General features: G+C 56.8%; 8 protein-coding genes and 1 long non-coding RNA gene across 27 annotated transcripts in view; 6 read left to right on the forward strand and 3 right to left on the reverse strand.

Moving 5' to 3' along the window:
- The first annotated feature begins 10,597 nt into the window (after positions 1-10,597).
- Homer3 (homer scaffold protein 3) lies at positions 10,598-19,273 on the forward strand. 5 transcript variants are annotated; one of them, XM_005086184.4, is made up of 10 exons: positions 10,598-10,706; positions 12,076-12,157; positions 12,234-12,390; positions 12,772-12,903; positions 14,901-15,002; positions 15,688-15,809; positions 16,461-16,617; positions 16,760-16,864; positions 16,948-17,034; positions 17,985-19,273. In XM_005086184.4, the coding sequence occupies exons 2-10, from the start codon at positions 12,144-12,146 to the stop codon at positions 18,174-18,176; spliced, it is 1,068 nt and encodes a 355-aa protein (XP_005086241.1). In that variant the 5' UTR covers positions 10,598-10,706; positions 12,076-12,143; the 3' UTR covers positions 18,177-19,273. The 5 variants fall into 5 exon arrangements, 3 of the variants coding, with proteins under 3 accessions (XP_005086241.1, XP_021078739.1, XP_012980770.1); XR_001197490.3 differs by lacking the exon at positions 10,598-10,706 and having other exon boundaries at positions 11,113-12,157; positions 16,390-16,617; positions 17,985-18,120; XR_005875967.1 differs by lacking the exon at positions 10,598-10,706 and having other exon boundaries at positions 11,113-12,157; positions 16,390-16,617; positions 16,948-17,053; positions 17,985-18,117.
- On the reverse strand, positions 18,433-26,369 carry Ddx49 (DEAD-box helicase 49). The gene is made up of 13 exons (XM_005086183.4): positions 26,217-26,369; positions 25,093-25,216; positions 22,643-22,728; positions 22,440-22,561; positions 21,793-21,980; positions 21,562-21,702; positions 21,086-21,161; positions 20,329-20,405; positions 20,105-20,202; positions 19,580-19,654; positions 18,951-19,039; positions 18,789-18,860; positions 18,433-18,660 (listed from the first exon to the last, which is right to left on the reverse strand). Exons 1-13 carry the CDS (start codon positions 26,329-26,331, stop codon positions 18,502-18,504), a joined length of 1,422 nt encoding a protein of 473 aa, XP_005086240.1. The 5' UTR covers positions 26,332-26,369; the 3' UTR covers positions 18,433-18,501.
- A 189-nt stretch (positions 26,370-26,558) lies between these two features.
- Positions 26,559-37,068, forward strand: Cope (COPI coat complex subunit epsilon). Of its 2 annotated transcripts, XM_040742061.1 has the most exons (10): positions 26,561-26,730; positions 28,730-28,792; positions 29,562-29,662; positions 30,342-30,494; positions 31,700-31,753; positions 32,166-32,247; positions 33,986-34,141; positions 35,864-35,932; positions 36,783-36,857; positions 36,937-37,068. In XM_040742061.1, the coding sequence occupies exons 1-10, from the start codon at positions 26,605-26,607 to the stop codon at positions 36,982-36,984; spliced, it is 927 nt and encodes a 308-aa protein (XP_040597995.1). In that variant the 5' UTR covers positions 26,561-26,604; the 3' UTR covers positions 36,985-37,068. The 2 variants fall into 2 exon arrangements, with proteins under 2 accessions (XP_040597996.1, XP_040597995.1); XM_040742062.1 differs by lacking the exon at positions 35,864-35,932 and having other exon boundaries at positions 26,559-26,730.
- Positions 37,069-39,783: 2,715 nt separating this feature from the next.
- On the forward strand, positions 39,784-49,716 carry Cers1 (ceramide synthase 1). 2 transcript variants are annotated; one of them, XM_040742060.1, is made up of 7 exons: positions 39,784-40,109; positions 42,005-42,164; positions 44,186-44,366; positions 45,418-45,579; positions 45,921-46,068; positions 46,169-46,324; positions 49,582-49,715. In XM_040742060.1, exons 1-6 carry the CDS (start codon positions 39,861-39,863, stop codon positions 46,280-46,282), a joined length of 1,014 nt encoding a protein of 337 aa, XP_040597994.1. In that variant the 5' UTR covers positions 39,784-39,860; the 3' UTR covers positions 46,283-46,324; positions 49,582-49,715. The 2 variants fall into 2 exon arrangements, with proteins under 2 accessions (XP_040597994.1, XP_005086194.1); XM_005086137.4 differs by having other exon boundaries at positions 39,787-40,109; positions 46,169-46,278; positions 49,582-49,716.
- Positions 49,717-50,023: 307 nt separating this feature from the next.
- On the forward strand, positions 50,024-51,575 carry Gdf1 (growth differentiation factor 1). The gene is made up of 2 exons (XM_013125314.3): positions 50,024-50,321; positions 50,715-51,575. The coding sequence occupies exons 1-2, from the start codon at positions 50,024-50,026 to the stop codon at positions 51,470-51,472; spliced, it is 1,056 nt and encodes a 351-aa protein (XP_012980768.1). The 3' UTR covers positions 51,473-51,575.
- On the reverse strand, positions 51,517-70,788 carry Upf1 (UPF1 RNA helicase and ATPase). Of its 9 annotated transcripts, none has more exons than XM_040742052.1 (24): positions 70,362-70,788; positions 63,644-63,783; positions 62,700-62,789; positions 61,306-61,473; positions 60,890-61,070; positions 60,292-60,453; positions 59,738-59,855; positions 59,500-59,598; positions 59,042-59,171; positions 58,790-58,949; positions 58,597-58,715; positions 58,154-58,318; positions 57,966-58,080; positions 57,345-57,488; positions 56,905-57,118; positions 55,648-55,765; positions 55,292-55,448; positions 54,399-54,541; positions 53,811-53,985; positions 53,629-53,710; positions 53,061-53,222; positions 52,763-52,980; positions 52,493-52,615; positions 51,517-52,389 (listed from the first exon to the last, which is right to left on the reverse strand). In XM_040742052.1, exons 1-23 carry the CDS (start codon positions 70,575-70,577, stop codon positions 52,496-52,498), a joined length of 3,396 nt encoding a protein of 1,131 aa, XP_040597986.1. In that variant the 5' UTR covers positions 70,578-70,788; the 3' UTR covers positions 51,517-52,389; positions 52,493-52,495. The 9 variants fall into 9 exon arrangements, with proteins under 9 accessions (XP_040597986.1, XP_040597985.1, XP_040597991.1 ...); XM_040742051.1 differs by having other exon boundaries at positions 59,042-59,195; XM_040742057.1 differs by having other exon boundaries at positions 59,042-59,168; positions 59,771-59,855; positions 70,362-70,787.
- A 5,837-nt stretch (positions 70,789-76,625) lies between these two features.
- LOC110339313 lies at positions 76,626-82,064 on the forward strand. 3 transcript variants are annotated; one of them, XR_005875968.1, is made up of 5 exons: positions 76,626-76,672; positions 77,024-77,103; positions 80,816-80,964; positions 81,128-81,221; positions 81,545-82,064. It is a non-coding gene; the product is annotated as an uncharacterized LOC110339313 (long non-coding RNA). The 3 variants fall into 3 exon arrangements; XR_005875969.1 differs by lacking the exons at positions 76,626-76,672; positions 77,024-77,103 and having other exon boundaries at positions 79,310-80,964; positions 81,545-81,764; positions 81,984-82,064; XR_002381432.2 differs by lacking the exons at positions 76,626-76,672; positions 77,024-77,103 and having other exon boundaries at positions 79,310-80,964.
- Positions 82,065-88,482: 6,418 nt separating this feature from the next.
- Positions 88,483-95,938, forward strand: LOC101833975 (cartilage oligomeric matrix protein). The gene is made up of 19 exons (XM_005086136.4): positions 88,483-88,622; positions 88,834-88,919; positions 89,190-89,241; positions 89,590-89,759; positions 90,526-90,663; positions 90,846-90,920; positions 91,001-91,159; positions 91,239-91,343; positions 91,426-91,533; positions 92,049-92,208; positions 92,748-92,866; positions 93,011-93,063; positions 93,148-93,329; positions 93,471-93,649; positions 93,740-93,788; positions 94,115-94,311; positions 95,167-95,339; positions 95,565-95,704; positions 95,779-95,938. The coding sequence occupies exons 1-19, from the start codon at positions 88,547-88,549 to the stop codon at positions 95,823-95,825; spliced, it is 2,268 nt and encodes a 755-aa protein (XP_005086193.1). The 5' UTR covers positions 88,483-88,546; the 3' UTR covers positions 95,826-95,938.
- Positions 95,939-96,162: 224 nt separating this feature from the next.
- Positions 96,163-135,529, reverse strand: part of Crtc1 (CREB regulated transcription coactivator 1) — a 51,947-nt gene continuing 12,580 nt past the window's right edge. The window contains exons 2-15 of one of the 3 annotated variants that reach the window (XM_040742064.1): positions 121,069-121,185; positions 118,738-118,875; positions 117,836-117,897; positions 114,835-114,929; positions 114,140-114,225; positions 112,381-112,421; positions 111,890-112,098; positions 107,254-107,387; positions 106,154-106,297; positions 105,995-106,045; positions 104,188-104,289; positions 101,651-101,737; positions 101,090-101,270; positions 96,163-100,248 (exon numbers count right to left, since the gene is read on the reverse strand). In XM_040742064.1, coding sequence (XP_040597998.1) covers positions 100,037-100,248; positions 101,090-101,270; positions 101,651-101,737; positions 104,188-104,289; positions 105,995-106,045; positions 106,154-106,297; positions 107,254-107,387; positions 111,890-112,098; positions 112,381-112,421; positions 114,140-114,225; positions 114,835-114,929; positions 117,836-117,897; positions 118,738-118,875; positions 121,069-121,185 — 1,659 coding nt within the window. In that variant the 3' untranslated portion in view covers positions 96,163-100,036. Of the gene's footprint in view, positions 100,249-101,089; positions 101,271-101,650; positions 101,738-104,187; positions 104,290-105,994; positions 106,298-107,253; positions 107,388-111,889; positions 112,099-112,380; positions 112,422-114,139; positions 114,226-114,834; positions 114,930-117,835; positions 117,898-118,737; positions 118,876-121,068; positions 121,186-135,529 lie in introns of all 3 variants that reach the window. The other 2 variants (XM_005086135.4, XM_040742063.1) reach the window with 2 other exon arrangements.

Consider the following 135,529-nt stretch of genomic DNA (forward strand, 5'->3'; position numbering starts at 1 on the left):
TTTTTTTTTGTTTTTCGAGACAGGGTTTCTCTGTGGCTTTGGAGGCTGTTCTGGAACTCGCTCTGTAGACCAGGCTGGCCTCGAACTCACAGAGATCTGCCTGCCTCTGCCTCCCGAGTGCTGGGATTAAAGGTATGCGCCACCAACGCCCGGCTGAGGCGGGCTTTAAGATGATATATATGCGCCGGCCGTTGGTGGCCACGCCTTTAATCCCAGCACTCGGGAGGCAGAGGCAGGCGGATCTCTGTGAGTTCGAGGCCAGCCTGGTCTACAGAGCGAGTTCCAGGAAAGCCTCCAAAACAATACAGAGAAACCCTGCCTCGAAAAACTAACAAACAAACAAACAAAAAAAGATGATATATATGCTCAAGCTACTCCCGGTGAAACAGACCAATTCCTGTTGCCTGTGGGATCAAGATGTGACGCCTGAATGCTCAGCTCCTGCTTCAGCACTAAGTCTGCCTACACGTCACCGTGTCCCTCCATGAGGATGATGGGCTGAACCTCTGAAACACCAGGAGTTCAAGATCATCCTTGGTGTCTTAGTGAGCTATTTCTGTGTTTAATTGGTGGCTGGCTCACAGTTTCAGAGGTTTTCAGTCTGTTGGTATCATGGTGGCTTAAGTGACACTGGAGCCATAGCTAAAAAGTGACATCTTGATCCATAGGCAGAGAGAGAGAACGGCTCTGGACCTGGGACCCCCAGTGACACACTTCTTCCAACAAGGCCACACCTACTAATCCTTTTAATCTTTTCAAATACTGCCTGAGCCTGTAGGGCTGTTCTTATTCAAACCACCATGCCTGGCTCCCACAATGGAGGCCAGCCTGGGCTACATGAAATCCTGACCAAAAAAGAAAAGGATGGGGCTGGAGAGATGGCTCAGAGGTTAAGAGCACTGACTACTCTTCCAGGGGTCCTGAGTTCAGTTCCCAGCAACCACATGGTGGCTCACAACCATCTACAATTCAATCTGGTGCTCTCTTCTGGCATGTAGGCAGAACCGTGTATATGCAATAAATAAATAAATAACCCTTAAAAAAAAAAGAAAAGAAAAGGATAGCTGGGCGTTGGTGGAGCACACCTTTAATCCCAGCACTTGGGAGGCAGAGGCAGGAGGATCTCTGTGAGTTCGAGGACAGCTTGGACTACAGAGAAAGTTCCAGGACAGCCTCCAAAACAATACAGAAATCCTGTCTCCAAAAATCAAAAAAAAAAAAAAAAAAAAGAAAGAAAGAAAGAAAGGAAAGGATAGTATTCTGATACCCAGCTGTGCCTGGGATGCACCCTGGATGGTTGCATCCTTTCTGTGCCTTGGCCATGCCTCCTCACACAAAAGTAGAAGCAGAGCGGCTGGGGTCCAGTTGTCAGAAGACTGTGCTGGCACACTAGCCCCTGGGTTCCATCTCAGCGAAACAAACCTCCCCCATCCTCTGCCTCCACTGTGACTTAGCATTTCCCAGGGAAGTCTCAGTGGGTCTGAATGTGTACAGGGGGAGATAGAGGTCCCATCCAGGGTCACTGGGTCCCAGGTGGTGTCCTTGCCTCTTCCCATAGAGTGAGCCAGAAACAGCCTGGATTTGTTAATACAAAAAGTCAAGTCTCATCTCAAGGGATAAGAGGGAGTTAGTTCTGGAGCCAAATGTGTGACCGTGACCCAAGAACGCAGGTCACCCTAAATTCCACGTCCAATGTGGTGACAGTAGAAAAGTATTTATAGTAGCAGAACAAAGAAAATCATTAATCAAGACACTTTTCACACACATTTATGGAGACACTCAGCAGGTGGGTCACAGTAGTGGGAACTCTGGGCTGCAGGCCTGATGCCTGCACCTTAGCAGCAGAGGGTGGGTGGGAAGCAGCGGTCTCATCTCCAAAGGGTTCCCTGATAACTAATGCTCATATGAGGCTGAAGATAAGGTAAATTGAGATTGGGCACTGAAGGTTCCAATGAGTTTGCCAGTCTTGCAGAAGGTGACAGGTGCAGCCTCCTTCCAGAGCCTTCCTTCGCAGATCCCAGCTCATGTCCTCCCAGCTCAGCCCATGTGGTCATGACTCTGCAGGCCCCTACTGGTCCCTTAAGGCTGGCCGGTGGGATTTGCTTAGTCAGCAAAACTGAGCACAGCTGCCCTTACCCAAGTTGGCACAGTGGCACGGGACATAGCACCTTGTCCAGCTGGAATGTTCCAAAGAGAGGAGTCAGATGGGCTGTGGAGTGCAGCCAAGTTCCCAGGTCCCATCCCCCAAATCTCCCAGATCAGCACTCAGAAGACCCAGTTCTCCCTAAACTCCTCCCTCAGCCTCTAGTACATTCTTCCACTTGACCAGTTTCCCATGCCTGCCCTCCAGCGAGTCATCTCTCTCCCCAAATACTGTTCCAGCTCACTCTTGGCATGCCCAACAGCCCAGGCTACCAGTACCCTTCTTCCTGTAGTAGCTGCAAGGAACATTCCAGAACTTTCAAGCCCATCTGTCTTAGTTACTGTTCTATTGCTGTGAAGAGACCAAAGCAACTTACAAAAGAAAGCATCTAATGTGGGCTTACAGTCATGGTGAGCGTGGCAGCAGGCAGTCTGAGAGCTCACGTCCAAGTCCAGTCCTGGCAAGGCGGAGGCAGTGCTTGGGGGTATTGGATTTTGAAACCTCAAAGCCCACCCCAGTGACACACCTGCTAATCCTTCCCAAACAGGTCCACCAACTGAGAGAAAGCATTCAAATATATGTGCCTATGGGGCCACTCTCATTAAAAGCCACCGCACCCTCCAAATTCACCTGTAGCTCCCAGAACAGCGCCAGCAGCCTGGCTTCAGGCAGCAACCCCAGGACCCTCACTCATCTGGGCTTCAACTCCATTCCCTCGTTTTTCTCGAACACACAAAACAATTCCGTGCATCAGGGCGTTTGCACGTGCCTCCTGGGGAGAGCATGGTCCCTGTGTACCTGGCTTTCCTCTGCCATCTCTCAGCTCGAGTGTCACTGCAGTGTCCAAGCCCGCATCAGGCACAGTCATTCCTCACTTGAGCTCTTCCTACCAGACACTACTTCCCGTTTGAATTCCTTCTCTAACAGACCATGCAACCTCTCCTAATTTTAAATTTACATGTATGTGCATGTGTGTAGTTGTGTGCTGAGGTCGGAGGTTGACATCAGGTGTCTTCATCAATCAATCTCTTTCCACCTTGTTTTTCCCTTCATCTTTATTTTGCATGTGTGGATGTTTTACTGGCCGGTGTATCTGTACAGCACATGAATGCAGTGCCCACAGCAGCCAGGAGGGGGCAGTGGATCTCCCTGGGACTGGAGCTAGGATGGTTGGAAGCTGCCCTGTGGGTGCTGGGCCCTGAGCTCAGCTTCTCTGCAGGAGCAGCCAGCGCTCCTCACCCTGAACGGTCTCTTCAGCCCTAGAACCCTAATTTCTGGAGTCTTCAGGGTATGACAGGAAGCCTGAGTCCTAACACCTTCCAGCCTGAGACCTGGAGATTCCCATCGGTGCCTTTGCTAGCCAGGCCCACACCTCACACCCAGCCTCAGTTTCCCCAGCTCTGTAGTCCAGGCTGGCCACAAACTCAGAGATCTGCCTCTTCTGCCTCCAGAGTGCTGGGACTAAAGGCGTGCGCCATCACTGCCTGGCTGGCAATTTAATATAAATAATCTTTTCTGTTTGGTGTTGGGGGGGACCTATGCCACACATGCTCAGCAAGTACAACTCTGAGTCACATCTCGGTCACCATTCATTCATTCATTCATTCATTCATTGAGACAGGGTCTCACTATGAAGCTTGAGGGCCTGGAGCTCACTGTACCTCACACTGGCACAGGTCTGCCCTCCACTGCATCCCAAATGCTGGGATTAAAGGGCCTTGTTCATTTTACTTTAAGACAAAGCTTCATGTACTCCAGGCTGACCTCAAACTTGCTAAGTATCCAAGGCTGGCCCTTGAACTCCTGACCCTCCTGAGCAGTCTCCCGGGTGCAGCACCTGCTCCTAAAACACCACTTTAGTATCTACCTGTCTTCAAACCCAAGGCCCAGTGACGGCCCCTCCTGGGAAGCTATGGGGTTGGGAGAACACAGCCTCCCCACCTATCGTGTCCCCGTTCCCCACCCCACCCCACCCCCGCCCCGCTCTGACCACAGGGCAAGTCATACCAGGCCCCTGGCAATGGTGGGCATCTCCTCGTGCAAACAGTAGGCACCTAATGTGGGAACCATTTTCTCCTCCCTTTAGTGCCCTCCTGCTGCCACGCAGGAGCTGGCACCCTCAGGCTGGGGTGTCCCTTCTGCTCCCGGAAACAGGTGCTTTTCCTGCTACTGTGGCTGGGACTGAGTGATAAGACCCAAGGGCCCAGTGGATAGAGGCAGGGGACGGAAGAGGCTCCAGGGAGGGGCTTCCTTCCCCTGCTGGGAGGGAGGGAGGGAGGGAGCGCCGGGCTCATCCCTAGAGAAGCAAGCACGGAGGGAGGGCCAGCCCCGGTGTCCTATGCCATCCCCAGCCACGGAAACAAAAACGGAGGGAAGTGGGGTGTGGTGGGCCCTGGTGCTCTACTCAGGGATGCTGGACTCAGGGCCAGCCTGGGCTACATGAGCCATCTCCAAACAACCCCCCCAGAAAGGCACATGACACATCTTCCTGGGGCACGTGCTGTGCGGCTGCTACACAGGGTTCTGCTCTGACCATGGAAGGTCGTCTTCGTCTCCAGTGTGGTCCAGGCTCGCCCAGGCCTCCCGGTCACATGGGCCTGTCACTCCCTCTGCTTTGACTGAGCAACGCCCTCAGCTCCTGTGCTGCAGCCTGCACACACACCTGCACACACACCACACACACTCACACTCACACCATACACACACTCACACACACCATACACTCACACACTCATACTCACACACCACACACACACACCATACTCACACTCACACACATTCACACACCATACACACTCACACCATACACACTCACACACACCATACACACATCACACACACCACACACACACACCATACTCACACTCACACACCATACACACACTCACACATCACACACACACACACTCACACACACACCATACACACACTCACACACTCCTTTTCTCCCTCCACTTCCTCCTTTCCCTTTACTCCATTTTCCTCCTCCTCCTTCTGCCTTAGAAACCAGCTTTAATTCCAGCACTCGGGAGGCAGAGGCAGGCGGATCTCTGTGAGTTCGAGACCAACCTGGTCTACAAGAGTGAGTTCCAGGACAGCCTCCAAAGCCACAGAGAAACCCTGTCTCAAAAAACAAACAAAAACAACTCAGCCATGCCTGGTGACATTCACTGTAGCCCTGAGTGCCTGAGACGGGAGGATCACGATGCAGGCAGCCTGGGCTGCAAACTGAGATTTTCACAATACCAACCACGGGCGCTAAGGAGGGTCCGGCGGGAAAGGCGCATGCGGCCAAGCCTGACACCCTGAGACCCCTGGGTTCTCGAATCCACGCGGTGGAAAGAGAGACCCCGTGCCCATTGTCCTCTGCCATTCACAGACCCTGTGCCTGTCAGCAGTGCACACCCACAATGAAAACCAACCACAACAAGTGGTCAGGAGAGGCGGCTGAGGGTGGGGCTCTGGGGCGTGGAGACACGCAGGGGGACTTCTAGTCTTGCTTGGGCCACAGGCAAATGGCTTGGCCACCTCTTTGAGACCCCGGGAAGCCTTGGACAGTTCTGGAGCAGGAGACCTGGAAGAGGGGCCCTCTTGGAGGGGGTGCTCTGGGGAAGCCCCTGAAGGCTGCGGGTCACCAGTCCTGCTTGGAGCGGCGAGGAGCTGGCGGCCTCCCTCTGCAGGCTGCGACTGAGTCACCAGGCTGCCGGAGGAACATTCGGCGCCCAGAGGCCCCGCGTGGGCTGTCACGCAAAGGAACGCGGCCCCCGGAGCCCCTCCAAGCCGCCTTCCCCACTCTCTGTTCCCACAGCTGCTCTGCAGAAGGATCGTGGGAGGTGGGGGGCAGCGAGAGCCGAGGCAAGGCCAGCAGCCCCGGGTTCCCAGCAGGTGCAGCCTCTGTGAATCCGGGGGTCTCTGCCCAGGATGGGGAAACTGCGCTCTGGGAAAGGCAGGTCTGTTCCCATTCTCTGCATGCAGGGTTGGAATCCTGCCTCGCTGCAGTGTGCTAGTCACAGCTCCCTTTCTCTGGCTCCAAAGGCTCCCATGGCTCCCTGGGATCCGCAGAACAAAGCCGCTCGTCTCCACCTCCTCATGGCCCCAGAGGCCTTGCTCAGCTCCAGCAACTTTGCATCAGGGTTCACCCCCACCTCGCGGTTCTCTGGCCACCCCAGCGTCCACGTTGTTCCTCTAGAAAAACCAGTTCACCCGGACCTCAGGGACTTGGCACGTGCTGTGTCCCCTTCTGCTCTTATTCTGTCTCTCAAAGTGACAAATTTAGAACTCATGGGTGGCCATGCAGTGAGCCACCTAGGAGTCAGGATTCGAACCCAGGTCCATCTGAGACTTTCCCCTTTCCAAAGTGCCCTGCGAGGCGATGTCACAGTTTAAGTTTGCTTTAATTATTTTCTTTTCATTTATTTGTTTTCTCGAGACAGGGTCTCCCTGTGTAGCGCAGACTGGCCCTGAATTCACAGCAATCCCCCTGCCTCAGCTTCAGGAGTGCTAGGATGAGGGGCATGAACAAAGTCACATTTGAAGTTCCCGTTCAGGTTCACCGCTCAATGAAGCTGATTGTCCCCTAAACTCTGAGGTTGCATTGCCTAGGTGCCAAAGACCCACCCCTCCCCAACCCCTCCCCTTCCTACTCTGGTACATCCCCAGAGTCTCTCCCAGTGTGGCCGAAATTTCTCTGGCCCACTTTCTGCCCTTCACGGGCGTGGATGTCAGAGCCTGCAAGGATGTATTAGCCAAAAATAATCCTGCGACCTACCTCCTGAAAATGGGCCGGCCCCACCCGTCCACCTGGCACCCGGGAGGCAATTAGCTCACGTGGTAAATGAGGGTAATTAGATCTGTGGGAACCACTGCCGTCAGGATCCCAGAACCATCTCCTCCAGCCCTGCTGCACAGCAGGGCCGCCTGCTGCTCGGCCTGAGCTCTCCCGCTCCACCTTCCCCTGCTACTGGGCCACACAGGCTGTGGGAGTCAAGCTCTGGCTATCCTGGAACTCTGTAGACCAGGCTGGCCTCAAACTCACAGAGATCCACCTGCCTCTGCCTCCCAAGTGCTGGGATTAAAGGTGTGCACCATTGCCTCTCAGATAAGAAAAAATTTTTAATTTAAAACTTTAATTATGGGGGGCTGGAGAGATGGCTCAGAGGTTAAGAGCACTGGCTGCTCTTCCAGAGGTCCTGAGTTCAATTCCCAGCAACCACATGGTGGCTCACAGCCATCTACACTTCAATCTGGTGCCCTCTTCTGGCATGTAGGCAGGACACTGTATATGTGATAAATAAATAAATCTTTTTTAAAAATTTAATTATGGCCGGGTGTTGGTAGCTCACGCCTTTAATCTCAGCACTCAGGAGGCAGAAGCAGGCGGATCTCCATTCATGGCCAGCCTGATCTACAGAGCGAGTCTGGGGGCAGGGGACCTGGAAAGGGGTCTGTGTGCCTTGTTGGGCTTGTTCTAGGTGCTGGGACAAAGCCTTGTAAGAGGGAATAGTGACCAACCACACATTAAATGGCTTTAAGGTCTCCAAAGCCTGTGTTGCAGGCTGGACAGGAGCTCGGGAGACAGGGACTGAACCTCCAGAGACACTTTGGTTCTAGTCCAGCAGCTGGGTTAGACATAGCTAAGCTGAGGACCTGCCTGGAAGCCACTGCTCACAGGCAGCCTCTCCGGTGCTCAGTGATCTGACCTGGCGTCTGCCTGTCTCTCCTGTGGACAGGAGGCTCATCCCTCACTGTTGCAGCCACAGGGACAGGAGCCACACTCGGTCAAGGAAGGACACCCCAGGTCCTTGGAAAAATGTGCTTAGGGGTCCCTGCAGCCCCTTGTCACTCAGGGGACAGAGAGGCCTTCCAGCCCCTCGATGCAGTCCATTGTCCAGTGAAAAAGAAAGCTTGCAGCCACACCCACGGCTTGCTCCAGGCTAGCCCCATTCTAGCCCCAGCTGAGAGGCCAATAGTGGGCTCAGATGAGGAACTCTTGTCTGTTCTTGTTTGCTTTTTGAGACAGGGTCTCTTTGCAGGTCGGGAATTTGCTGTGTAGACCAGGCCTTGAATGTCTTCAATGCCTTGAATACTTCTGTCTCCTGAGTACCCATCTCTGTTTTTGAGTAGTATCTCATGTAGCCCAGGCTGGATTTGAACTCACACTGTAGCTGAGGATGACCTTGAACTCCTCCTATCTCCACCTTCCTTTTCGGAAGACAGGCACCTACCATGCCTGGTTTCAGGAGAACTCTCAACTCTTGAACGCTTCCATGTGCCCACATAGCACAAAGCCTGCCTGGGCCCTTAGCCACTGTGCCCCGCCCCCTGCTGAATAACCACGACTGGGTTCTGCAGCCAGCCAGTGCCTGACAGACCACGAGGAACTCCAGCCTGCTGCCCCAGCTCAGATACTTAAAAAAGAAATGTCATCGTTAATAAGGAAAAAGTCATCTGAACACAGCAGACGGTATTTTCTTTGTTCCCAGTGCTTGCGTTCTGTGGCTCCAGGACTGAGAACGAAGCCAAACACTTTGCCTGTACATGTGCTTCTCAAAGTCAGAGCAGCTAGAAGACCCTGTTCTCCCCAGCTGGGACTCATCCCATGTCAGGGGGCTGGGGGCTCAGATAGGGGCCCCACACCTGCCTGTGACTCACAAATGAATGGAAACATGTCCATATTTACTAAATATATCCGAGCACCAGCGGCGGGGGGGGCAGGGAGAGACTAGGAGCGTCATGCCCCCCTCGCTTGGTCTATCAGAGAATTTGGAAAGAAGGTACACCACAGCCTGTGAGGGCAGCGAGCAACAGACGCCCTGCAGAGGACGTTCCTGGGAGGCCACACAGAGAATGTGACCACTGGCCACCTCCTGATGGCCGCTGGAGGGAGCAGGGACACCTGCTTGGACTTGAGACAGGAGGAAGGTCTGACATGGCGAGCTCCAGGGAGTCCCAGGCATCTGGGTTCTGAGCTGACCACTTGTCCCCAGAGCACTGGAGCCCTTGTAGAACTTTCTAGAAAAGGGTAGAAGGGAATTTGCAAGGGGGACCTTCATGGGGCTGGGGACCCACAGGCAGATAGGGGTCCTTGGCTGGCTGCCGTGGGCAGACAGGCTCCCAGGGCTGCGTGGCAGGGGCCTGCTGCAGGGGCCTGCAATCCCCTGGGAAGGAGACACTAATGTCCCCAGCACTTGGATCCCGAGACTCTGGGTCTCACTATGCAGCCCTGGATGGCCTAGACGCATTATACCGACCAGGTGAGCCCAGAACTCAGAGCTCTGCCTGACTGTTCCTCTCAAGTGCTGGGTTAAAGGTGTGTGCCACCATGACCAGCCCATGGTGCTGGGGTGGCCCCAGCGCCCCATGGAAGCCCAGCAAGGGCTGTCCTCACTGAGTTGCAGCCACCCCCCCCCCCGTGTTGGGGAAGCAGGGCTCAAGCTGTTTCCCTGCCTCAGTCGCTGAGGGAAATTTTTATTTCTTTCCGTTTTGGGGGACAAGGTCTCACTGTGTGACCTAGCCTGGTCTCAGCCCCGGGGTGCTGGAATGTCACAGGGAGACAACCCCTCCAGCTAGATCTAGAATCTGCTTCCAGACTCTGGCAATACCCACGGAGCACCGACTCTCTGCAGCCCACACGCTCTCCTCCTTAGCCTCACCTCAGCGCTACAGCGTCAGTGGCCTGACCCCAAGAAGCCACCCGAAGGCTCCAGGGCCACCCCTGGCAAGAGGCAGGAAGGCAAGGGGTCATTGCCCACTCATTTCCTGTCTCTCGCCGTCTCCGGGTCTCTGGCTCATCCAGGAAGTGCGCTTCTGTCCACACACCCTGGCAACAGCCACCCTGTCTCTCAGCCTTCAGCCCGTCACCCGGGACAGTGCCCCACGGCCTTCCGGACGGGCTCTCCTGTGCCCGCCCCTCCGCCCTTACCCCCTACCACCTTCTGCCTCTCCCCTGCCCTTGCGGGCCTTTCCCCTCTACCCACGAAGCTCCGCCTTACTTTCCGGCCCCTGCCTCTAATCCCTTTGCTCCAACCCCCTGATGCCATGGGCCCCTCCGGCTCCTCCAGGGCCGTCCCTCCCTACGCCTTCTGCTCCCTCCCGCGGGGCTTCCTCACTGCCGTCCACTCTGCGGGCCTTGACTTTCTGGCCCCTCCTTCCCCACCCCGCCCACCTCAGCCCTGCTTGTCCGTCCCCTCCTTCTCTGCCCAGCAGTCCGGCTCACCTAGTCCTCCACTCCCCCACTCCTTCCCGGCCCCACCGCCCTCCCCTGCCCATCTCACCCCGCTTCTTCCTTCCCGCTCCTGACCTCCTGGTGCCCGCCCCGTCTTCTGCCCCTTCACCCCACCCCCTCTGCTCCGGCCCCCCGCGGTTCTCGTTCCCCTCCCACCGGTCCGCCCTCCCCTTCCTCCCTCTCCCCGCCCTCGGGCGCCGGCCGGCAGGGGGCGCTGCGCGGAGGCGGGGCGGCGCGGGGACTGGCCGCGATGGGACCGGAGGCGGCGCAGACAAAGGCGCGGGTGGCGAGGGGCGCGCGGAGGGAGCGGGCCGAAGACGGCGGCGGCGGCGACGCGGGGTGAGCCGGGCTGACAGGGGGACCCCAGCTCCCGAGGCGCGGTCGGGGCGCGGGGGGCGTCGGGGGCTGGGGAGCGCAGGCGGTTCCCAAAGTTGCGGACTGTGCGGCGGGGCCGGGGTGCCGAGGGCTGCCCGCTGAAGGGCTGGGGTCCTGGGGCGCGGGGCGCGGCTGCTCTGGGTCCCCCAACCCCGGGGGCGGGCGTGGGAGGCGCCGAGTCGCGAGGCTCTGCTGCTCGGAAAGTTGCGGGTCGGCGGCTCCGGGAGCTGGGGCGCGCGGGCTGTCCCGGCGCGGGTGCGCACCCGTCCCGAGGGGCTTCCGGCGCGGGGCTTCTGGCGGGAGCCCCGCCTCGCGCTCGTGAACCCCGGCTCCGCGCCGCCGCTCCGGGGCGCGTGACTACTTGGTGAGTAACTTTTCCCGAGCTCAGCAAGTCCGGGCAGGAGAGGCCCGACCGGAAGGGCCTGGGTTGGGGGACCCCTTTTCCCCGTCTCCGCCAGTCCTAGTCGCGTCTCCGACTCGAGCCGAGCCGCCCCTCCCCCGCATGGGGGGCTCCGGTTTCAGACCCGTGACCACACCACAACAGCCGCTGCCCGGGACAGCATGGGGGAGCGCTAACCTCCGGAGCCTGGCCCTGCGTCCGCAGGACCCTCCTCCAGCCCCCTTGGGTGCAGATTCGGGGGCTCAGCAGGGTATCCAAAACTCCGGGTGATGGGTACAGGCGCCCACGGAGGCCGGGAAGCCCCTTCTCTCAGTCTTGTTCTCTGCTCACGGAGTGGGAACTGGGATGAGTCGCTTGCTACTGTCTCAACAATCCTGCCTCATCCTCCGCAGTGCTGGGATGACAGACATTTGCCACCATGACAGACTTTCATTTCGTCCTTTTAAATAGGCTAGGAATCCCTGGAGACTCGACTTGGACTCCGAGGTGTAGCCTTGCCTTGGGGGTGTGTGCTAAGCTGTCCTTTGGTGGGAGCAGAGGGCCCTGGAAGCACTCCACTCTTCTCAGAGATGGTGATCTGGTGGTGATGTCCAGGGGTGGCCTTGAACTCCGAGGATGTGTGCTCGGACTGCCTTGGCCTCCTGAGTAGATGAGACCACTGGTTATCACCTCTGATTGAGCTTTGTTCCACTTTTTGACGCAAGACCCTCTGGGGGCTGTTGGATGGGAGGGGTGAATAAACTGTCCCACTCATGCCCAGTCCCCGTGGGAGGAGACTTTCCCGGTGGCTGGTAACCTGGACGGTGAGTTACACAGTGATTTCAGCTTGGGCCGAGACAGGAGGTGGCTGTAGGAGATGTGAAGGGAGTCACCGGGAGGGCACACTCGGCCTGAACGCCCCTGGATCCTTGCTCAAGCCCCTTTTCTCCCCAGAGACCGAACAAGTGGCTCCTGTCACCTCTCTGAGTACCCCTTAGAGGCCACCCATCCCAGCCTGACCAATGTCCACCGCCAGGTGAGCACCCACCCGCTCTGCCCAGGCCCAGCCCTCTGGGTGGCCAGCTCCCTGCAGAGCTTCTGTCCCTCAGCAGGGAGCAGCCCATCTTCAGCACCCGGGCGCACGTGTTCCAGATTGACCCCGCTACCAAGCGCAACTGGGTCCCCGCTGGCAAGCACGCACTTACTGTGTCCTATTTCTACGATGCCACCCGAAATGTGTACCGAATCATCAGCATCGGGGGTGCCAAGGTCTGAGCAGAGGCCTGGGGGCAGGTTTGGCACCGGGGTGTGAAGCCACCGGGCCAGGCTGGGTGACTTGTGAGCCTTTAGGGAGGCTAGTCCATTCAGACTCTCAGCGTTGTTGTCAGGGTTGGGATGCTAGGCCTCAGTGGGCTGAGGATTCTGCTCTAGCCTCTCACTGGGCGAATCCTAGGCGGGGATCAGCCCATGAGCTATGCCTCTGGGGATTCTGGGTAGGGATCTTCTACTGAGACAGGTGCCTAGAATTATCTTTTTTAATACTTTGTGTAGTCCAAACTTTGATACTCCCCCCTCAGCCCGTTAGGCTGGCTGCTCATGGTGGTCGCTGTCCCTCCTGCTAATCTTGAATCTTGCTTTCCCCACGCTCAGGCCATCATCAACAGCACAGTCACCCCCAACATGACCTTCACCAAAACCTCACAGAAGTTCGGGCAGTGGGCAGATAGTCGAGCCAACACTGTCTATGGCCTAGGCTTTGCCTCTGAACAGCAGCTGACCCAGGTGGGCGGGGACATGGGCAGTGATTGGCATCTGTGTTTCTTGGGACAAGACCTCTTGGGTGCCCTGGGCAGTGTGGTCACGAAAGACTAAGTCTTTCGTCTTTTGTGGAGAGGGGGGCGTGATTTTTTTGATAGACCAGGCTGACCTCGAACTCACAGAGATCCACCTTCCTCGGTCTCATGGGATTAAAGGTGTGTGCCACCACTGTCTGGCTTTTGAATAATTTTCTTCCTTTATTTTTCTGTTTTGTCGGTAGTGGGGTCTCACTATATGTGTGTAGCCCTGGCTGATCTGGAACTTGCTATGTAGACAAAGCTGGTCTCCAACTTACATTATAGCTAAGGCTGCCTACACCTGTCCAGTGCTTAGACGGCAGAGGCTCTCAGGGTGGGAGAGGCCTCAGGCTAAGACTGGCTGCTCTTGCACAGGACTGACTGGGCTCTCGGCACCCACACAGGCTCTCAGCCTTCTGGAACTCCAAGAGGGGAGTTTCAGGCCTCTAGTTTCTGAGGGCATTTACACATATGTACATGCAATTAAAAGCAATAAAAATAAGTTAAAAAGCGAGTTTTCTTTTAAAAATTTTTTATTACATTTATTTATTATTTCTGTGTTGTGTGGGTGCAGGTGTGCTGTCGAAATCAAAGGGGTCTGTGGGGGGTCAGCTGCCCCCTGACATGCAGGCCCCACAGCTGGACTTAGGTCACCCAACTTGACACCAAGCTCACTGAGCCAGGTTACTAGCCTCACATATTATTTTTAAAAATTAATTTTCTTTTTTTTGAGACAAGGTTTCTCTGTGTGGCTTTGGAGCCTGTCCTGGAACTCACTCTGTAGACCAGGCTGGCCTAGAACTCAGAGATCCGCCTGTCTCTGCCTCCTGAGTGCTGGGATTAAAGGCCAACACCCAGCTCTGGCTTTTTATTTATTTATTTACTTTTATTTTTCTTTTTTGGCTTTTTATTTCTTAAGAGATTTATGTATGTGTATTTGTGTTGGTGCCTGTGTGTGTGAATGCCCCAAGAAGCCAGCAGAGGGCACTGGGTCCCCTGGAATCACGGCAGTTGTGAGTTAGTTGCCTCAGGTGGTGTTTGACCTGGTGTGGTTTCTCTGCGACAGAAGCCTGTGCTCCTAATCGCTGAGGTCCCTGACCTCACAGAGATCCGCCTGCCTCTCTGCCTCCCAAGTGCTGGGATTAAAGGTGTGTGCCACCACCACCAGGCCACAAATTATTTCTAATAGATGACAATTAATTTAATTTTATGTGTTTGTCTGCATTCATGTCTGTGAGGAGTCACAGACAGCTGTGAGCCACCATGTGGGTGCTGGAATTGAACCCAGGTCCTCTGGAAGAGCAGCCAGTGCTCTTACCTGCTGAGCCATGGCTCCAGCCACTATGAAACCTGTGTTAAAGTGAAAAGAAAATGCATTATCACATTGGGTGTTGGTGGCTCACGCCTTTAATCCCAGCACTCAGGAGGCAGAGGCAGGTGGATCTCTGAGAGTTCGAGGCCAGCCTGGTCTACAGAGTGAGTGCCAGGACAGGCTCCAAACAATACAGAGAAACCTTGTCTTGAAAAAAAAAAAAAAGAAAGAAGGAAAGGAAAAAGCATTATCACAACCACAGAACCAGCACTGTCAGGTGACCCCTATAGGAGAAGGTATGAGGAGACCACACTCTCGCTGGCTGGGCATGCCCCTTCCTGTGTCTTGAGATACTAGCAATTGTGAAGGATGGATGGGCATCAGCCTCAGAGTGTCCACTCCAAGCCAGTCTGACAGGAACAGGGAGTCCGGTTCTGTGTGGCTCAGAACCTTAATGTCACCTCTGGTACACACCACACCCCCCCCCCTGTGTCACCCTTGACACCCAAGATGGTCACAGGGTTAACCTTTCCCATTCTCCCCTTGAAGGCTGCAGGATGACAGGGCAGGCGGGGGACGGGGTGGTGTGACGGGTGGGGGTGCTTTCTGACTGCCCCATGTCTCACCCCCAGTTTGCTGAGAAGTTTCAGGAGGTGAAGGAAGCAGCCAGGCTGGCTCGGGAGAAATCTCAGGATGGTGGAGAATTCACTGGCCCGGCCCTGGCCCCCCACCAGGTAGGTGCCCTGTGCCCGTGTCTGCTGGCCCACGCCAGCTGCCACACCCCGAGGCAGCTGTATCGGTTGCTTCTGCCATCGGTCACAGCCTTGTGCTGGCATCTAAGGCTGGCTGGTGGCCTTATCGAGTATGCATGTGCACACATGTGAGGACAATTTGTGGGAGTCGGCTCTCTCCTTCCAGCATGGCGCCAGGCTTGGTGACCTACTGAGCCATCTCTCCAGCCCATGCCTCAAATTTTACCGGAGATGTTTGAAGTCTCAGTGCCCAGGGGAAACCTTCCAAGGGTTCACATCCCTGTTTCTGTAGGTTGTTCGGGTCTTGAGGGTTTAGTGAAGACCAGTCGGGGGAGGAGGATTTTCCTCCATCCAGGGGCCTGGGGAGCTGTGGAGGGTGAGGAGGGGACATCCACTAGGCTTCACAGGTCAGTTAAGACCCCCGACCTCGCCGGGCGGTGGTGGCGCACGCCTTTAATCCCAGCACTCGGGAGGCAGAGGCAGGCTGATCTCTGTGAGTTCGAGGCCAGGCTGGACCGACAGCCTCCAAAACAGAGAAACCCTGTCTCGTAAAACCAAAAAAAAAACAGATCCCCGACCTCAGTCAGTACCCCAGTGACCCCAGTCCTTAACCCAATCAACCTTAGCTCCTGCTGCGTCCTTGACCTGACCTGTGTCCCATACACAGGTTCCGCCGAGCCCGATGGTCAGCACCAACGGTCCGGGAGAGGAGAAGCTGTTCCGCAGCCAGAGTGCTGATGCTCCTGGACCCACCGAGCGGGAGCGCTTGAAGAAGATGCTGTCAGAAGGGTGAGGGGTGGGGCTTGCAGGGTAGGTGTGCCGGGCGGAACCTGCTTGATGGTCATGGCAGAAGCCTGAGCGGTGTATTGTGACTAGGACTGAACTTGAGGGTGACAGGAATAGTGTTTCTGGGTGCAGGGCCTTGACTGGTACACCTTATAAGGGGTTACGCCCAGGAATCCCAAGAACAGGCCTTTATGGTGTGATTAAGGGGGGTAGGCAGTGGGTGGGGCCTTGGATGGCCTGTGTGGGTGTGGCCTGCAGCAGATGTAGCTGGCGGCCAGGGTGTGGGGTAGGAGCTTGGGCTGCAGACTTGGGAAAGGAGGAGGCCATTGGTCCCTGCCTCATCTGGAGAGGAGGCTGCCCCTCCAGCATCACTGGCTCCATCCCATGGCTATGGCGTGGCAATCTGGGAGGGGCAGGGATAGGTTCCCAAAATTTTTGGAGGGTTTCGCCGTGTAGCCCACTCTGGCCTGGGACTCGTTATGTAGCCTAGAGTGACATCAAACTTAAGGGGACCCTCCTGTCTCGGCTCCACACGCCATGGTCCCCACTCCCTAGCTTAGTGTTGTTTTGACCCTGCTCCTAGCCCAGGAGGCCCTCCGCCAGACGCCACCCGCTTTGACCACGCACGCCCCCAGCCCGGTGTCTTCCCCGCAGCTCCGTGGGCGAGGTCCAGTGGGAGGCCGAGTTCTTCGCACTACAGGACAGCAACCAGAGGCTGGCAGGGGCCCTTCGCGAGGCCAATGTGGCTGCCGCACAGTGGAGGCAGCAGCTGGAGGCCCAGCGGGCAGAGGCCGAGCGCCTGCGGCAGCGGGTGAGGACCCCCACTGCCCATCAGTCTCCAGCGTGTCATTTCTCGCTGTAAGATGACTTGAGACCTTGAGAGGCTGACATGAGGCATCGGGCCGCATGTCACAGAGGGCGGTGGGACAGCTGAGTTGGCCGTGTGCGTGCAGGTGGCAGAGCTGGAGGCCCAGGCTGCTGCAGAGCCGGTGGGCGAGAAGGAGGCGACCGGCCAGTCCGCGGAGCAGCTGGAAGCCAGGGTGCAGACCAAGGACCAGGTGAGCCAGGGCAAGCTCCAGGGTTGTGCCTCACCCACGTCTCCTTGGGAATCCAGGGCCTTCTGAGCAACCTTCCTCTCTAGGAGATCCAGACTTTGAAGAACCAGAACTCGGGGACACGTGAAACACCTGATACCACTGAGCGTGAGGAGGCACAGCAGAAGGTTCAGGTTGGCTGTGGCCCCTGAGGTAGAATGGGCGTGTCTGCCTGAAGCCCTGGAGACAGCCTCAATCCTGGTCTCTCCACGCTTGGGCAGTCACCTAGGGGAGCTTTCAGACCTCAGCCAAGAAAGGACCCCAAGTGTCCCCTAGAGACTCCTGGGGAGAAATGACCCTGTTGTCCTTGGGGTGGGTGCAGCTTGTGCAACGGTTGAGGCCAGAACCCCAGAACTGGCAGCCGGCCCGGGGACAGCATTCCATTCCCAGCGAGAGGATCTGCAGGGAGGCTGTCTGTAGTGCGTGCACATACAGGTGCTCCGTGTGCCTGCGCGTGAGCAGGCCAGAGCCTAGTGGCTTCTGTTTTGCCTCATCCTTTGAGACAATCCTCTCCTGAGTGTGAGCTCAGGTGGCCCGGGCTGGGTGCTGAGGGTCTGCTCTCCCACCTGTGGTTACAGCCGCTGGTCGCACCTGGGATTTGGTTAGGCAGGATGGGTTGTCACCGTGTGGGTGCTTTTGATACTGTTTCTCTCAGACACCGCATGGGATCAAAGGTGCATCTGGTTTTAGGATTTAATTCTGTGTATGGGTTTGTACTGGTGCAGATTCCCTCAGAGGTCAGGAGTTGGATTCCCTAGGGAGTTATGTATGGTGGTTTCACATGGGAGGAGAACCGAGGTCGGCTGCGAAAGCTGATGCTGTGGAACCCTGACCAAACCCTGCATCGCGCTTTTAGAAACGGGGTCTTAAGCGCTGGGGAGGCTTAGACCAGCCAGTCTCCCGAGTGCTGGGATTGCAAGTGCCTGCCGACCACCGCGCTCGGCTTTCTGTCGCTGTCAGGGTCTGAACTCACGTGGGGCACCTCACTACTGCTGTCGCCTCCCAGCCTGCGGGAACCATGGGCAGGGTGGGCAACCGGAAGTTTCTCAGCTTGTGTCACCCCACGCCCCTTCCTCCCCTGCAGGACCTGGAGACACGGAATGCAGAGCTGGAGCAGCAGCTCCGAGCTATGGAGTGCAGCCTGGAGGAGGCGCGGGCCGAGCGGGAGCGTGCTCGTGTGGAGGTGGGCCGGGCCGCGCAGCTGCTGGATGTGCGGCTGTTCGAGCTGAGCGAGTTGCGTGAGGGCCTGGCCCGCCTGGCAGAGGCGGCACCGTAGTTGGCCCGCGCGGGCCTGCGGCCCCCAGGTCCCCTGGCAGGGGCCCATCTCTGCCTCTGAGCTTTGCGCTGTGTAGAGTTTTCTAGAATCCATGGGTGGCGCTGATACCCAGATTACATTTCTGCGAGGCTGTACAAGCACGTGGCTTTGCTGGCTGCGGCCGCCCTGCATCGCAGGGATGAGGGCGGGCCACAGCGGTCATCCCCATAGGGCAACAGAGAACCCGCAGCCATCCCGCCCCATTCTCCAGTCAGACTGACAGCTTCAGAGTGTTTACTGAGGTTCCCTGAGCCCGCCCAGGGCAGTAGCAGCCACAGGTTCACACTCAGGTCTGCGCCGGAGGCCTGGGAGGCTGAGGCCCTCGGCCCGCGCCTTTCTGTCCTTTCTGTCGCCGAAGCGTCTGCCCCACCTTCTCCTTGAAGCGCTTGTTCTGTTGCTTGATCTTGGCCAGCTCCGCCTTGCGCTTGGCCTCCAGGTCGGGATCCTGAGGAAGGAAACCTGGCTGAGATGGGAGCCATGGCTTCGCAGGGAACGGCTTGGTCCCCAAGCCCATCCTACCCTTACTGGCCACGCCCCCACGCCCGGCCCTCCCCTCCACTCCCCTCGGCCCACCTTCCCCTCCAGGATCAGCTGCTTCCGCTTGTTGATCTCCTTCTTTTCGTCAAAATGCGAAGCCTCCAGTTTCTAACCAGAGAGGGCACAGGTCAGGGCAGCTCCGCAGGGAGCCCGCTCTGCACCCCCTCTCCCCGTGTGCACCCCGGCGGCCACACTCACGATCTCGCACTCTCTGCGCACCACGTTGACCTGCGTGAGGATGCTCAGGACCTCGGCCTCTCCCACCACCAGTTCCTCCAGCTGCTTCTCTGCGGGGCAGGGCGCGAGAGCGGAGTTGGGCTGGGCCTGCCACCGGCCCTCTGCACCCTAGTTCTGGATGTCTGCACCCAGCCATATTTGGACCGATGACATTTAAAAGAAGCAAAATTGTGCCAAACTTGGTGGCACATGCCTGTCACAGCATTGGAGAGGCAGGGGAATCACTGAATTCCAGGCCAGCTCCTAAGAGCAAGGATCTGTCTCGAATAAATGAGTGAATAGAAGGAACGGGGAGTGGATGAGTTGAGGGGCACGCGTCTCCCAGCGCTGGGCGGCTGAGGCGAGGGGGTCATGAGCCCAGGGCTCCTAGGCCACTGCAGCCTAAACCGTGGGAGCTCAGCCACGGTTTAGCAGGTCCGGATGTGGGGAGGGCTCAAGTGCTGGCCCACCTCCCTCCCACGGACACCTGCAGGGCTGCCGGCCCTGTGTAGTGTTGGCTGGGCACAGTAACAGAGCACTCGGCACTGTTTAAAGTTCCAAGTGGCCCAGGCAGGGAATTGGTCTCCCAGCCACAGACCCTACCCACTTACTGATCTGCTCCTCGATGGCATGCAACAGGTGGATGTCATACTGTGTCACCAGTGTGATGGCCTGTCCCTGCCGCCCTGCGGGGACATACATGTTACCGGACCTGGGCTCACCAAGGGGGCTCACCCCAGATGGTCAGCTCCAGGATCCTCCTCGGAGGCTCAGAACAAGAGCTTGGTGGGGAGGGACAGCTCTGCTAAGCTGGCCTCCCATGAGGCTTCCCTTTAGCTAGGCTGCCAGGAAGTCAGGCCTTAGCCCTGCCCTGTTGTCCCTTTACAGTGGTGACCAAGCTGGCGCACAGAATTTCCTAAGGCCACAGGGCTGGGAGGCCCCATCCCGCCCAGCAATCCCCTCTCCGGATTATAGCATGAAGAGCTAGCAAGGCAGCTGTCTCCCTGGCCCCTGGGTGGCCCAGGAGGACTCGGGGAAGGTCTCCACGGAGCCTGCTTCTCACTCAGGGACAGACCTGAGCTCCCCAGTGTCTCTGGCTGCAGCTAGAACCTCCCAGCCTTTCCAGCTCTGCTCACCTGCACGGGCTGTTCGACCAACTCGGTGGATGTAGATCTTGGGGAGCCCAGGGGTGTTGTGGTTGATGACAACCTGCACAGTGGGGATGTCCAGGCCCCTGGAGGGATGAAGCACTCAGCTGGGGAGTCCATGTGGGGAGCCCTCCCCATGCCCAGCCCAGCTTCCTGTCCTCACTGTGGTCCAGGCCACCAGAGGACAGGCATGCTGCACCAGGCCTGCTCACCTCGAGGCCACATCAGTGGCGATAAGAATCCGGTACACGCTGGACTTGAACTTGGCCAGGGCTGCAAAGCGCTCTTTCTGTGCCATAGGTGAGGGGAAGTTTGTGAGCAGATGGGGGGCTAGGACAGGGCAGACCAGGGAGGAGGTAGTCCCAAAGCCAAATGGGACAACAGGGTGACATGGAGACAGGGTGGGGTACCACTTAGCTGTGATATCTAAGACAGGGTCGAGTTGGGCAGTGGTGGCGCACACCTTTAATCCCAGGACTCGAGAAGCAGAGGCAGGCGGATCTCTGAGAGTTTGAAACCAGCCTGGTTTACAAAGCTACACAGAGAAATCCTGTCTCGAAAATCAAAATAAAGACAGGGTCACACTGGGGGTGGTGGCTCACACCTTTAATCCCAGCTCTCGGGAGGCAGAGACAGGAGAATCTCTGAGAGTTTCAGACTAGCCCGGTCTAAATAGAGTAGATAGACAGTACTACATAGAGACCCTGTCCCCTGTCTCAAAAAAAAAAAGAGGACAGGGTCTCCATTAGCCCAAGATGGCTTTGAATTTCTGATCTTCCTGCCCTGCCATACCTCCAGAGTGCGGGGAGTCCAGGTACGTGTGTAACAGGCATAGAAACTGTGTGGTTTATGTAGTTTGGGATGGGACCCAGGGTCTCATACATGCTAGGCAAGCGCTCTACCAACTGAGCCCCACGCCAGCCTGAGTGGTGGCATGGAGACTGGAGAGGCTGTGCCACGGCCCGTCACCTGCTTCATCATGGAGTGGAGCGCCACTGTGGGGAAGTTGAACTTCCGAAGCATCATACAGAGGATCTGACAGGTCCTGGTGGGAAAAGGATGGCTGTGTGTCTTGTCCCAACTACTGAGACATCACACGGGTGGCCTAGGGGTCAGAGAAATGTTAGGTTTGCTGCCTGCCTGCTGTGCTTCTAAAGCTAGAACCAGCAAGGACCAGAATAGTGCTCTTAGGCCGGTTCCTGCTGAGCCTGACGGCCACGCAGCTCCATTCCACAGACAAGACTTCCTCTTCTGCACACACGCGGACCCTCCGTCTCTGCCCTCCTAACTGACCCAGGCTGACGCAGCCAACAGCTATTTTGAGATTTTCGTTTGGTTTGAGTCAAGGTTGTGTAGCTCGGCTGGCCCCTGGGAGTGAACTCCATAGCAGCAGCAGCAGGCCAGGCCCGGTCCGGCTCCAGCCTCTCTTGCGGGCTCCCACTCACTTGCAGGTGTTGGTGAAGATGATGATGGAGCAGTCCTCCAGCTGCTCTTGGAAGGTCTGGACCAAGTGCACCAGGTAGGCGTCCTTCACCTTCTCCGGCACCAGCAGGTAGCGCTGGTCAAGCTGCTCCACCGTACGCACCCTGGAGGTGGAAGGGCAGAGCAGCACAGCCTCAGTTTCCCCTTCTGTCTGAACTCTCTGGTCTTATCCTCACCACAGCTTTAGGACTCACTGAGCCTGCGCCTCCCAGAAGAAGGGCTGGTTGGTGGCCAGGCCCTGCAGCTCCTTGAGAGTGTCGGTCAGCGTGGCGCTGAACAGCAGGGTCTGCCTACGCACTGGAACGGCTGCCAGGATGGTCTCCAGGTCTGCAGTGAAGTCGGTGCAACCCTGCTCCAGCAAGCGGTCAGCCTCATCCATCACCTGTGTCAGACGGGTGCACCAGAGACAGGCTGCGTCAGAGGGGTGCACCAGAGACAGGCTGCGTCAGAGGGGTGCACCAGAGACAGGCTGGACCAGAGGGGTGCACCAGAGACAGGCTGGACCAGAGCAAGAGCAGCAGACACAAGCCCAGCACGCCTCTTCTCAGGACTGTGCAATGTGCTCCAGAACACTGTCCCCAGACCACGTCACCTACTCTGCAGGCCCTCTAGGGGCCCCCTTTCTACATGGCCTGTCTCTACCGGGCTTTTGGTTTGTATGAGAACTCACGCTGTAGAGCTGTAGACCAGGCTGCCTCAAACTCACAGAGATCCCCCTGCCTCTGCCTCTGAGTGCTGGGATACAAGGTGAGTGCCAACACGCCCAGGTGGCCCTTGTCTTTATTTCTAGCCTTTTGCAGTGGTTCTCAGCCCCAGGCCTGAGGGGGCACAACTGACTCACCAGGAACTGGATCTTTTTCATGTTCAAAGTGTTGGAGCTGCGCAGGTGGTCAGCCAGGCGCCCAGGGGTGGCAATCACGACGTGTGGCTTCCGAGAGAGCTCCAGTGCCTGCGCCACCATGTCTGGAGTGGAGGGAGAGGTGAGGCTGGGTAGGTGGGGTCAGCAGGGCCCCCATGGCCCACCCTAGCCTCTCACCCCTATACCCATGCCGCCAACGATAATGCAGTCCTTCAGGCCCAGGGGCTTTCCCAGCACCCTGAACTGCTCAGCAATCTGGTAGGCCAGCTCCCTGTGGATGAGAAGGACCAGCTGGGTCAGTGTGTTGTGGGATTTTAATCAGCTTAGCCAATGACTTTTAGGACAGGGGAGCAAGTCATGCTTTGGGGCCTGCCTGCCTATGATTGGGCAGTAGCTGCAGATCAGATCACAGCCTCCAATGCCTTTGGGCAGAAGCCAAGGGCAATCTACCTTTACATTGTAAGTGTTCCCCCAAATAAAATTTTCTTTTTGGTTTTTCGAGACAGGTTTTCTCTGTATTGTTTTGGAGGCTGTCCTGGAACTCGCTCTGTAGACCAGGCTGGCTTTGAACTCAGAGATCCGCCTGTCTCTGCCTCCTGAGTGCTGGGATTAAAGGTGTGCGCCACCACCGCCCGGCACCAAATAAATATTTGGTATTCTTTTCTTTCAGGCTCTGTGGACTCCTTTATTCCGCCACAGCAGTGAACCTGGGTGCCTGTCTCCTGTCCTTTCTCCTTCCCCCGGCTCCTGTGCTCTCCACCTCCAAAACGCTGATGGCCGCCTCCAAATCAATTCTAGGGGGATTGGCAACATGGCTCAGCAGGTAAGGTACAGCTAACATCCGAGTCCTGCAGGAGGTCCCCACCTCCACGCCTGCACGTGGCGTAGGTGACACAAGCGTAAGTCAACATGTAAGGGCAGACTCAAGCGTGAGGACCCGAGCTCAGGTCAGCAATACCCTTGTAAAAGCTCAGCACGCAGCCGTATCTCTCACCTCAGTGTGGACGAGCATGAGACGGGGGATGGTTGGGGCTTACTAGGAGGCCAGCCAGCCAATTAATGAGCCCTAGTTTCAGTGAGACCCGGTCTCAAAATAAGATGGGGGTGGGGACGAGGCTCAGGAGTTAAGGGCAATGGCTGCTCTTCCCTGACTTCAATTCCCTGCACTCAATGGTGGCTCCCAACTGTCTATGCTAGGGTGACACCCTCTTCTGGTGCAGAGAACCAGGAAATCTTTGGCTGGATATAGTGGCGCACGCCTTTAATCCCAGCACTTGGGAGGCAGAGCTGGGAGGGTCTCTTGTGAGTTCTGTGTTAGCCTGGTCTACACAGTGAGTCCTAGAACAGCCAGGGTTACAAAGTAAGACCCTGTGGGAGTGGGGATGGAAAGGAGTTCAAAAGAGTACACAATGATTCAGAGTAAGTTACTGCTCTTGAGAGGACTTGAGTTCAGTTCCCAGTACCCTCATTAGGCCGCTTACAACATGTAGTTCCAGAGGATGACACCCTCTCCTGGCCACTGTGAATACTATACTCACATGCACATACCCACGTAGAGACACAGCTATCATTAAAAATAAATCTTTTTTTCTTAAAAAGTGATTAAGAAAACAAAAAACAACAGAAGGCTGGGCGTTGGTGGCGCACGCCTTTAATCCCAGCACCCAGGAGGCAGAGGCAGGCTGATCTCTGTGAGTTCGAGGCCAACCTGGGCTACAGCGTAAGTTCCAGGACAGCCAAGGCTACACAGAGAAACCCTGTCTCAAAAACCAAAGCAACAAAAAACAAAAGGAAAAAAAGCAAATAAGGTGGAGGGCAATTAAGGAACATTCCTGATGTTACCCTCTGGCCTCTACACAGCCTACACACATGTGTCCACACACACAATCTAACCTTTGGTGTGATACTTAAGAACCACACACAAGGTGCTCTAATAGTGTCCAGCATTTCCTGTGCCCTCTCAACCTCTGTACACGGGAACCGATACGTCTACAATGCCTCTTAGTGGGTGTGTATGCAGTGGCGCTTCTGTGGTGGTCAGAGGCCAATTTACTCCAGTCAGTTCTCTCCTACGGTGCATCCCCAGGGATTGAACTCAGGACACCAGGATTGTACACAAACACCTTTCCCTGCTAAGCAATCTTGCTGGCCCAGGAATATCTTTTTGTTTCCCTCGCTGTGAGGTATTTTAATGATACATATGTCTCTGTGGGTCTACACATGCATTGCTCCCTCGACAGCCCCTTTCCCAAGCAGGAGGAACCTTTCACACCATGAGTCCTGTTTGATTCTGCTGCATCCCTACAAAAAGGAGTGATTCTTGTGGGATATTTGTATACCATGTGAAGACATATTTTCTGGGATTGGTGTAATAGCGAGGCAGGAGACACGGGCGGGAATTCTGGGGAGAGGAAGAGGATCGAGAAGCCAGGAGACGGGAGAGAGGCAAGGCCACGTGATAGAGCATGGACAACATGAAAAGTTATAAGAGCTAGGTGGGAACAAGCCTAAGCTCTAGGCTGAGCTTTCATAAGCAGTCTGTGCGCCATTATATGGGAGCTACCTGGAAGGACAGAGACTTGCTACAAAGAAAGCAGTCAGGTTAGTCACATTCGAGGGTGTGCTGGAGGCTCACCTGGTGGGTGTCAGGACCAGGCAGAAGATGCCGTAAGGGTCCTCAGACAGCTTCTGCAAGATGGGAAGTACAAAGGCAGCCGTCTTGCCACTCCCTGTCTTTGCACAGCCCAAGCAATCTCGACCTGGCAGATGCAAAGCAGTCATCAACATGAGGCAGAGGCCACCGCTGGGCCGGCGGGCATTCTCTCAGTATTTTCAGAAACAGACAGTCATGGCCTCTTTTCAGTATGAGGTGCACTTAGAGTTCACCAAAGGTACAGATGAGCAGGAGGTGCTGGGCACCTTTCCCCTAGTTGGTGGCGGACTGTCTTAGAATTCTAAGGGATGGAGAGTACAGGTGTCTGCTGTGCCTGAACCTTGCAGTCACTAGATAAGGCTTGGGGTCCTAAACCAATGGGATGGGGAATCTGGGAATGGGACAAGTCCTGCTGGTCTGTGGAAGAAAAGGTCATGACTTTCTCCAGATGTGGAGAAAGGCTTCAAAATCTTGCTGAAAATCAGCTCACCCGACATTTTTGCCTTTTCTCTATGCTGGCACCCTTTCTGCAGAATGGAATATTAAAAACTGCTACATTTTCATTAGTTTCTTGAATTTGTTACTAATTTCCAACAATTATTATGATTGCTACTTTGAAACAAGGCTGGTCTGGAACTTACTACATTGCTGAGGACTATCTTGAACTCTCGATCTTCCTGCTCCCACCGCTCAGTATCGGGATGGCTGGGAGTCACCACGCCTGGCTCCAAGGATGTATCTTTGACGGCAAAAGTTAACGGGGTCGAAGAGCACGGCCTCAAACCCGGAGCCCTGATTTTTACCTTTTTACTAAGTCAAAAAGACCGCCAGGTCTACCCTATGTTTTGCAATGGCTGCTCTTCCGGAGGCCCTGAGTTCAATTCCCTGCACTCCTACTGTGGCTCCCAACTGTCTTCTGGAGTACAGACAAAGCGCCAAACTCTCCCAATGCTTGGGCAGTAAGAAACTTCCGGGGGTGCCACTGCCTACATGACAATGCACACGAGTCAGTCGCAACCCGAACGTCGAAGCGGACCCTGGCTGTGGGACCAAGAGGGCTAGCGATGAGGACGAAGAAAGGCACGAGAACAGAGGCGAGCACTCACCCTCCAGAATGGCTGGGATGCAACCGAGCTGCACCGGCGTGGGCTGCTTCAACCCCAGCTGCCGACATTGTTCCACCAGCCACGACGATAGCCCGAGCTCGGCGAACCCCGCCATGCTCAAGACCGGCGCGGAGAATGAAGACTACTTCCGGCGCGCTGATAATGAACGTCACGTCCAGGTCCCTCAGCCAATCCGCTTTGCTGGCGTTTTCGGCTTGAAACCTTCTCGCTCGCTGACTGGATCTGAACTACAGTTCCCAGGAGGCTTTGCATCACGCCACATCGCGATTGGTTCGGTGGAACTACGTTCCCCACAATTCCTGGCGGCGGGGCCCTGCTTCCGGCCTACGTGTCTCCCCGGAAGAGAACTGTTTACGGGGGAGGCGACATGGCTCCTCCGGCTCCCGGCGCGGCCTCTGGAGGCTCCGGAGAGGTAGACGAGCTGTTCGATGTGAAGAACGCTTTCTACATCGGCAGCTACCAGCAGTGCATCAACGAGGCGCAGCGAGTGAAGGTGGGCGGTGGGCGAGGCAGCTTCCGGTTTGTTTTGAACTTACCGTGTAGCGGAGGCGAGGCCGACCGCCGGGTTCTGCTCCCTCAGTCTCCACCTCAGTGCTCGGCTGACAGGCGCGCACCTCTGCTCGCAGTTCCCAGTTCTGCGGGAGGATTGTAGCCTAGGCTGCCCCGCGTCAGGGTCCCGGTGGGGTGTGGCCCTGCCTCCCTCTCAAAGCCTCTTGCTGTTTTGGTTTGCTCCCACACACACGCTTTTCGTTTTTTTCCTGAGACAGGGTTTCTTTTTGTTTAGGTCTGGCTGGCCTGGCACTCGCTCTGTAGCCCAGGCTGGCCTCGAACTCACAGAGATCCGCCTGCCTCTGCCTCCCGAGTGCTGGGACTAAAGGGTGGCCACCACGCCCGGCAGCAGCATCATTCCTGCCTAGCTGATGGTCTCATGGTTGGAGGGCTCTGCCTTGCTCAGATTCTCCTCTTCCCCAGTGATGATGCATTGGCTGATGACTTCCTAAGCTTCTAGAAGGTTCTCTAGATGGAAGGCTTTCCTTCCATCTCAGAACAGCAGATGTGGGGTCCGCTCATCCTTAGAAACCCTGTGTTTCCTGTCACTTTCCTCTGTGTCTCTGCTCTTTAGGATTTGTGTAGTTAAGTTCCTGATTCTGGACTCTGAACTCTAGGAATGAGGGACAGTAAATGTTTAGTAAGTGAAGCCACCTCAGCGAATCTCTGAATTTGGCGTCTTCCTTCCTTGTTTCTTTCCGATGTTTTGTTTTAGATGACACCCAGCCGCCACGTGCCTGTCCAGTGCCAGCACTGACTCTAGCTGCTGTTATCTCTTCCCTTTTACACCTCCCACCGGCTTCTCCACAGCCCTGTCTAACACACCAGCCCTCCCAGTTCTTACCGGGGACCTCAGCCAAGTTCCCAGAACGCCTCATAACCCTTCTAGAACTTCAGACCTCAGGTGGTCCCGTCACACACCTGTTCCTTCCTAGCAAGGCGGCACTAGCATTGTAGATGGCTCGGGGCAGGGCCTCTCCCTGCTTCAGCTTCGGGCCCTGTGAAACTTGCTAGTTGCTAGACTGCTGGGCACTGTGGTGACCAGGGCCCCTCAGGGTGTGTGGTCTCAGCTACTCCAGAGGCTGAAGCAGGAAGACCAATAGAAGCCACCCTGGGCTCTCTGCCTAGAATAAATGTATGTATCCACTTACCACAGAATGGCCTGTCCTGTGCGCCAAACACTTCAGGGGTCTAGTCTCTAGCCTCTGCCTCTGTTTCTGTCCATCTGTCTCTCTTCCTCTGTTTTTTGAAATGCTGGGGATAGAATCCAAGACCTGCATATGCTTGACATCTCTCTGCTGTCTTGTGTCTCCTCAGCCCATGCCTTTGGGGTTCATTCAGCCACTCCCTTGCTGCAAAACATACAGATTCAGCTTCTGGAAAGCCAGAGACTCTCAGTTCCCTCCCTCCTTCCTTCCAAAGCCCTTGCTCCCGCACAACAGGCTCTACAGGCTGTGGGAGATGATGGGAAGGCCTCGACTCTCTATTCCCAGTCCAGGCTGACCTCAAGCTAATTGAAATCCTCCTGCCTCAGCCTCCTGGGTGCTGGGACCCTGGGCATGGTGAGCCACACCTTTCATCCCAGCTGCAGAAGGCAGAAGCAGGAAGACGCAACGTTCAAGGTTGTTTTCAGCTACATAGCAAGTTTGAGGCCAGCCTGGTTTGCACGAAACCAAAATGCTCCCCAAGTGATAAGACCAAAGCCCAGCTGAACTGTAAGCAGGGCTGTCTGCACCCAGAGGGGTTGGGACCCTCAGTGTGGCTGTAGTAGTACCGCGCGGGGATGCTTGGGATGGCGGTTTAGCCTCCAGCTCACACTGGTGGAGATAGCAAGTTTCTCACCGTGTGCCCTCTGTAGAGGCTTCCGAGTCTCCTGGGCTCCAGCTGAGACCCAGAGCCAGTTAGCCTGGGTCCCCCACCTTACTCTGGTCATCTCTCCCCAGCTGTGCAGTCCCGAGAGGGAAGTGGAGAGGGATGTCTTCCTGTACAGAGCGTACATCGCACAGGTTAGTGTGGGTTCGCCTGGGGAGGGCCCAGAGCACTCTGCAGGAAAGCTGTGGGCAGCCAAGTGGGGGCCTGGGTCAGGATTCTCCATCATGAGGAAGGGCGGGTATGTGTGCTCAGAAGACAGCCTGCTGCACTCCATTCTCCTCCCATTGTGTGGCTTCTGAGAATCGAACTCGAGTCATTAGACTTGGCAGTCAGTGTAGTCCAGGCTTCCCTTGGGCCTCTACATCCCCTGTGTTTGGCTTCATCATCACCCACGTAAAACAGTGAGGGTTATTTTCACATTCAAAAAGCAATCCCCAGCTGTGTATGATGGCACAGGCCTGTCACCCCAGTCCTTTGGAGACAGGCAGGAGGAGCTCAGGTTTGAGGGTAGCCTGGGCTACATAGCAAGACCCTGACCTCTGAAAAGCTCTTCTTCACTCTGGCCCAGGGCAGGACTCAGGTGCCCAGGAGTGGTATTTCACAGACAGAAATCCCCCTGCCTCAGCACATAACACATGATCTGGCTGCCAGTCCCATTGTATCCCACACTCCTCTGAGTGTGTCAGAGAAAACCCAGATGTGACTCCAGCAGGGTGTGGTGACACACCTCTAGCGCTTGGAAGGTTGGCGGGGGAATCCCTACAACTTTGAGAGCAGCCTGGGTAAGAAAGTGACAGCGTGTCTCCAGAAGTAGCCATGAGTGTCAGAGACGCTGCTGGCGTGGGCAATGTGCTGGTGGCGGTGGGAAGGACTGACGTGCGCCTGTGACGGTTGTGACCGCAGAGGAAGTATGGTGTGGTCCTGGACGAGATCAAGCCCTCCTCGGCCCCGGAGCTCCAGGCAGTGCGCATGTTTGCTGACTACCTTGCCACTGAGAACCGGAGGTAAGGCCTGGCCAGGCCCGGGACCAGGGTCTGCTCCACCAGCAGGGGAGGGTGAGGTGTCTCTCTTCTACCCTTCCCTTCCTGGGGTCTCCATTCCCCCAGCTGTCAGAGGAGGCAGTGACAGATCTGCCGCGCAGGGCTGAGGGCGTGGCTGTGTGTTGAGTATGTGCAGCCTGCACGTGGCCTTGGCTTCCATTCCTAGCACAGAGGAGGGTATGGGGGCCTTGGAAACAGGTCACCAAGCCCTGTCCCAGAGCTTCAGACCTCACTCCCTTCCTAGCAACCTGGCTGACCACACCCAGGGTCAATCTGTCCTGCCTGCTTCACCAGCACCCAGGCCTGCCCATGCTCTACACCAGGCCCTGGCACACAGCCGTTGGGATTTCCACACCACAGGCTGACATGCTCTGATCAGTTTCTCAGCCTCCCCAGCAGGGCTGGGGCGGGTCGGTGCCCCAGCCTGTTTTGTCATTGAGTTAGAACGCATGACTCTAGGCACCAAAGATGTCGCATGTTAAGGTCACATGCACTCTGTGGAGGTGGCCGGGCCACTGCTGCGAGTTGGCAGCACCCCTGGGCTGACATACCTCCTCTGCACTCCTGAAGAGTAGGGTCCCTCAGGGTCACAGGGCGGAGGCTGACTTCCGCCTTAGCCTCACTGAGCAGCTGCATCTCACAGGGACGCCATCGTGGTGGAGCTGGACCGTGAGATGAGCAGGAGTGTGGATGTGACCAATACCACGTTCCTGCTCATGGCTGCCTCCGTCTACTTCCATGACCAGAATCCAGATGCAGCCCTGCGCACTCTGCACCAGGGTGACAGCCTCGAGTGGTGAGTGGTCTGCAGTCTGCTCCCTTCTAGATTTCTGAGACAGGGTCTCACCGGGGCCCACCCAGTGCAGCCCTGACTCCCACAGGTTGTTTTGTGATGTACATGTACATACACACACACACACACACACCAGGAACTGCTGAGCTGAAGGATGGGGGGATATAATCTATACATGTATAAATTGTCCAAGTACAAATTTAGAATTTAGAATTATTAAAAAATGAAAATTAAAAAAAAATTGGGAGGCTGGAGAGATGGCTCAGAGGGTAAGAGCATTGCCTGCTCTTTCAAAGGTCCTGAGTTCAATTCCCAGCAATCCCATGGTGGCTCACAACCGTCTGTAATGAGATCTGGTGCCTTCTTCTGGCCTGCATACATAATAAATAAATAAATCTAGAGAGAGAGGGAGGGAGAGAGAGACACAAGCAGGGCAGGCACATACCCAACACCCCAACTTCTAAGGGAAGTGGATCAAGGCTTTTATCTGTGTATATATATTTTATTTGGGAACAGGTTACATGTACCAATGCTTGTGCGTGTTGTAGACCAGTGGGTAATATGTGGGAACAGGTTTTTTTCTACCATATGGGTCCTGGGGATCAAAGTCATCAGGCTCAGTAGCAAGTGCTAACCCTCTGAACTGTCTCCCAGATGCATTAGGGTTTGGAGGCTAGCCTGGGCCACGTGGTGAGAGAGCTTGTTCAGGCAAGGGCATTTGGCTCTTATCCCAGCACTTAGAGGCAGAGGAAGGAGGCTCTGAAAGTCAAGGTCATCCCTGCTAATCTCAAACTCAAGTCTAGTTGAGGCTACATGGGGTCTGATGAAAACAAGGGCAGATGGTCACAGGCCCCGACTTGGAACGGGAAGAAAAGTAAGTAGGAGAATGCAGATGGAGTTGGCCACGGCTGGACCTGGGGCTGACTTTTCTCTAGCGGGAAACAAGGGACAAGTGGCCACATGAGTCACCTGTCTCCAGGAGCTGAGGGAGACGGATGAGGGCCAGGTGAAGGTGCTCTAGGGCCTGCCTCAGTAGTGCTGTGTGCATTTGCCCCACACAGAAGCGGGGAAGGTCTGGGCCCAAAAGTGCAGTCAGCGGGGTTTCTGCTTGCAAGTCTGGGCTCCTGTGAGCTCACTGGCAAAGTGGGAATGTTTCCCTTGGCAAGCCCAGGCACCTGCTGACCACTCTGTCTCTGCCCTGCCCACAGCATGGCCATGACGATCCAGATCCTCCTCAAGCTCGACAGGCTGGACCTAGCCCGGTGAGCCACAGCGAGGACCAGCTTCCCTGAGGCCTCTCCTTGTTTCTGCTCCATACAAGTGACACACTGTCCACATAGCCTCTCCCTGCAGTCCTTTGCTGGGGACAAGGGCTCTGCCCGTTTCCCTCTGTAAAGCTGGGGGTAAAGGTTGTCATGCGTAGTGATGGGAGGCTCTGCGTAGGACGTGTGGGAGGCTCCATCCTGTCACACTGTTGATGGTGTTAGGGAGGGTTTGTTGCTGGGAGTGGAGTGCAGTGCACAGCTCTTCCCCAGGAAGCATCTCTCTAGATTCCTCACCATGTGAGGCAGCAGGTGGGCCAGCCATGTCTGCCACATGTCAGCTCTACACAGACTGGCAGGGGAGGGTGCCAGGATCTGTCCCCACCACTCAGCACCTGTGTCCTGTCCCTAGGAAGGAGCTGAAGAAGATGCAGGACCAAGATGAGGACGCCACTCTCACCCAGCTAGCCACCGCCTGGGTCAACCTGGCTGTGGTAAGCCCCACAGGCATTGGCCTCGTCCCTCCCTTCACCCCTCTCCCCTGCAGGCCGAATGGCAGAGCTTTGCAGACACTGGAGGAAGTGGTCCCACTGGCAGCTGGCCTGGCCTCCGTGTCCCCTGGGCTTGGGGCAGCTTTGCTCTGTTCTCAGGCTTCCTTTAACTGGGCTGGTGACAGGTGGGGCATCCTCAGCCCACACTGCCCTGCCGCCTGGCAGCTGCCTTGTTCTGGTTCCTGGGCTTGGCCTCCTTTCCTGAGCTTCTGTCCATAGCCCTTGACAAGGGAGCCCAGGCCCCTGGCCTCACACAGCCCTCCTCCAGGGTGGAGGCTCACCTCCTTACTTTTAGTTCAGTTGTTTTGTTTTTCTGGGACTGGCGTGAAACCCAGGGCCTTACTCATACTTGGCAAGCACTGCACCCCAGCCATGTTTATTATTATTTAAATTCAGCCTTGAGGGACTTTGTGTTTTGCTGTGGGTTGGTTTGGTTTGGTTTTTGGTTTTTGGCTTTTTTTTTTCAAGACAGGGTTTCTCTGTGTAGCCCTGGCTGTCCCAGAACTCGCTCTGTAGACCAGGCTGACCTTGAACTCACAGAGATCAGCCTGCCTCTGCTTCCTGGGTGCTGGGATTAAAGGCGTGCGCCACCACCACCTGGCTGTTTTGTTGTGTTTTAAACAGAGGTCTCATAAAACCCAGGCTGGCATCAAATAGGTCGTATTGAGGATGGTTTTGAACTCCTGATCTCCCTGCCTCCATCACCTTAATGCTGAATGAGATGCAGGCACACTCCCCAGGCCTGGTCCCTGCCCCTTTGTTCTTAGCTGTCTATGTGTGTGCATATGCATCAGTGCCCAAAGAGGCCAGAAGAGGGCGTCAGACCCCCTCACAGCTGTTACAAGTGGTTGCGAGGTGCCCAGTGGGTGCTGGAGGTGGGTCCGTTTAAAGAGAGGCAGGGGCCTCTGTGAGTTCCAGGACAGCCAGGGCTGCACAGAGAAACCCCATCTCAACAAACAAAAGAGTAGCAGGCCCTGGTAGACTCACCTATCTTCAGCCCCCTGGCCTTTTTTGAAATTAATTTTCAAGGCTAGTCTGGTCTACAGAGAAGCCCTGTCTTGAGGCTCATAGCCTGCCATGGTGGCCCTGGGTAGTCAGGCAGAACTTGGGCTGTGTTCGCACGCATGCATTTGCTGTGGTCACTAGAATGTACTGGGGTGGGGTGTGCTTGGGAGGTCAAACTCTGGTCTTTAGGTCTGGCAGCACCTTTCCCTGCTGAGTCGTCTCTCCGGCTGAAGGCTTGAAGTCTGCCCTCCTATAGCAGGGTTAGGAAGCTGGAGTGACGGCCCAGCGCTGCCAGGCCTCACTGTTTTGAGACCTAGTGTCCCTGTGTCCCTGGTTGCCCTTGGGTTCAGGTGAGCTCACCTCAGCTCCCTGAGGATCTGTGCACACCTGGGTCTTTCCTCTAGTGATGTACTGTGTGATGAGCAGTAGTCACAGGGCAGACACCACTCTGTCCCTCTGTGTCCCTGTGGTCCCAGCACATACACCGCGTCCCTGGAAACCTTTCCCACAGTGTCCAGCAGGCTGACTCTTACGGTGCTTGTCCACACGCTCTGCAGAGGGCGCTCTGTGGGATGGAGGAGGGGCCTGAGCTGGTCTCAGAGGGACTAACCCTGAGCTGACTTGAGGAGCATTCAGGACGAGCAGATGACCAGCAGTGACATAGGTGTCCCCACAGGGTGGTGAGAAGCTGCAGGAAGCCTACTACATCTTCCAGGAGCTGGCTGACAAGTGTTCCCCCACGCTGCTGCTGCTCAATGGCCAGGCAGCCTGCCACTCGGCACAGGGCCGCTGGGAGACTGCTGAGGGCGTGCTGCAGGAGGCACTGGACAAGGTGGGTGGGACGTGCCAGGACCGGCCTGGGCCCCCCAGTATCCTGTCCTCTGCTGTACCCCAAACAAGTGAAAACCAAGGTTACAAGACTGAAACTTTGGGTGGCCTGATTAGTGGCCACACTCTCTAGATCCACTGCCACTCTACTCCCTGCCGTGGGGTCTCTAGGGTGGTCTTTCACCCAGCTCGCTTGGAGCGTTTCAAGCCCCGGCAATCCTTGTTCCATGGTGCCCAGGTACTGGGGTGATGGGCCTTACTTGAAATGAAAGCGCGTAGCTGGGGGGTGCACACTTTTAGTCCCCGCACTCGGAGGCTGGCCTCCGACTCAGACATCCCTGCCTCTGCCGAGTACAGGCATTAAAGGTGCGCCACCACCGCCCGGCTGCCTTTGGGATTTTTCAGCACAGGTGCCCTGTTGTGGGACTTGGCAGCTAGTTGGCTCCCATCTGTGTCCCCCCCCAGTCCCTCCCCTGGAACTGGCCTCCCATCCCTGCCTGGATGGAAAAGGCTGGTGATGGAGCTGTGCGGGAGGGGCGTCACATTTAACCAGCGGCTTCATGGGGCGCAAATGAGCTTGGTGCCCCTCCCCCAGCTGGGAGGTAGACTTAGGCTAGGCTGAGCAGGAATATATGGGGTAGACTTAGGCTGAGCAGGAATATATGGGGTAGACTTAGGCTGAGCGGGGATACATGGGGTAGACTTAGGCTGAGCAGGAATATATGGGGTAGACTTAGGCTGAGCGGGAATATATGGGGTAGACTTAGGCTAGGCTGAGCAGGAATATATGGGGTAGACTTAGGCTGAGCGGGGATATATGGGGTAGACTTAGGCTAGGCTGAGTGGGAATATATGGGGTAGACTTAGGCTGAGCAGGAATATATGGGGTAGACTTAGGCTGAGCGGGGATACATGGGTAGACTTAGGCTGAGCAGGAATATATGGGGTAGACTTAGGCTGAGCGGGGATACATGGGATAGACTTAGGCTGAGCAGGAATATATGGGGTAGACTTAGGCTGAGCGGGAATATATGGGGTAGACTTAGGCTGAGCGGGGATACATGGGGTAGACTTAGGCTGAGCAGGAATATATGGGGTAGACTTAGGCTGAGCGGGAATATATGGGGTAGACTTAGGCTAGGCTGAGCGGGAATATATGGGGTAGACTTAGGCTGAGCAGGAATATATGGGGTAGACTTAGGCTAGGCTGAGCAGGAATATATGGGGTAGACTTAGGCTGAGCGGGGATACATGGGTAGACTTAGGCTGAGCAGGAATATATGGGGTAGACTTAGGCTGAGCGGGGATACGTGGGGTAGACTTAGGCTGAGCGGGAATATATGGGGTAGACTTAGGCTGAGCGGGGATACATGGGGTAGACTTAGGCTGAGCGGGAATATATGGGGTAGACTTAGGCTGAGCGGGGATACGTGGGGTAGACCTAGGCTGAGCGGGAATATATGGGATAGACTTAGGCTGAGCGGGGATACGTGGGGTAGACCTAGGCTGAGCGGGAATATATGGGGTAGACTTAGGCTGAGCGGGGATACATGGGGTAGACCTAGGCTGAGCGGGAATATATGGGGGCCTCTGGGACAGCTTGGCCCCACCCCACCTTCCCTACACTGGCTTGGGCTGGGCTGGCTGCTTTCTGGCCCCAGATAGATGTTGGTCTATGGGTTCAGGGCCTGGTTTTGCTGACCACCTGTCCCCCATCTGTTTCTAGGACAGCAGCCATCCCGAGACCCTCATTAACCTCATCGTACTGTCACAGCACCTAGGCAAGCCCCCTGAGGTATGTTGTAACGTGACACAGGCCTTAGCCCCTTCAGGGTGGAGGTGGGGACAGCGACAGGACAAGCAGGGACCAGGGAGACAGCGTGCAGTGGCTTCATTGAGGGGAAGAGGAAGTTGGGCAGTACTCTGCATGGGTCCTACTGAGCCCTGAGCCATGTGAGGACAGCCGGCTATCCTTAGTGTTGAGTGGTCAGGACTGGGCTGGAGCCATCTTGAGTCTAGGTCCTAGAACAGTAGTTCTCAATCTGCGTGGGTCACGACCCCTTGGTGGCTAAACAACGCTTTCATAGGGGTCACATCAGATACATTTCATTATGATTCATAGTAGCAGAATTACAGTGAAGTACCAATTAAATGGGGTCACACAACATATATATATATATATATATTTTTTTTTTTTTTTTTTTTTTGGTTATATGAGACAGGGTTTCTCTGTATTGTTTTGGAGGGTGCCCTGGAACTTGCTCTGGTCTCGAACTCACAGAGATCCTCCTGCCTCTGCCTCCCGAGTGCTGAGATTAAAGGTGTGCGCCACCACCGCCCGGCGGGGAACTATAGTAAAGGGTCACAGCATTAGGGTTGAGAGCCACTGCTCTAGAACGTAGGACATGTTAGCTCACAAAGCTGCATCACCCTGTTTCTGCAGTGTGACCCACCCCATCCTGGTCACTCCATCCCTGGGGCCTCTGCTCCACACCTGAGACTAGCTCAGCAGTGTGCTGCTGCCTGCCTCTCGGTTGGGAGGGGTGGAGGTTAGGGGCCCTCCCTCGCCCCCACCCTGTTCTGCAGAGCAGAGTGGCTTTCGGATCCCCATGTCTGGCTAGCCCATCCCACCTCACACTCCTCAGGTGACAAACCGGTACCTGTCACAGCTGAAGGACGCACACAGGACCCATCCCTTCATCAAGGAGTACCAGGCCAAGGTGAGCAGTCATCCCTGGCGTGGGGGTCTTGAGGGGAGGCTGAGCTGTCTCGTGCATGGCATCTGACCCCCCCCCGCAGGAGAACGATTTTGATCGCCTCGCCCTGCAGTATGCGCCCAGCGCCTGAGGTGGAGAGCCCTGTGACCCCAGCTCTGTGCCAGATGTCACCCTCACTTCCTTGTCTGTCAATAAAGTCTGTCCATCTTCTCTGCCTGATGACTACATGGCACTCACTCCAGCCACTCTGACGGGTGTGGGACCAGGGTTTGGAGGCAGGAGTTACAGGGTCCCACCTTACTCTGGGCTACAGGATACCCTAGCCTCCCTGTCCTGGTAGTCCTCACCAGCCCTACAGGCATCTAGAGGTAGCCTCAGTCAGCATGCAGGGAACCAGGTGCAGGCCCACAGAGCAACTCTCATGTGGGTGTCGAGCCTCGAACTGAGGATCCTAGGCTTGTCAGGGCACTACACGCTGGGCAGTCACTGGCAGGACTGTCAGGCAAGATGGAGACCGTGCTGGGACCTGCTTAGCAGAGACCTACAGTGAGAGCTCTGCACGGGGAGGAGGAAGGCTGCCTGCGGCCGTAGCCAGGGCAGAGGTTGGCAGTGTGCCCCATGTTAGGCTGTAGAGGATGTGCTTCCAGTAGCTGGCTGTGCGCCTCTACCTGTGCCCCGGCCTCATCTCACCTGCTGCGGAGGAGGTACGGTATTTGGATGTCAGGCTGGTGTCTCACCTGTCTCAGGGGCAGCCACCTGACACACAACCTCAGATGCCACTGCAAAGCATCCGCTGGCACCCGACCCTGTGGTAGGAGGGTCAGGCATCATTATCAGCCCAGCATGGGCTCCATTAGGGGTCCAGCAGCCTCAGCACTGAGTCTTGGTGGCTGTTAAGTGTCTGCCCAGCAGCCCTGGTCCCAGGCCAAGAAGAAACTCAGACTGAGCAGGCTTCTTACCTTACAGATAGGTGTTACGTTTGCCAGATGGCACAGGTTGCCAGGAGGGACTGGGAAGGGCCCTAGCCCCTAGCCTGACGACCCAGGAGCAAGTGCAGGAAGCCCTTACCCACGAGGGTCTACAGTCAAGAGCACTGAGGAGAGGTGGGAGACCGGGGGTTGATGGGCAGCCTCAACTACACCATGAGACCCCATCTCAGGGGAAGGGGCTGTGAGGCGGCTTAGTAAACTGCTGTCCCTGAAGCACAGGCCTGAGCTTGGATCCCCAGGTGGCTTGTGTCTGTAACCCCAGGATTGGAGGCTGGGTGTGCGGGACCAGGCTCCGAGGGCTCCTGGTCTAGCTAGATCAACGAGCCCTACGTCAGAGGCCCTGCCTCCAGAAGTGGAGAGTGGGCACTGGAGAGGTGGGTCAGTGTTAAGAGCACACTCTGTTCTTGAAGAGGACCTAGGTTTGGTTCCCAACGCATTCCAGGAGGTTTGATGCTCTCTTTTGGCCTCTGGGCGCCATGCCGGCAAAACACACAAAATGACTAACTCTTTTAAAATAAAATAATAGCGGGCTGGAGAGGTGGGTCGGTGGTTAAAAGCACACTGCTCTTGCGGAGGACTGGGGTTCTGATCCTAGCAGCACTGTTCATCCAGCTCGCAACATCTGGAACCTCATCTCCAGGGAATCCCACATCTTCAGACCCATGGGCACCGAGACTCCTGTGGCAGATGTGTGCACAGGCACATGCACGTCAAGGTTTTTAAGTAGAAGTGAAGGAAGGTAGTGTATGTCTATCCCTGGCCTCCACACTCACATACCACGTGTGGGGGCGTGGCTTCAGTGTGGACTGCTTACTTTGCCTGCCCAGAGCCTGAGCTCCATCACCAGTAGTGGGTAAAACATGCATGGTAAGCCAGGAGTTGGTGGCGCACGCCTTTAATCCCAGCACTCGGGAGGCAGAGGCAGGCGGATCTCTGTGAGTTCGAGGCCAGCCTGGTCTACAAGAGCTAGTTTCAGAACAGCCTCCAAAGCCACAGAGAAACCCTGTCTCGAAAAACCAAAAAAAAAAAAAAATGCATGGCGGTGCATAACTACATTCGATGAGTTCAATGCCATCAGCAGCTACACACTGAGATTTTGTCTCAAAACCCACGAGGAGCCTGAGGCCGTGCTCAGCTGGAAGATGAGCCCACGAGGCCTTGAAGGACTCAGCAGGAGAGGAAACCAACCAGGCTAGTCTCAGTGGCTTTGACTCTGGAAGGCGGAACCACTGGAGGCTGGCCTTTTGACTGTCCCTAGCCCTCCTCCAGGTAGCCCCCTTCCTAATAACTGCACCCTCCCAGTAGTGAGCCTCTAGGTGGCTGGAACACTAGAACCAGGCTGTGCATCCCAGGGGCCCAGCGGGCACAGGTGGCTCACACCTTTAATCCCAGCACTCAGGAGACAGAGGCAGATGGATCTCTTGTGAGTTCAAGGCCACCAAGGGCTACATGAGAGTGAATCAGTCTAAAAGAGAAACAAAGCTCACATTTTAATCCCAGCACTAGCGAGGTATATAAGACAGGAGCAGGGTCTCAGGCCTGGCAATTAGACTCCAGCCACGTTGAAGATAGGAGGAAATTAGTCTCCCGCCATGTTCAGGCAGGATAACCACAGTCTTGGTAGCAGTAAGAGCTCTGCTGGCTTGGTGGCTTTGCTTTTCTGGTCTTCAGCTTGAGCCCCACTGTCTGCTGTCTCTGGGTCTATAGTATTCGTGCTACAAGAGTCAGTCAGCCCTCGCTTTCAGGACGTCATCCTGACTGCTGAAGAGCCCCAGGGTACTAGCTGAATGAGCAGAGGACCACCCAGAGCCTGGGGACCACTTGGTCTCACAGCAGCACCGCAGGACAGCAGGAGAGGTGGCGCCTGGCATCTTGAGGGGTGGGGCATGGGCTGACCACGCCCCTTTTGCTCTGGCGGGGGGCCTGCGCGGCCCCGGCCTGGCTGCAGCGCGTGACGCGGGGGCGCGCAGCGGCTCTGGCGTGCAGACATTAGCCGGACTGCAGGCGAGCGGGTGGCATGGCGGCCGCAGCAACGACCACCGGGCTCAAGGCGCCAGAGCCCATGCCGAGCTACGCGCAGATGTTGCAGCGAAGCTGGGCCTCTGCGCTGGCGGCGGCGCGGGGCTGCGGGGACTGCGGCTGGGGACTGGCGCGCCGCGGCCTGGCGGAGCACGCGCACCTGGCTGCGCCCGAGCTGCTGCTGACCGCGCTGTGCGCTCTGGGCTGGACCGCGCTGCGCTCGGCGGCCACCGCGCGCCTCTTTCGGGTCAGTGCGACCTGGGGGCCCCTGTGAACTGCATGCGGGAGAGCGAGTGGGGTCACTGCTCACGTATCCCTATGTCCGTGGTAGCCGCTGGAAAGTAGGGGGCTCGGGGCTGGAGATGCCCAGGATGTTGGGACCTCAGACTCTATCCCAAGACCCTTTGCAACAGGGCGGGGTGGGTGCAGGGGTGTGGCTGAACTGGGGTGACAGATTGGGGGTCCCATGTGGCGTGGGGTGTTCTGGGTGCAAGGAAACTAGATCCACACTATCCTGGACAGTTTCAATAGAATCTAGAGCGATCCTCTTGGTACAGCCTCTAGGCTGTTGCGGACCCTAGGGCCGACTTGAGGACCAGGGAACCCAGGCTTGCACCTGGAGGTCACCTGCGCCCTGCGTCACTGGGAGCTACTGTGTCTGCGCCCGGTCTGTCAATCGAGGCCCCGCCCCTCTCTGGGTCTTCACCACCCCCGGACCAGGGATGGCACAGACCTGCGTGTAAGGGGCCACGCCGAAGGGCTCAACCTTGGGAATAACCCTGTGCCTGTCTTCCGGGTTGGATTCTGCCGCCCCCATAGGGCGATGGTCAAAATACTGTTTTTGGAGACTAAGGCCACCGCCCAGGTCTGAAGAGTGACCCTGGGAGTGATACTGGCGTCTGACACTATTCTTCACCTTCCCTGGGGGGTGGTCTCCGTGGCATTTGGGCCGGTACCATGGTGGGTACTCTCCAGGGGACTAGCTGGGGACACCCCGCCCCCATCTGACTGGAAGTGGCAGAGGGTGTGGGGACAGAGCGTTGTGCCAACAAAGGGGCCTTTCTTTGCTGGAGGAAGAGGCTGTCCCTTGTTAGGCCAAGAGGGGGTGTTGTCCAGCTCCAGAGCCCACCCTGTCTGGATGGAGCGACCTCAGCCCCCAGCTGTTGGAGAGAGGGGAAGCAAAAGTGAGGAGAGCAGGTCTGGCTCCCGTCTGCCTGGGCCAGCATGCCCCCCCAACCCGCGCCCAGCTGGGATGCTGCGGGCCCACGAAGCAGCCTGACACCACCCTGCTTCCACCCTCCCCCTCCCCTAGAAACGAGCCGACGGGCTGCCCCATTCTCCAAGCTCAACTTGGCAGCAGCCTGGTTGCTAGGGGTTACGGAGCTGGGTTCTGGCTGTCTCCATGACAACTGCTGGGTGCTCTGGGTTCCTCTGGCCCCCTCAGCCTTGGGAGGAAGGGGGCTGGGTTTGGCCTACAGCTCTGGAGCTCCGCCCCAGGGTGCTGCCCATTCCAGCCCGGTTTTTTGTAGTTTTTGAGACAGTGTCTCACTCTGAAGCTCAGGCTGGTTAAATTCACAGCAGTCCTGACTCAGCTTCCCGCAAGCTGGGATGAGAGGCGCACACCACTGGTCTTCTAGCTCAGGGTCCTGTGTGTCTGCATGTCCCCAAAGTCAGCTTGCTTCCCCATCACGTGATTGCCTTGTCTCTCCCTTTCTCCTCAAACACCACCTCTCCCCTTCTCTTGGCCTGCAACATCGCAGCCTGTGGACCCCAGGTTCCCCTCCCATCCTCAGTCTCCTCCTCCTTCCCAAGGGGTGGGGTGGGGAGTGTCACTGTGTTTCCAAGTTCCCCTGTCCGCCAAGGCATTTTCCAACAGTCATCCCCCCTTTCTCCTTCCGAGACCCCTTGTTTCCTGCTAGAACCCAAGCGCCCCCACTTCCTTCTCGAAGGCCACACAGGACAGCTGGGTGCTAAGTTTAGCCCGTCATGGCCACACACATGGCTCTGGTTACCCAGATGACATGGGTGCAGAGACCCAGCCTTCTCACTGCCACCAAGCCTGGCGAGTCCCTGGGCCTTGGACTCCCCCCTGGAGGGGCATCAGCTCCCCAACAGTAACCATTACCCACCGTGTCCCCACAGCCCCTGGCCAAGCGGTGTCGTCTGCAGCCCAGAGATGCTGCCAGGTTACCTGAGAGCGCCTGGAAGCTCCTTTTCTACCTGGGCTGTTGGAGCTATTGTGCCTACCTGCTCCTGGGAACCCGGTACCCTTTCTTCCACGACCCGCCCTCCGTCTTCTATGGTAGGAACCCTGTGGGACCAGCTAAAGGACTCAGCTAAAAACAATAAAAAGGGGGCTTGCAAGATGGCTCGCGGGTAAAGGTGCTTGCAGTCAAACCTGACAATACACGTTCTAGCCTGGGGACCCCACATGGTGGAAATCGAGAACTGACTCTTTTTTTTTTTTTTTTTTCCGAGACAGGGTTGAGAACTGACTCTTAAAAGTTGTCCTCTAGCCGGGCGTTGGTGGTACACGCCTTTAATCCCAGCACTCGGGAGGCAGAGGCAGGTGGATCTCTGTGAGTTCAAGGCCAGCCTGGTCTACAGAGTGAGTTCCAGGACAGCCAGGGCTACACAGAGAACCCCTGTCTCGAGAAAAACAAAAAGCAAAAAAAAAAGTTGTCCTTTGACCTGCACATGCACACACACATGTTCTGGAACGGGCCCAATGAGACACCACTATCAAGCCCCAAGATAAGGGCGGTCATGGAACCCTGCAGCGCCTGGTCAGAGGTGGTCTCCTCCCAGAGGCGAAGTCACAGGCTGGAGTTTGAGTTCCATAAGCAGTGGATAGGATGGGGATTTGTAGGTGTAAAAATGTGCAGAGTGGGGGGCCTCCTTGCTGGTGACCATGGTCAGAAACCCTGGAAGGCACAGAGACAGAGAAAGGCTGGGGGGACTCTGGGTGGGATACAGCTAGGCGCTGTGGGGACTTTCCCACATGCAAAGCACCGCACACAATTTTTCCCCTATGTATTCCAGGTTAGCCTGAAACTGGGGATGCCCTCACTTAGCCTCCCGAGTGCTGGGACCCAGGTGTGCACCCCATCGCCACTCCCATGAGCCACAGGGTGTGAATTTCAAAAGGGTGCTAGCTGCCATTCATTGTGTCTTTATGTAGGTAACTCAGGGTTTCCTCTCCTTTGCTTTTTTTTTGTTTTAAGTAGGTCTCTCTGTGTAGCTTGACTGTCCTGGAACTCACTCTGTAGATCAGGCTGTCCTTGAACTCACAGAGATCCTCCTGCCTCTGCCTCCCAAACACTGGGATCAAAGGCGTGCATTGCCACGCCCAGCTGACCACCCACAATTGAATTAGGTTCATGTCTGGGCCAGAGTGTGTTGTGCATTTCCTGAGCACTCACAGGTGTGTGTGTGTGTGTGTGTGTGTGTGTGTGTGTGTTCCTGGAGACAGAAGCAAAGCAACTCCTAAGTACTGAATAGTGTTCAGTGACGGACCATGGCCTCACCCCCTCACTGGGGGATTCTATGCTGTCTCTATGCTTTTTACTCCTGAGCCACGCCACCGTCACTCATTGGGCAATTTTAGGCACGGGCTCTACCCCTGAGCCCCAGGCCCAGGCTTAAGTAAGTGCCAGGTTGGCTTGAGCTAGGAACATCCAGGAGGAGGCCCCCAAGCCCTCAAGGGGAGACCTGGCCTGCACAGATATCCTGGGCCAGGTACTGCAACAAGAACCATCTCCATCGTAGGGCGGGGCCCAGCGTGATGTACATACTCGTTATCTCAGTACTGAGGAGAAGGCTGAGGCAGGAGCATTACTGTGAGTTCTAAGGCCAGCCTTGGTTCCATAAGAGACTCTCGAAAGCAAGCACAATGGGCTGGGAGTTGGTAGACAGCTTTCCTAGAAGCAGGGGTCCCCAGCCCCGCCCACACGGGGCACCCCAGCACGCGGGAGTGGGGTGTGGGGGAGACTATGAGCTCTGGTCATCGTTTGCTGCATAGAGATTTTGAGGTGAGCCTGGCCTGTGACACCATGAGTCAAGAACAAAACAAGGCTGGTGAGTGAGGCGGCTCAGCCTGGAAAAGTGCGGCTGCCAAGCCTGGGCCCCGGCTGACCCCGGGACCCCCAGAGTGGAAGGAAATTGTCCTCTGGCCTCCGCAGGGACCTGAGATGGCAGGTGCCCACACACAGTTACACAGTAAATAATCGTAAAAAACAAGACTTCTGCGCCCACACTCGGGGGACACATCCTGTTGTGAGGCTATGCCGGCCTGAACGTGACCATGAACGTGGCTCTTTCCAGACTGGAGGCCCGGCATGGCGGTGCCCTGGGACATAGCCACTGCCTACCTGCTGCAGGGGAGCTTCTATTGTCACTCCATCTATGCCACCGTGTACATGGACACCTGGCGCAAGGACTCTGTGGTCATGCTGGCGCATCACGTGGTCACCCTGCTCCTCATCGCCTCTTCCTATGCCTTCCGGTGAGGTCACCAAGAGAGTGGGCGGGCGGTCTGTGCAGGGCCTGGGGCCTGATGGGGCTGGAGTAAAGGGGGTCATGGAGCAGGGGTGTGTTACACCTCGTTCAACTCCTTTTACGTTTATTTCCTTCTGAAGGTGGCGTGGGTGTTGCAGCTTGTTTGGAGTTCGGAGGACAACTTTGGGGAGTGGGTTCTGCTCATACGTGGTTCTGGGAGGTGAATTCAGGTCATCAGGCTTGACAGCAAGTGGCTTTACCCACTGAGCCATCCTGCTGACCACTGTAGGACACCCTTGGCCCACACAGCAAGGGTTTACTCAAAGGGGACCCAGAAACAGGAGATCTGCTGTGGAGCCCGCGTGTTCCCCCCTTCCCAGGGGGCTGAGACAGGAGGATTGCTTGAACCAGAGTTCCAGGCCTGAGCTACAGTAGGGCCCTGTCTCTAACAGAACAGAAAGTCAGCTAGGCTTCGGAGGCTGAGATGGGGGCAGATTTCTGTGGGTTACGGGCCAGCAAAAGCTCTAAAAGTGAAATCTGACTCAGGGCAATAAAGGGGGCAGAGAAATAGCTCACAGCGCTAAGAGCACTAGCTGCTCTCCCCAAGACACAAGTTGAGGGGCCACATCCTCACCTCAGGACACCAGAGTCCCTGTCCCCACGGGCACTGGCATGTGCCTGACACCCAGAGACAGATTACACAGCAGCAAGGTCAGGGTTAACAGCTTTGTGAGCTGCTCTTGTTGGCTTTGGATCTTTTTTTTTTTTTTTTATGTGTATGGGCGTTTTGTCTGCACTGAATAGGATGTCCTGGAACTGGAGTGACAGTGGCTGTGAGCCACTCTGTGGGTGTTGGGACCTGAACCGAGTCTCCTGGGAGGGCAGCAGTGCTCTTGCCTGCTGAGCCGTCTCAGTGCGTGCTGCTCTGGTGGCTAACCCGGGCTCAGTGCCCGGCACCAGCTTGCTTCTGCTTCCAGGAGACCCTCCTCCTGCCTTAGTTGCACACACATGCACACTGTGTGCTGGGGCAGTCCTGGCCTCATGTCTGTACTCCACAGGTACCACAATGTGGGCATCCTGGTGTTCTTCCTGCACGATGTTAACGACGTCCAGCTGGAATTCACCAAGCTCAACATCTACTTCAAGGCCAGGGGTGGCGCCTACAGCCGCTTGCATGGGCTGGTGGCCAACCTGGGCTGCCTTAGCTTCTGCTTCTGCTGGTGAGGGGTGGGGCCAGACGGAGGGGTGGGGCCAGGTAGGAGGGGCATGGAAGAGAGGGGTGTGGCTTCCTAGGATGGAGCCATGCCTTGGTATGCCGTTTGGGGAGGGGCTGATGCTTGGTGAGGTGGGCGAGGCCAGGAGGATGTGGCCTAGTCCAGAAAGGGCGGGGCCTGGGAAGAAATGGAAGGGCGCTAAACTTGGAAGTGGCAGCACAGAGAATGTGGGGATGGGAAGGGATGGGGCTGCCAGGCCGAGCGGATCCTGGTGCATGCGTGACGAGTGGATACGTCAGGGAAAGGCAGGGAGGGAGGGAGTCTCCCTGACCGGCCCCTCTCTCCAGGTTCTGGTTCCGCCTCTACTGGTTCCCGCTTAAGGTTCTGTATGCCACCTGCCACTCCAGCCTGCGGTCGGTGCCCGACATCCCGTACTACTTCTTTTTCAACACTCTGCTGCTGATCCTCACGGCCATGAACATCTATTGGTTCCTGGTGAGTCAGCCCTGGGGTCCCTCGGGCCAGGAGGGGCCTATGTGCAGGGGTAAAGGGCCTGGCACCCACGGAGTCTCACCCGCGCCTTCTCCTCCCACAGTACATCGTGGCTTTTGCAGCCAAGGTGCTAACTGGCCAGATGCGTGAACTGGAGGACGTGAGAGAATACGACACTCTGGAAGCTCAGCCCGCCAAGCCCTGCAAAGCTGAGTGAGTGAGGCTGGGGCTCGGCCCCAGCTCCTCCCTTCAGGAACAGGTGTGGGACCCAGAAAATGCAGGGACCCCATAGCGAAACTCCCTGAGGCAGAGCTGTGGGTGTGCAGCCAGTAATGCAAAACCTCTTCTGAGAGCGGAAGAGGCCAGTCAGGGCTGGCAACTGCCAGCTGACTGGAAGGGGCGAGCAAGAGATTGCACGAGGCCGGACTGTGACCTCCCGCCCAAAGGGGAGGGGCAGGTGCTGTCCACCTGCCCCGTTGGCCTGGGAGTCCAGGGTTGGCTCAGCAGCCAGGCAAAGGCTGGAATGGTGGTGGGGTCTCTGGACCTCTGGGGTCCCCCCAGCCCCAGGCTGTGTAGACAGGCGGGATTCAGGGCGTGCAGCACCCCCTGAGACAATGGGAAGAACCCACAGCAAGAACAAGGGAGAAGGCTACAGAAGGTTCCATGAGGGCAAACCAGTCAGCCCCTGGGGAATGGTGGAGGCATCAGCTTGGACGCCGTGAGGTGATGAAGAGGTGTGATTTAATTGTGTTTTTTTTTTTTCTGGGCGTTGGTGTATCACGCCTTTAATCCCAGCACTCGAGAGGCAGAGGCAGGAGGATCTTTGTGAGTTCATGGCCAGCCTGGTCTACAGAGCGAGTTCCAGGACAGGCTCCAAAATTATACAGAGAAACCCTGTCTCAAAAAACAAAAACAAAAACAAAAAAAAAACAAATGATAATTTGTGTTTTTAAGAAATGGAGGACACTTTTAAAAATTATTAATTCTCATGGTAGGGATGGGTAGGGATGGCACATTTGCCGGATGTGAAGAGGTCACAGGACAACCTTGTGATGTCATCTCTTTCCACACGTGGGTCCCAGGGATCAATGTCAGGTCACCACGCTTGGCTACAAACAACTTTCCCCACTGGGCCATCTTGCTGACCCTAGAGTCTTTTGTTTTTAACGTTTCAATTATTATTTTTATTTCATGTGTGTGGGTGTTTTCCCTGCACGTCTGTATGTGCACCATGTGTGTGAAGTGTCCAGGAAGTCCACAAGAGGGCGCTGGGCCCTGGAAGGAGTTACAGATAGGAGGTTGCTGGACACTGAACCCAGGCCCTTTGAAAGGGCTATCACTGCTCATGACTGACCCTGAACCATTCCTCCTCAGTGCTTCTCCCCCTTCCTAATGCTGCAGTGCTCTAATACAGTTCCTCATGTTGTGGGGACCCCAAACCATAAAATTATTTTTGCTGCTACTTCATAACTGTAATTTTGCTACGGTTATGAGTCATAAAGCAGGGTTGAAGAGATGGTTCAGAGGTTAAGAGCACTAGCTGTTCTTCCAGAGGTCCTAGGTTCAATTACCTGCACCCACATGGTGACTCACAACCATCTGTAATGAGATCTGTGCCCTCTTCTGACCTGCAGGCAGAACACTGTATATAATAAATAAATAGATCCTTAAGAAGTAAATCATAGGGGCCTGGAGAGATGGCTCAGAGGTTAAGAGCACTGACTGCTCTACCAGAGGTCCTGAGTTCAATTCCCAGCAACCACATGGTGGCTCACAACCATCTATAATTCAATCTGGTGCCCTCTTCTGGCATGTATATGTAATAAATAAATAAATCTTAAAAAAAAGAAGTAAATCATAAAGTAAATGTCTGCTATGCGACCCCTGTGAAAGGATCGTTTTGGCCATAGATTGGGAACTGTTGTCCTGGCCCTAAGTTATTCTTTTGTTTTGTTTGTTCTTTCTGTTTGTTTGTTTTTTTTGAGACAGAGTTTCTCTGTGGCTTTGGAGGCTGTCCTGGAACTCGCTCTGTAGACCAGATTGGTCTCGAACTCACAGAGATCCGCCTGCCTCTGCCTCCCGAGTGCTGGGATTAAAGGCGTGTACCACCAATGCCTGGCAATAAGCGTCACGTTTTAATCCTCTCCACACAGCGACACCAACTGAGAACCAAGTGTTTAATCCACCAGCCTGTGGGCACATCATGGAGGGCTGGGCCTGGCATGTGAACCCTCTCCTAGGGCTGTGGGTTCAGTCAGAGGATGATGTCTGACTGAGCCCACAGCAAAACCTCAAAAATAAAAGTGGAACAGCCACCAAAGCAGCTTGCCTGTGAGAGTGTTAGACCGAGAATTAACCAACTTCAGGCTTATGGCTCAAACTGCTGTTTGTGCAGATGGGGTTCAGGGTAGGATTGCATTTGCTGAGACTTAAGAGGTCTACTGGGAGTGTCATTTAGGGTGTGTTGGATTGAAGTACCTTTAATGTGGGCCATGAGGTGTGTGAAGACATGGGAGACCATATTGAAGAAGCTTCTAGAACATTTCAGAGGCTTCTACAAGGCTTAAGAGAACAGGGTAGGGAGATCAAACAGATCAATCCAGGAAGGGTCCTCTTGCTACAAAACGTGTAGAGAGAGAAATGTTTGGAAATGCAGCACCCAGGGCTCCAAAAGCAGGACCTCCACCCACCCCCAGGGTAGCTGCTCTGCTTCAGCTGAGGAAGTCTGTAGTATGTCCCAAGATCAGAAACTGTGCAGAGGGAGCACTAGGGACCCCATGCCACCCATAACTTGACTACTGGGGGGCGGGGCAGAAACCTCGGATCTCATCCCTTCTTGAGGAAACCTCAGTCTGGCCAGAACTCCTGCAAGAATTGCTTAGCAATCAGGTTGTCACTCCCTGAGAATCAGAGAGAATGAAACTATCAATTAAAAGCCCTAGCGCCAGCCACGGGGGAGGCAGAGGCAAGCATGTCTCTGAGTTCGAGACCAGCCTGGTCTACAAGAGTGAGTTCCAGGACAGCCTCCAAAGCCACAGAGAAACCCTGTCTCGAACTCCCCCCCCAAAAAAAAAGCTCTAGCTCTAGCGCTTGACACGGTGGGCCACGACTTTGATCATCTCAGCCCGGGGGAAGAAGAGGCAGAGGCAGGTGGATCTCTGTGAGCCAGGGGCCAACCTGCCCCCAAAGGGAGCTCTAGGCTAGCTGGGGTCACAGGGAGGGACCCCATCTCAATAAACAACGTCTAAAGCTCCCCACAACTGGTACTTGGGTGCAGTTTGGCTGTAGAGTACGTACCTAGAGTGGCCTTTCATCTTTCCCAGAGATTCTGAATATTCTGCAGGGAGTCAGGGGTTGGGAGGCACACAGGATCACAGCAGGAAGGGTCTGGGTCCCAGTCAGGGAGCAAGCCTCGAGCGATGCCTGGGAGGTGGGAGCAGGGGAAGGGAAGATACTCAACAGGGAGGGGGAACACTGTGGTCCCCAGACTAATCTGTCCTGACTTCTGGTCTCCAGGAAGCCGCTGAGGAACGGCCTGGTGAAGGACAAGCTCTTCTGAGTCCCCGTCCTCAATGCCGCCATCCAAGACTCCCTCCTATGCTACCTGGGGGACCGGCCCCGCCCCTGGAGACTTGGCTCAGTCCCCGGAGGTCTGCTCCCACCCCTGGGTACCTGGCCCCGCCTTTGGGGGCATGGCCTCGCCCACAGGACGCCGGCCCCGCTCTGAGATGCGAGATGCGACTCTTCTTCAGGGTCCCCGGCTGCCAGCAGCTCCGCCCTCCAGGTCAACTCTAGACCACCCACCTTGGGACCGACGTCCAGCCGTCCTGCCCTCCAGATCAGTGGGGCTCGGACACGCCCCCTCTGAGAACTCAAAGTCCCCGGACCTGGGGCCACCAGCCCACTGGTCCCCGACGCAGTGGACCCCGCTGACTCTTGGACACCATCGAGGAGGAAAATGTTCCCCGTCGGCCGCTGTTCCGGCGGCCGCCTCTTTCTGCTCCTGCTCCTGCTGCCCTCAACGCCCCTGGCCCTCGAAGCAGCACCCTCGGGCCCCACCGCCGCCCTGCTCCAGGCTCTCAGGCTGCACGAAGCGCCCCGGGGCGTCCCCGCCCTCCGGCCTGTGCCTCCTGTCATGTGGCGCCTGTTCCGCCGCCGCGACCCCCAGGCAGCCAGAACGGGGCACCCTCTGCGGCCGTGCCACGTGGAGGAACTGGGGGTCGCCGGAAACATCGTGCGCCACATCCCGGACAGCGGTGAGTGGTGTTTGTGGGGAGACAGGGCCCTGAGGCCTGGTAGCAGGCGGGAACCCTGCTCTTAGTCCTCTGAACGCAAGGACACAGGCCCGGGGCTCTCCGCGACCAGGCCCCGACCTCAGCCCTGCCTCCACCCCGCACCTCGCACCCTTTGATGCCTGCCTGCCTCCCTCCTTCCCTCCCCCCCTTCAGGTCATTTTCCGGGCCCCAGGTGCTGGCCCCCTCCATCTGCCTGTCTCTAAGTGTAGGCGGCCCCCAGTGTCTTCCCTGCCCCCACCATGGTCGCCGACGCCACACAGATGCCCTCCTGCCTCTCTGCGCTTCCCCTCCTCCCGTCCCTACCCAGCCGTTTGCTGGGTCGTCACGCCGTGTCCACTCTTCTCGCCCTTCCAGGTCTGTCCTCCAGGTCCCCAGAGCCCAGCAGGACCTCGGGGCTGGGCCCCAAGTGGACCGTCAGCTTCGACCTGTCGGCCGTGGGCCCCGCGGAGCGCCCCACGCGTGCGCGCCTGGAGGTGCGGCTGGAGGCCGAGGACGCGCGCGGCTGGGAGCTGAGCGTGGCGCTGTCGGCCGCGGCCGGGCGTCCCGGGCCTGAGCTGCGCGTCCCCGTCCGGCCCGGGCTGCCGCTGCGCGCCGACCTCCTGGGGGCCGCGGTGTCTGCCAACGCGTCTCTGCCGCGCACCCTGCGCCTGGCGCTGTCGCTGCACTGTGGAGCCACCGATGCCCGCGCGCGCCTGGCAGAGGCCTCGCTGCTGCTGGTGACGCTAGACCCGCGCCTGTGTCCCCCGCTGCGGTCGAGGCGCCACACAGAGCCCGGGGTGGGCGGTGGCCCCGGGGGCGCGTGTCGCCCGCGACGGCTGCACGTGAGCTTCCGTGAGGTGGGCTGGCACCGCTGGGTGATCGCCCCGCGCGGCTTCCTGGCCAACTTCTGCCAGGGCGCGTGTACGCTGCCCGAGCCCGGCGGGCCGCCTGTGCTCAACCACGCCGTGCTGCGCGCGCTCATGCACGCGGCCGCCCCCACTCCCGGCGCAGGCCCGCCCTGCTGCGTGCCCGCACGCCTGTCGCCCATCTCCGTGCTCTTCTTCGACAACAGCGACAATGTGGTGCTGCGACACTACGAGGACATGGTGGCGGATGAGTGCGGCTGCCGCTGACCACCCGGGACCCTTGCAGGGACAGCCCCACGCGAAAGCAAGGACCGTTTGTTCATGTTTTATTGGTGACAAAAAGCTTAAAACAAATTTGACCAAAAATTAAGTTCCATTGCGTTGGCGCAGGTGTGCCTGGGTAGGGGTCGGGTGGTCACTGCGGGAGGTTGGTGCAGAGTGCCCCGCAATGAGGCCTCCACCCACGATGGGGAAGACCCCGCGGGCCACCACGCATTGGTCACGCTCACGAGTTCGCCTGCAGCTTCTGAAGCTCAAACTCAAACAAATCCTCTGGCCATGGTGCAGGCGGTGATCCCAGGCTGCGGGGCTCAGGCTTCTCAGCGCTGCCTCTCTGGAAGTTTCTCCAATCTCCTAGGTCCACCACTAAGGTCTTAGAGACAAACTGATCAAAGTACTTCCCATACTCCTTTGAAAGAATCTTTGAAAACAAAACAAACCCCCCCAAACCCCAAACACCGTGTTTTCTTTAAATGAAACCCCTTAGCGCTGGGACCGCGCGATGACGCTCCTGGCCGCCCGCTCGGGCACAGAAATGCGAAGTTCGTCCTGCTAAAACGTAGCCCCTCAATCACGAGAAACAAAGAAAAAGAACAGCGGGCCGGTCCTGGCGAGGCCTCTCCCTCTGGCGGGCGCGGCGCCGGGCCGGCCTCGCAGCGGTGCGGGCCTCTCTCCTCTCCGCCCGCAGGGGGCGCCCGCTCCTCGGCGCTCCGCTCCTCTCGTCGTCCTCCCTGGCCGCTCTCCGCTCGCTCTCGCTCCTCCTCTCCTCTCCTCTCCTCGGCTGCTCACACAGTGGTGCTTCAGTTTTAGCAGTGGAAAACAGGTATCCATTTATTTTTATTTTTTATTACCCAGAATAAGATGCTGATAGACTAAGCCACATAGCTTAGCTCTTCTGCCGCCACCTGTGATCAGGGACAGAGTGAGGCGTCAGGGCCAAGCAGAGGCAGAACCTGCCCGCACCCCACATCCGCCTGCACGTGTGCAGGGAGATAGCTGGGCACTTGCCTTCTAGTACTGGGACAGCCCGGTGACCCCGCCGTGCTGGTATGCCCGCTCTCCCTGGTACGTGGAGTCTTGGGAGAGTGCCACGTCAATCTGTGATTTAAACTCATCACCGAGGTAGCTGTCCTGAAAGGCAAAGCCAGAGTGGACTCTACAGTCTTGGTGGCGGGTTACATGCTCAGGTCCCACAGGGTCATCCCCCTCAGAAAGGTGCCACAACGGTCTCGTGTGCCCCACCCCCCAGCCCCTGCCAGTATGCAGGTGAGGACCCACCTGGGACAGCTCTGGCTGGGAGAGGCCGGGCTGGCTCATCTGGGAGGGCTGGCTCATGGACACATAACCCTGTGTGAGGGCCCCCTGTGAAAAGGGCTGTGAGGCCACATCCTGGCTGGCCTGGCTGTTGGGAAGGGTAGTCTGGCTGGGCCCAGGAAGCCCGAAGCGGTTCTTCTGGCGGCCTCCACGGCCAGTCTTGCTTTTCGGGGTGCCCCGGCCTGAAAGACAGCAAGAACACAGTCAGCTCCACCTAAGCCTGTCAGATGAGCACCAGCATGGTGACGAGAAAGCCACTTACCAGCAGCTGGCCCGTTGGCCTGTCCAAAGTACCCAGGTGGGGGCATGGGAGGCATGACCAAGTTGAAGGGGATGGGGATGTTCATGGCAGCCACATGGCTGGGCCCTGCGCTGATCATGCCAATCTGGTCGTGGGTCTGGAAGTACATGTTTGACGGCCGGCCTGCAAGAAACCTGCAGTCAGAAGCAGGCCTGCTGACGGCTGCAGTGAACACGCCGCTGGGCCGACCGGCCAAGTAGACAGCTTGCAGGGTGCCGGTAGAGGGTACGGAGCCGACGGAGGGGGTGGTGGGTAAGGTTCTGGCCACACTGGTGCTTTCTAGGCAACTCAGAAGCCTCCAAAAGCGGAGGCCAGCTTGGCTGAGGTGGGCACAGGCTGGCCTCAGAGGCACCAGCACAAACCCAGAGCAGAGGACAGCAGCCCTGGGAGCCTGGCTGGAGAAGCCACAAAGACCCACTGGGCAAGCTCCAGAGGGAGGCCAAGGCCAGCCTGAGAGGCCACCCACAGGGTGACAGATCCAGACGGGGACATGGGAAAGTCAACACACTGTGGTTGCCAGAAGACTCACCCTGGCTGCTGCGGTCATAGACAGACCCCGGGATGATGGCCTCTCGGGCATCGTACATGGCTGTAGTCATGAAGCGGGCCCCCTGCAGGGTGGCACAGGAGCGCGGAATGTGTCAGTCAACAGCAGAGGGAGAGGCTAAGCCTGCTTCCCTCGCAGCCCTCCCGCTGCCGCTGCACACCCACCGGGTTGACGGTGTTGACGAGCTTGCGGGGCTTGCTGAACTGCATGAGGCTCTCCCGCAGGTTGTTGAGCGGCCCCTCCACCAGGGCCTTCTGCTCCTTGTAGTAGCTCAGCAGGTGGTTCCACAGGGGCTGCTTCGACAGGGCCTTTGGGTTGCCCACAATGATCACGCCATACCTGCAGGGCAACCGCCACACTGAGAGCTCACGGTCACACCCACCTGACTTGTGTCTAGGGTTACCTTAGTACCCTGAATGTCGAGAGCCAAACACTGGTCAACACTTGAGGTGTCGCCTTAAAAAAAGGAGCAACCGAAAGCAACCCTGACCCAAGCGGAGAAGGAAGGCCGAGTCCACGTCTGCAGTGGGCAGGCAGCGGTGCCCTCGTGTCTGTTGGCGCCACGGAGTTGCTGTGGCTGTGCTCCTGAACCAGTGAGGCCACGACAAGCAGCCCTTGGACAGGGTGCCAAAGACACAGGGTCACGGCGAGCCTGAGAGCATGTCCAGGACAGACACGGAGAGAATGGGGCCAAGTGAGGGGCTTCCTGTTGCTGTTGGGGTGAGAAGGAGGGGGCAATGGGCGTCTGCTACCTCGCTCTGGTGAGGGCCACGTTGAGACGGCGGGGGTCGTTCAGGAACCCAATGCCCTGGTGCTCATTGGCGCGCACGCAGGACAGGATGATGAAGTCCTTCTCCCGGCCCTGGAAGGCGTCCACACTGGCAATCTCCACTTCCTGAAGGACACCATGTCCCATCAGCCACAGCCTCCCTGCCTCTTCCTTCAGCTGCACTCAGGCAGCTGCATCCCTGAGCACGGTGCAGCTGGACACCAGTCCGCAGGGATGGACACCGCAGGCCCGTCATGGAGAACCAGAGACTGAGTGGGCTGCATGGTGCCAACTGCTGGCCATGGCACAGCCCAACACAAAACCACCAGAGCTCGATGTCTGTCACAGGCCCAAGACACTGTGCTTTGCTTCCATTAGGGTACAAGTACCATGTCCCCCAGGTGGCACCAGCTGTCCTGCCCGTTTAACCCTGGACTGCTCTCTTTTTGAGACAGTCTTACTGCGTAGCCCTGGCTGTCCTAACGCTCATAGGCCAGGCTAACTTCAAATTCACAAAGATTCACCTGCTTGAGCCACCAGAGTGCTGACATTAAGGTACGACTCGTCACCACAGCCTTTCTACTTTGTAAGCCCTGCAGCCGTCTGGAAGCTACTCTGATGCATTCACTGTGGCTGAAGACGCTGACCCACAGCACATCCGGCAGCTTTACATGATGCTGGTAACACGCAGTCACGTGCTCTCCTCACTGTCCCACGTCAAGGCACATTTTAACATGCATTATTTGCTGTGTGCCCTTGCATGTAGCCCGCAGCACGCACGTGCCAATAAGGACTTGCAGCAGTCCTATGTGGGTCCTGTGGAGCACCCTCTGGTCATCGGGGGCGGCGCTGCACTAAGCCTTGGCCCGGGTGTACCTGGTAGAGCTTGGTGTGCAGGGAGCCACTGAACTGCATGTACTGCACCAGGTAGGAGCGCTGGCCCTCGTAGGGCGTGATGATACCAATCTGGTCGGGCTTGGCGCCTGCCTTCAGCAGCTTCGTAGTTATCTTCTCCACGTTGGCCGCCTCCGTCCTGAGAACATCTGGCTGTCAGTGACAGGCTTGCCACAGTGGTCCCCAGCCTGGCAGATCACCAGCAACCAAGGGGGCATTGGAGGCCACACAATAGTCCCCACCTGTCCTTTACCGAGGCCCCCATATGCTGGAACAGGCAGAGCAAACCAGAGGGGGAGACGCTGAGGCAGCTCCACCCACAGGCCGCAGCTGCATACCTGTTGAGGTAGGACGTGCCGGAGCTGGCAATCTCCTCCTGGCCCTGTGTCACGTAGAAGAACATGGGCTTGTCAGGCTGTGGCCACTGGAAATCAAAGCCCTTCTTGACACGATCCGCTGTGTCAGGGAAGACAGAAGCGTTACTGACTGACAAGTCCCAGGGGCTCCAAGTGCATACAGACGAGAGCAGTAACGTCACAGCGCCAGCGGCGCGGCCTCCAAGGCCCCTGAGCCAGACAGGCCTGGGAGAGGACAGGGCGGCCAAGGGGTCAGGCCAACACTGCTCAAGGCATCACTAGGGACACGAGACATTCTCAGTCCCCTAGAAGCTGCACCACTGCACCTTAGTGGGCCCATAGCCCCCATGACAGTGGGACCAGGGAGCCACCCTGTCCTCAGACCCAGGCCTGCCAGGGCCCTGCTGATGTAGGTGCCACACTGCACCCCTCCTGCTCTGCTACCGCCATCCTAGGCTTCTTCAGACTGCTCACCGACTAGACGCTAATCTCCTCACACTCACGGGGCACGTGCAGCCTGGGGGCAGGCCATGGCACCGCTGGAGCTCTGTGCCCACCAGGCAGGCCTGTCCTGGCGCAGCATAGCCAGGGCTGGGCACGCCTGTCCCAGGATTTCCACTGCGACTCTTGAGTGGCACAAACAGCCGAGAACAGGGACCACCCAGGGGACAGCTGCACAGACCAGAGCAGGTCCAGCCTGGCCAGCAGAGCAGTGCCATCCACCTATGGATGCCGGGATCCACGTGCCAGGCCACACGGCCCAGCTCTGAGCAGGCATTGAAACCCACACTGACCCACTGAGAAGCTGCGTGTGCGCCTCAGAGGGCTCTCACTACAGAGCCCTGGCGGGTCTTGACCTCACAGATCCTGCCTGTCTGCTTCCGAGTGTTGGGACTAAAGATGCAAGCCACCATGTCATACATTTTTATGAAAAATAACTTTATGCTGCACACTGACTTCACCAAAATAAACCATGACCTCTTCTGGCACCTTAGTATCTAACATGGTGTCACCTCAGCCAGTCACCACCACACAGGAAAGGGCTGTGAAGCCTGGGATTGCCCAGGACTTCTGTGAAGCAATGAGCTCACCACACAGCACCAAGCCACAGCCACGGGGTCAGAGGCAGTGCATGTCCCGGCCACCGTGGAAGAGACGACTCCCAGCAGGAGCCCATTGGCAGACCACACGCACTCCAGAGCACAGCAGCACCATCAAGGCATTGGGCCAACTTGTTACCTGCAGTGACGCCGTTCTGCAGCGAGCCCTCGTAGAAGATGTTGGACGGGAAGGCGCTGAGCGCAGGGTGCATGCGGTACTGCACCTGCAGGCGGATGGGCCGGATGCCCAGCACCACCAGGCGCTCGAACAGCGACTGCGACAGCCCGGCCTTGGCCGCCTTCTTGCACATCACCACCGGGCCCAGCTGGCAGTGGTCGCCCACGAGGATCAGCTGTGGCGAGAACCCCCAGTCAACACCTCAGCGCCCTTCCCACAGGGGACAGGCTCACCCAAAGGAAGACCATGCGGTCACTGGGCAGGGAGAAAAGTGCTCAGCACACTGTGCTCACACAGCAGTGCAGCACACGAGGCTCAGCACCTTCAAGGACCTCTTGCAGTGTCACCCGGCCCCACCACAGGACAGGACACCAGGGGTCACTCGAGGGGCAGGCACCCACCTGCTTGGCCCCAAGGACCACAGGCACCATGCACTCCGGCTCAGTGGCCTGGGTGCTCTCATCAATGAGGATGGAACGGAACTGCATCTTGGCCAGCCTCGGGTCACCGGCACCCACACAGGTGCAGCAGATGACGTCTGCGTTCTGGGGAAGGCACAGGCATCAGACACACACGTTCTACTTCACCATGGCAGCCGGCTTAGGATGGGACCTGCAGTGCCCTGCTCTACACCCGCGCAGCAACTGCGTGTGTGTAGCACACCTGTGTGCACATGTACACGCCCTTTCTGACAGGGTCTTGCCGTGTTGCCTGTTCAGCTAAACAAGCGACTCCTTCCGTCACCCAAGCGTCAGCACCACAGGCTACCATGAGCATCAACATTCAGAGAGGAACATCCTCTTGGGCACACTTGACAGCGCACGTGCCAACAGTTCCCAGGACAGCACCAAGCTGGTGGAGCCCAGAGGCTGAGAGACTCCAGTTCTGGTAGCCTAGTTTGCGAGAACTGAGAGGTTGTCTGGGAGACCAGGGACCTCCAAATGCGCCCAGGACCCTGACTGGGACAAGTCACTCAAGCCCCTCTGCCTACAGGAAGCAGCCCCCAAGGCTCCTGGGCTTACCATGAGCAGCTCTCTCTCAGCTGTGCGCTTGAGCGCCCGGTAGCGCTTCTCGTCCGCAGACGACAGCTCGCCCGTCTCGTCCTTCAGCTGCTGCAGCTTCTGCAGCTCGGGCATGCTAGAGGACACATGGTGGTCAGCGCCAGTGGCAGGGTGCAGCCTGTACCAAGCCCCCGGCTGCAGACACTCACCTGTCCATGTTCCTGATCTGGTTGTGCAGAGCCAAGAAGGACACGGGGGAGTCAATGGCCTCGCGGCTCTTGGCACAGAGGCGCACAACCTTCAGTCCCGTCTGGTGGATCTTCTCGGTGAGCTGGTCCACAGCGATGTTACTGGGGGCGCACACCAGCACAGGCCTGCAGAGGGGAGTGGGCTGTCAGCACCGCCCACAGCCGAGTCCAGCAGGCACAGCCGTGCGAGGCAGAACAAGTAAACTCTCCCTGCCCTACCCAGTCACCACCAGCGGAGTGCTGCCTGTATCCGCTCATTCATACAAGGTTGCGGGACATACAAGGCACCTGTACTGTGACACTGCATGTGTTTTTCTGTGGCCCTGGAGGGCCGAAACAACCCACCAGGCCACACAAGACACTGCCACCTCCCACCCACAAGGCTGCTACCGTTGAGCACCTACCCATTGCCCTGCCGAGCAAGGTGGTAGACAATAGTGGCAGACGTCACGGTCTTGCCTGTGCCTGGAGGGCCCTGGATGAGGCTGAGCGGTCTCTGCAGCACGGTCTTCACAGCATACACCTGCAAGGGTGTTGCATCAGCAGAGCCGCCATGACTGCAGCCCCATAGGCCTGCCCTTAGGGTCCCAGCGGCACCTGAGAGTGGTTGAGGTCGGGCAGCCCCTGAGCCGTGAAGCGCTTTGGCAGCTGGCACTTGATGACCACGTCTTCCACCTCGTGGCCCAGCAGCTTGTGGTAGATGTACCCTGACACAGAGGTCTCGTCCACAGCGAAAGTCTTCAGTGCACTCTGCATCCTGTAAAGAGAGCCAGCGTAGGACCCGTGGCCACAGCTACGGAGGGGGAGGGGCCCCCACGGCCCTGGCACCCTGGGCGTAGGCAGACGAACCTGTCGAAAGAGGTGGACTTCCACACAAAATCCACCTGGAAGTTGTGGGTCACCTCCACGGGCGCACCCACGCTGCTCCGGAGCTCTATCGCAATCTCATCACCGTAATCTGGCCGCTGAGTTAAGTCTGCTTCCTGCTCAAAGCCACTACCCTCTATAGGGTCACTGGCTTCTGGTCCTCCCGAGTGGCACTCCAGCCATCACTGGCCCAGTTCCCCTTGGCAGACACCAAGGGGGACTGCTTAGTCTGACCCCAGGCTGCTATGCAGGCGCGAATGCAAGCAGCAAGCGCGCTCGCGTGCAGAGCACGGCTGGGGCAGCTTCTAGCCAAGGTATGTAAGGTGGGTGCCACAGTGCCCCCAGAGGGAGACAGGGAGAATCATACAAGTTAAAGCACCGGGGACATCCAGGGGTCTTGCTATGGCACCCACCCTCCCAGATGATGTGGCAAAGGATACTGTCAGGGACCTTGATGACATGGCCAATCCCCTTCCATAGGGGCGCTAGGTCTCCTTTGTACCGCAGACAGATCTCATCACCCTGCATGAGCCGCATATCTTACAGGAAGGAGCAGCAGAGTTAGCACTTTCCAGAGGGCCGTGGCCTCCACCATGCAGAGTTCACATAAGGTTATGACACAGGGGACTAGGAATTTTATGCTACTATGGTCACAAATATTTTAAAACTTAAAATCACCTCTTAACCAAATTATGACTAAATCCTCATTACCAGAGTCAGTCTTGGGCAAAGTGAAGAAGGCGATTCTCTTCTTGTTAAGGCCCAGGTCCCACCTGACAGTGATGTTATCTTGAGTCTGAACACATGAGAAACAGGGGCCCGGTTAGCTTACCACCCACTCACAGGCTGGGCTCCCCTCAGGCCAGGCCACAGCACCCATGGCCAGGAACTCCAACATCTGGGAAAGAAGCAATAGAACCCAACACCCTCCCACTGCCTAAGCCATCCCAGCAGCAGGCTTTGCAGAGCCCCAGGAGACCCCGCATGCCAGGCTGAGGGAGTAGGTGCTGGGGGGACCGGTGGCATGGGCCCACTTCCCACAAACGTTCTTGGAGCTGTAGACACAAGGGGTTCTCTCTAGTTTAAAAGCAAGAGTAGGCCTTCTTTCAAAATGCCCACAGCCCTGGCCCGAGGCCATTGCGTGCCTGTTCCATCCAAGTTTAAGCCCTAGAAGAGTCCGACCCTAGGAGACGCTTTGTTGGAGACCCGGCCTACATTTGGCCCCACATCACCTGTGACTCCTTCAGCTTCTTGTCGTAGTCGGCCTCTAGCTTGACCAGGGGCCCGAAGATGTTCTGGTACTGGTAAGCATCCTCGTACCTCAGGAGCACGTGCTGGGGCTCCTCATCCACGCCTGGCTTCTCCAGGTCCTCCAGGGTAGCTGAAGGGTTTTCCTAAGGCCAAGAATAGTACTGTGCTCGCCCTGCTTAACCCACAGCCAGTGAGCTCAAGGAGCCCAAGGCTGGCATGGCCTCTTGGCACAAACCCTTGTGTCGTGGGTGGAGAGTGGCTACTGTCCCACAGTTCTGGGCATGTCCAGCAGCACTCTGACCCAGGAAACCCGGAAAGAGCATCTCCAGGGCCAGCACAACACTCAGGCCCACAACCAAAGGCTCTTGAGAGCCCTGGACTCCCACAGTGAGCCAGGCCCACCTCCTCTACCCTGCGCCCGAGCCTCCCCTGGGACCCACTGCCCTCAATGAGCCCCACTGTGGGAGGGAGGACACACTCTGGGCACACCAAAGTGTGTGGAACAGAGACCCAGCTGGACAAAGACCCATGCCAGGAGGCCGTGTGCCCTTGTCCCTGCAGCCTAGGCTAGTATCTCACCTTCCAAAGCTCCTCCAGCTTGTTGATCTGCTGTGCAGTGATCTGCCGTGCCCGCAGCTGCTCCTGCTCTGAGGGAATCTTGACCAGCCATGACAGGAAGCACCGGTCCTGGATCAGGGGCTGCCACTGGGAGCTGTCCCAGTTGATGTCCTTCAGGCTGCTCTGGCTGGCACAGGGCTGCCTGTGTGGGTGTGCGGCAGAGGGATGGTTGGGACCTGGCCCAGGAGGCCTCTAACAAGCCAGAAGCCAGCAGGATCCATACACTTCAGCTCCGGCCCCGGCTCACAGCAGACGCACTTGCTTCCTTTTTTGGTTTTTGGAGCCAGACTTCATTTCAAATTCAACCAGAGTACTCACAGAAGAGCCACTTGGGCCCCAACAGTCCCCGCCCGCCCGCCCCGCCGCAGGCAGCTCACCTGCACAGCAGCACCACCACCGAGTCGGCCTTAGCAGGGATGAAGCCGAGCAGGAAGACGTTGCGGCAGCCACAGTTGTAGCACTCCAGCACCGTCTCGCCCAGCGGCCCATCCTTGTGCAGCGTCACCTCCTTGCATTTGGCCCGCACCAGGTGATTCACGATGTGGCTGGGGTCGGGAAACCGGCAGTTACCACCCGAGCCTCGCGTTTCGCCACTTGCAGTCTGTGGCCCCGGGGTAGGGGGGCTCTGGGCACTGCTCCTTCAGGACAGCACCTCACGCCTGCACTCCCAGGAGCCACAGCCCTGCCCAGCCCCATCCGCCCGCAGGAAGCCGCTCATTGGCTCACACACCCTGTGGTTTCCTCCATTCCCGCTTTCTCTAGCCCAGGTCAGGGCCCTAGGGCCTCTAACAGCTGGGTGGGTACAGCTCGGCTCCTGCCGGGGGTCCCTTTCTCCTGCGCCTACCTGCAGGTCACCTCCTGGTGTCTGCGGCAAGGGGGCTGCACAGCTCCCGCTCCTCCCACGTGGCCACACAGGAGGACACAGCCTACCTCAAGGGTGGCCATCCCATCCCTGAGGGCCCATGGCCTCACAGGGGACACTAGTCTTACATTACCCCACAGCAACCCTCACCAGAGTCCTCTGGTGGCCATCCTTGGCTTTGCATGCATGGCTCCTTCTAAACAGTGGTCACTGGATGCCTTGCTTCAAGTGACCAATTTCTCCGCCCCAATCCAGGGCAGTCCTCCTGCCTCCTGGGAGCTTTAGTCTATTGCTTTTTCTGCACAGGGGGAGCTGATACTAGCGGAGCAAATTACACTATCTAACCCTTCTGAGAATGGGCTGTGCTGGTCCCTGCCTCACTGTTGCTGACTCTTCTGCAGACCTGGTACCTACAAGCTTCTGTGGCATTATTTCTAAACAATGTCCTGAGAAACAGACCCTGCTGCTGGCAGGGCCCAGGCACACTGGCGGGGAGCACCAGCAAGGAGTGGGGCCCAGTGGGACACAGGGATGGTAATGACTGCAGCTCTTCCTAATGACATGGGATCTGGGACCATTCACCCCAGAGACAATCAAGTGAGGCAGCCAACTGGATGCCCGCGGCCTCTCGGGAACAAGGACAGGCAGGCCATGCCAGCCCCATCTCACTAGAGACAGTCACAGACTGAGAATAAAACTAAGCCAAACTCCTCGCATAATGAGCGAGCCAGAGAATCAATCAAGGGTAAACACGCTGAGGCGTTCGTTCACACGACACCATCTGTTTCAAGTTACACCAGTTAGGGGGAGCCCAGGCTCACCAGCGCCATTTCATTCCACACAACGTCATTGTAACTCACAGCAGCCTAAGTGCCGCTGATGAAGCAGACATGCATGGCTGTTAGCTACCTGCCAGAAGTATTTCCTCGGCCGTTGCAGAACCACTTTTTGCTGGTATTGCAATAAACCACGCACGCAGGATCATGGATTCCGCAGTAACTGGAAAAGTTCAAACCACAGCAGTTACTGCAGGCCCACAGCCTCCAGGATAAGTCCTTCCTCTTACAGAGCTTCTGGTTTCCATTAAACACAAACTCAACCCCAGCAAGTCAAGTAAAAAGCCACCTCCACCAGCACGGCAGGGTGGGGGGAAACGCAGCACAGGCCAGGCAGTCCTGGCCCCTTCCCTCGGCCTGTAGGGGAAGCAAGCTGTGGGAGGAGCACCCCACTTCAGCAGAGGGCACTGCGAGCCCAGAGAACTTCCAGCCTAGCTCAGAAGCTGGTGGTATTCTGAGGCACTATCACCCTAATCACTGGTTCTCGGTTCTCCACAGCTCTGCTGGCACTGGACAGGTTAAGGCAGGAGCTGCCAAGCCAGAGCATGCTCTCAGAGGCTCCTAGGCTAATGTGGCCGCAAGGAGGACCTGGGTACCCAGCTCTGCCCGCCTGTGGCTCTGGAAAGCATTTGTCAATCAGGAGAGCCATGAGAAAGGAAGGTCTGTGGAGAGAGAGGCCACACTCGCCTGCATAGGGCGGCAGGTGTCTGCACAAGGCCAGTCAAGGCACCAGCTCTGGTGGGGTGGGGGTGGGGCCCGCACCAGCTGAGCTGCGCACAAGACAAGGACATTCCAACTCTTTCTGCTGCATTCCCCGGTGACTGACTGATGGAGCTGGGGAGTGCAGCTCATCAGAACACGGCCACAACCTCTCCAGCCCCACCTTCCAGAGTGGCTCTTCAGGGCCTGGGGAAGTAGCTCCTAACGCCCAAGGAGTAGGGCTGGTGGGGGACCACAGAGCCACATAAGCCAGGGTCCTGGCAAGCAACGGGACTCTGGAGCCACGCCTTGGTCTACCTGCAGGCGTGGACTGGGAGGTCCTTGGTGTAGTACGTGTCTTCTTCATCTTCCTCAAAGTTCAGCTCAGCCAGCAGTTGGCTGGTCTTGGCCACACTGTCATCCACAGCCCCATTCTGCAAGATGCCCTCGGGTCCAACCTAGAGCAGAACAGTGTGTCACCAAGGCAGGCACACAAGGATGCTAGAGCTGGCTGCCAGCGTGATGTCCCACTCAGTCTGACTCCACCTAGCCATGGAGTTCACAACTAAGCAGCCAACAGAAATTATCCCCCAGCTGAGGGGCACAGGAGCAAGACAACTGCTCCAAACCCAACACACACCCTAGGAATAGCTGTGTACCAGAGGCAGAAGCCTGAGTCAAACTGCCCGGAGGCGCTGCCAGATGAGGCACAAGCCAGGCTTCCATGCCCAGGCTTCCATGCCCAGGTTGTGCCTTGTGGCAAGGGACACACAGCCAGGGAGGCCCTCAAAGTCAAAACACAGGATGTCTGAAGGGGCATGGCTCCACCATCACCTCAGGAACCTTAGCCCCAGACCACTAGCCCCTTTCCCCAGCACTTAGCCACTAAATGGCCAGGCAGACAGGTGTCTCCAGGGGACCAGAAGCAGCAAAGTCTCCAGGCCCAGCACCAGGACTCAGACCAAGAGAAACAGACACCTCCTGATCAACCATGCCACCCGTCAGTCGTGTGGTTCAGCACCAGGTCCCCAACGTCAGCCCCTCAGCTGATGCTTGTGGATGTGAGCCTGGCGAGCCGCATGCAGACATTTACCCGTCTGTCACTTCGCAGAACCAAAAGACATGGCACCACGAGAGGCCAGAATCCCCGAGGCAACTCCCAACACCAAGATGCAGCTATATGGCTGGGGCACCAGTGTGTGCTCAGCTGGGCCACACTCATGTCTACCCTGACTCCAGAGGCAGGAATGGGGAGCATGCTTGGTGGTCTAGAGGCATTCTTAGACGAGGAGGACCCAACGTAACCTCTAGACTCATCTTCCTCAGCACTGGGGACAGAGCTAGAGCCTCGTATGCCAGCAGGAGCTCTGCCAGCGCTCTCTCCAGCCCCGGTCCCAATTTCTGAACAACAAAATTACATCATTACAAAGAATCCCTTTAAAACTGTGACAAAAACACAGAGCAAGCCAGGTATGGAGGCAAGAGGATTACCACAGGTTCCAGGCTGGGCTGGGCTGAGGTTGCTTTTAAGTGAGCTTGTCAGTGGCATTATTTCTCACCCTGTTATATGCCTGTCCCACGATGGCCACTCAATACTCCCTCCTCCAGAGCCACAGCCATTATGAACTGTGTGTGCAAGGGCACTAGGGAGCGCCTGTGAGACTATTACAGAGCCTGACTGCTCACTGCCCTGAGACTTGTCCTGTGGGCCACCAGCTCAAGACCCTCACCTTAATCAAAACCCAGCCTGGCTAGATAGAGCCTCATAAGAAATTGTCACCTGCCTCTGAGCTGCAGGCATTGGCAAAGCCACATGAGCTTTCAGGTCAGTCACACATGCTGAAGTTAGGCAGGCGACAGGTCTGCTCACATTCTTTGGCAGGGGCCACACCCCAGCACTTGGTGGGCCCCACGGATTGACATACAGAAGAGCTCAGAGTCTGTGTGGTCCTAGGTGGCTCTGGTGGCCCTCACAGGCCTGAGAAGTGAAGCAGGGCTAGGAGGCTGTGGTGACTACCATGACTGTGGCTACTACAGCTTCCAAGGCTCCATCTCAACTCTCTTGCCCACACACCATCACACCCACTGCTATGAGAAGCCACCAAACTCTTCAGGCCACACCACTTTCCATTCCCTCCACAGGCACAAGGGCTCCAATTTCCCATCTCTGCCATGGATACAGACAGTGTCCTCTAGCTATGCAATGGGACTGAGATGGAATGCTAGGGCCACCATCCCAGTGACCATGCAGCTGATGCCTAATGTGACCATGTATGTGCTGCTGGCCACTCTGTCCCCACCCCATGTAGTGCCTGGCCTGCAATTTTTGACAGATGGCCTCCACTATGGGCAGAGGCTGGGCTGCATCACAGGGCTGGAAGGACAGTGATGTCTCAGTGGGCCTGACTCACCTTTTTTTCTCCTTTTAAAAAAAGGATTTTTCCTGCATGTATGTCTCTGCAGGGTATCAGATCTTGGAGGTACAGACAGTTGTGAGCTGCCATGTGGGTGCTGGGAATTGAACCTGGGCCCTGTGCAAGAGCAGTCAGTATTCTTAACCACAGAGCCATCTCTCTAGCTCCCACTCAGCTTCTTATTCCACAAAGCCCAGTTTGTTAGGACAGCTGTCTATAGACTCAGGAAGAACCACTAGGAAGCCGTTCTTATTTGTTCCAGTGGTGATGGGATGGAGTCCCAAGACTTTAGGTGGGCACACACTGCTGAGCTGTGACAGCCACAAGCTCAGGTCAAGAAAAGCGTCTCCGGGCCAACAGTGGTGGCAGATCTCTTCAAGGTCAAGGTTGGCCAGGTCTACAGAGAGCCCAAGGCCAGCCTGATATACAAAGAGTTCCAGGCTAGCCAGGGTGCCACAGTGAGATCCTGCCTCAAAAAATGAAAAAGTGAAATTTAAACATGTGGAGCCAGTCGGATGTGGGACACCACCAGGGCACCAAGGTGTCTACATCCCTCATGAATGCTAAGGATGGGAATCCCTGGTCACCTAGAAAGGAAGACTCTGGCACCCCGCAAAGCCAGGCTGGAAAGACGACTCCAGACTTGCTGCATGGCCTGGCCACCTCTACAGTCAGTGGCTGCTGAGGGCAAGCATCTCATCTCACACTCTCAGAGGTGTGTCTGGTCCCAGTGGTAAGAGAATGAGCAGGGCCAGAGCCCACAGTAGGTGACACAGTAAGGCTGCATGGACACTACTGCCTTGGCTAGCACAGGGCTGCAAGTCCTTGTCCCATGAGGAGGTCCAGAGTACATTTCCACCTCACCAAAGACGCATGCTACAGGTTCCCCAGCCAACTCGAGGGCCCAGGGCTGAGCGTCTCAGGCCCTGTCTGTCCCAGGAGAAAGTCTTCTCTAACGCAACACTTAGGCCCACCCTGAAGCTGTCAAGTGAATTAAGTCTACCAAGGTCACCTACCCAGAGATGATTCCTACAAGACACACAGAACTCACACCTTGGGACAGAACAGTACAGAAAGGGAATCCTGTTTCCAGAAGAAACTTTTAGGAAGTCTCAGACTTGAGGTGTACTGCGGGACTCATCTGCTGGCTGGCACCCCAGGACCTTAATTGGCATGCAATGCCCTCAGCCTCAGCTAAGCTGGCTAAACGCCTCAAGGTATACAGCACCTGCCTAGGCAGCCTTGGGTCCATATCTAGCCTCAGGGCCACTGTTTGGCCTGCTCCTTGTAGGAGCTCCACCCCTGAAGAGAGCCTGGCCTCCAGAAGGCCCCAAGAGCCTTAGCCAAATCCATGTCTGCCCTCCAAAACACAAATGCTGGGGTGTAAAGTGAGTCATCTCTTGTTCTCCCAGGCCCCAAGCAGGAGGAGATGAGTGGGAGCTGCACAGCCTGGGTACCCCTCCCCCAAACCTAGCCGCATCCCTTCAGCTGGCCTTCCCAGACTCAGGAGAACAGGGCTTGCTTAGTGCATGGGTCACGCCCCGGCTGAAGCTGCTCCTGATCTGTGTGGCTCTGAACTTCCTTAACCTTAGTTGGGACCAAAGCCGAGTCGCAGCCATTCTGACCTACAAAGGTGACCTCACTGGTTCCAGCTCAGCACAAAGCCCTCCTTTTCCATTCTGTGGCCTTTGACCTTTATTCTGTGTGGCATGAGCTCACCTGTCCCTCACAAGCACACAAGGATGGGACCACGCAGGCAGCAGAAAGTGGCAAGTACAAATGACCGAGAGTACACGGCCAGGAGCCAGCTACATGGGCAGGGCAGCAGGGAAGCTCCCCACCCAGGACAGGGCTGGACAGAGCTGCAGCAGACTGTCCCTCCTCAGTGACCACCAAACTTAACGCTGGGACACCAACCACCAATCGACACCTAGGCAACAGGGGCCTCGTCTCTTCTCTCACAGATCAGAGGCAGGGTTACGCAGCAGCTCCCGAGGAGAGGGCTCCAGTGCCCTGGCCACGCTCACAGCACTGCCATGCACCCCCCACCTTTACCCTGACTCCCTTCTGCCAGCCTCCACTTCCCCTACACCTAAGCCTTTCTGCCTCGGGCAGATCAGAGTGCACAGCCCCTGCCAGCTCCAGGCCATGCTCTCACCCAGACAGAGGTCAGCACCCACAAAGGCTTCCCAAAGCACTCACATCACCCTGACAGGCACCGTCCTCACGGTGCTGAGTGGGCGCACGAGCAGCTCCAGGCCCTCCCTCAGCAGCCCTGCTAAGGACGAAAGCAGGTGCTGGGGGCTTGAGGACAGGAGCCAGTCCCAGCCGGGGCACAGCAAGCGCTCAGGCCATCAGTCTCCCTCAAGCAGTGGGGACACAGGACTTCAGAACAACTTTCTTCCCCTGGAACTCTCCCACAGGCACTAACGAAAAACAAAGTCGGTAGGATTGGCTCTGTGCAGCCCAGCCACTCAGCCACAAAAAGGACCTACCACATGCCGCACAAGGATCCCTCTGAGGTCATGACAGCAGTGAAGAGCCAGGCACAGCACCACAAACCAGTCACGCCTGCCCAGCACAGACAAGGCCATGTGTTCTGTCTGTACTCTAAAGGTCTGACCACCCCAAGCCATCCACAGAGGTCACACGGGTAGAGTGGCTGAAGAGAGGCTGGGGTACAGGGACTCAGGGTGACAAGATGTTCAGCGTGCTGCCAGCTCTGGGGGTGAGTGCAGCCCCACCCCCCTGTGTCAATAAAGCTGGGGAGGCCACTACTGGGCCAACAGGAAAAGCTCAACCTATTGGGTGGGGGCCAGCCTCCTGGGAGCCCAAAGGCGGACACAGACACCTTTAAAAAGTAAGGAGAAAAAAATCAGTGTTTCTGGTGGCTGAGCCACTGGCTCTGCAAAGGAGGACTTTCTCTGATTGTTTACTTTCTGCCCACAGATGCAAGTCCTCCTGAGACAGGATGGAAGGCACTCCACTCCCTCCCTTCCCAGACGCGGATTTGATGGTAAGAGGCCACAGGTGGGCGGAAGGAAGCTCATGCCTCAATCTAGATTTCAACTGGCAGAGCGGGCGCATCCATTCGAGCACACGCAAGCCTGCTGCTGCACTTCAGCGAGCACGGAAGACCTTGACAGGCGTCTGCTCTTCCCAGCTGCGGCATCACAGCTGCTGCAAGGTGGGTGACCCCTCAGGCCTCTCCCCTCTCCAGGTGGACGAGGCCAACCCAGCCGAGGAACTAAAGGGAGGCCTGGCCTTCAGGGCTGCCTCACTCTTCCAAGCAACCTGCGGTCTTCCCACTGCCCCGCACCAAAGGAAAACAGCTAGAAACAACACACACCTGTTCCCATGAGACTGTGGGCTGAGTCAACACTCTCCTTCTATTAGGGCTGAAAATGAGCCCAAGTGGGTGGTCTACCCACAGGCCTGACTCAGCCAGCTAGCTCAAAGGCCCTCCCCCAACAACAAGGTCTGAGATCAACACTTGACTGGTGGTGCCTCCCTAGCCCCAAGCACAGGACACCTGTGGCTCCAGCCTGCAGCTCCTCCCTGAAAACACAGGAAAACAAGGCCAAGAGGTGCCCAACACCAAGCTAGTCACAGAGGCAGAGCCATCTGCAAGGTGGTGACCAGCTCCTAGCCCAGGCTGAAGTGCCTATGCTGTCTGTCATTCAAGAGTCCCTCCCAGACGCAGTCACCCATGCGACACCCACCATCAATGCCTGAGGAACAAAACTCAAACCTAACTTTTCCAAGCAGAGTCTAGGAGTTACATAACGCTGGCTTCAGCAACAGGCAGACCCAGGGGGAAAAATAAACCAAACAACCGCCTCTCCAACCACCCCAACCAAACACCGAGTGTGCTACTTCCGCCAGAGACAGCAAAACCCTGGCCCGGCTCTGCTCTAGGGACCCCCAAATTTGAACTCAAGTGACCTGGCTGGAGGGGTGGTGGGATAGGGTGGGTGGACTGGCTGAAGAGGCGAGAGACATGCAGGGCAGGTTGCCATAGGCACACCCAAAGGGGGAGTTGAGGGCAGCTTTGGCTTGAGCCGGAGCAAAGCCTGTGCTACAGGACGAAGGACATTTATGCAGGTCACTGCCCAGCCTGAATGGGTGGAGGGAACAGGGAAGGTGGCAGACACTAGGTGCAGGTAGCAAGTAGCTGGGACAAAAGGAAGGGAGTTAGAGATGGCAGGTGGCTGGGCGGGCGCGGCAAGCACTACAGCAGGTGGCTGTGACTGCAGGTCGACGGGGCCAGGGACAGCTAGATAGGACAGGTAGCTGAGGACGCAGCAGAGAAGAAGAGTGAATAGGAACCAGGGTAAGGTAGCAGAGATCCAGGGCAGGTTACAGCGACGCAAGGTAGGTGGCGCGTACCTGGGGCAGTTAAACAGGAATCCAGGGTGGGTATCTAGGGCCAGCTAACAGGGACTTTAAGGAGCCAGGGTAAGAAGCAGGCACCCGGGGCTTGTTAACTGGACCTGGGGCAGGTTCACAGGGGCCCAGGGCTGGTTAACTGAGACCTGGCGCCGCAGCTCCCGCCCGCCCGCCCGCCCGCCCGCCCGCCCGCCCGCCCGGCTTCCGGCGCCGCCATGCGCCGCTCCGCTCACTTGCGCGTCGAGCTGGCCGGCCGCGCCGCCTGCGCCCGCTCCGCCCGGGACTCCCGCGCCGCCGGGGCCGCCGGGGGGCGTCTGCGTCTGGCTGGGAAGGGTGAAGTCGGTGAACTCGAACTCGGAACCCTGGGTGTCGGCGCCAAGCAGCTCGGCCTCCTCAGTGTCCAAGAAGGTGAGCGTCTGCGAGCTGGGGCCGTACGCCTCCACGCTCATCCTGCCGCCCGGACCGCGCCCTCCACCGGCGCCTCACCGCACTCGAGCCCGAGGCTTCGCTTGGGCCTAGGCCGTAACCCGGAGCCGCCGCCGCCGCTCCGCGAGCCGGGCGGCCTCCGAGAGCAGTGCCGAGTCGCCGGCTCCGAGCGGTGAGTCGCCGCCGCCGCCGCGCCCCTCTGCGCCGCCGCTCGCCTCAAAGCCCACCGCCGCTCTCAGCCCCCTGGACAGGAACCGCCGCCGCCGCCGCCGCCGCCGCCGCCGCTGCGGTGCGCGTGCGCGAGCCCGACGCCGGCGCAGTCGCGCGCGCTCCTCCCGGAAAGCAGCCAACCGCGCCCGGGCACTGGAAGCTGAGCGGGAGGACGGAACTCGCCGTGCGCCTGCGCGTGTGGGCGGGACTTCAACCGCCTTAAGGACCAGGGCTCGCGAACTTGGCCCCCCCCCCCAACCGCTGCTTGGTGACGCGCGTACGCGGCTGCGACCTCCGGCTCTGGATGTTCCTGAGGTGCCGAGCGCTGTGATGCTGCTGCACTGCTTGAGCCCTGGTTACCCCGCTGTCCGTCACTGCTCCTGGCGCTCCTGAGGCTGTGAAGACAACGGCTGCTTTCTTCGTCTTGAGACCAAGTCGCACTGCACGGCCGGGCTAGCCTGGGAACCGTGGGGAAGACGGGGTCGGGTCCCCTAGGGCTCAGCCGGGCCCTCTGCGGGGGCAGAATGCGCTCCTCAGCCCGAGCCATCGGGTCTCACGCTGGAACTGGTGCCGGGGACGCGTGCACACCGCCACACAGGGGCTTTGTGCGCGCCAGGCAGAGGCTACCGAATGATGCACGTCCGCAGCCGTCGTGGAGACTTAGAGGAACACGCTCCTCCCTGTGCTTGTCCGCTCTCAGTGGAGGAAGCTCCGAGAGCTGAGTCTAGGGCACAGGAAAGAAACAATCTCTGCATCTCCCTGTCCTGGGGCTGGGTGTGAGGACACACTTCTTTAATCCCAGCACTCGGGAGGCAGACGTAGAAGGATCTCTGACTCTGGAACCAGCCTGGTCTACACGTTAAGGCCCAGGCTACCCAGAGCTGTCTCAAAAAACAAAAGAAGTAGTTTTTTAAAAAATGCTGAATGTGGTGGGACAGGCCTGTTATCCCAGGACTCTGTCCATGAAGGAGGATCAGGGATTCAAAGTCGTCCTAAGTTACATAGCCAGCCTCAGCTACAAGAGAACTTGGCTGAAACAAAATAATAAGTAAATGTTCATAGGCCAAGGGTTAGCCTTGGTCATTGTAGCCTTCCACCAAAGGACAAGGCACTGCCTGTAGCTGCTATTCAATACAAGTTCTTCAATGCTTTTTTAAATTGTTTTTCCATCCCCCCCTCTTTTTTTTTCTTTTTTTCCAAGACAGGGTTTCTCTGTGGCTTTGGAGGCTGTCCTGGAACTCTCTCTGTAGACCAGGCTGGCCTCAAACTCTGCCTGCCTCTGCCTCCCGAGTGCTGGGATTAAAGGCGTGCGCCGCCAACGCCCGGCTTGTTTTTTGATTCGTACTATATTTGTGTGTGGGCACACTTGCACCTGCACAGCTCATGTGTGGGGTCGGGACAGCCTGCAGAAGTTGCTTCTCTCCTGGGGATGGAACTCAGGTTGGGTGGCAAGCCCCTTTACACACTGAGCACACCAGCTCCTTGGCTATTTATATCCAGGGTCAATCAACAGGATGTGATATTAAAGCCACCCAAATCCAGCCGGTGGTGGTGGCGCATGCCTTTAATCCCAGCACTCGGGAGGCAGAGGCAGGCGGATCTCTGTGAGGTCAAGGCCAGCCTGGTCTACAAAGTGAGTTCCAGGACAACCTCCAAAGCAATACAGAGAAACCCTGTCTGGAAAAAAAATAAATAAATAAAAATTAAATAAATAAAACAAAACCACCCAGATCCAGACCTCAGTTTTCTTTGTTGGAAAGTGGCTTGGTGAATCCCCTCACCTAAAGCACCAAGATTCTGGATTCTGTATGAATCTGAACTCAGCCACAGAGTACCTGATACACAGCTGAGCTACTGATTTCAAAACTTTCTCTGAGCTTTTCAATTTTCCTGTTTGTTATATGGGAAAAGCCCTACTTAGTTTATTTAAGATTTATTTTTATTATAACTATTATTTTGGTTTTTCAAGACAGAGTTTCTGTGTATAGTCCTGGAACTCACTTTGTAGACCAGGATGGCCGCGAACTCAGAGATCCGCCTGCCTCTGCCTCCCGAGTGCTGGGATTAAAGGTGTGTGCCACCACTGCCCGGCTCATTATTAGTGTGTGTTGCTACCAAGGCACCCACATGGAGGCCAGCAGACAACTTGTACATAACTTTATGTGGGTTCTGGCATTGAACTCCGGTCTTAGAGTTGCACTGCCATTGCTTTGCCTGCCGAGCTCTCTCTCTCTCTGGCCCATTCTTTTTTTTTTTTTTTTTTTTTTTTTTTTTTGGTTTTTCGAGACAGGGTTTCTCTGTGGCTTTGGAGGCTGTCCTGGAACTCGCTTGGTAGTCCAGGCTGGTCTCGAACTCACAGAGATCCGCCTGCCTCTGCCTCCCGAGTGCTGGGATTAAAGGCGTGCGCCACCAACGCCCAGCTGGCCCATTCTTAATTAAATTAATTTATCATGTGTACAGTATTCTGTCTACATATATTCCTGCAGGCCAGAAGAGGGCACCAGATCTCATTGCAGATGGCTGTCAGCCACCATGTGGTTGCTGGGAACTGAACTCAGGACCTCTGGAAGAGCAGCCAGTGCTCTTAGCCTCTGAGACAGCTCTCCAGCCCCACCCCCACCGTCTGCTTCTTTCTGCCTCCTAGGTTCTAGGATTAAAGGTGTGCCCCCACCACCCGGCCTTTTTTTATTTGTGGTGACACAGCTGTGTGGTTTTTACCCATGCGTGCAGTGCCAAAAGAAGGACTCAGATCCCTGTAGCTGGGAAGCCTCCTGTGGGTGCCAAGAACCGCACTCAGGCCCCCTGAAGAGCAGCCAGTGCTCCTCTCTGCTCTTGGGACAGAGCCAGGGCTGTGTGCTCTCCAGGCAGGCCCTCTGCTCTGGGACTGCATGGCCATCAGTGCGGGCTCCCTCATCCTCCACGCTGGGGCTGCGTCCCTCTCTAGTCTCAGTGCTGGAAAATGAAGTGGAATTAAGGCAGTGGTTCTCAAGCTGTGGGTCACATGTCCTGCATATCAGATATTTACATTACAACTTATGACAGTAGAAAAATTAGTTATGAAGTAGCAACAAAATAATTTTGTGGTTGGGGTCACCACAACATGAGGAACTGTATTAAGGGGACACAGCATTAGGGAGGTTGAGAACTACTGGAGAGATGGCTTAGTGCTAGGAATACAGAGTGATTTCCAGGTGTATCCCAACACCCATGTCAGACACACGCAATTTTAAAAAATAAAAATAGGCTGGGAGGCCGGGCGTTGGTGGCGCACGCCTTTAATCCCAGCACTCGGGAGGCAGAGGCAGGCGGATCTCTTGAGTTTGAGGTCAGCCTGGTCTGAAGAGCAGGCTCCAAGCCAGTCAGAGAGGGAGAGAGGGAGGGAGGGAGGGAGGGAGGGAGGGAGGGAGGGAGGGAGGGAGGGAGGGAGGGAGGGAGGGAGATAGATAGAGAAGGAAGACCGAAATGTCCATGGCCTACATGGCTGCCATGCTGTCTCAGCCATCACAGATGTTCACATGGCCCCATGGGAGTCTCCATGAGCCATACAAAGGAAGAGAAGATTTGCCCTGTTTTCTAGATGTTTCTGCACCAATGCAGCCCCCAGCCCCACCTCAGCAGACAGCTGTGGAGCCCTAGCCCCTGGAGAACACCTTTGGAGGCTGATCCTCCCAGCTGGCCGGAACTGCCCACACACCTGGTGCTCATTCTGGAGGAAGCCCGGGCCAGGCCTGTAATTCCACACTGATTACCGGCCATGCCTGTGGCTTTGGATGTCGGGCCAGGAAATTGGGAAGGAACAGGATTGCAGAATTGGTGAAAGGAAATGGGGGTGGGGAGCAGTGTGGACAGATCTCCAGGGAGTGAGCTCTAAGTTCTGTCCCACATAGATGTACACCAGTGAGGACCTCAGCACGAGAGGCATTTTGAGATGACACTTGCTTTCATTGTTGGGGTGTTGGGGTGAGCAGCGCTTGCCACAGAGCACGTGTGGAGGTCAGAGGCCACTTGCAGGAGTCTGTTCTCTCCTTCCACCATGGGGTCCCAGGGATCAAACTCAGGCTGTCAGGGTTGGCAACAAGCCGTGTCAGCTGCTGAGCCAGCTCAGGAGAACTTCCTATTCCAGTGGGGAGATGCCCTGTCCTGTAGGAAGTCAGCCTCCCAGACATCCCTATCGTTGTCCAAGGTGCCCATGAGTACGGTGGCAGAGATGGAGGCTATGCATGGGCTCAGCAGCCTGGATGACAGGCTGTGACTGTGGCTGAGTGCTGGGTCAGCCTGCCCAGAGGGCATCAGTGTCCTGCTCTGTGACTCTCCAGGGTGGTTTTTCTCAGTGAGGTGGCAGCCGTCAGCTCCACAGGCCCTGCCGCCCGTGCCTCCGGAAGCATCAAGGTCGCAGGTGTGTGTGACCATGTCCAGCTTTAACGGTATTTAATTAGGAACATAATCTCACTGTGTAGCTGGAACTTGCTGTGTAGACCGGGCTGGTCAAACAAAAATCCACCTATCAGTGCCCCCACACTCAGATTAAAGGTGTGCACCACCACGCCCCACCTGGATCTTACTCGTTTGCTTGCTTGCTTGTTTTAATGTGTGTGCCAGGGATTTGAATGCGGGTCCTCGACTCGCACATGCTTTCACCCACTCCCCACCTCCCCAGCTTCCGGAATGGACTTTTATTGACCCCAGACAATGGTGGCCTAGGGGCTGGGGCAGGCTCCTCCAGAGCGCTGTAAGTCAGTGTGTTTTGTTTAGTTACTTTAGTGTATGTGTGTACATGCATGTGCATAACAGGATTCAACTTCAGGAATCAAGCCTGTTGACCCTCAAGTGTTTTACTTACGAGCTCGAGTCTGTGTACGTGAGTGCAGTGCCCTCAGAGTCCAGAAGAGGGCGCCAGGTCCCCAAGAGCTGGAGGTGCTTGCAGTGGCATCCTGCCCAACACCAGCAGGAAGTGCCCTGAGCCATCTATCTCTTTGGCCCCACCTTGGTTTTGAGTTGAGGTCTCTCTGGGAATCTGAACCCACCAATTTATCTAGACCGTTTGGCCAGCCAGGTGACGAAAGCCTCCTGTTCCACCAGCAACAAAGGTACAGGCATGTGCCACCACACCCGGCTTTTTATGAGGGTGCTTGGAGACCAAGCTCAGGTCCTGGTACTTTATACCCCACGTGGTCTGGCCCGCTCCTCCTCATTCCAGTTTCTTCTGTCTCATAGGAACTGGGGCACCTGGAGAAGGAAGGTGTGGGGGTTTGAACGAGGAGTGTCCCACATAGACTTGTGTCTTTCAAAGCCAGTCCCCATTTGGTGGCACTGTGTGGGGAGATTATGGACCTTTATTTTTCGAGACAGGGTCTCTGTGTAGCCTTGGCTGTCCTGGCACTCGCTCCGCAGACCAGGCTGAGGCGGAGTCTGCTGAGGCAGTGGGTCACACAGACTTTGAGGGTCTGTAGTCTCTGACTACTCTTCTCTCCTTTTCTCCTTTTTTTTTTCTTTTTTTCTTTTTTGTTTTGGTTTTTCGAGACAGGGTTTCTCTGTGGCTTTGGAGGCTGTCCTGGAACTCGCTTGGTAGTCTAGGCTGGTCTCGAACTTACAGAGATCCGCCTGCCTCTGCCTCCCGAGTGCTGGGATTAAAGGCGTGCGCCACCAACGCCCGGCTCTTCTCTCCTTTTGCTTCCTGCAAGTGTGCAAAAGTGTGATCAGTCAGGTGTGGTGCGCACACCTGTAATCCCAGCACTTGGGAGCAGAGGCAGTGGGATGTGTTGGGGAAGTCTTATGTCAATAAAGTACTGTCTGGCCTATAGGGAATCTAGATGGGAGGGACTAGGAGTCCAGGAGAACTCTGGGAAGGAGAAACACAAGAGGTTCGAGATGTACCGCCATTGGGGTAGGAAGCCCGGAAACCTCTCCGGTAAGAGACATACTTAGATTAACAATTATGGGGTAATTACTTAAGTCAGAGCTAGCCAGTAAGAAACAAGCAAGGCCAACAGCTTCATAATTAATACAGCGTCTTGTGTGTTTATTTGGGGACTACAATGTGGCAGAGCCCAGGCGGCTGGCAGGGGATAAACCAAAGCGGCTAGCAAGAAAAAGCTTCTCGTAACAGGGATGTCTGTGAGTTCCAGGCCAGCGCGGTCTACAGGGTGAGGTCTAGGCCAGTCTTTAATGAGACCCTGTCTAAAAAAAAGTGGGGTGTTTCTATCACCATGGTGAATGTCTAACATGAGCAACTCCTTTTTTGTTTGATTTTTCGAGACAGGGTTTCTCTGTGGCTTTGGAGGCTGTCCTGGAACTCGCTCTGTAGACCGGGCTGACTCCTTTTGGTTCACGTATTCCGAGGTTTCTCTCTATGGTCATGTGACCCTGTGACTTTGGAACTGGGGTGCATGGTAACTGGGGTGCATGGTAACTGGGGTGCATGCTAACTGGGGTGCATGGTAGAGCAAATTGATCACCTCACAGTGCCTGGGAAGCCAAGAAAAACAGGAAGGTAAGTCTCAGTGTCCCCTTCTAGGCTGTGTCTCTATGACTTCATCTCCTCCTGCGAGGCCCCACCCCTTCATATCATCGCCATCCCCCAAGACCACCACCCTGGGGACCAGGCTGTCAAGCTATATGGGTTTAGCTGATATCTAAAATTATTATTTGTTGGTTAAGTGACCTGGTCTCCTGTCTACAGATGCTGAGCCAGCAAGCAGTCTTACTCATACTGTCACTTAGGGGGCAGAGGCCATGGACCCTCGATACCAAGGCAGCATCACAGAAGTCAGGCCTGAACAGTGCTCTGACCACGCCCCTGGCCTGGGCTCTCTAAGAGGGATCTCGTCAGCTCTCAGGGAGCCTCTCCGTTCCCTGGGCCCTGCGTTACCCAGCTTTACCACCAAGCCCTGCTTCTTCTGTGGGTGCTTTGGGATCCAAACTCAGGTCATCTCCCGGCCCCCACCTTTTTCTTGTGACCAGGTCTCATCGTGTAGCCCAGGCTGGCCTAGAGCTGAGTCTCTCTGCCTTAGCCTCCAAACAGCTGAGGTGACAGTCACGGCACTGCTCCCGCCCCCAGCTCCAGGCAAGTTTCCTCCCCAGAAAACCAGACAAAGTCTAATGGTGGTGGCACATGCCTTTAACCGGAGAGGCAGGGGCTGTTACACAGAGAAACCCTGTCTTGAAAAACAAGAAAGAGAAAACCTACATAATAATCATCTTGGCTGTATAATATTCCAAATCTGCCAATGCACTGAACCATAGTAGAGGTGGCTAGCCTGGACGTGTGTGTGTGTGTGTGTGTGTGTGTGTGTGTGTGGTGTGTGTGTGAGTGTGTGAGTGTGTCTGTTGTGCGTGTGTGGTATTTGTATATGCACATGTATGCATATGTATGAATATTATGTGTATATTATATTTATATATTTATTTAATATATAATGTGTATTATAATGGTTTAAAAACTTTTACAACCCTAGTGAACTTGAAATAGCACCAGGCATGGTACTCAATCCCAATTCCACACACAAGTACACGCATGTGAACACACAATTCTACTTACAAACCTATGGCCAGCCATGGTGGCACACACTTCTAATCCCAGCCATCAGGAGCCAGAGCCAAGAGAGCTCAAATTTCAGACCAGTGCAGGTGCAGGTTTCACACTCTCGCCTGTGCAACAGTGGAAACAACGAAATGGCCAGCAACAGGGCTCGGTAACTAAAGGGGGCTTGCTGCCAAGCCCAGCAATGTGAGCTTCCAGGACCCACATGGGGGAGGAGAGAACTGATTCCTGCAAGCTGACCTCTGACCTCCAGGCACTCACCGTGACACATGTGCCCCCCAAATAAGTACAAGATGAAAGAAAGGAGGAGGTAGCAGCTAGCGTGGCTCTGATCCTGGCACGGAACTTCACTGACCAGTTGAGCGTGGATTCCTGACAGCCGTGCTCCATCCGCAGCCAGTGTGATCTCTTGGCAATGGCTTGTTGCAACCGTGCCTTGCTTGTTATAGGGTTCAAGGGCCCCCAACACCCCACAGTGGGCAGTGTGCTGACCGCTTGCTGCACAGACCAGTGGCCCGTGGGGGACATTTGGGCATTTGGGGGTTGTGTCCATCTTAATAGTTCACTCAGTGTTCAAACAGAAAAAGGGAGGCCGTGCTGGTGACACCCAGGACAAGCTCTTGTGCCTCCATCTCAGAGTCTCTGCCTGTATCTCTGTTTCTTTTTTCTTTTTTCTTTTTTTTTCTAGACAAGGTTTCTCTGTGTATCCCTAGCTGTCCTGGAACTCACTCTGTAGTCCAGGCTGGGCTGGCCTCGAACTCACAGAGATCTTCCTGCCTCTGTCTCCTAAGTGCTGGGATTAAAGGTGCGCACCACACACACAGACACAGACACACACACAAACACACAGACAGACACACAGACACACAGACATACAGACACACACAGACACACACACAAACACAGACACACACAGACAGACACAGACACACAGATACACACACACAGACACAGACACACAGTCACACACACAGTCACACACACACAGACACACAGAGACACACACACACACACACACACACACACACACACATACCATGCCTCTCTGTTTCTGTCTCTCTTTTCTCTCTCCGTCCTGCTGTACTCCGGGAGACTGGCGTGCTGTGGTCCTCTTGGTGATTTAGCCCATTCCCCATGCCCAGCTCCAGCCTTACTCTTTCCCGCCGCTCTGGAAGTTCTTCTTCCCCGCTTTCCAGGTCTGGACAAACAGCGCTTTTCTCTCAGCTGAAAGAGGTCCCTGGAGCACAGAAGCCCAGACCTCCTCCCAGCTGCCTGTGGCTTCCTGGCAGAGGCACCCTGGCTGTGCTGAGGCTAGGGTGGACCCTGGAGACACACCCTCCCTTCCTAGGACTAGCAGCCACTGAGAGTCTCCCTCAAGGTGCCCGTTGTTGGCGGACCACACCCGGCTGCCTGAGGTGTTTAGAAACTGCTCTGAGAGGCTTCTTTGAACACGATGGTGGGCTCAGCAGCCGGGGCCACCTGCACTTAAAAACCGCTGTGGCTTTACTGGGGATGTGCTGGGATGGCTTTCAGCTTGGCCTCAAAGGCCCGCTTCCCACAGAGGCTCAAAGCTTCCATTCACGGTGACAGTGGCCCCTTTCCATTCCAGGCCTCCACTGGGAGGTGCCTTTAGCTGGCGTTTCACTGTAGACAGTGAAGGGTAGGAAATTAAATGCCATGTCCCCCGGCACTTGGAGGTGGCCATCACTCGTCCGGGTTGAATGGAGATGGCTGTGGGCTGTGTGTCTGTGTCTTTCTGTCTGGCTGCATATTTAGTATGAGGTTGAAATGATCTGGTTCCTCTGGACTCCACCTCTCAGATGCTAGGATGGAAAGTGACCAAGTCCACGCTTCCCACTCGGACAGCACGCAAGACGCGTCAACAATAGAAAGAGCAGGGCCAGTGTTTGTTGAATGAAGAAGCAATTCAAAATGTATCAGCCGGCTCGTCTGTTTCTCCTGGCCACTTTCCAGTCAGGGGAACTTAGGGGAGGACTGGATGGATGCGAGAGAGGCTTGGAGGGCAGGTCAGGTCCCAGTGGCTGGCAGGGAAGTCTGCAGTGTGACTAGGCCTTTCCACTCTCCAGTCTAACTCTGGGCCCCTGATGGCCATAAAATCACTCTGCTTAGACTGGCAACATTTTCCTTTAATATGTTCCTGAAGGCTCTGGCAGGACCTAGAGGAAAATTCCAGAGTAACAAGAAGAGAGCTCTTTCACATCTTGGGGACCAATAGGGGCGGGACCCAGGGGCACCCGGCAGCCCTGGGTCAGTGGTTCTCTGCCCATTGTCTGGTAGAGGGACAGACAGACCTCCCTGATGTCTGTGGTGTGGGGATGGCAGGCGGCCTGGCCTCTTCTCCACGGGAATTCATATAAAACTGCATCAAGGTGTTTCTACCAAGTGTGCGATGGAGCCTGGCACGTGTTACATGGCCTGCACATCTGTGGGGACACTCCCATCACCCCCAATCTCCCCCAGCTCAGAAACAATGCCTCCTTCTCTCTCCAGGTCTCCCCACGCCGGACCCTGGCTCAGCACTGCCTGTGGCCAGCTGACTCTTTCCTTCCTCCAGTCACAGAGCAGAGGACCCTCTTCATGACCTCCCATAGCTGCCTGTGCACCCCATCACCACTCAAACAAGCCTGCATTGGCTAAAGGTGAGGTTCTGGCTTTACGCTGCAGTGGGGGAAGTAGAAGTTGCTCTTCAAGCCACATCATTGGGTCAGGCACACCAAGTGGCCCCTGAGAAGACACCACCCTCCCTGGTGTGCTAGGCCTGACAGTACCATCTAAACCACATCTAAGTCAACGCCCATACAGGAACCATGGAGGCAGGGAGACAGAACTTTCTAGGCAGAGACGATGACAGCAGCTTGTGCAAAGGCCCTGGGGTCAGGAAGTGCGGCCGGCGGAGGTGAGCTCGCAGGACGGATGCATTCCTTGGTAAAAGGGAGCCAGAAAGGCTGTGTGAGCACAGGAGGAACATGGCCTAATTTGTTATCTTTTTCTGGTCTTGATCCTTGGACTTCTTCCTGTGTTTGCCTCCATGTGCCAGGTTTACAGTGGGAAGGGGGTCTGTCATCTCCCAGCTGGGGCTAGGGTGGGGTGCAGGGAGAACAAGAAGGAAGGTGTCTCAGGCGCCTCCTGAATCTTAGACAACTTGGGAAAGGAAATTCTGAGGGGCCCTAAACGCAGCCCACCCCCACCCGGAGCCAAATCACACTCCTGTCTGTGCAGGAGCTGCAGGTGTGGACTGAGTCAAGCCTCACCGACAAAGGCCTGGCTGGTGTCCGTTGTGGCGAGGCGGCAGAGGCTTGCCACGCTGACCTCTGACCTCCACACTGAAGGGAAGAGGCCTGTGCTTTCCTCATCCTGGATCTGTGTGTTGTAGCTGGATGCCAGGACCAAGTCTAAAACCCAGATGTGGCATCGGCTGAGACCCTGGGACAGTGGCAAGGTGGGCTGAGCTCGGAAGGTGCGGCCTCTGTGTGGTGCTGATGGCAGCCCCGTTGGTAGTAGAAACTTTCCCTGTTACTAGGCTGTGTTGTTGCCCGCTGAGACCCCAACCCTGAGAAAAACAGGCCCACCGCTGTCGGGGGAGGGTGGGGTGAGATGGGGGTGAGGAGGCCAGCAGATTAGAACCAAGCGTCAGCCACAACATCTTTGGGCTCTGCAGAGGCAAGCTACGTGTTTACCCAGGATCTCAAGGTGAAGTTTCAGCTGACCCCGGCACAACACAGTAAAATTTGAAATTGAATGTTTTTTAAAGATGTATTTATTTATTATGTATACAGTGTTCTGTCTGCATGTATGTCTGCACACCAGAAGAGAGCACCAGATCTCATTACAGATGGCGTGAGCCACCACGTGGTTGGGATTTGAACTCAGGATCCCTGGAAGAGCAGCCAGTGCTCTTTTTTCCCTTTCTTTCTTTTTGGTTTTTCCAGACAGGGTTTCTCTGTATTGTTTTGGAGGCTGTCCTGGAACTCGCTCTGTAGACCAGGCTGGCCTCGACCTCACAGAGATCCGCCTGCCTCTGCCTCCCGAGTGCTGGGATTAAAGGCGTGCGCCACCAACGCCCGGCTGCAGCCAGTGCTCTTAACCTCTGAGCCATCTCTCTAACCCTGAAGTTGAATGGTTTTACAATCATGCACTATAGTTTTTAAAATAATAATGAAATCATTATATATGTACACACACACACACACACACACACACACACACATGATAGTGGAACTCACAAACTTATCTCTCAGAGTGTTCAGCCCTAATGTCCTGACCTCTCTCGGCTTCTGTTTGCTGCCACCCTGGGCCTGGGGCATTGTGATTGGCACAATCTTGATGTTCCCTGTGGTCTGATGAGTCTTCAGCCTTTGGGAGCTCAGGGTGAGGGAGAGGAGCTCCTTGAATGCTGTTGGAGGCTGTGACAGCATGAGGGTGACATGGACACCATTCCCTGGTGCCTCTGCTGACCACCAGACATTTGGAAAGAACAGGCTCCCAGCAGGATGTTCCCTGGCACTCAAGGATGCCTGGCACCCAGTGGAGGTCAAGAAAGGAGTGGCCAAGGCCAGACCTGGAGCTGTGCCCAATGGCAGCCTTCCTGTGGCTGGGATGGTCACCTTTCCACAGGGCCAGTGTAGACAGAGGGGCCAGCCACAGGTGAGGCAACCAGCCTAGTTTGGTATCTGTGAGGATCACTGGCTAGAAATGACTGAGTTCCCAAAGGCCACATCACAGGGAGTCACTGACGCCGGCCCAGGTGAGGGTGACAGCGTGTGCCTAGTCCTCCCCTGCTCTAACCACACGTCTGTTCTGAACCCAACATTTCTCTTTGTTCCACACATCCCCCATCCACCCAGGCACCACCCAGGTGCTCGCCCACAGACATGTCCCTCCCGCCCACACACTTCCATCTCTTCCGTGCATGGCTGTGATGCCAGTGACGTGGCAGCCACTCCGACCCCAGTGCCATCCAGGTGATGACCAGGCAGAGTTGTGCTGGGCCTTGCTTAGGGTACAGTGAAGGCCAGCGGATGACAGCAGCAGTGAGAACAAGCCATTTGGGGGACCACGCCCCACGGTCACAGCCAGATGATGCCAGGGTGCAGGCTGGGAGGGCCTGTGGAGCCTGGGCCTGGCTCCCATAGCCACCCATCTCTCCTGCCCCATCCGTCAGCCTTCTGTAAATGGGTAGCCACTCATCTGCCTCAGACGCTGGCCTTTGCGTCTGTGGTGCCCTGGCTCGGAGCTCCCTGCTCCCCCGTGAAGGCTCAGGCCTCCTCGGCCCTGCATAGTGTACCTGGTTGGGTGACAACCATCGTGTGCATGGCCTCACATCCCCGCTCTGAGCTCACCATGAAGCGGCCCCTGCCGGCTGACATTTATTTGGCACCTTGCTGCCCAGCCCTATGGCAGCTTCCCTTCCGCAGGCCTGGGCCACTGCCAGGTGTAAACACAGCCGTCTCTGCTCCATTCATCACTCAGTGAACAAGGGCCCCACTGTGCCCGCATGAGGCGGACTGTGGTGTGCAGCAGGGGACTGAGGCCCTGGGCTCCCCTCTTCTGACTCCACACCCACTGTCCCCAGCCTACTGCAAAACCCCGGGGTAGGCTTTCTCTAGCGGCCCGTGTCTGTAGCGTGAGGCAGGGCAGCTTTCAGTGACCGAGGGAGGAGGCCAGCAGCCATAGCGTCTCTGAGGCAAGTCTCATGGAACTGGCTGGCCTCGAACTCCCTATCCTCCCTTCTCCCCTGCCAAGGGCTGCAGTGACAGGTATGTACTGTAGCTGGCTGCTGCGTAAACCAAGTTTCCCTGTGCAGCACAGATCACCTGGAAGGGGCCATCCTCCTGCCTCCACCCTCTCCGTGCTCCGTCATGCCTGGCGTAAGCGGTGCTCGGCATGGAGCCCAGGGCTTTGTGCAGCTACCCACTGAACTGCCACACCCTACCCACTGAGCCCCAGCCCCAGCCATTACAATTGTATTTTAATTTTAATCTGTATGCCCCCCCGACAGGGTTTCCCTGTGCAGCCCTGGCTGTCCTGGAGCCCGCTGTGTAGACCATGAACTCTTTACCATGAACACGCAAGGTTTCTCGTTGAGTTTTTTGAGGCAGAGACTCCGTGAGCAGCTGGGCTGGCCTGGAGCTGCATCCCCCTGCCTCAGTGTTCCCTGCACAGGACCATACGATGTACTTTCTAATATTTCCTCTGTGAAGTTTGTGTGAGTGGGAAACACACAGAGAATTACCTGAATGGATGTGTTTGATTCTTGCATTGATCCTAAAAGTGGGGCTCTTTCTTATACTCATGTGTGTGCACACATGTGCATGCTGGAGAGCCTGTGTGCGTGTATATATGAGTGTGCACACATGTGCATGCTGCTGAGCCTGTGTGCGTGTGTATATATGAGTGTGCACACATGTGCATGCTGCTGAGCCTGTGCGTGTGTATATATGTGAGTGTGCACACATGTGCATGCTGCTGAGCCTGTGTACGTGTGTATATGTGAGTGAGCACACATGTGCATACTGGTAAGCCTGTGCACGTGTGTATATGAGTGTGCACACACATGTGCATGCTGCTGAGCCTGTGCACGTGTGTGAACATGTGAGTGTGCACACATGTGCATGCTGGTAAGCCTGTGCACGTGTGTATATGAGTGTGCACACACATGTGCATACTGGTGAGCCTGTGCGCGTGTGTATATGTGAGTGTGCACACGTGTGCATGCTGGTAAGCCTGTGCATGTGTGTTAACATGTGAGTGTGCACACATGTGCATGCTGCTGAGCCTGTGCGCATGTGAACATGTGAGTGTGCACACATGTGCATGCTGCTGAGCCTGTGCACATGTGTGAACATGTGAGTGTGCACACATGTGCATGCTGCTGAGCCTGTGCGCATGTGAACATGTGAGTGTGCACACATGTGCATGCTGCTGAGCCTGTGTGTGTGTGCGTGTGTATACATGTGTGGTGTGGTGCTGCAGATAGAAGCTGACTACAGAGCCTGTGCTCATGGTGAAGGCTGCCCAGGCCCCCTGGCTTCCTGGCTGTGCTCGGTGCTTGGTCCCCATGAGCAAGAGGCAGAGCCTGAGGCCAGAGAGGCCTCACTCCCACGCACACTCCTTCGCCTCACTTTGGGAGGAACCAGGTGGAGTCTCGACTCACTTTCCCTGGAGAGCCAGGAGCACAAAGAGGTTGGAACAGGAGTCTCAGACCTAGGTTCTGACCAAAAGTCTCTGGTGCATTCCAGTCTGTTCCTGGAGAAGTTCAAGTCCTTGAAGCAATTCTTTGAGAGGTAAAAATATAGACTAAAATTTGAAATATGTGCACACCTCTAGTCTCCCCCTTACTCAGGAGGCAGAAGCAGGCAAATCTCTGAGTTCAAGGCCAGCCTGGTCTACAGAGCGAGTTCCAGGACAGACAGGGCTGCACAGAGAAACCCTGTCTCAAAAATCAAAATCCAGGTGAGGGCCAGCTCCGAAGGTAAAGGCTCCTGCTGAGAAGCCTGATGACTTGAATTTTTCTGACCTCTACATACGCTGTGTGGTGCACAGAATGATGCAGTGTGTGTGTGTGTGTGTGTGTGTGTGTGTGTGTGTGTGTGTGTGTGTACAATACTGACGGTGCCTGAGCCTTGCGGCTAGCTCCTGGATGCTTGGCGATCACTCAACAAAACTGTTTTAGTGTTGTCCTTAGTCTTAGGGAAGTCTGGGGGGAAAGTGTGGCAAAGAAGACACAGCCTGCTGAAGCCCTAGGCAGTCACGGTCTCAGACACCGGCTCCCTGACCCCTGCTCCTTATTTATGGAGTGTAGGTCTGACTGGGCTGTGGAAATGGCCAAGTGACCCTCCCCCTTGATGGATTCCCCAGACCCAGCCTGTGGCTGCGCCGCTGGCATACTTGGGCGGTGGCAGGCAGCCTGGGCGCCACATGTCTCCTAGCCCAGCAGGCTCAATCAGAAAGGGCCCCTGGGGCTCCATCAGCAGCCCCACCTGGCCCCAATCCTGGAACCACTCCGCCTGGATGTTGGGAAGGGCGACTGGCCCAGCATGAGTTCCAGAATGTTATAGCTATTGCCTGGCTGGGGCCAAAGCCTGGATTCATGAGGGAAGCCTGTGTGTGTGTGTGTGTGCATGCTGTGCATGGGTGGGTCTGGGGCCGTGTGGTGTTTGTGTATGTGTGTATGGGGCTGTGGGGGTTATGCATGTGTGGGGGTGAATAACTCCTGAGATCTGGGTGTGGGTATCAGGCTGGCTCATCTCTCCTTAAAGGAAAATATGAATAGACCCGGTCTCTGGCTGGGTACAGCATAGCCTGTGTTCTATCCCAGCGCTTTGGAAGTAGAAGCAGAAGAGCCAGAAGTTCAAAGACATTCTTGGACATAGTAAGTTGGAGGCTAGCCTGGGCTACAGGAGACCCTGTCTCAAGAATACAAAACCAACTAAGCTAACAAAACACCAAAAACAAAAAACCATTTGAAACATTCTCTGTTTCTCCCGTTGACCGTGTCTGCCTGAGTGGGTGTCGGCTGTCCTGGGAAGGGCAGAGGCTACACAGGTACAAGGACCCAGGATGACACCTAGAGAGTGAAGCCAGGGTGGTTAGGGAAGCTGCCTGGGAGAGGGTGTTTCCCCCGGGGGGGGGGGTGCCAGCAGGCAGGAGTGAGCCTAGGTTGCCCTCTGAACTCTCACCCTCCCCGCAGACCTGACTCTGTCTTCCCTAGGGGCCTGGCTGAGGCTGAAGCCACGCGGTCCTGAGCCACAGCCCCGTGCCTGACTTCGAAACCCGTTGGGCTGCCATGTGTTCTGCATCAGAGGCAGAAGGAACGCACGGTCTACCGGGCAGTGGTGGTTTCCTTGAGAATTCCATCGCTAGTCAGCAGGACCGGCCCCCAAGTATCCTGGGAGCCAAAGGAAACAGGAGGTGGCCCAGCCAGGCAGGGCGTGTGCGTGTGCGTGTGCGTGTGTGTGTGAGTTGGCTTCTCTGAACACGAGCACCTCCAACCTCCCTCTGAGGGCTGCTCTTTCCCTCATCCTCTATGCATCCCTATTGCCTTCCAAAGACAACTTGGGCTCAAGACACTGGCACTGCCCTTTCCTAGCTCACCCCAATCTGACACCCTGGGGCCACACTCAGGCCTGCTGAGGACCAACTGGTAAGCAGCTCCCTCTGAGTGACGGTGTAGCCTAGGCTACCTCTGACAGGCCGGGGACTGTTGTCTTGCTGTGTGCCCAACAGTAACCTAGCAGAGAATTTGACCCAGGACAGGCACATTTGTGTAACACATGAATGTACTCAGAGATCTAGACACACCCTCCAGTGTCTTCCTCTCTAGAGCCCCGCAACGCTCCTGCGCACGGATCTACCGCCCTTTTTAGTCTCGTCCTGTGCCGCCTCCTCCAGGCAGCCCTTCATGACTTCTTAACTTCTTGGAACAACAGATTTTCCTGGGACTCTGCCTTGGCTTGCCCTGGTCCCAGGAGGGTCAGGTCCCATTCCTGTACCCCAGCTTCTCTGTGAGTCCTGGGAGGCCGGGTAGAGAGGGTTAAAGTTCCTGGACACTGAGGCAGTTTGTAACTCAGTGTGTGGCTGGCCCAGGGAAGGAGTTTTCAGTTTTATAACCTGCTGTCTCCCTGGAGGCGGGGGAGTAAAGCCGGGTGCAGCTCACTGAGAAGAGAACCCTAGGAAAGTGGAGGTCCCCACCCCACCTCATGCCCAGCACCCGCACTGTGCAAAAGGGGAAACTGTCACAGACTCCATCCATTGGGGATTCTGTTTAGAGGTGCTGAGGCTGGAGTCCAGTACTTTATACCCTCACAGCGTCCACAGCCCCTGCTGACCCGGCCGAGCCACGCCCACAGCCCCCTTGGCAGGGATCTGAAATATGGAGGGAGTGTAGGAGCCAGAGTGGGTGGGTTCGGACCTTTGGATCACTTGTGACTTCACCAAATGTTACCCGAGAGGGGCCTGAAGATGTCTTGCATACGGCAGTGCGAGCGGGGAGCCCCACTTGACTTCCCGAGGCTCATCCCTCTCTCTCCTCAGACCCCACCATGGTCTGATCAGCCGCAGGTCATCCCGCGGGGCCGTGGGGCGCGGCCCTGAATGCAGAGCCCGGTCTGTTTACCTTGTGGCGGGCTCTGGGCAGGGCCTCGGGGGCTGTCCCGGGCCGGGCGCGGGAATAAATATGGCTCGAGCTGGGGCGCAGACAGCAGCAGCAGCAGCTCTGCCGCGATGGGCCCCACCGCCTGTGTTCTAGTGCTCGCCCTGGCTGCCATGCGCGCGACGGGACAGGGCCAGATTCCTCTGGGTAAAGCCGCTTAGTGGGGGACAAGGCTGGACAGGAGGCCCCTAGGTTTCCTCCAGGCTCGAGATTCTGCCTCCTCGGAGTTCGCTCTCCAGAGACGTACCCGGCTGAGAGATTAGGCGGCGGGTGGAGCTGGGGCAGCGGGGTGGATTTGGAGGCCCCGGAGGGGTGATGGGATGGTTGAGTCGCCCATCCGTGGCCCCTGCGGACGCAGGTGGAGACCTGGCCCCACAGATGCTGCGGGAACTTCAGGAGACCAACGCGGCGCTGCAGGACGTGCGGGAGCTGTTGCGACAGCAGGTAAGGGAGAGGGAGACTGTGGGGACAGAACAGGGACGGCGGGCGGAGAGCAGACAGGTGACAGAAAGGGCAGAGAGGGAGGCGGTGGGGGACCGAGAGACGGCGCGGGACAGAGCGCGGGGGCCGGACACGGGTCACAGCCGGGGAGACGGGGACCCGGCGAAAGGAGATAGAAAGGGGTGGTTAGGGGCCCCGGGCTTCCCAGGGAAGGGGGCGGGGGAGGAGGAGGGGAACCACAGGGAAGCGTCCCGTTGACCTCCTGCCGGACAGGTCAAGGAGATCACGTTCTTGAAGAATACGGTGATGGAGTGTGACGCGTGCGGTGAGCACAGCGGGGACCCCAGGGTCGGAGGGGGTAGGGAAACAGCGCAAAGGGCCGGGGAAGGAGGCTGGCGGGGGCAGCAGTGAACGGGGACGGAGCGGACTGGACGCCGGAGAGAAAGCCTGAGACAGGCGCCCAGAACCGGGACAGCGACGAGCCAGAGGACCGCGCAGCGGCAGAGCGCACGCGCGAGTATGCCGCGCCCAACAGAGGGGCGTGGTCAGGAACAGCTCCACCCTGGGCGGGGCAAGCTAGTCTTCTTGTGGGCACGGCCGTAAGGCTCCTCCCCTGGGTGTGGTTCTGGAGGCTCCTCCCTCTGAGCGTGGCCTAATTATCCGGCCTCCAAAGGGATGCAGCCCGCGCGCACTCCCGGCCTGAGCGTGCGGCCAGTTCCGCTCTGCGCACCCGGCTCCTGCTTCCCCGGCGTGGTCTGCACGGAGACGGCGAACGGCGCGCGCTGCGGCCCCTGCCCTCCCGGCTACACCGGCAACGGCTCGCACTGCACCGACGTTAATGAGGTGCGCGGGCTCCCCACACCCCCGCCGTCCTGACGCTACCCGGTCCGACTCCACCACAAACCCCCTCCTTCCCCACGACCCCCTTGTCCACCGAGGGTGCCCTCCTACCCCTAACCCCGGGCGCAAATTCAGAAGACCTCCCGTCTGCCGGGGGAGCCCCACTCAGGCCAACTCCACCACTGTCCCAGACACATGCCCTGACCACGCCTTCTGCTCCTACTGACGCCCACCCCGACGACCCCTTGAACGCTGGGGGTGGCTCTCCCCAACCGCCCTCCTCACCACTGGGGCTTCCTGGCCCCGACCACTCGTCTGCTTTGGAGAGTCGCCCTCCTCGAGCACCTGGCGATCTCCGCCGTGCCTGCACGTCCCGTCGGCCACTTCCTCGCTCGGCTGGGGATGCCCGTCCCCCAAGTTCATTTCCTCACTCCTAAAGGGTCACAGCCCCATGTCCATCCAGGCAAAGTCGTCTGCGACCCTCGGGGTCTCCAAGAGCTGGTTGACGGCCCTGGCTGCGAACCATTCGGGTCTGGTGGCTCACGCCTTTAACCCCGGCTCCCAGGAGGCAGAGGCAGGCCGATCTCTTTGAGTTCGAGGCCAGCCTGGTCTACATGGTGTGCTCCAGGGCAGCCAGGGCTATGCAGTGAGACCGTGTTTCCAATCAAACAGCAGCAGAAACAAACCATATCCCAATCCGGGAAGCTCCGAGGTGCGGCTCTCGCGATCCAGCCAGGGGCCCAAAATCTTATGTGCTCCTCTCTCACAGTGCAACGCTCACCCCTGCTTCCCGCGTGTGCGGTGCGTCAACACCAGCCCCGGCTTTCGCTGCGAAGCCTGTCCACCTGGGTACAGCGGCCCCACCCATGAGGGCGTGGGGCTAGCCTTCGCTAAGGCCAACAAACAGGTAAGGGAAACAGAAACCCGACGTTTATGACAGGAGGGAATGGAAGGCATTTTGTGCAGAAAACTCGAGCCGCGTCCTCGTTCCAGCGAGGGAGAAACTGAGGTCGGGGTGGAGACACAGGTTGCAAAGAGGCGTGGCCTGGGTGAAACGCGCGTTGTCTGCCCGTGATCTCCGTCCCCCAGGTTTGCACGGATATTAACGAGTGTGAGACCGGGCAGCACAATTGCGTCCCAAACTCCGTGTGCGTCAACACCCGGGTAAGGAAGGCGGGGCTGCGGAGAGTGGCGCGGCCGCGGCGCGGGTGGGTGCCGGGCTGACGGGCCGCGCCTGCGCACAGGGCTCCTTTCAGTGCGGCCCCTGCCAGCCGGGCTTCGTGGGTGACCAGGCATCAGGCTGCCGGCGGCGTGGGCAGCGTTTCTGCCCCGACGGGTCACCCAGCCCGTGCCATGAGAAAGCGGACTGCATCCTGGAGCGCGACGGCTCGCGGTCGTGCGTGGTGAGTGCGGCTCGCGGGCGGTGGAGGCGGGGGTCCCGCTCGGGCGTTCGTGGGCTTTGACACCGGCTGCCCTGCGCAGTGTGCCGTCGGCTGGGCCGGCAACGGGCTCCTATGCGGCCGCGACACGGACCTGGACGGTTTCCCGGACGAGAAGCTGCGATGCTCAGAGCGCCAGTGCCGAAAGGTGGGCGTGACCCGGAGGGCGCGGTCGGGAGGGCGTGGTGGGGCCAGATAGACACGCCCCTCACCCGCGTACCCGCTCCCAGGATAACTGCGTGACGGTGCCCAACTCGGGGCAGGAGGATGTGGACCGCGACGGCATCGGAGACGCGTGCGACCCGGACGCGGACGGGGATGGGATCCCCAACGAGCAGGCAAGGCTGTGGGAGGGTCCGTGGGTGGGGCTTGGAGGCGGCTCCGCCCCAAGGTCTAGTTGGCTGTCCAGCTTCCGGCGAAGGTGAGGGACCTCATGGAGATCCGCAGGTCTAGGAAGTTTTTGTGTGGCTTTTTTGTTGTTGTTTGTTTTGTTTTCTGAGACTGGGGTTTCTCTATGGCTTTGGAGCCCATCTTGGAACTAGCTCTTGTGGACCAGGCTGATTTCGAACTCACTGAGATCCACTTGCTTCTGCCTCCCCAGTGCTGGGATTAAAGGCGTGCACCCCCCCACGCGTGGTTTTTTTTCTTCTTCATTTGTGTGTGTGTGTGTTTTCCCGTGTGTGTGGATCAAAAGGGTACTTGCAGGAATTGGTTCTCTCCTTACACTGTAGGCTCCGGGGAAATTGAACTAAAGCTGTCAGCTTTAGTTCCTATCCCTCGGGCAGCCAATTGGGAAGCAATCTCTGTCCCTCCCCATCCTGGCCTGGCTTCACTCGTCCTGTTTTCTATCTAGGACAACTGCCCATTGGTTCGAAACCCAGACCAGCGCAACTCGGACAGCGATAAGTGGGGAGATGCCTGTGACAACTGCCGGTCCCAGAAGAATGATGACCAGAAAGACACAGACCGGGATGGCCAGGGCGATGCCTGCGATGACGACATTGATGGCGACCGTGAGCATGGCTGGGGAGTGGAGGGTGGGACCCATCTCCCAGAGGGCGTGCCTGAAGGCTCAGAATGGCGAATGCTGAGGGGAACATGGAGCCAGGGCTGGGGGACAGGAGGGCTGAGGGCTGGAAGGCCTCCCTGTGTATCCAGTTAGTATCCTGGGATGACTTGAACCTGATGCGCAGGCCTTGAGACAGGGTCTTACCATGTAGCCCAGGCTGTCCTAGAACTCAGTATATAGATCAGGCTGGCCTTGAGTTCTGGGAGATGTGCCTGCCTCTGCCTCTAGCAAACAGCCTTCTTATTACATCTTAATCCATCTGTTGTGTGTACATGCGTGTGTGTGCATGAGTGCACACACTGGAGGTCAGAGGGCAACCTGCATTGCGGGAGTAGGTTCTCTCTCACTGTATAGGTCCCAGGGATGAAGTTCAGGCCAGCCCTTTCGCCGCCTGTGTGTCCCAAGACTCCGTCTGTGTTGTCTGATGCCATCGTAGCCTGGCCCTTTCTTGTGATTCCCCCTTATTTCCCTGACATATCTCAGGGATAAGAAATGTAGCTGACAACTGTCCCAAGGTGCCGAACTCTGACCAGAGCGACAGGGATGGTGATGGTGTTGGGGATGCCTGTGACAACTGCCCCCAGAAAGACAACCCAGACCAGGTGGGCCACTTCCTATGTGAGCCTTAGGTTGGGGGGCAACCTGGAAGTGGGGATTGTTGAGGGGGGAGGACCTGGCTGTGGACTCTGGGGTGGGGACAGCTTCTGAGTCCTCAGCCCTGACTGTGACCACTGACCCCATTCCAGAGGGATGTGGATCACGACTTTGTGGGTGATGCCTGTGACAGCGACCAAGACCAGTAAGGAGCCCTGAGACGGTGGCGGCTGAGTGGTGCATGGCAGCCCCTCCTCCCGGGGTCCCACCGCCCACCTCTTCACTCTAGGGATGGTGACGGACACCAGGACTCCCGGGACAACTGCCCCACAGTGCCCAACAGTGCCCAGCAGGACTCGGACCATGATAGCAAGGGCGATGCTTGTGACGATGATGACGACAATGATGGAGTCCCTGACAACCTAGACAACTGCCGCCTGGTACCCAACTTGGGCCAGGAGGACAATGACAGTAAGGGCGGTGACGGCACGGTTATTAGCTGGTGTGTGGGTCTGGCCAGCAGCAGGTGTGGGCGTGGCTCGCAGCTGGCATAGGCTGTTGGGAGGGGCCGGAGCTGAGCGCACAGTATCAGCGTGTCCCACCTCCGTTCAGGGGATGGCGTGGGTGACGCGTGTCAGGATGACTTCGACGCTGACAAGGTCGTAGACAAGATCGACGTGTGCCCTGAGAACGCGGAGGTTACCCTCACCGACTTCAGGGCCTTCCAGACAGTGGTCCTGGACCCCGAGGGTGATGCGCAGATCGATCCCAACTGGGTGGTGCTCAACCAGGTGCGGCCAGGCCTGAGGCGGCGGTTTAAGGAGCCCAGCTGCCCCTCAGCACCGGCCTGAGACCCTGCCTTGTTCTTCCAACCTCCCCAGGGAATGGAGATCGTGCAGACCATGAACAGCGACCCTGGCCTAGCTGTGGGTGAGGAGGGGCTAGGCGAGGAGGGGCTATGGGGCGTGGCCACAGAGCAGGACCTGTCAGGCTTGTCTCTGGAAGGCTGGAGGAGAGGGGAGACAGAGATGAGGACAAATGGCAGGTTGCTGGAGTGGCCCTAGGCGTGGTAATGGAGGGGTAGAGGTCGGCTGGTCTGGGACCTGGGAAGGGGGGCCGGGGTGTGAGTGGGGCTTTGCAAAGGAGGTAGCCCTTGACAGCCGGTGGGATTCGGACATGCTTTAGGGGGCAGCCGCCATTTGGGGAGTGGGCTGGGAGCCAGCAGGGTTTGGGAGCCCCACTCCTCTCTCCTACAGGTTACACGGCCTTCAATGGCGTAGACTTTGAGGGCACATTCCATGTGAACACTGTCACTGATGATGACTACGCTGGTTTCATCTTCGGCTACCAAGACAGCTCGAGTTTCTACGTGGTCATGTGGAAACAGATGGAGCAGACCTATTGGCAAGCCAACCCCTTCCGGGCGGTGGCTGAGCCGGGAATCCAACTCAAGGTGCTGGCTGGGCTGTGCCCTCTGGTCCCTGTGCCCTACCCACACTACGCTCCGCCGGCCTCACCCCCAAAGCCTTCACAGCCTTCCAGACTGTCTCAGAGCCCACAAAGTTGTCACCACCCTTGATTCTGCCTCCCCCACCCCCAGCCACAGCCCAAATCTTCTCACAAGCACATAAATGCCCTACAGGATTGGGGAGAAGCCCCCTGGGTTGACGGGAACAGGAACATGGGGGCACCAGCATGAGGACTGTAGTTTGGACTCCCAGAGCCCTCATGAATGCTGGGTCTGCATGGTGGCTCACCTGTGATTCCAGCCTTGAAAGGTAGAGACAGGAGCCCCAGAGCAAGCTGCCTAGTGAGCCTAGCCACACCGGGGAGCTCCAGGCTTCATCGTAGACCCTGCCTTATAGGACAAGGTGGCAAACTATTGAGGATGACCCCAACAGCAGCTTCCATTCCTCATTTCCACGTGTGTACACCCACATACACGCAGAAACATGCACAGAGTAAAAAAATTAAAGACAGGCCCTGCCTCAAAAAAAAAAAAAAGTACTCCCTTAGGACCACCTCACGTGCCTTTCGGCTCCCAAACCTGTCAGAGCCCTAAATTTCCCTGGCCACCACATCTTCTCCTGCGGACACCTGCAACAGGTCCACAGGTTCTCAGATCCCGGCTTATCCCAGCAGACCTGGTAGATCCTCTAAGCTCTTGGGCTTCCCACATGTCCAGACTCCAGTCTCCTTACTACCTGCCCACTTGGGAGCCTTCTGTGTACCCACCACCCATAACCCCCATCTGCCCTAACTGGATGGGGCTCTGATGCTCTTCCTCCCCTCCCTCGGCCTGTGACAGGCTGTCAAGTCCTCTACAGGTCCTGGGGAACAGCTCCGGAATGCACTGTGGCACACGGGAGACACGGCGTCCCAGGTGCGGCTGCTTTGGAAGGACCCTCGAAACGTGGGCTGGAAAGATAAGACGTCCTACCGCTGGTTCCTGCAGCACCGGCCTCAAGTTGGCTACATCAGGTGCAGACTGCCTTGGGATGCCCTGCTTTGTCGCAGCTCTAGGAGAAATGGGCCATTTACAGTAGTACAGTGTGGGACTCTGGGCAGGCGGTCCTGACACACATTCTCACAGAGGGAAACTGAGGCAGGCTCCCGTCCCTGCCGTGACACCAGAGCTCTTGAGTGTGAACCAGCGAGGGAGAGAGGTAGAGGATGGGAATCTCACTTGACTGGTCCCACTCACAGGGTACGGTTCTATGAGGGTCCCGAGCTAGTGGCTGACAGCAACGTGCTGCTGGACACAGCCATGCGTGGTGGCCGCCTGGGTGTCTTCTGCTTCTCCCAAGAGAACATCATCTGGGCTAACCTGCGCTACCGCTGCAATGGTGAGCTAGGGGCCGGTGGGCCGTACCCAGAAGGCTCCAGAATGCGTTCTCACCTGTTGCCTCTCAATCTGCAGACACAATTCCCGAGGATTACGAGAGTCACCGGCTGCGGAGGGCCTAGGGACCGCAAGTGAGGTACCACTGGCCGACGGTCTGTGGTAGCCTGAGCTACAGGTGTCTGCGGGCCTGGCATCGTCCGGAGGGGAAAGGCTAATAAAGTATGAATGTGGGGGACTGACCGGCCCTGGTCTCTACTGTAGGGACTGTCCTCTGGTCACTCAGACAGCCAGGCGCATGCAACTCACTACAAAAGCTGACGCCCCTGGAGTACCCCAGGGTATGGTTAGATGGGTACCCCAAGTCTGAGGGACCCCAGCTGCTGAGTGAGTCAGTGGAGGTGTGCAAGGGTCACAGGAGAACAGGGGATCCAGGATGGGGGGAAAGGAGGGAGAGGCCCAGACGAAAACATTGGGTTTTTATTACATTTCATTACAAAGGGCGCAAAAGTACAAAGAAGCGTCTGCGCCAGAAGGTGGGGCGGGCGGCCGTGCATGCCCTGAGCAACCTGACCCCCAACTGTGGTGTCTGTGAGCAGTCCACAGACGTCCACAGCAGTGGAGTGCGCATGCGGGGGTCAGCAGCCTGGGCATCAGGAGGGGGCGTGGGACCAGCCGTTTGCATATATCAGAGGGGCTGCCAGCCTGTCATTCTGCTTCCTACTAAGGGGTGAGATGCTACCTGAGGACCAAAGCTGGCCTCTGGATTTAAGGCCACAGCTCTGTCCTCCAGTCCTCTATGTGATCAGAACCTGTTTGGCCAGCTGGGGTGGATTAGGCTGGAGATGGGGTAAGTCCCTACTCCATGTGCTGGGTCTCCAGCCCCGAGGAAGGCTGAGCACAGAACGTGCAGCTGGCAGTGTCACCGGCCCCGCCACTGTCCCCATCCTGCCCAGGGTTGGGCCCCTGAGCCCAGCAAGATTGAGATAGTCATGGAAGGGAAACTGAGGTTCAGGGGACCCCTTGCCCTTGGGAGTGCTCCAGCACCCAGGCCTGAGAGGGCACAGGCTCCTCCATCTTCTGCCCTGGCTGGGAGACGTGGCCATGACGAATGGGGTGGTGAGCAATTGTACCACAATGAGGGCCATGCCTGAGACAGGAATGATCATGGTTCCCAAGTCACTCACTAGGAGATCCCTGAAGGAAGTGGGGACCCCAGGAGTCAAGGAGAAGGGGGTATAAAAGGGCCAGCACCACCGCACAAGGCAGGCCTTGGGGTCTGTGAAAGACCATATGTTCCTCCAGTCGAGAACACACAGTGTAGACTCTGCACCACGGTGCCCTCACCTGGACACCTCCTGAGGGACAACAGCTGGGCCCAGGCTCAGCTACAGTACTGACTGACGCCGTGCCTATGCACATGGCTTCATCATGACCCTGATCTACCAGCAGCCCTGCCGCTGCAGCCCTGCCCCTGCAGCCCTGCCCCTGATCCAGCAGCCCCCCCACCTGCAGCCCTGCTGGGCACGGAGATCTCAGGGACATAGAAAATGCAGGCAGTGAACTGGCTCGCTGTGACAGTGGCCAGCATTGGCACACGGCGGCCACTCCCATACCTTTTGCCTGTTCTTGTGTGCCAGGGCTGTGACGCTGACACCAGGCAAGTGTGACAGCTGCCAGCCAGCCTTGCATGTGTGGAATGTGGGTCTCGCCAGGGGACTCCCTGTGTAAGGAGGTTAGGCTAAATATGCAATAATCTTTAGAGCCCTCCCTGGCACAGAACGGTCACCGGACAGTGTCGCAGAGAAGGAACAGGACAGGGCCTGTGGTTGGGGGACAAGCCACTTAGGACACAGTCTGGCTGGGTCCAGTTGCATCCCCAGTCTGGAGGCCTCTGGGTGGATAACCACTGCCCCAGGGGCTTAAAGGGGCATGGACCAGGCAGCTGCATGGCTGAGGCTCTGCTGAAGACGGTGGCACATGGGTGACATTAGGGGAGAAAGGCCAGGCGTCCAAAGCTGTCCCGAGAAAGCGTGGGTGTGGCGAGGGTCTATGCACATGTTGCAGGGACTCCGGGGTGCTTGTTTCCAGCACAGCTCATGGGTCACAGTAAGTGCATGCTACCACCTGGGAGTCCCCACAGCCATGACTGTCATCTTGGGATGTCCTGGCAATACTAGGCAGGTGACTGGCATCCAGAAAACAAAGGTCATCCCCCAGGAGTCCCCGACACTGGGCCTCTAGGTCCGGGGTGGGGGAGACTGAGCCCTTCCTGGGCATGCAGGCACCTAATCCCAGGCCCTGGCTGCGCTACGAGGACTGCCTAGGATGCTGGGCAGGGGCCCCATCACCTCAGCATGGAACTTGACAATGAACAGAGTCCTTTAATCACAGACACATGCACTCCTGGCTGTAGGGCACTGAAAACCAGGCCACAAGCCTAGGAGGGTCATGGGGCCATGCCCCCTAAGCCTGGCTCACGGGGTACTTGGAAGGCCAGCAACTGGTTGCTGGAAGCAGGGGTCTGGCCTGACAACTGCATCAGGCTCTCTGCTCTGCTAAGGCCATTTGCTCAGGCTTCTGTAACTCAGAATCAGTCTCCAAGCACGTGTGCTCTGTTTTGGCTTTTTCAGACAGGGTCTCACACAGTTCAGGCAGGCCTTGATTCCCCTGCCTCTACCTCTCCAGTGCTGGAGTGCGAGAGATGTGCACCCATGCATGTTTCCTATAGATGCCGATGGCCCTTCTATTCTCTAAGCCTGCACCACGTGAAAGGCCTGAGACCTGCACAGGTGAACTGGACAGACCAAGGCTATCCCCAAGTGCAGGGGCACAGGGAGGCATGGTGACAGAGGGGCAGCAACGTTCTCATGCAGGCAGCCACATAGTGGCTTGGGGAAGGTCACACACAGTTCCTGTGCCCCCAAGGCCCCAGAACGGGCAGCGGGCAACATCACTGAGAAACAATCAAATAAAAGGTGCAGCCTTGGCAGACAGGCATGTAACAGCGGCAAGCTATAACTTAGGGTGGTGGGATAACTTACAGGCTAAACGTTGCCCACAAAAGAAGTGAGGCCCATGGCCCCCATCACATGGAGTCCAGGTTCACAGCCCCCATGACAGGGAATCTCAGCATAGAGACCTGGTCACCAGCCACCTGCTGAGGTCTGGCTGGTACCCTGGGGATGCTCAGAGGGAGTAGGTTCTCGGAGGCCCCGAATGGAAGCCAAGGCCCGGTCCTATAGTCTGCTCTGCAGTTCTTAACAAACGCACTCAGTCAGGGCCTCACGTCCAGCCCCCTCCTTGCCCACCCAGATCTTCAGAGCTGAGACTAAATGCAGGTGAGTGGAGTCTGGGGTACAGTCAGGCAGCCTGGCTTACAGGCGCTTCAGGCTACAGTTCCAGTTAGCTTTTAAAAAAGGTCAAGGTGGGACTAGGGCTAACACATGCTTCCAGGCCAGAGAGGCTCAGGGTTCGGCCACCAAACGCTAATACAAACCCACAGAGTTGCTGTGGCCTGAGCCCACAGCCTAAGCAGCAGTAGGGACGGCCTGAAGGGTGGAAACGGGCAGGTGGCCGTGACCCCAATCTGCCCTGTACTGCGCACTGGGCGCTGCCTGGCAGGGGGCAAAGGTGCTTGAGAGGGGCTGAGGGGGCACTGGCTGCTTCCATGGACCCTGTCCACACCACATTCAGCCACAGGTCTATTGTTCCGCTCCGAGAGCGCTCAGGAATATAGAAGGCAGCCATCCAAATAGTGTTTATTCTGTCGGGTCTGGCCCTCTGCTCTGCCGTCTTCACCCTGGGCACGGTGGGCATGCGTGACCTGACCAGGGCTGGGGATGACGGTAGGAGGGGCAGGGATGAAGGAAGGCAGTGACAGCTGAGAACAGTCGGACGGACGGACGGACGGCGCACCTCAGCCTCCGGGGCGCTCCCAGCTCACGCCCCAGCCCCCCTCGTGCACTCTGGGAGTGAGGGACACTTTGGGTGTCTTGGAAGTGGACCACTGACGAGGGCTCTCACATCCCCAGTGAGGGCCAGGGAGAGAGCGTGGGGACAGTCCATGGGAGCCCGGCACTCACGGCCTCTGCGGCCAGCCTGGCTCCAGGTGGACAGATGGGCAGACAAACAGCCAGCCTGGTACACAGGGGCCTGCGCCAGGCATCACGGGAGGCGGACAACCGGGGCAGCGGCTGGCAGGGGGCGCTGGGCAGCACTGCAAGCTCAGAGCCACAAGCTTGGCCGTTGGCAGAGGAGGACAGAACATCGCCATTCCCAGGTTTGGAGCGGCGCCGTTAGGAACTGACCAGCGGCGGGCCGTGGTCGTGGCCACTCACAGGCGGTCCATTCGGAAGGTGTCCTCGGTGGCTGGGTCAGCTAGGACCATGTCAGGGTCATTCAACATGTGAAGCCCGTCCAGGGTCAGAGGGTCGATCTTCAGTTCATCCAGTGGGAACTGATGGTCCGAGTCAAAGCTAACGTCACTGACCCCTGCCAGGGAGCTGCTCAGTTCTTTAGAGAGGCTGGGGGGGGACTCTCCTGTCACTGTGGGGTGGGGAACAAATGATAATGCTCAGCCTTGGCTCCAGGGAACCGGATGTCAGGTTACACCTCCCACCAGTGTGAGGAGCGGGGGGGGGGGGGGCGTTCACACCAGGGCTAGCTCTGCAGGGGGCATCAGAGTACCTAGGGCCTTGTCAGGGCGGACACTGTGTGCACAGAGCATGGGCTGTCTCAGCCCTGAGTACAGGTGGAGACCAGATACCTAGAAAGCCACACGCTTGGTGGCAGACGGCAGTGTGACCTGCAGACACACACTCCTGACTCAGGGTCTGAGGTGCACACGTGGGTCATGGCTCCACGGTCACTCCCTGCCTGGCTGGTTCCCAGGCCTGGAGAGGAGAGTCACGGAGCCCACCCCACAAGCCACAGGGGTCCTGAGGATGAAGCCTCTACCCTGGGTGTGCCACAGTGCCCACAGGAGGGTGACTGTCCGCAATAGACCAAATCAAACAGAAAGCAACCCCTTCTTCAGAGAGTAGACGGAAAGGGAGACAGTGAGGAAGGCTCAGGGCTGCACCCTGGACATGGGGGTGGGGCTCTGTCAGCAAGTGATAGAGAGTAATGGGTTCAAATGTGACCAGCCTGGTCCTAACAGAAGGCTGTGGACACCCACCCTGTGGGTGATAACTCTCCCTGGCTGAAGACGGGGACACGAATCCACGTATGTGAGGAGACAGTTGGGTGGATGACTAGAGGCGGGGCGGAGCCCTCACCATGCTTGCAGTGGGATGCGGGGACCCAGCCTCACCCGTCACCTCTCTGGCAGGGTGGTCCGTGAGGACACTCTTCATGCCCCCGGGCTCCAGCCCCGAGTAACCCTCACCCGTGAGGATGATGTTGGGGATTCCTCCGTGGCCTGTGTAGCTGAGCTGCTGCGGGTCCTGCAGGCCTCCATGGCTCCCGCTCAGGCCCATCATGGCAGCCTGGGAGTAGTTCAGAGTGGAGCCTGGGCTGTACAGGCTGCTGGAGCTGATGGCGTTCTCCATCATGTTGAACTGCTCCAGCTATGAAGGGACCAAGAGAGGCCGTGAGGACGAGGGACAGGGACAGTTCCTCCCGCCCATGGCCCTGCTGGTGAGGTGACGGGTGGATGACAGGTGGGCAAATGAGACTCAAGGCTACCACCAAATGCTCCCAGGCTTCTCCCTCCAGCAGAGCCCACCGTGCCCCTGCACGGTGCTGGGAGCCCGCCCTCCTCTCCTGTGCCCTCAAAGTCCACTCTGCACGCTGCACACGGGGCAAGGAGGGTGTGGTCGTCCCCCTTGCCAGGGTCTTTGCTTCCACAACCCGACAGCAGGCCAGTGGTGAAGCCAAGGACGCCACACAGGCTCCCATGAGGCCTGGTCCTGTTGTGTGCGGCCCATAGGCCTGGGCACCCGCTCACCTGGCGGGACAGCGCATTGGCCTGCCTGGCTGTCATCTGCTGCTCATAGAATGCGTCCCCAAACACGCTGCCCAGGGTGGATGTGTGCTGCGGACAGAAAAGAGGCCTGCTGTGGTTGCAGCCTGAGACCCATGGGTGGGGTGATAAAGTCTGTGATCTCCACAGCCCAGCTGGGTGGGCTGAGACCCTGGGGCCTCGCAGAAGGTGGAGATCACTGGCAGTAATCTTGGGGTTCTTAGGGGGACATGCCCCAATGTTGGTTAATTGCTCCCTCCAATAACCACTCCCAGGGCCCCTGGAGCTTTCCAAAGCACTGCCCTACCCTGTCCCCAGAGCCTGGGATAGGAAACATCACTTCCTTCACAGGGGAGGAGGCAGGGACTGCAGGGAGGTGTTGGCTAACCCTGAAGCTGAGGACAAGCAGTGTGCACATGTTGTTTGGGATGTAGTATGCTCTTGGGGTGACATGGAGACTGCATAGGACATACTCTAGACGGCACAGCACACAGACAGGGACAAGTCACTGCCTACGGCTGCCTGCCTGGGAGACCCTGGGCTCTGTGGGGCACATGCCAAGGCTAGCTGGGCTTTCAGGGACAGCCAGGACAGAGGGAGCTCCCGTAGGCTACCCTGAGGACATGGCCTGGAGCGGGCTGGGACATGGACAGAAGGGCTTGGATGGCCATAAACGTGCTAAGTCACACCCAAAGCACCTAGTAGCCCAGCTAGAGTTACAGCTATCACAGGCCTGACAGGCCACCGAAGACGGGGACCCCTTTTCTGTGTGACAGAGTGGCTCAAAGAAGCCACCAGACCCCAGACACTCCTGAATGTGGTGTGCAGTGCAGATGCCCAGTGAGACTCTAGAAGACATGTCCACAGCCACAGCTTAGTGTGAGCCTCACCCAGGCAGACAGACCTCTCTCATGTCAGACCTTAGTGTGAGCCTCACCCAGGCAGAGACAGACCTCTCTCATGTCAGACCTTAGTGTGAGCCTCACCCAGGCAGAGACAGACCTCTCTCATGTCAGACCTCGATGCTCAAGAGCCACACCCTCACTTGCAGCTCAAGGTTTCATCCAAGGAGGGACAGGGACACTTTGGGGTGCTGGGGATGCTTCTGAGATGGTCTATTCTTTCCCAAAGCCTTGTGAAGCTGCCCTTGAAGAAAGCAATTCAGGGTGCTCAGGGGTGTGGCTTGAAGTCTAGCAGAGGACCAGGCCTGGTTGGACAGACATGGTCAGAGAGAATGAGAGGGCACACGGCCAAGGCCCCGTGGACACGTCTACGGAAGCCCAATAGGAGCCAGACGAGGTCTTGCCCAGGCACCTCTGCAGCCTCCTACTGGAGTCAGATACCACGAGTCCTGTCCTTACCAGCAAGAGACACTCCTTTCCATATCAGCAAATGACAGACACCAGACACACAAGCTGAATGAGACAGGGTGAGCGCCTGCCTGGACTAGGACAACCTACTTCCTTTTGGGACAAAGAACATCCCATAATTTTTTTTTCAGAGAAGTGTGCCCTGTGGACTCCTCCTCCATCTTGGCTGCCTCTCTGTGTCCCTGGAGCTCCAGAGTGGACTGAGAGGTCTCGACACCAGATGGGCAGTGATGAAGCAGATGAATGGCCACTGTCGTCATCTTTGATCCCCAGAAGCAAGGTTGCCCAGCGCTCCTGCCTGGCGCTCCTTCCAACTCTAGCCCGGAAGTTATTGTCCCTGTTCTGGGGTTGACTTTAGCGTCTGGGGCTTTACAAAGGTCAATAAAAGTCTCTCTGCCTAGTGACATTTTAGGGTGGGGTGGCCCCAGGATGGTGAGCCCCTAACAGGAGTTCTGCACAGAATGTGGGCCTGATGAGACTCAGCCACACCTCGACTCCTGAGTTAAGTACGGAACAGCAGGGCAGGGAGCCAGGGGCCAGACCTGGGCCTGGCAAGGACGTCTGGGATCTGGTGCTCACGCAGATGCACTGGGGAGGCTGATGCAAGGGGATTCAGAGTTTGAGGCCACTTAGGCTACATGGTGAATGAGGGGCTAGCCTGGGTTACATAAGACCCTGTCTCAAAGGTGCAACCCAAATAAAACAAAGCCTACACCAGCCAAGTGTGGTTCCCTACAGTCTGCTGTGTTGACAGTTGGATGCCAGGGTGGAGGCAGAGGCAGAGCAGACTGGCCGGTCACCTCAACTGTGCCCCACTAGGCTACCCTTCGACCTTCACAGGCCTTGGCGCTTCAGGCTCCCGGGACCTGTGAGCCACACTATGGGGCTGTTCTGTTACCCCACGAACCCTTAACTATGTGATGGGTAGCTTTGGGGCTATGGCTATCAATCATGTAACTAACTTCCATGCCCCGTCCTGTGTCCTGCCCCCTTGCACAGGTGGCCTGTTTGGTGGTGCACAGTCCTGTGCTGATGGGGGGACAGACGGTATGGAGTGGGTGACGCACAGGAGAGCACTGGGCACTGGGGGAAGACGGGGGTGGGGGTGGGGGGAGGGCGCGAGCGAGAAGTGCCGGGCAGGGGAGGCCTTACTTGTGGGGAGCTTCCAGGGGAGAAGCCTTGGTTGGAGACTGGAGACGTGGGAGACTGGTTGGCCGGTGAGCCTGCGCTCGTGCGGTACTGCAGAGCCTGTGCCTGTGGTGACAGATGGAGCAGGGTTGCTGACTTCTGCACTGGCCCAGCAAACCCCGGCCAATGCCTGCACCCTCAACAGTGGATGCCACGCAGGTGTCAGCCTTGAGCTCGGAGGTGGAGGACCTGACTGATGTAGCTTCCTGAGGGTGCATGGGGGGCAGCAGAGCCCTACTGGGGGCCCAGAGCAGAGACTCCTGTCTGATGCAAAGCCCTGGGCCTGTTCAGAGCCAACAGCGTTGGGCACAGCACACTCTGGGCACACTTGCACACCCACCTGACATGTTTGCACATCTGTAATGCACACACTCCTATGAGTATGCCACACAAACACGCACACAAATGCCACTCACTCCAACACCCCCACTCATGAACACACACAAACACCCACAAACACACTTGCACACACTACCTACATCCACACTCCCACACAAACATTCCACCCACAAAGACAGCTGCATACACCATAGCATGCACCTCTTACATGGACATATCCATGTGTGCACATCCATGGACACAGCCATCTTCACATACACCCACATGTCTCATCATGCACTGACACAATGCCTGCACACCTAGACACATGCACACACACATTACACACCTGCTGCATGCACCCTGCAGGTGTGCTGGAATTCACACGCAGGCCCTGCACACTGGGCGGGCACAGCAGCTTGGCAGGCCAGGGAGGACTGTGGCCTCCCTGCCTTAGCCACCTGCCTTAGCAGTGTGCACACTGGGGACACAGAGACTGTGGCGGGCACATGGCACACAGGGACCAGCCTGCCTAGGTCACACCCTCTGCCACCTGAGGAGTGGCTACCTCCTTGCCTGCTCAAGGCATTACCGGGCCCAGCATCCTCAGGGGCAGGTGATGCAGGGCAGGGCTGAACTCGGACCACCCTGCAGCCTGGAGGCTGTATATATCCAGTTTTCCTGGTCTCCCACTCTTGATGAGACTCAGCCTTCCAAGAGGATTCAGTGGCCTAGTGAGGCTGGGTGAAGTCAAGCCCGGATTTGGTACGGGAGGATGCGGAAGGAGGGACCAGCAAGGTCACACTGTGAGGCCAGCTTGGTCTCAGAGCTGGCAAGGGACGATGACTATGGAGAATCCGCATGAGTGGCAAGGCCGCCCAGTCCACTGTCCATGGAGGCCAGCAGTCCCTGGGATGGGCCAGGCTCTCTGGTTCTCTTTGTATAGCTGGAGAACAGTGCCACCTGTCCTTGCATGGGTTTTCCAGCCCCCCCTCCCCTGCAGATTCCCTCTGAGGCTCAGAGCCGCTTGGCTGCATGGCCTCCTAGTGGCTGGACCACCTGATCACCACGTTCAGGTCAGCGGCCTGGGCTGAAATGGAAAAATGGGAAAAGCTCACAGTGTTTCCAAATGGGTCCTGCCATGTGGTTGGACAGGGGTGGGACCTGTCACCCCCATGCCCAGGAAGGCATAGAGGTCAGGACTAAAGGGGTGCAGTCCAGCACCTCTCTCTTCAACCTGAATCTGGACCCCATGAGTCTCTCCCCTGCCTAGCCTCAGAGTGCAACCTAGTCCCGTCAGCAAGAGGGCAGCTGTGAGTAACCTTGAGTGGAGTCTGGGATTGGTGACCCTGTTTGTGCTCCCATTTCTCCAGCTATACACTTACAATCGTCTCAGCTTAAACAGTGCCAGCTGTGAGCCCCACTGAGTGCCCAGGGACCCCCCCAGGCTTACCGAGGTGGTGTCAATCCCCATTGGCGGCTGGCCAGGGTTCTCTGCAGGAGACTGGGGGAGAGTGGACGGTACAGTGACTGAGAGCGGAGGCAGCTGGGGCCCCCGCGTCAGGCTGGCACTGGGCAGCAGTGGACCACCCTGGGGGAGGCCCACAGACACCTGTGGGGGTGGTGGCTGCTGTTGGGACACAGGCGGAGGCGGAGGTGGTGGCTGGGGCTGTGGGGGAGGCTGCTGGGAGCCAGCCTGGGTGAAGAAGGCGTAGGGCAGCTGTTGTTCCAGGGACAGGGCGTCCATGGCCACGGCCTGCAGCAGAGACAAGGATGAGGAGGCGCTGGGCCTCGGTGCCTGCAGCGGCAGGGAGGGCTGAGGGTCTGACTCCCACAGCTAGCTCTCCCTAGAGCAAGGAGGCCACACTCAGTGAGGGTGGACCTTACCCAGGCAGGAAATAACAAAAATCTCTAATGGCATAAAAACAAACATAGAGACCCTGGGCACACACTTGTCATCCAGCGCTCGGGAGACTGAGGCAGGGGGATCGCTCTAAGTGTTCAGTCAGCCTAAGCTGCTGTCTCTGCCTCGTCACCCTGATACCCTTGTCCACTAAGTTAACGGGGATACAGGAGACGGGACCAGAAGGACAACGAGGTCAAGGTCTCTCTCAGCTCCTCAGTGGGGCATGAAGCTTGTCATAATAACAAACACAAATACTCCAAAATAAGCACCATAAAAACACTTGAGGTGTAGCCTGGCGTTGGTGGCGCACGCCTTTAATCCCAGCACTCAGGAGGCAGAGGCAGCGGATCTCTGAGCTTGAGGTCAGCCTGGTCTACAGAGCGAGTTCCAGGTCAGCCAGGGCTACACAGAGAAACCCCGTCTTGAAAAGCCAAAACCAACCAGCAAGCCCACAAACCCCTGATGTGTACAGGGTTTGTCTGAAACGTCCTTGATAAAGCCCAAGCAGGGCTGCAGGAATGAAAATGACAGCTGCTCTTACAGAGGATCTGGTTTAGGTCTCACACCCACATGGTGGCTCACAACCACCTCTGGTCTCCAAGGGAACCTGTACACGCATGGTGTACATAAACTCACTCAAACACACACACACACACACACACACACACACACACACACACACACACACACACACACGTAAAAATAAATAAACAGCTAAAACTGGTAAAAACAGGACCCAGACCCAGATCCTCCAGGCCAGGGGGAGACAAGGGCTGGTGGACTCCCATCTTCCCCACCCACCTCACCTGAGTGATGGGTGACAACGGGGACAGAGTGGGTGACACCTGCTGGGCCTGCTGCCGCCTGGCCTCTGTGCTCAGGGACAGGGGGCTGATGACTGCTGGCCGGTGCTGTGGAGAAGAGCCGGGGGTGTTCATGCCTATAAAGGAAGAAGGGGCTGAGGAGAGGCGGCCCACACGGGCACAGCCTAGCTGCTCAGAGAGAGTGGTCAAACCCAGGACGGGGCTTCAGCCCAGCAGCCCGCTTCCCTCTTGGCTTCAGTAGCTGAAGAGGGGTGTGTCTACAGCCCTGCCAATCAGCATGGAACTAACTGGAGCTATCTCGGGATCTCGGACATCATTCCTGGAAGTACTGCCCATCACTGGTAGAGGGGAGCTGTCATCCATAGAAGGCTAGGAACCCTACAGACCTCTGGTGGCAGGGAGAGTGGGCCTGTGTCCCTGCCCAGACACCACAATGTCTCCTGACTTTAGAAGAAAATACCCTCCCTATTGAAGCATATCTATAGTTATTTATTAAGATTTATTTATTTAATGTGTGTGTTTTGTCCAAATGTCTGTGTACCATGTGTGTGCTCAATGACTGTGAGGGACAAAAGAGGCCATTAAGTCCCCTGTAACTGGAGTTACGGATGGCTATGAGCCGTCATGGAGGTGCCAGGAACTAAACCTGGGTCCTCTGTAAGAACAGCAACTGCTCTTAATCACTGAGCCAACTCTGCAGCCCGTATGTATGTATGTATGCATGCATGTGTATTTTGTTTTTCTAGACAGGATTTCTCTCACAGAGAATCTCACAAGAACTGCCTGTCTCTGTCTCTGCCTCTCAGGTGCATGTGCTGCCACCGCCTGGCCCCTTTTTATATCCTCTCTCTCTCTCTCTCTCTCTCTCTCTCTCTCTCTCTCTCTCTCTCTCTCTCTCTATCTAGTTGGTTTTTCGAGACAGGGTTTCTCTGTATTGTTTTGGAGGCTGTCCTGGAACTCGCTTTTTAGACCAGGCTGGCCTTGAACTCACAGAGATCTGCCTGCCTCCTTGGTGCTGGGATTAAAGGCATGTGCCACCATTGCCCGGCTTTTTCTATTTATTTTTTGAGGTGGGTTTTGTGTAGCTCAGGCTGGTCTTAAGCTGGCTATGTAGTGAGAACGACTTTGGATTCCTGGGCCTCCTGCCTCTGAGTGCTGAGACCACACGTAGAAGCCAGCACGCCCAGCTTTTGCAGTACTAGGGACTGAGCCAAGGGCTCTGTGCACGGCAAGCCAACACTCTGAATGACGGCACCAAATGGGCTTCAAGCTCCCATGCTGTTACTATTGCTTACCACAGGGCTATCCTGGAACTCACTAGGTAGCCCAGGTTGGCCTTATTCTCAGAGCAATCTTCTTGCCTGTCTCCCAGGTCCCAGGCTGTGCCCTTTCTGGCCTGACTCAGGCAACTCCATCCTGAAGGCCTCTGTAAATCAGGGCCCTCCCCAAACATGTTAACCACCTATGAGCCGCATCCACACTTCTTCTCTTCAGGGTGATGGGGCTCCCCCTCTCCTACCGAGGCCGCCTGAACTGAAACCAGGTTCCTTCCCACTGCCCCAGCCCTGCCCCTGGGGGACACGCCCGCACCTGCTGAGGCCTGCTGCCCCTTTCTTCACCCCTTCCTGCCCCGAGGGTTCCGATCCCTGAATGTTGAGGTGATGAGGGACCTGGGTGAGACAGAGGGCACGGGCAGAGTGGGGCCTGCTGCCTCATCCTGGGCACCAAGCCAAGCAGGCAACGGGCTTCTTCCACGCCAGGGAGCCCTGAGGGCCTGCCCTTGACGCCCGCCCCTCCCCCATGCTCACAGCACACTCCTTCCTCATCAGGGGCCAGCAGATGTTAACAGTGCCCTCAGAGCCAGGTGAGCGTGCCAGAGTCACCAGGAGATACAGGGCCTGCCTGCTCTGCCTCCTGACTTTGTCCCCGAAGCTGGTGGGGGACAGCATGCCCAGGGGAGATGACAGGGCAAACCGACTTTGTGTCCGGGCAGCCTGCACTAACCCTCAGACCCTGGGGGCTCTGCTCCTACCCAGCACTGGGGTGGGTGGGGGCGGCTCCTCTGCTTCCGTGGCAGAGCTGGGGCACTGTCTGGGAGGCAGCGCTCGGCTCCCTTAGGGCTAGGACTCTGGGCGGCTGCCTTCCCTCCTGTGTCTGTCGGCTGAGAGACACCTGCCGCTCAGATCCAGAGCACAGGCAGAGCAACTGTAGTCCCAGGGACCCTACAGCCTCTTCTGACCTCCTAGGACACCAGGCACATACATGGTGCACAGACAGGCAAAACGTTCACACACGTAAAATAAATCTAAAACTAATTTAAAAAGAAGATGCGGAAGGCTGGGACTTGACTGAGTGTTTGGAGTTCAGCTGATAGAGCGCTTGCCTGGAGCACACAGGTTCTATTTCAGTCCCTGACACCTCACGCTTGGGAGATGGAGGCAGGAGGGTTAGGGGTTTGAGGTCATGCCTGACTACACAGCAAGCTCCAGTTCAGCCTGGGCTACATGAGACCCCCGTCTCCAAAAAAACAAAACAAAACAACAAAATCAGTGGGAGAGAGGTGGCGCTGGAGAGACGCTCTGTGGTAAGGACACGTGCTTTGGCGGTGGTGGCGCAGCCTTTAATCCCAACACTCGGGAGGCAGAGGCAGGTGGATTTCTGTGAGTTCCAGGCTAGGCTCCAAAGCTACAGAGAAACCGTCTCAACTCCCCCGTCCCAAAGAACACTCGCTGCTCTTGCAGAGGACCCAAGACCCTCTTCTAGCTTCAGCAGGCACGCGCGCACACGCACAGTGGGCTGCAGGAATCACACCGCCAGCTGGTGTGTTTAGCCCCCGGCTTCTGATCATAAACACAAAGACATTTTTAATCCTTGCCTAAGCACCACCACACCCAGAGAGGCCAGATGGGCAGGCAAACCACATGAGCACCCTGCTGGCGGGTTCCTCTGCCAGCCTGGGTCACCTATGGAGCAGAGCCAGCTGGAGGGGAAGTCTGGGCAGGGAGGGCAGGGCCGGCTGGCTAGGTGGCAGCGGCCTGACTCCAGCATGTAAGCCCGGCTGATGGAGCCTGTGATACAGCCAGCGGTAGACACTGGGTCAGCCTGTGCACTGGCTGTGGGGTAGGGAGGTGGGGACTGTCTGTGTCTTGATCAAAAAGGTGCCAAGAAAATGAAGTCTGTGAAGGGGAGTGGTTGGCGCGTATTTATTCCTGGGTAGGTTTAGTCACCGCAGCGGCCCAGCAACAGCGTCACACAAACTACTTTCCTGTACTTGTCTACGCTGCAATTGCAGCAGCTGAGGAGGGTGCTTGAGCAGGAGTAGAGGAGAAGACAAAGGTTTGGATGTGGCAGCCTCTGTGCAGGGCCAGGGCCCTTGCTCTAAGTTCCTGGACCCTCCCTGAGCCTTGGGCCTCGGTGCTGAGCGCTGGCAGGTCCATGACCAGCTATGAAGACTCACAGCCTGTGTGTGCTCAGAGCAGGCCGGCTCTCATGCTCGGGGTCCACCTGCTCACCTGGAAGCCTAGGGGAGGAGCCAGGGAGGCGTTACGTACGGCTCCGTGACAAAGGACCACTGCCACAGCTCTGTCTTTAGCGTCTATGCGGCAGACACAAGGCCCCGGGTCTTAGCCTCAGCATCCACCATCCACAAGATCCTCGTATCAACCTCAGGAAACGGAAGCACCCGGCTCTAAGGGCACCGTCCCAGCTGCTCTTCCCGATGTCAATGACAAGCATGGAGGTCCCTGGTCTTAACTCCCCCATCAATCCTGCCGCAGGGGTCACAGGGGTCACAGTGCTCTTTAGCAGCCCTTCCCCCAGGTCTGTAGAGCGGCTCCAGACAGAGCACCCCATCCTTCATGCGCCCCACCATCTGTCCTAACCCACGCTGCAACCACAGCACTGACAGATTGGGACCTGGTGTCCCACATCAGGGACAAGGGAGACACGGCTCACACTGAGGAGGCTGAAGAGGAGCAGAAGATGCTGGCTGAGCAGGGTCAGGCCTTTAAAGAGGACAGTCACAGCAGCTAGGAGACACAGTTTGTGTCAAGCTGGGAGCCAGGGAGATGCACAAGGAGAAGCTGGGGCGTGGAACAGGCCAAGGGGGAGAAAAAACCTTTTCAAAGGTGAGGGTGGCCTGGAGCATGGATTTCCCAGTGGTTAGAGCCCTGGCTGCTGGAGGAGCCCGGTTCAGCTCCCAGGATGCACACTGTGGCCCACAACCACCTGTGACTCCAAATCCAAGGACCCAGCGCCCCCTTCTGTTCTCAGAAAGTACTGTGCACACATGGTGTACAGCATACATGTGGGCAAAACACTCATACAGGTAAAATATAAAAAGAAAAAGAAGATGAACTTGGTAGGGCCAAGTCAGAGTGTCACTGGCAAACAAAGCCAAAGGTTTCAGGGATCCCTGCCGGCTCCCAGCGCTTCCCCGAGGCTGGGCCTGCACCGCACAGCCCTGAAGCTGCTTCTTGATTCCTGGAGGCAATGATCACATTCCTACTGGCTGTGCCCTGCAGGGCTCTGGGGACAGATGTGTCACCCCTAGACATAGCCCCCTGAACTCTTCATGCAGAGCATGCTGCTGTGGGGTGCGGGCAGATGGGGGTCTTACCCTGAGCAGTGCCGCTGACGCCGAGGTGTGCGAGGCTGCCGGTGCTGCCAGAGCTGGTGAGAGCAGGGAAGGCAGGCTCCTCGGGGTCCAGCGGTGTCGGGAGTGGGGAGGGGAAATGCGTGTTGCTGAGGTCAGGGAGGGAGCCCCCTGTGTTGTGGGGAGCGGGGATCAGGGCTGCCGTGCTCTCCTGCTCTGCAGATGGGAAGATGCTGGGGAGGCAGATGAGGGCAGGACATGAGGCTGGGACAGTGACTGGCTGGCCAGCCATGCCAGCCCAGGACAACGCAGTGGGGCAGGAGGGGACACAAAAAAGACCATCCCGCAGTGAGGGTGACTATGACAGCACCCCTGGCGGGGAGGAGAGCTGTCCACAGGGACAGGGACATGTTTGCCATCAAGTAACTGGTGGCATCTCATTTTCTCCCCTGCCAGCAGGTACAGGCTTGGACATGGAAAAGTCCTGGTAACAGAGGGTGCGGGGCCAGACTTACTTGATTCCAGGGACCTCGCAGGACTTGGGCCTGGAACCCGTCTGAAAGAGAGCAGAGCAGATGGCGGGTGCAGGCACGGCTGCCCGCGTGCTGAGCAGCCCTTCCGCTCCTGCCTTCCCGGCCAGCATCAGCAACCATGCGGTGCGGGGGTGGCTTGAGGAGCCCAGGGCAGAGCCAGCAGCTATAGCAGGTCTACGGGGAGGGACTTCTCACTCTCCCGGATCCCGAAGCTGCTCTTTTGGGTGGACATAGCTAGGGCCTTTGCTGAAGCCCCAAGCCGAGTTCTAGGTTGCAGCACTAGGCTGCCTGTGGGATCCTGGTCCTCTGGGAGCCAGGCTGCAGGCTAGAGCACAGACCGAGGGTGCAGGGCAGGAAGGCCGCGGCTGGAGGCTTCCCTGAGGGTGGCCTGTGACCAGCAGACTGGCTGTTTTATGGGAATTTGGCTGGGGAAGATTTGGGAAAGCTTTCTGAGCCGCAACATGGCTCAACCAGTAAAGAGCTTGCCACCATAGGCTGATGGTATGAGTTCAATTCCCAGGACCCACATGGCAGGAAAGACCCAACTAATCCTAAAGTTGTTCTCTTTCCTCCACACACACACACACACACACACAAGTACACGCTTGTGCACACACACATATACTCACATACACAATACATTTAAAAAATGTAATTAAAAAAGAGAAAGACAAGTAAGTGTTCCATGGACTCGGAAACCCTAACGGCTTTCTTAGCTGCGTGGCGAAGCCCCTGAGGTCTCTTGAATATATATTCATTCTGCTTCTATATTTTTATTTTGGCAAACTCATGTAGCCCAGGCCAGTTGCAAACTCCTGCTCCTCCTGCCTCAGCCTCAGGGTGCTGAGATGAGCATCATGCACACGAGATCAGTTGTGTGACAGGTCACGCCCACCCTGCTTCTTAACTGAGCCTACACGAATTTACAGCTGTTTGGATGGTCAGAAATTCTTTTCTTTTTTTTTTATTTAGGCTTTGGTTTGAGAAAAGGGTTCTCTGTGTAGCCCTGGCTGTCCTGAACTCTCTATGGAGACGTACCTAGCCTCAAAATCCATATGCCTCTACTACCTAGCTGGGATTAAAAGTGAGTAATACCATACCCAGCCAAATTATTTCTTTCTTCAGTGTTGGGAATGGAATCCATACATGCTAGGCAAGCATTCTACCCCTGAGCCACACCCCAGTGTCCCTTTTACTCTGAAATAAAAGGTTACTTTTTAAAGCATATTTTGCTTGCATGTGTGAACGAGCACCAGGTGTGCCCGGTGTCCATGAAGTCAGAAGAGGGCACTGGTCCCTTGGACCTCGGGTCACAGGTGACTGTAAGCACCTCTCTGTCTGTACCCTCTCCGTTTTTAACAAGTTATTATTTGTTAGCGTGTGCGTGGGAAGGGTGTGTGGAGGTCAGAGGACAACTTGAGGGAGCTGGTCCTCTCCTTCTGTCATGTGTCTCCTGGGGATGGAACTCGGTCCCCGGGCCTGGTGGCACCTTTGCCTGCAGAGCCCCCACCAGTCCTGCTTTTGCTTGGCTTTCTGAAGCTGGAGCAAGTGTCTGCCCTTGTCACCACTGTGACCAGCCATAGATGTTAAGACCCGGAGCTGTTTCTAGGCAGTCTGACAGGCCTGCTGTTGATGTCAAAACTTGGGTGCCTTGGCGACAATAGAGCCACAGCAACATGCCACCTACTCATTTGTTTCCAGGCTGGGTTTGAAACAGGCTGGCCCACCCAGCAGTTCTTACCTTCTTGGAGTCCCATGACTGCTTAGAAAGAGTCTTGTCTGTCTCGGATCTGGTCTCCTCCATGCCTGGGACGGCAAGCAGTAACACTGGGTGTGGGGGAAGACAAGGGTCAGGAAGACGCGATTACACAGTGGAGTCACCTCAGGGCCTCACGGACTGCAGCGCCCTAACAGCAAGCTGAGGGGTTTTACTGACACCGTGAAAGAGTCTAATGTCAACAAGAAAGCCCTGCCCAAGAGCTGTCAGCTAGTCACATAGCACAAAGAGCTGAGACGGCACTGAGAGCAGATACACACACACACACCACACACAGACACACACACCGACACACACCACACACACACACACACACAAACACACCACACACAGACACACACACCACACACACAGACACACACCACACACAAACACACCACACACAGACACAGACACACACACAGACACACCACACACACACACACACAGACACACCACACACACACACAAACACACCACACACAGACACAGACACACACACACAGGCCCAGCACTCACTGCCTAGGGGTGGTTCCTACAAAACACGTGTGTGTCATCAACACCAGCTCCAGCAGTCGCACCTGAGTAAGATTCTCTACAGCACCTGTCCTGCTACGGTCTGGTGACTTCATGGGACATGGGGGCCACCTGAGGGCGGGTTGCCTGGGTGCCTGGCATACCTCTCTTCTGATGTGCGTCCTGGGACCCGCCTGAGAGGGATTCTGCCTGGGTGGGTGTCATTGTGCTCTGGTGCAGGGCAGAGTCAGAGTTGGTCCTAGGGATAGAGAGAGATGGTGACACTCAGGCTTAGTCCCTACAAAGGTCCACAGGCAGCCTGTGTGGGTCATTCCACCAGCTGTGTGGTCACATGTCTGCCTGGACATCTCTGGGCTCAATTTTATTATGGGTAAAATGAACATGAAAACAGCTTACAGCCTAGGACTGTTTCTACAGGGTCTCATGTAGCCCAGGCTGGCCTCACACTCACTGATCTTCCTCTCTGTCTTCTCTTGAGGGCTAGGATCACATGGTGTGGCATGCGTGTAGGGTCAGCCTCCTGTGACAAGGGGTCTTTCCAGCCTGGCCTCCTCAGGACCCTCTGTGTACCCCAGGCTGCTCCGCCTGCCTCACTGAGTATGCTAGGCTTTCAGATGTGTGCTACTGTGTCTGAATCCACGTGGGTTACAGGATTTGAACTCAGGGCCTTGTGAGTCGCCACCCAGCTTTCAGTGCCCAGTTTTTTTTTTTCTTTTTAAAGAATTGTGATATTGTTTTGTTTTTTGAGACAGGGTTTCTTGGTAGCTTTGGAACAACCTGTCCTGGAACTTGCTCTATAGTCCAGGCTGGCCTTGAACTCACAGTTCCTGAGTGCTGGGATTAAAAGGAATGCGCCACCACTGCCCACTAGATTTATTTTTGTGTGCGCTGACTGTGTGAGTGTCTGCACCGTGTGCATGCCTGCTGTCCATGGAGGACAGAAGAGGGCGTCAGATCCCAGGACCTGGGGTTACAGATGGCTGTGAAGCACCATGTGGATGCTGGGATCAACCTGGGTCCTCTGGAAGAGCAGTCCATGCTCTTAGCTACCGAGCCGCCTCTCCCCAGCAGTTTTATGTGGCGCTGAGGATGGAACCCAGACTTTATGCATGCTAAGTGAGCAGTGTACCAACTGAACACCAAGCATTTCACAGCCCCATCCCAGCCTGGTTTGTTTTAAGAGAGTGTTAGCCAGGGAGGGTCCCAGTAACAGTGAAGACAGAAGTGTGAGGCCTACCTGAGGAGCACAGTGAGTAGCCACGTTTGACAAAGGTCGGGCCAGCAAGAGAGTGCAGAGGAGAAGAGAGCTTGCTGTTAAGTCTGATGGCCTAGGTGGTAGCCCTGAAACCCACGTGCTCTCCCCCACAAAGCCAGGTGTGGCAGCGCACACCTTTAATCCCAGCACGTGGGAGGCTGAGGCAGGAGGATCTCTGTGAGTTTGAGGCCAGCCTGGTCTACAGAGCGAGTTCCAGGATGGCCAGGGCTACAGAGAGAGGCACTGTCTCTAAACAAAACAGAAGAGGACCTGGGCCATAACTCAGTGGCCGAGTGCTCTCCCAGTACTCAGGTCTGGGGTATCATCCCTGGCACCACATAAACTGGGTGGATGACACAGGCCTCTTACTGCAGTGGTTAAGGCTTAGGCCAGGTGTTACATAAAGCTCATTCCCAGCTACATAGTAAGTCTGGGTTGGTGTAAATCCATGAGACCCTCCCTCAGAGTATGTTACTAAGTATCAACCCTATGAACTGTGTCCTTGGGAATCTGCTGGGCTCTGAGCCCACGTAGTTCAGATCTGACCAGCATCCCTCTGACACAACAGTGCAGTGTTGGCAGAGAACCTTCACACCCTCCTAAGATGTCAGTGATTCCAGGGGACAGGGCGCTGGATTTGATGCTCACACTGTGTGTAGTTACACTGTTTTTATTCCCAAGATTTACTTTATGTGAATGTGTGTGCGCATGCGGTTCCTTTGGAGACCAGACCCCTGGAGCTGGAGTTACAGGTTCCTGTGAACCAGCATATGGCGCCAGGACTCAAACCCAAGTCCTTGGCGGTTGAGCTTTCTCTGCAGTGCCTTTTTTGAGACAGGGTCTCACTGCGCAGTCCTGAATGGCCTGGAGCTCACAGAGATCTGCCTACCTCTGCCACCCACATGCTGGAGTGACAGTGGGGACCACATCCAGCCAATACCAATAAGCAGTAATCCCACAGCTTCCTTTTGTGGTCCTCAGGCGTGGTGCGTGTGCTTGCAACAGATCTACATCTCATTGCCAAAGACCACATAGATGTGTCTGAAAGGCTGCATCCATGGAGGGAACTGCAGGCTTGGTGGTGCACACTCTGTTCCCGAGGACCACTTCAGCCTGGTAATTTGCAGCCAGTCTGGGCTACAAAGTGAGAGGCTGTCTCATTAATAAAACAAGCAAGATACACCACTGACTATTCAATTCTGAAAAGAAATAAGCAATATAAGCCAGGCAGTGATGGTGCATGCCTTTAATCCTAGAACTTGGGAAGGCAGAGGCAGGAGGATCTCTGAGTTTGAGGCCAGCTGGGTCTACAGAGTGAGTTCCAGGACAGCCAGAGCTATACAGAGAAACCCTGTTTCAAAAACACAAACAAAAAGAAATATAGAAAAAGAGAGAGAGAAGAAAGGAGGAGGGGTTAGGAGCAGGAAGAGGAGGAGCAGGAAGAGGAGGAAAGGGGCAGGAGGAGGAGGAGTGAGAAGGAGGAGGGAGGAGAAGGGGGAGGGAGGAGGGGGAGGAGGAAGAGGAACAGGAAGAGGAAAGGAGCGGGAGGAGGAGTGAGAAGGAGGACGGAGGAGGGAGAAGGGGAGGGAGGAGGGGGAGGAGGAGAACAGGAGGAGGAAGGAGAACAGGAGGAGGAGGAGGAGGAGGAAGGGGAACAGGAGGAGGAAAGGGGCGGGGGGGAGGAGGAGGAGGAGGAGGAGGGAGAGTGGGGCTCTGAAGGCTCCTGAAGCCTTGCTCTCCACATCATGGCGAGAGTTGATGTTTGGAATCCTTTGGAAGCATCTGGCTCACTTGGTCCCTTTCCAGTGTCTGTGCCCTGCATCTCCACACACAAGTATGACAAACGTCTACACTGTTTCCTCCAGGAGTCAAGTGGCCCTGGCACTGACCTCCTCCAGCTGGTGTCCGCAGGAGGCGAGAGGTACACGGTGCCGTAGGGGCAGCTGTCAGCGTGTATGGGTTAAGGGAACTTCGGAGTGGGTTCTGACCCCTCCTGTGCCCGCATGGTGTGTCCACAGCACAGGAAGCCCGATGCACAGGCTGCTGGGGGCTGCTGGGAGTGGCCTGGGCTCCCAGCTTGTGGTTAGGCCTGCAGACAGCTGGCCAGGAGGGCAAGGGGTGTTTCCTGCCTGGCTGGAAGCAGCTGCTGGTGCAGGGGCTCCCAGGAGGGCCAGAACCCTTCACCTACAATTAGTACCACACTCCACACCATTCCAAGAGGATCCCAGGCCTCACACTGGGGCCCAGATGCTTCAGGGAGGCCAAATTCAAGTAACCTCTTCAATTGAGGTGGCACCCAGCACCAAAGGCTCAGGAGCAGGGAGCAGGGAGCTGTCTTGCAGAGCTGGGAGCAGGGAGCAGGGAGCTGTCTTGCAGAGTTGGGAGCAGGGCAAGAGTAACCTAAAGCCACTCTGGGGTGGGGATCTCACTGAGGCAGCCAAGATTGGAAGAGGACCCTGGCGGGCGTCCACCCTTCAAATAACAAAGGCCAACTGCATGTGTGGAGTCACCGTGGTGTCCATTTGGGTCTGGCTCTGTCTGCGGCCTTAACCACGGCTTCCACTTCCTGCAGCCCTTGAAGGCTGCGCCCCGGTCACTCCTTACGACCCAGTCCCTGTAGGTTGGAGCTACTCTTCTCAACTCTTCTCTGTCCCCTACCCCAGCTCTGACCCCAGCTCTGACCCCAGCGCACTGCCTATCTCCAGGCTGCCCCACTAGGTTCCTCCAATTTGGTGTCTACCTGTTCCCCAGCTCCCTCCCAATCCCAATACATCCTCTGCAAAAAGGATATCTGTCGCCCGTGCTTGTCAACTGACAGGGGCCGGCGGTGTGGGGAGCCAAGTCTACCCCTCTCACGATACACTCTGTCCACAAGCCCATGGTGTCGTGTGGTCCGACTCGTGTCCAGGCCTGAGGACTGAAACGGTGTCTGGAGAGAAGGACGGGTCAGGAATGGGGGTTAAAGGAGAGGGGATCCCCAAACCCAGGTCACTGGCTGAGGTCTGAGGTCAAAGTACTCCACAGGCTCCTCTTGCAGCCCAAGCTCTAGCTGAACCGTGTGGCTGGGGTGCAAACGCCGGCAGGGGATGTCCCAGGAAGGGCAGGAGGCATGTAGTGCAGCCTGCATGTTCAGGCCAGACTGGGCAGTACAAGCTTTGCCTGGGTGCCAGGGGTAGCTCTCCCCAGATGGCCAGGTGCAGACAGGCCTCCACCCTCTTTCCCCGGCCTGGACGGCCTCCTGTCCCCACCTACGTCATCTCTAGAGGGTCCTGCCAAGAGAGGCCCCCAGGGCTTCAAGCCCAGAGCTGCTTCGGGGCCCACCTGGCCCTGCACTTGCTCCCAGAGGATTGAGGCAGAGCCCAGAACTGCTCTGCATTGAGCCGTGGCCCCGCCTACCCCCTCTCCTGCTCCCACCCCCAGCATCTCAGTCAGGCGCCACTGGGAGCCAAGTACAGGCGCCTTCCGCCTTCCGGGGCTGTGGCCTGGCTGGCTGGGGATGCCACACCTGGGCTGGCACAAGGCTCCAGGCAAGCCTCAGAGTCCCCAAGGCTGCCAGAAGCCTGTCACCATGTTAGGGTGAACTCAAGTGCCTGTGCCAGCCCAGGACATGTCTTGTGCCCATGACTGCCTGGGTTCTTCTATCCCCAGGCAGAAAATAAAAGTCATTCTGATATTCAAACAGGCTTCCTGCTGGTGGTGGCTGGAGTGGCCACTTCTTTCTGTGCATCTGACTTCAGGGCTGAGTGGCCACTGCCAAATCTCTCTATGACCCAGAAAAACAGCTTGCTGTTAGAACTTTTCTGTAGTTTCCCCCATGGAAAGGTAGTGAGCCCCAAAGATGGCCATGAACCTCACCACAGGGCCTGGGGAAAGAAGAGGCCAGTCATCTCTGAGACATCTCTAACTCTAGGGGAAGCACATGTCCCAAGACGGGACACTGAGCAGATCTGCCTCGGTCGACGGAGGAAAGGGTCACACCCGAGAGCCATGGGGATCGTGCGGTACACCCAGTGCCCACAGATGGGTCAAGGTCTTATTATGGGCTGCTGCTGGGCAAGAACAGCCTCAGCCTGGGGCACAGTCACACCAAACTGTGTCTAGGGGTAGCCCCCAAAATTTACTGCACGGGAAATGCAAACCAACACCCTGAACTGTCTAGTGAGCACGTGTGCCTCGTGCAAATGTGGGCCCAGTAGGGTCCCCTGTGCCCTCAGATTGAAAAGTGCATTATGGTGACCGTGCAGGGTTGGAGTGCAGGGAGGAGGGGCTGGAAGGAAGAGAAAATGGAGGTCACCTGCCCCAGAAAGCCGGTGACTTCACTATGCCAAGCCCTGGAACTTCACAGGGTGAGGTCCCCCAGGGCTGAGCTAGCAGCCCCGAGCACAACCAGGTACAGGCTGCCTACCCAGCAGCCGCACTATCCCACTATTGAGAGGACGGGTGTGTGTGTGTGTGTGTGTGTGTGTGTGTGTGTGTGTGTGTGTGTGTGTGTGTGTGTGTGTGTGTGTGTGTGTGTGATGACTCCGGAGCCTGCCAGCCCTTGGGGACATGATTGTTCCCAGACCCTTGGTAGCACTGTGTTTGATGGCTGGAGGGCCCTGTCTGCACTCCCCCCCCCCTGCACTTCTCCTGAAGACTGGGGTCTGGGGAGAAGAACTAGCCCTTATCTACATTATTTTGACAGCAGCCTGTGGCCTGAGGGAGCCATGCGGGGCGTGCGGCTCTGCCAAGAGCGTCTGCAGACAAGTGGGGTCAGGCGGCAGGGGCTTCCTTCTGAGAGCTGCAGAGTGGTGAGGCGGCTGGAGCCAAGCCCCCGAGGCCCAGAGCTCTTCCGAGGCCTCAAAGCCTGCTGGCAGGTGCAGCAGCTGCTGAGTATTGTGAGCAGCGGGGTGGGGGTGGTGGGGGCTGACTCCAGGAGTCTGTGGAGCTCAGGGAACCTGGCTAGGCCGCCCCACCTCCTCCAGGCTCCGGGATATAAGAGAAGCAGTTGGAAAACAGCTCAGCCTGTGGGCCACCCAGCTGTCCCTAAGTCAGTGGCTGAAGGGGGCCAAGAATGGGACAAAGTTGAGACTTGGAGTATCACCCAGGAGAGGGGAAGTGCCAGGAGGACAGGGAGGCTCACCTGGAAGGAGAAATCCATGCTGCCACTTCCAATCTGGTTCACGTTGGGCAGGGACCCGCCATAGTACTGGCCGCGGCTGGGGCCCAGCTGCAGGTACTGGGACTTCTGCAGTTGAAGCTGGAGAAACAAAGCCACCAGCTGTCACCACGCAGGAGGGGACATGTTCTAAGAGAGCCCCTACAGAGAACCCAGGCACCCCGAAGGACGATGGGGACCCTGTGACTGAGACTCTGAAAGAGGCAGCAGCTACTGTGGATGGCGCTCCCTGAAGAAGCCCGTGAGCCTGTGGGGCGGTCACCTGGCTCACTCTGCTGGGAGCCCGGGGAAGCCTGACCAGAAATCACAGATATGCTAGCCACTGGGGAGCCTCCTTCAACGGTGGGACACCGGTTACCGATGTAGTACGTGTCCCAAGTCCCACAGGGCCGTGGGGCTGTCTGATCCTCCAGCCCTAGTCTGAGCACTAGGGATCCTGCATGCTCCCCCAGCTCCTTATGGCCCCAGGAAACAGGTACAGCCACACATCTGAGGAGTACACCTGCTGGTCTCCAGACCTACTCAGAATGAGGAGACGGCCTCTGAGAACTGTAGGGATAAGGGAAGCGTTTAACTGAGGGGGCATGGCACGTGTCCCCAGTGACCAGGGTCCTCAGTGTCGGGATGCAGTGGCCGGGTGGGCACATGGGAAAGGGGAAATCCTGTGTGCTCTGGCCGGGCCTGTGGTTGCTAGGGTCCCACACACACCCGGCGACCCAACATCCCGCCCCTCTCCCACGCCTGCCCTTGCTTCCTGAGGAGGCTTGGACACTGGAGAGGGAAACAGAACTCCAGCTGGCTGCACGCCGGGCCAAGCACGTCACCCAGGTGAACAGCTGTTTCCTGTGGGCTCACTGGAGGGAGATGAACGGGCCTGGCTCTTAGGTGCCTCTGTTGGGTCTGTACTGCGAGATGCCTGTGTTCTCAGTGAATGCCAGCTGGTCCCACCACAGCTCCCGACTGAGGGGGCTGGCCAGATGGCTCAGCAAGAAAAGCCATTTGCCTGATGGCCTGAGTTCAGTCCTCGAGTCCCAGGGAGGACTGACTCCCACAAGTTGTCCTCTGACCTCTGCAAACACTTTGTGTGAGATTCCACCCACACAAGTAAATGCAATTAAAATTATGAAACAAGCACCAGGCAGTGGTGGCAGTACACACCTTTAATCCCAGCACTCGGGAGGCAGAGGTAGGAGGATCTGTGTGAGTTCAAGGCCAGCCTGGTCTGCAGAGTGAGCTCCACGACAACCTCCAAAGCCACACAGAGACCCTGATTCAAAAAGAAAAGAAAAAGAGACAAGCCAGAACAGGGGTGCTTCCTGGCGCGAGGCCGGCGCAGCTCCTGTCGCCCACCTTGTCCAGGGCTGTGTCTCTCCTGCCCTCCTGGGTCCCACTGTCCCCACCCTGCACAAGCCTTGCTCTCCTGTGATGCCCAGGCTCGCCCACACGCTCAGCCCTGGGCCTTGCCACCGCCGCCCTGTATCCAGGCTAGTGTGGTGGGGACTCCACTGCCCCCAGGGCAGTCAGGCCCCGTGTCCCTTGTCCCCGGGTGACTTGGAGGCCTTCTGCACATCCTCCCTATCACAGTACCACTGCAGCAGGGTATGGGGGTGTACCTGTCACCCCAGCACTCAGGAAGCTGAGGCAGGAGGGGCAGGAGGTCAAGGTCAGTATCTTAAGTGTTTCTATTGCTGTGATGAGAAATCATGACGAAAAAGCAAACAGGGAAGGGAAGGGTTCCTGTGCTCACACTTGCACAGCTCTGCTCACCATGGAAGGGAAGGGTTCCTGTGCTCACACTTGCACAGCTCTGCTCACCATGGAAGGGAAGGGTTCCTGTGCTCACACTTGCACAGCTCTGCTCACACTTGCACAGCTCTGCTCACCATGGAAGGGAAGGGTTCCTGTGCTCACACTTGCACAGCTCTGCTCACCATGGATGGAGTCAGGACAGGAACTCACACAGGGCAGGCGCTGATGCAGGCCATGAGGGCGCTGCTTATTGGCTTGCTTCCCCTGGCTTGCTCAGCTGCTTTTTTATAGTACCCAGGACCACCAGGCCAGGGATGGAGCCTCCCACAATGGGTTGGGCCCTCCCCCGTCAATCACTAACTAAGGAAACACCCCACAGGCTTGTCCACAGCCAGATCTTAGGAGACATTTTCTCAGTTGAGGTCCCACGTCTCAGATGACTCCAGCTAGGATGACTAGTCTCAACTGCACGAGACTCTAACACAGTTCTTTGAAGCAGGGAACTCCGAGGCAACTCAGTAGAACAGCAGATCTCTCTATCAGTTTAACCTCCACGGGGGAACCTGGCAGTGTGGACGTGGACAATGGTTGAAGACCGAGGTCTCTCCTTCACAATGGGAAGCCCCACAGCTCCCCTTCAGAGCAACAATGGCAGCACCAAGAGGAAGCTCACAGCTTGACAGCAATGCTGAGCCACCAAGAGCCTGGGGATCACCACAAATGGGCCAGCAATGCAACAAAGAACTCAAAACCCCAGTGTCATCTTTCCTTTCTCTGAGACAGGGTTTCACTGTGTAGCCCTGGCTGTCCTTGAACGCAAAAAGATCCACCTGCTTCTTCCTCCTGAGTACTGGGATTAAAGGTGTGTGCCACCACCGCACTAAATAGATAGTTTTTAAGGAGTGTCACCATGTACATGCAGTGTCAAGGTCACTAAGGAGTGTCACCATGTACATGCAGCGTCAGGGTCACTTGTCATTAGCTTGACCTCTGAGGAAGCTGGACACTGGACACTGAAGTCACCCATGCTGGCAGTCACTCAGTCTGCAAGATTGACCTCCAACAAGAACCCAGACGCCCCGGCAGCATGGCTGTGTGGGCCGGCGCTCACTGGTTGGGCAGGCTAACCGTGCCCATGTGGTGTCTCGGGGATGGGACAACGGAAAGGCCTGTCCTTTGTCCCCAGGGCCATCCATCCACCCCGCAAAGGGCTTCCAGAGCCCTGAGCCTGCCGCACTCTGCTTCCGAGGAGCCACAGACGCCAGGGTGATGAGCATGAAGGAGCGAGCGAGTGAACGAGCACTCGGACGAAGACATGAGGGGGAGCGAGCGGCGCTCACGTGGACAGAAGCATGGCTGGATGGCCCACTGCTCTCTTGGGGGCTGCCACCCAGGACAGCCCCTCAGAAGCCATGCTGCATCAAAAGCGGTGGTTTGAAACCTGTGGGTCAAAGCCCTCTAGGGGTCAAACAACCCTTTCCCAGGGGTCACAGAACAGATATTTACATCACGGTTCCTAACAGTTGCAAAATGACAGTAATGAAGCAGCAATGAAATACTTTTATACAACATGAGTGACGGTATTAAAGCAATGAAATACTTTTATACAACATGAGTGACGGTATTAAAGCAATGAGATACTTTTATACAACATGAGTGACGGTATTAAAGGGTCGTGGCATTAGGAGGGTTGAGAACCACTGATCTGAAGTTAACCCTGATCTGCAGGCTAAGCTGGCCACCTTGACAAGAGCAAGGCGTGTGGGCACTGGCACTGAGGGTCCTCCCAGGTGACACAGTCACCCCCACTGCCCGGGCAGAGCTCCCCCACACCCTCCCAGCTGCTAGCAGGGGGCCACACCACAGCATTCCTTCTCAGGTCCCATGGGTGCAGCCCTCTCCAAGGCTCTAGAGCCCACCTCGACAGAGGGTAGGCAGGCACCCACACAGACTTGCCCACTGCAGGAGGGCTGCCTCGGTCTTCTGAATGCTGACTTCACAGGTGTGTGCACCACAGAGAAAACCAGAAGACACTCCGTGCCGGGAGCCTTCCAAACTGAAGGACCCAGCGCTGGCCTGGTCACAGGCTCTGCTGGCAGCTGCCTCACCCCCAGCCACCCGTGGCTACCAGCTGCTCTGTACTCATGGGTCTTGACTGCCACAGAGTCCTTGAGACCCAGCAGCTGCTGTGTTCGGAACCAGACCGCGAGTACAGCCTGCAAGTGGGGTCTCACGTCCTGACCACTGGCTGCAGCCTTGGACTCTTCCAGAACGTCAGTCCCTGTCCACGCTGTCCATGCTGACCCTTCCAAGCAGTGCCTAAGCATGGAGTCAGGGTGTTAGGTACCCTGTGATGCTTTTCACCGCTGTTCTGTGATTAGGGATGGGTAGAGGAGCAGCCTGTCTCACGCTGTGGCCATGCTGGACACATCTCCGCAACATGGCATCTGGAGGGGGCAGCTAGATGGGCACCTGTCGTGTGTTCCCTAAGCCCATCCACCCCAGGACAAACCCCAGGCGAGCACCACAAGACTGGGTTACAACTCGAGTTGTCCAAGGGTGGTGAGCTGGGTGGCTTAAGTGCTGGCCTCCAGTCCCCTGGAGTCGGCTTCCTGCCCCATCGTCTTCTAAGACCTTAGGCAGCCTGGGCCTCAGGTCACAGCTGCAGTACCCACCCCATGATGCAGCCTTCTATGCCTCAGGCTCAGACCACGCCCACCTCCCTTGCCCTCACTCACACAGCACGACCTTCAGTATCTGCGGGTACCACATTCACCAGGCAGACAAAAAGATCACCCATCTTTCCAAGAACCCAGATTCCCATGATTCCCTAAATGCCACTGTGACAATTCCCAGAGACTCAACACTACCTCATGTCAGAGAGACCCGAGTACTCCTGGAGTTCTGTGTCCACAGAGCCCCTGGCACCCAACCCCCACAGATACCAAGGGGTGATGAACCAGCCCCTGCATCTCACCTTAATTGAGGGAGGACTCTTTTTAAAAACATGTATTTTAGCAGGAGGTGATGGCACACGCTTTTAATCACAGCACTTAGGAGGTGGATCTCTGTGAGTTTGAGGCTAGCCCGATCTATAGAGCAAGTTCCAGGACAGCTGAGACTACCCAAAGAAACCCTCACAAAAACCAAACCATTTTGTGTGTGTGTGTGTGTGTGTGTGTGTGTGTGCGCGCGCGCACATGTGTAGACATACATACATAAGTACATACATATCTTTTTGAGACAGGGTGTTTTGTAGATCAGGCTGGCTTCAAACTTAGAGATCCGCCTGCCTCTGCCTCTGAGTGCTGGGATTAAAGGTGTGTGCCACCACTGCCTGGCAGTATTTTATTTTAATGACAAGCATTTGTGCACATGTTCACAGATGCCAGAAGGGGACACTGGATCCCTGGAGCCTGAAGGAACCCAGGTTCTCCACAGGGACAGCACTGGCACTCCTAACTCCTGGGCCACCTCTCAGCCTGACTAAGAATTTTACTTCTGCACCCCTGGCTCCAGAGCTGGGGGACGCTCTCAGGACAGTGCTCTACTCCTCTGGTGACAAGCCAGGCCTGGGAGAGAGACAGGGCCTGCTACCTAGGAGGTGGCAAAGCATGGAGGGGCTGTCCCGTAGCCTGCGGCTCAGCCCCTCCCATGCAGATGGAGCGCGACCCTGGGTGGAAGGCTCAATGGAGCCCCCACTGGCCTCTCCTTGGATGGGCTGCTCAGGGCCTCACAGAGAAGCCACCTCTGGCTCTGTGTGGAGTCATTGTGGGTACCTCTTGGGGTTGGGAGAGGACCCTGCAGTTTCCCCTAGAACACTGTGCAGCCCCCACACCCACTGGCCTCTCCCAGCTTCGCTGTTCAGATGGAGTGGCCTTGGGCAGGCCAGGACTGGCTGTAGTTACCATGACAACAGGCTGGCCTTGTGAAGAGATTAAGGGGAAAAGGCCAGCTGATGCAGGGGCTGTCCTTGTGCAAGCATATGGTGAAAAGGAGCAGGGAGGGGGTGGAGGAAAGGAACGTATGCTCTGCGTGTGCCTCAGTTTCCCCCTCACTTGTCTGACCCTCCGCTCTCCCTGACCTCATTGCCTCACTACCAGATGAGCCAGTTGCAGCTGCCTCGGGGTCTCTGCAAGGGTGCCAGCAAGGAGACCATCCACTGCCTAGAACCCGCCGGGGTCCCCGTCTTCAGTCTGAACCTCCTTGACCAGAGTGTCTTCTGTCACACCGTGACCTCCATGGTGGCAAAGTGCCACAAGCAGCTAGAGAAGGGCTTGCAAGGCTGGTCAGCAGAGCAGTTCTGGCCCCGGTGGGAACACAGCTTCTCCCAGGCCGACACAGGGCAGCTGCCCCTCACTCATGGCTGCAGTGGCGACAGAGGCTCAGAGACTAGCCATGCGTTCCCGGTGCTGAGCAGCATGCACCCAGCAGAGGCTGACAGCAGCACACAAAGGCCCAGGGCTCCACACACTTGTGCCCTGCGGCCTTGTAGCAGTCACAGAAGAAGACCAAGGGCAGGGGACTCTGGAATGGGGCCACCTTCCCCATGTTCTCTGAGAGGGAGATTTTGCAAGTACCCCAGGAGCCAGCAAGTTCAGGGACGGCTCGAGGAGCTCTGAAGTGCCGGAAGGGCTGACACAAAGGCCGTAGGGCAGGGGCCTCAGACAGTGCCAGCCACACAGTGCCACTCAGCACTCACGGAGACTGGGGCTCCTCCACTGCGCACAGGACACCTCCCCTGCCCATGCTGCCCAGCCCTGTCAACCACCCACATGCACAAGCTCTCCCCAGGGGAGCCATCTGCTCTTGGCAGCTAAGTCCTCAGACTGTGCAGCGCAGGCTGCTGCCCCGTCACAGGGACCCCAGCTCACCCCAGACCTGGTGGAGCAGAAGCAGCCCCCAGGCCATGTGTTCAGGCTGCCGGCTGGCTAGCTATAAACGCATCTCTAGCAGTGGGAAGGGACTGCTCCAGGGCAGCAAGGAAACTGGGGACACCCAATCCACTCCCCAAGTTCTCCTCCGACTCCTGTCAGAAGGTGGGGAGAAGGCTTGTGCTCCCCAAGTTAGAGCAGTAGGAATTCAGAACACCTGGTCCCCCAGTTTCTCCATCTCCTCGGGTAAGGGAGTGGGGCCTCGTGCGTGGGGACTGAAGACGGGCCTACCGTGCTCAGCAGGGCTGGAGAGTGACACACAGCCCACATGTGCTGGGCGAACGCTCTACCCCAGCCTCCCACAAGCTCTGCCCCCGTGAGGGCCTACAGGGAAGTGTCAGACCCGAAGCACCCTATGTACATCTCTTACATGCCCACGCTCCCTGACAGACCTCCGCTTTAGCACACCCCAGGGACCTAGGCCACGAGAGGCTTAACTGTGGCAGCGATGGAAGACTGGGGGGGGCGTCACACGGGCAGAGGACAGCCTGGTGTGCAAGCTGGGCTCTGGGATGGCAATCCTGAGTGGGGGCGCTGAAGCCAGCCCCTCCCTGGCCCCAACTCTGCTTCCCATCTCTCTAGATGTTCCAGACACTTCTCAGCCCCACAGCTACGCAGCGTGTGGCCTGTCTCTCATGTCTGGCTTCTGTCACGTCCTGTCTGTCTGAGATCCATCCGGCCCACGGCGTACCCCTGGATGGGCACACCACATCACTGTTTATTTATTCCTCAGATGACTGACACTTGGTACACCTTCCATCTTTCAGTGGTTGTGAACCATCTGTGGACACAGGTGGACAAGTGCGCAGTGGACCCCTGGCCTTCAAACCCAGTGCACACGTGGTGACCATGGTGCTGCGGACGCTCCTGGGCTTCTCGCGGTGTCTCCCGACAGCTCGCTGCACGGGTCACACTCCCGCAGGCCTGCGTCTCGCCTCCCCCAACACTCGGGTCTTTGTTTTTACAGTGCTGGGGTGGGACCCAGGACTAGAAGCACACTATGCAAGGGCTCTGCCCCTGACAGGGTCTCAAACTCAGAGCAATCCTCCTGCTGCAGTCTCTAACTATGTTCCACTTTAATTTTATGAATTTATTTAAATTTTTTATAATTATGTGTGTGCAGATTTGTGCACATATATATAGGAGCTCACAGAGGCAGAGATTTTGGGGCCTCTGAGCTGCCTGAAGTGGATGCTGGGAGTCAAACTCAGGTCTCTGCAAGAGCAGCCAGCTCTCCTGAAGCCTGAACTCTGTAGCCCTACCCCCCGCGTTTTCTGTTTGTTTGTTTGTTTGTTTTTTGAGACAGGGCCTCATGGAGCCAGGATGGCTCTGAGCCCAAGCTGCAGTCAGGCTACTAACCAGTTGATGTGCACGCTTTTGATTTTGAAGGAACCAAAGGTTCCAACTCTTACATTTGCACTGCTTAAAGATAAATAGATAACCAAAACTTTAATATCTTTTTTTTTTTTTGAGACAGGGTCTTCCTATGTAGCCCTGGCTGTCCTGGAACTCCCTCTGTCATCAGGCTGTCCTTGAACTGGGTGTCCTTGAACTGGGAGATCCACCTGCCTCTGCCTCCCAAGCACTGGGACTAAAGGTGTGTGTCGCTATGCCCCACACGTTCGGGTTTCCGTGGGCCCCTGCTTCCGTGCTGCCAGGGTCCCGCTCAGTGGCCAGGCGGATGTAGCACACGGAGGGCCCTCTGCCCACAGCAGGGGATGAATGGAGGAGGACACGGCCGTGCAGATCCCAGGCTGAGTCACCTTGGCCTGGGTGGGCCTCCAGCCTCCCCATCTCTCCAGCCCTCTGTAAACACAGACTGTAGCACACAGCACGGTGGAGCCGGGAATGCCTTTAATCAGGCTCCGCAGCCGCTGCCAAATTTCCAGACCCAGGAATGAGGGGGTCTGTGGCGGGCGGCGCCAGCTGTTTCTCCAGACAGTGGTGGAGGCTGGACACAGGCCCTTGGGCCCAGAACTGTGACGAGTCCCTTGGGGTCTGTGCAGCACAGCTGGTTCTGTGGGGCCCTCTTCCCTCCACAGGGTACTCGGCCCTCCCCACTGGCCCAGCGCCCATTTCTGAGTGAGGCCTCACAAAGGGACGAGGCACTGCTGAGTCCCCAGTTTGCAAGTGGGGAAACTGAGGCACTAAGGAACCACAGGGTTGACTGAGGTCAGAAAGGGGCCTAGTATAAGCCAGGCTGTTTAATAGGTATCTTTTGCCACCACTCTGGTCTGGAGCTCCCATGAAGATTCTATTAACAGCTGTACTGGGCCAGGTGTGGCGTGATGGCGCAGGGGTAGGCAGATCTCTGTGAGCTCCAGGTCAGCTAGCTCTATATAGAGAGACCCTATCTCAGAAAACCAAAAGTCAAAACAAAATCAACCCTAAAACCCAGTTGTATTAGACACTGGAGATGGAGCTCAGTGCTGGTAGCTCAGTGGGTAGGGTGTGCAGCTCAGTGGGTGGGGTGTGGTAGCTCAGTGGGTGGGGTGTGGCAGCTCAGTGGGTGGGGTGTGGTAGCTCAGTGGGTGGAATGATTGTAGCTCAGTGGGTGGAGTGCTTGCCAAGCATTCACAAAACCCTGGGTTCTACTAGCACCATATAAACCAGGCATGGTGGCACAAGCTTGTAACTCAGGAGATGGAGGTAGAAAAATAAGGAGTTGGAGGTCAGCCTAGGCTTTATGAAATTTGGAAGCCTGGAATATCCTCATACCTCAAGTCCTTGGGGATGCAGTGCCTCAGAATGCTAAAACCAGGCAGAGCCCTGAGGTGCCAGGGTCTTCCTGTGGGGGCCCACAGCAGTGTGGTTCTGCAGGGGTGTCTTGGCCTGGGCGCTGAGGTGACCTGAGGTGTTTGGCTGACCAGCTGCCACCTCCTCCAAGTGGCTTGGCTGGGACATGCCAGGCTGGTAACTATGGAAGAGTTCTGGGTTTAGGCATCATGCTTGAGTCACACACCTACCTACCATTGGAGCCAGCAGGAGAGCAAGGTGGCCACACAGGGTTTGAGTCTAGGCAGCCCAGGGTGAATGGCCTGCACCACACAAAACTGTCCTGCCAAGAAAGCCATGCCCACCCAACACTAAAGGCAGCATTAAAGCCTAGAGTCTCTGCAGAGTCTCAGACCTGGACGTAAGGCGAGGGAAGTGGCCAGAGCCGAAGGAAGCCACAGCAAGGGCGGAGAGAGAACTGAGCTCTGCCCTGCCCTCCCACACCGCATGTCCATGACACTGTGTGTGGGGTTCAGCAAAGGCTCAGAGCGCAGCAAGGGCATGACCAGCATCCGGAGCCTGGGCCATGGGCAGTAGAGGACTCTCAAAGTGGACCTTTGCAAATGACAGGAGGCCACGGCTGTATGGGACTGGCATGCCAAGCGCAGAGCTAAGTGAGTGGCGGCCAGACAAGTGATGAGGCAGTTATAGTCAGGGGACCCCGGGGGAGTGCTAGGAAGAGGGCGGGGCAAAGGAGAACAAGAGCAGAGACTGGGGCACAGGGAGTGAGGGGCACATACCAGGTCAGGCTAGCTCCCATGGGTGGTCAGCACAGAGAGACCAGGATGGTGGTGCCACAGCCTAGACCATGACAGGAATGGAGAGGGCCTGAAGGTCAAACACAGTGACTTTCCAGTATGTGAACCCAGGGACCTGCACTCCCGACCACAGACTCGCCTCAGAGGCCTCAGAGCCTCATGTCTCTGCTTCCCTACCCTGGGACTGCAAGCATGGACCACTACACCAGGCTTCCTTTGGGGCATGTCCGCATCTTTATTTGTTTGATGGATGTGCACACACTGAAGTGCCTCAGAGTTTGTGGAGGTCAGAGGACAACTTGTAGGAACCAGTCGCCCCCTTTTCTTCCCCATGCAGGTCCCAGGCACCAAACTCAGGTACCAGGCGTGGTGGCGAGCACCTCCGCCTGCCAGGCGCCTCACTGGCCTGTACCAGCTCTTCTACTTGGTTCTAGGCATCAAACTCGGGTACCCATGTTTGTGTGGCAAGCACTTTACTGCCTGGGCTATTCCCCGGGTACACACCCCGCTTCTGAGACATGGTCTTATGTAGTGCAGGCTGGCCTGGAACACTCTTAAATCTACATCCCACGTACTGGAATCAGGCATGTGTCCATGGTAATGCATACCTGTTACCCCAGAACTCAGGAGGTGGAGGCAGAAGAATTAGGAGTTCAAGGTCAGTCTGGGCTACATGAGGTCTTGCTTCAAAAATCACAAAGGACATAATTTCTCAGTGGAGTCACACTGTCTCTGGATGGGCATGGGCTTCTGGTAGACTCCTCCCCCGCCCCCCCTCGCCGCCCCAGTGGCATCACAACCCAGGCTATCAAGTGGCAGCAGCCAAGATTCACACCACCCACACTGCCTGCCACCCAGGGACCCTGTTAGTAGCCACAATCCTCAGGTCTGTTTCCTTATTGACCCATCTGGTCAGCACGTGGGACGTGGCGGTGGCCCCTCCGGAAGCTATCCTGGGAACGGGCCTGCTGCAGGCTCATCACCCGTGGGCACAGCTGAAACTCAGGGCCACAGGAGGACGTGGGTCAGAGGACATAGCTGACAGGAAACTGGGGCCATTCTGGAGATGCTGGTACATGGAGAGCCTAGCTATGGCCAGGCTGAGCAGAAAGGCATCAGCTGGGAACGGGACGACAGGCTTGTTTGTGTTCAGGAAAAATGATGGTCATGTCTTCCCAGCTGAGCCTCCTCCCTGATGGGCTCTGTCTCTAGAACCCACTGCCGAGAGGACCAAGGACAGAGCTGACAGTGACTCAAACAAGCCTTTCTGTGGACATGTGGGCTCATGCTGGCACATGCAGACACAGGCCAACCTTATGCGTGCTTCTTTGGGAGCTGTCCCCCAGGCTAGTTTTGAGCATGACATGGTATCACAGGGCCCCTGTCCCTCCCCATATTTTATACATTATTTGTAGATTTGTTTCTTTGTCTGATGGGGGTAGGATGGCTGCATATGCCAAGAATACATGTGGAGGGTAAAGGAAAGCATGAGGGAGTCAGCTCTCTCCACGTGGCCCTGGAGACAGAGCTCAGGCTGCCAGCCTCGGTGGCAAGAGCTTTACTGGCCGAGCCATCTTGCCAGTCCTCTCCCCTATCTCCTTGTGACAGCCTCTCCCTGGCCTGAGCTCCCTACTTAGACTAACTGGGGTGGCCAGCGTGCTCCAGGGGTTAATTGTCCCCACCTTCCCAGTGCTAGCATCCCACGTGAGCCATCTTGCTTGGCTCTGATGTGGTGCCATGGACTAGAGGCTACACCATGAGCACAGGCAGCAGAGCCACCTCCCAGGTCCCCGACACCTTTCTCCTCTTGAGACAGGGGCTCGCTGTGCAGCTCGGACGCCTCAGTCTCCTGCATGCTGGCATGGCAGGCACACAACACATGCCCAGCCTTTACTCTTTCTGGGGCCTGACAACCTGGGGCACATACTGTGAAGTTCTAGTCCCCAAACAAATGGTCACTCGGTAGGAAATGCCTCACAGAAGCCTTTCTTGCTTTCCAGGGTTGCAGAAGGCATGGAGCTGCGCACAGGACCCAGAGACAGGCTATACTACAGTCTGCAAGGTTCAGTGCCCTGAAGGCCTGAGCTCTGACCCCTGCCACCATCTAAGAGCCAAGCAGGCAGCTTGTACAGGCCCGCAGCCTCAGCGTGGGGGACGGTGGGCAGGTCTCTGAGGTCCACTGGCTGGATCCGACTCCACAGGAACAGAGGCAAGAGGACCCTGAAAGCTAGCAGGCTTCCTGTTCAGTGAGAGGACAGAAACAGAGGGCAGTTGCTCAATGGATATACAGATTTAGTTCTGTAAGGAGAAAAAGTTCTAGGTGTCTTTTCAATAATGGGTACTTGATAAATTGTACTATATTACAATAAAAACGTCTATCATCTGACATGTAAAACAAGCTATTTAAAATTAAAATAAAAAATGATAAAAAGTCTATCATCTGGAAATAGGCGTCTATTTCTCAACTCTCAATTCTATTTTTAACTAAAAAATAGACTTAATGCAATAAATAATATTGCTTACGATACACATTATAGTCTGCAAATGTTAGTAACGTCTTCTGTGTCTTATGTTAAGAGAATACAACTGCTAAATCCAAAATGATGTAATACTTTAGCTATTGACCCGTGTCTGTCTTACACAGCTATTATATACCGCAATTGCTCTAGCTTTGTATTAAATTTTGAAAGTGGAAAGTCCTTCATCGTTACTCTTTTGAGTTTAAGGTATTGTCTTATTTGTTTTTAATGCAGAGCCAGCAGAAGGAAATGAGAAGAGACAGGACAGCGGTGTGTCCCAGCGCAGACAGAGGAGCAGGCCTACCACCTGGGGCACTGAAGCCAGCAGGGGTAGGAAGGAGCCTCTGGGCAAACAAGGCACTGGCTCACGCAGAAGGACTTGTTGTGGGCAGACACATGGCCGTGGGCCTGAGTCCCTAGGTTTGCCTCCACAGCCCCAGCTGCAAGCCTATTTGAATGCACGCATGTGAGTGTGCATGTCCACAGGTCCACATCTGAATGTGTGGAATCATGTTTGCAAGGGAGAGCACACACATGTGTGTATGTACATACGTGTCGCTGTACTGCTCTGTACCTTAGTTCCCTGTGCGCAGGGACTGAGTCTCTGGGCCTTGGAGCCACACCCTTTAGCAGCTCAACTTCAAATCCCACCTAAAAGAATAGCATGGACCACCAAAGGGGGTAGGGGCGGCTTGAGGCTGGCCACCTCAGGCAGACCAGACATCCTCCCGCTTCTGCCTCCACAGGCTAGGATGAAGACGTGCACCGCCACCACGCCCACCACGCCCACATGCAGACGGATGAAGAGGTGGCCTGGCAATACAAGGGACTCTCCGGAAAGTGGTCTCCACACTGCCATGCCATCTTGCTGGGGTCATGGCTGACACTGGCCTGCTGCTTCCCAGGGCTTCCCCGAGGGTGATGGGGCCACAGGGAGATAAAGCAAAGTTGAGGTGGCCTCATTACCAGGGCCCAAAATAGCTATATGCCCCGCATTCCAGGAGAGCTCGGCTGTTACATAAGACTCAGGGCTGGGGCGGGGCTTTGACCCAGGCCCATGTAGCACCCCACAGGAACCTCACGCTCAGACTTCCACAGGCCCTGGGCATCTGAGTGCTCCAGGTCTCAGCACACCCACCCCAGCAGCCCTGTGATGCTCTCAGGGGGAAGGGTGGGCCAGCATCCACACTGGGCAGAGGCACCCACACCTCAAGCCTCCTTGAGCTCCCAAGGCGACGTCAGTCTTTGGGCCTAGTCCTCTTGGCCTCCAGCTTCCAGCTGTCTACACAGCCTTCTTTGAGGCCGGCGCTGGGCAGACCGTCCTATACTGTCACTGCTGCAGTGGCCTGTCCCATCACTGCTCAAATCACCTCCCTCTATTTTTTTTTTTTTTTGCCACACCAGTAGGTTTCTGTTCTATTTAAAATAAAGCCAACTTGCTTAGAACTCCACAAATAAAATAAGAAATTACAGTGTGACCCAGAACTCCACTCCCAGGGACAGGCCTGGAGAAAGGGAGAAGACACTCAACCCCATATCCACAGTGGCATGGCAAACGGGCAACAAGGGAAACCTAGTCTCCAGGTAGCAATGTGCACACACAGACTGGGGTATGGGAATATTGCTCAGCCCTGAAAAAGGGTGGCGCTCTGACATACCCCAAGGACAAACCTTGAACACATGCCACTGT

This window comes from Mesocricetus auratus, unplaced genomic scaffold, assembly GCF_017639785.1.
Source record: "Mesocricetus auratus isolate SY011 unplaced genomic scaffold, BCM_Maur_2.0 Super-Scaffold_6731, whole genome shotgun sequence".
Taxonomy (NCBI): Eukaryota; Metazoa; Chordata; class Mammalia; order Rodentia; family Cricetidae; genus Mesocricetus; species Mesocricetus auratus.

What these genes read in the sequence shown, in the direction of transcription:
- Upf1 (XM_040742051.1), bottom strand. Translation starts at nt 70,577, where the DNA reads ATGAGCGTGGAGGCGTACGGCCCCAGCTCGCAGACGCTCACCTTCTTG. An exon ending in CCGGCCAGCTCGACGCGCAA is followed by an intron (nt 63,784 to 70,361) that starts GTGAGCGGAGCG and finishes GTTCTGCTCTAG; the next exon opens with GTTGGACCCGAGGGCATCTT. An exon ending in TCGTCAACACCGTCAACCCG is followed by an intron (nt 53,711 to 53,810) that starts GTGGGTGTGCAG and finishes GCCACCCTGCAG; the next exon opens with GGGGCCCGCTTCATGACTAC.
- Gdf1 (XM_013125314.3), top strand. Translation starts at nt 50,024, where the DNA reads ATGTTCCCCGTCGGCCGCTGTTCCGGCGGCCGCCTCTTTCTGCTCCTG. An exon ending in GCGCCACATCCCGGACAGCG is followed by an intron (nt 50,322 to 50,714) that starts GTGAGTGGTGTT and finishes TCGCCCTTCCAG; the next exon opens with GTCTGTCCTCCAGGTCCCCA.
- Ddx49 (XM_005086183.4), bottom strand. Translation starts at nt 26,331, where the DNA reads ATGGCGGGGTTCGCCGAGCTCGGGCTATCGTCGTGGCTGGTGGAACAA. An exon ending in CATCCCAGCCATTCTGGAGG is followed by an intron (nt 25,217 to 26,216) that starts GTGAGTGCTCGC and finishes TGCATCTGCCAG; the next exon opens with GTCGAGATTGCTTGGGCTGT. An exon ending in AGCTGATCCTGGAGGGGAAG is followed by an intron (nt 18,661 to 18,788) that starts GTGGGCCGAGGG and finishes TTCCTTCCTCAG; the next exon opens with GATCCCGACCTGGAGGCCAA.
- LOC101833975 (XM_005086136.4), top strand. Translation starts at nt 88,547, where the DNA reads ATGGGCCCCACCGCCTGTGTTCTAGTGCTCGCCCTGGCTGCCATGCGC. An exon ending in TCGCTAAGGCCAACAAACAG is followed by an intron (nt 90,664 to 90,845) that starts GTAAGGGAAACA and finishes TCCGTCCCCCAG; the next exon opens with GTTTGCACGGATATTAACGA. An exon ending in CCTCAAGTTGGCTACATCAG is followed by an intron (nt 95,340 to 95,564) that starts GTGCAGACTGCC and finishes TCCCACTCACAG; the next exon opens with GGTACGGTTCTATGAGGGTC.
- Cers1 (XM_005086137.4), top strand. Translation starts at nt 39,861, where the DNA reads ATGGCGGCCGCAGCAACGACCACCGGGCTCAAGGCGCCAGAGCCCATG. An exon ending in GCCTCTTCCTATGCCTTCCG is followed by an intron (nt 44,367 to 45,417) that starts GTGAGGTCACCA and finishes TGTACTCCACAG; the next exon opens with GTACCACAATGTGGGCATCC. An exon ending in CTTAGCTTCTGCTTCTGCTG is followed by an intron (nt 45,580 to 45,920) that starts GTGAGGGGTGGG and finishes CCCTCTCTCCAG; the next exon opens with GTTCTGGTTCCGCCTCTACT.
- Homer3 (XM_005086184.4), top strand. An exon ending in CGGCCCTGGCCCCCCACCAG is followed by an intron (nt 15,003 to 15,687) that starts GTAGGTGCCCTG and finishes TCCCATACACAG; the next exon opens with GTTCCGCCGAGCCCGATGGT. An exon ending in GGGTGCAGACCAAGGACCAG is followed by an intron (nt 16,865 to 16,947) that starts GTGAGCCAGGGC and finishes CTTCCTCTCTAG; the next exon opens with GAGATCCAGACTTTGAAGAA.
- Cope (XM_040742061.1), top strand. Translation starts at nt 26,605, where the DNA reads ATGGCTCCTCCGGCTCCCGGCGCGGCCTCTGGAGGCTCCGGAGAGGTA. An exon ending in ACGAGGCGCAGCGAGTGAAG is followed by an intron (nt 26,731 to 28,729) that starts GTGGGCGGTGGG and finishes ATCTCTCCCCAG; the next exon opens with CTGTGCAGTCCCGAGAGGGA. An exon ending in CTTGCCACTGAGAACCGGAG is followed by an intron (nt 29,663 to 30,341) that starts GTAAGGCCTGGC and finishes TGCATCTCACAG; the next exon opens with GGACGCCATCGTGGTGGAGC.